This window comes from Notolepis coatsorum (genome assembly GCF_963971535.1).
Source record: "Notolepis coatsorum genome assembly, chromosome: 20".
Lineage (NCBI taxonomy): Eukaryota > Metazoa > Chordata > Actinopteri > Aulopiformes > Paralepididae > Notolepis > Notolepis coatsorum.
In genome coordinates this window covers 37,784,415-37,928,593 of record NC_140184.1, presented here as the reverse complement: position 1 = coordinate 37,928,593, position 144,179 = coordinate 37,784,415, and the positions used below count along the sequence as shown (strand labels likewise).

The 144,179-nt window shown below is 43.1% G+C and overlaps 2 protein-coding genes across 2 annotated transcripts; both read left to right on the top strand.

Moving 5' to 3' along the window:
* The first annotated feature begins 51,433 nt into the window (after positions 1-51,433).
* Positions 51,434-53,310, top strand: fibinb (fin bud initiation factor b). Its single transcript, XM_084337532.1, has one exon. It carries the CDS (start codon positions 51,785-51,787, stop codon positions 52,409-52,411), a length of 627 nt encoding a protein of 208 aa, XP_084193658.1. The 5' UTR covers positions 51,434-51,784; the 3' UTR covers positions 52,412-53,310.
* Positions 53,311-54,912: 1,602 nt separating this feature from the next.
* Positions 54,913-143,794, top strand: bbox1 (butyrobetaine (gamma), 2-oxoglutarate dioxygenase (gamma-butyrobetaine hydroxylase) 1). Its single transcript, XM_084337844.1, has 8 exons — positions 54,913-55,005; positions 56,512-56,967; positions 65,404-65,518; positions 137,544-137,742; positions 138,904-139,009; positions 139,170-139,366; positions 139,829-139,995; positions 140,149-143,794. The coding sequence occupies exons 2-8, from the start codon at positions 56,557-56,559 to the stop codon at positions 140,307-140,309; spliced, it is 1,356 nt and encodes a 451-aa protein (XP_084193970.1). The 5' UTR covers positions 54,913-55,005; positions 56,512-56,556; the 3' UTR covers positions 140,310-143,794.
* Positions 143,795-144,179: the final 385 nt, after the last annotated feature.

Here is a 144,179-nt window from a genome sequence, read left to right as displayed (position 1 = left end):
TATATATACATTTAATAACGTTAATTTTTAATCGTTGGGCATGGGGGGAGGTATCAAGTCTTTTCAAGTCAAGTAAAGTTGCGTAGCAACAACAGACAAAAAGTTGACTCAGAGTAACTCATGTACAAATACCGATATGCCCTACTTTGTTTACTTGTTTATTGCACAATGTCGCTCTATTGGTTGGATTCTTATTATATATTATTACTATTGTATTATGCACATCGTTGCGGGCAATTTCATTTTATAAATAATAAAAAAATATATATATTAGACACGCTGGGATTCAAACCCCAGGCGTCAGCTTGAAAGGAATGGGCATAAACCACTAGACCACGGTACTAGACAAAATATATCCATTATATATCCCCTACACAAAATATACACATTGACTGCTAATTCGACAGGTCTTAACAGTTTAATTATTTTATTCAGCAACATTGCGTACACAAACTTATTGTTACCAAGAAGCATTACACTAACGCTTTCTTTTGATGAAATGAATGGACAAGAGAGCCGTACGTCGGCCATCTAATGAAGTTAGATTTGACACGTTTTAATATATACACTTTGACTGCTGAATTGACACGTTTAACTTATTCATTCTTTAATTCAGCAACATTCATTCATGCAGTCTGTAGACATACTGTAGGACGTTGTAGCATCCTATGAATGAAGTCACCAGCTGTAATGGAACTGAATGGAACTCGAGCTTAGTCCAGCGCGGAGCTCCTCCAATGAATGAACAAAAAGCTGGCGCGTCGGGCAGTTGTCACCAGCTGTATGAGAGCGCCCCCGCTGGTCATTGTTAACATTAACGATGCCAAACGGCGTCAAAACGGCCGGCAAACAGCTGCTCCATGACAAATTCTGGCTGGATCTGTAGTTCAGTGTTCTGTGGCACTCCATGTTCATTGTTCAAGGCTCTGATGGCCTGGGGGAAGAAGCTGAGCCTAAGCCTCTCTGTCCTAGTAGCTGGGGTTCGCAGGTGTCTGCCTGACCTCAGCAGCTGGAACAGGCTGTTATTGGGGTGGTGGGGGTCTTTCATTATTCTGCAGGCTCTGGATTTGCACCTCTTGTTGTATAGAACCTGCAAGGGAGGTAGTGGCACGGTGGTGTAGTGGTTAACACTGTCGCCTCACAGCAAGAAGGTCCAGGGTTCGAATCCCGCTTGGGGACCAGGTTTCCATGATGCCAGTTACCCAGGTGTGGTATCTCCCAGGCCTTTCTGTGTGGAGTTTGCATGTTCTCCCCGTGCTCGCAAGGGTTTCCCCCCCCGATAAGATAAACCCAATGGAAAAACATGCACAACAACAAGATCGCTAACGCTGTGGCGTCCTTGACGAAGACGGACAGGAGCACTTGGATTGGTCCCCTGGCGCGGCTCACGTGGCGCCTGTCTGCTCCCGGCTGCCCTTGGGGGGGAAGGACGACGGGATGGGTTAATCGCAGATACGCATTGTATGCATGGTTCGCATGTGTGCCAAATGATGACCTCGGAGCAGGTCCTAAAATTATTATTAATTAATTAATTAAATTAATTATTATTAGTGCAATAACTGTGGTATGCTCGGCTGAGCGCACCACTCTCTGTAGGGCCTTCTTGTCCTGTGCCGTGCTGTTTCCATACCAGGCAGTGATGTTTCCGGTCAAGATGCTCTCTACAGCTCCTGAGTAGAAGGACTGGAGTATCTTCCCCGATACTCTGAACTTCCTTAACTGTCTCAGGTGGTAGAGGCGCTGCTTCGCCTTCTTTACTACTGTGTCTATGTGTGTTGACCATGTCAGATCCTCTGAGATGTGGACCCCCAGGTACTTAAAGCTGCTCACCCTGTCCACAGTAGCCCCGTTAATCATCAGTGGTGTGTGTGTCTCCTGCTGTCCTCTCCTATAATCCACGATCAGCTCCTTGGTTTTACCAATGTTCAGGAGCAGGCTGTTGTCCTGGCACCAGCGTTCCAGTACCTCAACCTCCTCCCGGTAGGCCTTCTTGTCGTTGTCCGAGATCTGCCCCACCACCACCGTGTCGTCTGCGAACTTCACTATGGAGTTGGAGCTGAACTTGGCCACACAGTCGTGTGTGTATAGTGAGTACAGCAGGGGGTTCAGAACACAGCCCTGGGGGGACCCGATGCTCAGGGTGATGGTGTTGGAGGTCTGACCCCCCACCCTGACCGCCTGGGGTCTTTCACTCAGAAAGTCCAGTACCCAGGCGCTCAGAGCGGAGCTCAGACCCAGCTCGATCAGCTTGTCCACCAGTCTGGTGGGGACTATGGTGTTGAACGCTGAGCTGTAGTCAATGAACAACAGTCTCACATAGCCCCCCTTCTGACGGTCCAGGTGAGAGAGGGTGCTGTGCAGTACTTGGGAGACCGCATGGCCTGTATGCAAATTGCATAGGGTCCATATCGCTGGGGAGGGAGGCACAAATGTGATCCTTGACCAGCCTCTCGAAACATTTCATGGCCACAGAGGTGAGTGCCACCGGTCTGTAGTCATTGAGACCTGCTGGGGAGGGTTTCTTTGGTACCGGGATAATGGTAGACATCTTGAAGCAGGCAGGGACCACTGACTCCTTCAGGGATCGATTAAATATGGTGGTGAACACAGGGGCTAGCTGGTTAGCACAGGACTTGAGTATGCATCCTGTTATTCCATCTGGGCCAGCCGCCTTCCTGGTGTTCACCTGCATAAATGCTCTTCTCACGCTGTGTACCGTCAATGAGAGAGCGTCCCCACCCCCCCGCGGATGCCCCCCCCCCCTCCACAACAGCCGGCGCACCAGTGACGTCACTAGCCGTTGGGCTAGCAGTGCCACTGTTTGCACCAAACCGCGCGTAGAAGGTGTTGAGCTGGTCTGCAAGGGAGGCGTCGTCGCTCCCCATTGAGGGGCCGCTGACTTTGTAGTCAGTTATAGCCCTCAGTCCCTGCCATAAGCCTCTTGTGTCATTCTGTGCCATTTGTGCCTCCATCTTGTCGGCATACGTCCTCTTAGCAAGTTTAACAGCCTTGCGCAGAGTGTAGACTGTTGTCTTGTACTCTTCCATGTTTCCTGACTCTCTGCCCAGGTTATAAGCAGTGGTGCGAGAGTTCAGGGCTGCTCTGATAGTACTGTCCACCCATGGTTTCTGGTTTGGGAACACCCTTGCGTTCTTTGTGGGGACAATACTATCAGCCAGCGTTGTTATGAATGACACCACAGCGTCTGTGAACTCGCTGACGTCACTGGTGCTCCTCTCGAACATTCCCCAGTCGGCGACGTCTAGTGCGTCCTGAAGCGTGGCCTCTGATTGGTCGTCCCATTTTTTTACCTCACGTGACACGACGGCGTCACGTGATCTCTGTTTGTAAGCGGGGACCAACAAGATGGCGGCATGATCCGACGTGTTCGTTGCTCCCGCTAATGGTGGGGCCGGTACAGCCTTGTATCCTGCTCTGAACGGGGTGTAACAGTGGTCGAGTGTATTTCCTCCCCTTGTGGAGCAGACGATGTGCTGAAAGAAAGACGGCATGACTTTTTTCAGATTCGCCTGATTGAAATCCCCGGCTACAATCATGGCCGCGTCTGGGTGCTTGATCTGGTGTGTGTTCAGGTGGTCGTGTAGTTCCGCTAGCGCCCTGCCGACGCTCGCCTGGGGGGGAATGTACACTGCAGTCATGATCACTGCAGTGAACTCGCGTGGAAGATGGAACGGGCGACATTGGATCGTGAGGTGTTCCATGTCGGGAGAGCATGAACGGGAGAGTATCTTCACCTCCCCGGGGCTAGTCCAGCCGCTGTTGGTCATAATGCAGAGACCCCTCGCCGATGCTCTTCCCGGAGGCTTCTGTACGGTCCGCTCTGAAGATGGTGAAGGAGTTGGAGGGAGAGATGCTGTGATCGGGAGTCACTGGTTTCAGCCAGGTCTCCGTGAAACACAGGATATTGCAGTCCTTCATCTCTCGCTGGAATCGGACCCGCGCTCGTAAATCATCCATCTTACTCTCTAGCGAACGTGCATTCGCAAGGAAGATAGATGGAATAGCCGGACGGTAAGCAGATCTTCTTAGTCTTAATCTGATCCCGCTCCTCTTCCCCCTGTGTTTCTTCTTTGTCTTGCGGCCGTCTCCCGCGTCTTTGTCTCTTCTGATCTTCATTGGCCATTCTTGGCATGATAAAGTGTCTCTAAACTCCTCTTTGAGTCCGGAGTTTAGGTATGACGTCCCCGCCAGTGATGCTTCGATAAAAAAAGTAGTAAAAACAAACATAATAACAAAAAATGTGCACATTCGTTGCTGAGCAAAACCCACGGCGACTGACTCGGGTCGTGCCATGATGACAGAGAGTCTATAGTGAGTCTATAGAGAGAGGTCTATAGTGAGAGTTTATAGAGAGAGGTCTATAGTGAGAGGTCTATAGTGTCTGTGATCAATTCATAGAACTATCCTACCTGGGGTGTAAAAAGTACCCAGAAATTATACTTAAGTGAAAGTATGGGTACCGTCTCAAAATCTGAGAAAGCGGTCAAAATCCAATGTTACCATAATGGCATCACACCCAGAGTCCACAGTTAAAATAATGTCATTGAAACATGCACCCTCTAATATCTAGACAGACAGGCAAACAGAAGGGAAAACCTGGGTGTAGGTTGGTGATATTGGATTAGATTCAAATGTATTGTCATTATACAGCACAAATACAGTACAGTGGGAATAAATGTGTGGCAAACAGAGTGTAGATGTAACAGTAAAGTGCAGTAGTAATATACAATGTACAGGTATAAAGACACTATGGCAGTAAGTCATACTGGCCAGTATAGCATAACTAGTAAGACACACTTCTGAGTAAAAGTAAAAAAGTCCTTGGGTAATAATCAGTGATTATGCTGCTGGTTTTGGGTTGATTGTCAAATTTATCCCACAAAATTGCACCTTTATTATCATGCTTTGTGTGTGCGCCAATAAAATTCTACATAGGGAGATCTGAAGACACACAAGAACTCATACAGGAGAGAACAAGTAGCGGGAGACGAGATTTTGTCAACAAAGAAATTCAGGGAAAAATCGTTACAGAGAGCAAGTGATGGTACAACAGGGGCAGTATCATGAGGGTTTACAAGAGAGTCAAGAGTATTAAATAGAATCCTGGGTTTACTAATATTCTTGGAAATAAGGTTGGAGATATACTCCGTTTTAGCAGCCTTCATGGCTCTCTGATACTCCAATTTACGGTCTTTTAGGATAGCATAACTAGTAAGAGTAGGTAAAGGTTATGTACAGGGATAGATATAGTATCTACAGATATGTAAGGGAGAATTATGTGCGGGTGTGTACATATGTTATTGTGCGTGCTATCATACAGTGGTATGCAGGTGTATAGGTGGGTACAGGGTAGCTGGGGGGGGGAAAGCACACTTGTGAGTAAAAGTCAAGAGGTTCCTACTTTTAAGTGTACTTAAGTGCTGAAAAGTAAAAGTACATTGTTTTTTGGAGGGATGGACCAGGGGTCTCAAACTCATAGTGACACTCTGTATCAGCAAGTACTCAAAGTATTAGTGGTGCACCCTCTAGTATCTAGACTGAGTTTGCCACCATCTAGGGCAGGGGTCGGCAATTAGGTTTGGCCACGGGCCAGATTTTCCCCAAGCCATTGCTTGGCTGGCCAGGATCAAAAACAATGGCTAATTTAATATAGTGAAAAAAGACAAACGTTTTTCTCTGGTCTGCATCCCCTTTACAATTGTGTGTATTGCGCCGTACTGTATTGTACCCATTCTGCAATCTGTTAAATAAAGTTTTCATTCATTCATTCATGAACAGCAGATCAGCTGTTGCAGATCACCGCGGCGCGTGATGAACAGATCAGAAGACAGAATGCATGAAAACACGACTCACCATACCTTGTTTGTTGTTAAGTCCTCCAAAATCCCTGCTAATGTTTGAAACATGTCACATATCCACTCGCCGCCCTCCAATTCCAGATTGCCGTTGAATGCAGCTACTTTATCTGCCAACTTGAACACAGTTGTCATCATTTCCTCGTTGTTGTTGTTGTTGTTGTTGTTGTCGCCACATATTATGCAGAGAGGACGTCGGCTCGGCACGCAAGAATCACCGACCTTACATTTACATTACATTTTTACATTTAGTCATTTAGCTGACGCTTTTATCCAAAGCGACTTACAAGTTCTGTACGACAAGCCATCAGGAAGAGCACAACTCTATCAGCTGAGTAACAATGTTCATCAAAGTGTTGAGTGCTACAGTGTAGGTTAGTTTATTAGGACAAGTGCATGACAGTATGGTTAGTTAGGGTTAGATTTTTTTTTTTTTTTTTTTTTTTTTTTGCGATAAACCCGTATTTTAAGTATGGCTCCTGTTTATTAAAAGAAGCGTTATAATTTCCCGTTGCAAACGAAGCTATCCAAAGATGTTTGTTTTGGTTTTTTAACACATTTTGTTACTCGCTCCATCTCGAACGCGGAAGTGATAGTGCGTTAGGGAAATATACACGCGGCCCGGTGGGACTATTCCATTGGTTCTCCCAGTCCACGTGACCATTTCTAGCATTTCAATTGGCTATAGTGACAGACATGCTTTTGATGACTACCGGTAGATAGATACAGCTTCACAATAAAAGACACCCTGGCGTCCCGAGTGAATATTTCCCGCGCGTAAAATAAATATCATATTCTCAAAATAATCTGACGGGCCAGAAATTATTGCTGGCGGGCCAATGTCGGCCCGCGGGCCGCCTATTGCCGATCCCTGATCTAGGGGGTAAAAAGGTTTAGTTATGAATGAATCATACGTGGAAATCTGAAAGCACACACAATAACTCATACAGGGGAGAGAACATCTAGTTGTTCAGTTTGTGGTAAAGGGTTCAGTCAGAATGGAAGTCTGAAGAAACACAGGAGAACCCATACATGAGAGGCATCATGTAGTTGTTCAGTTCAGAGGAGGGGGCTTGAAAAGAAGCGAGAAAGGGTCCTAAAATACAGTTTGCCGTATATTTAATAGTAACCCCATGTACTTATACTAAGCAGTATATTTAATAGTAACCCCATGTACTTATACTAAGCAGTATATTTAATAGTAATCCCATGTACTTATACTAAGCAGTATATTTAACAGGAACCCCATGTACTTATACTAAGCAGTATGATTACCAGTACCAGTATCACCAGAATTGATATGAGGTAGCTATCACCAGAATTAGCGGCTGTACTATAAGCGTGTTTAAAAGAAGTTGGGAAAATTCCTGAAACTTAAACAAGCATGCACCAAAACAAAAATAAAAGAGCCAGCTGACTTAAAATCAAAAACCTCTTTTAAAAAGGCGAGAGGGAACACTGACAAAGAGAGGCAGTTTGTGGGCCGGTGAAGATAGGCAGTGTTTTAAGGGTTAAATTCTATTTTTCATTTGTTTAAGTGAGGGAGCCTATCTTATCAGACACAGGAATGAAAACAAGAAGCCACATAAATTACAGGACAATTTGCTTGGGTTATATCAACTGAGCTTTACAAAACTGTCATTGGAAGGTGACTACTCTATTTCCTGTATTGGCCCTTTGATAATAGTAAAATAATAAAAGCATGCCGTGATAACTCTTTTACATGTAACTTTGTCCATGAGGCCCCAACTCTTTTTCATTGTAAGAAAGGGGGGGGGGCAGGTGACACAGGAGCAGGGCGATGGAGTTTTTTACAGTAATGAAACGTTTTAATGGTGTGAAAGGTTATAAGCAGTTGTCATGGCAGCGGCACCTAGTAACCAGACGGACGGGCCCTAATTGTTATGAGTCTATTTTTGGGTATAATTAATTGGAAAACCAAATAATGATTTATGATTCTGAAGGGTGATTAGAATCAAGGGGGGAATCAGAGAGTTTTTCAAGGTATATTTGGTTTATAAACTGATATAAAGAGACGTTTTAAGAGGGTAATGCCATGATCATCACGGGTTGAATGGTGGAGGAATAGCATCTAAAGGTGACAGGTCACAGAGGGTCGAAATGTGCTTGGCTTAGAAGAGGGTGATAGAACGGTGGTTCAGAGCGAGCATGAGTCACTAAATAGCAGCACACTGAGCAGGGAATGTTTTGAATTATGTGTGTCTGTCTCTAGTCAAACTAGTCAGAGAGCCATAGGGCTCCGAGGTCATCAGCAGGGTGGTAACATAAACAAGCTGATACCGGCACAGAGCGAGGGAGGAGGTTCGACATAACAATGCTCTTCCAAGAAAGGTATCATGCTGTCAATGAGGGGAAGTGTCTACAGCAGCGCAGGGTGACCCGTTGCTATAGTGATCTGGGTCAAATAGCTATGGTCAAAGATGACAGCGCGTCGCATGACAACAGGGAGAGGGGTGGGGCCTGTCATTGCTATGGCGAGATGAGACACAGTAAATAGGCAGAGTGTTTGTTTTGAAGACCGTGTTAGCAGGGCAGAATGTTTACATTCCTAGCCAGAACATCAACAAGCTGATTCGACATAACAACGCTCTTCCAAGAAAGAGTAGTCATTAGATTGAGCTGACAAGATGGCCGCCCAGAGGCCACGAGGAGGCTAACGGATTAGAGTCGGAGAGTGACGTCAGTTAGAATACTCTAGACGGAGTTTTGCCACCATCTAGGGGGGACAGTGGGATAATGCAGGCAAATATTTAGATATAGGTCTGTACTACCATCTAGTGGCATAGATTGGGAAGGCAGACAGAGAGATGAGGTGCAGTTAATTAAAAAGGAATAGGTACCAGGGGTTGCTTTCTTGCCTTAGGCGTATTCCAACAATAGTATGGCTGACTACTTAAAACCTGTTGAATTTTTGTTTTGGATATATTAGGAGATTGTTTTTGATTCGGGCAACAGTTCCAAATAGGAGTATGACACTCACACGAACAGTCAGGTTGATTAATACACCAGACAATCTCCAATAAGAGTCCTCTGATCTATTGTTTTGGTACAGGTTCAAGGCTGTCAGGTTTTAAGACTGTCATGTTTTATTTTATTTTAATTTTTTTACTGGGATACCATACACGGTCGAGATGGCTTCTGAACTGTTTGGCAACGTTTCAGAGCAACGTTGCTGCACTGTATGATTTGGATGAAAGAAATGTGATAACAAGCAAAAATTTTTATTTTTATTTAAAATTTTTGCACGCTTTAAGGGAGAGGAGAAGTTGTCACTAATGCAATTAGATAAGTCTTGAGGAAAAGCAAATATATTTGTAGAGGGGACATTGCATTGTGAGATTGTTATTTGATTTCAAAGCAAAAGATGTTAACTGCAAAAGATGTTAACTTGTACATTACCCACTGTCGGGCCACATCGAGTCACTGGGAATGTGTTGGTCAAACAGTTATATTACATAATATGGGAAGATATGTTCTTGGACATGCCTACCATTGCATTTCTGGGGTGATATTCCGTTACTCCATTTTGTGATGAACCAGCTTATTGGCATAAATTCTCTAGATTGTTTCTGGTGGTTTTTCTGTAGTTTTTTCGAAATATTGGTAGGTCCCAGATGTATGAGAGGGGTGGGGTGTGGGCTTCAATATTATATATATATATATATATATGGTTTGTTTTTTGGCCAACGAGACTCTAGGGGACATTTGTTTTTGTTGTCATGACTTGGGAAACTGCCCTGCTCATTGGAGCTGAGTTGAAATGTTACCGGACAGTTTTTTATTTTTATTTCTTTCTCTCTCTCTCTCTTTTTCTTTTGTGAGTTCTCGCTGAGCGTGTCTCTCTTCAGTCTCCTGTGCCGGTTCAAGTACCCCGTCTCTGCCCGAGAAGAGGACATACAGCTATGGGGCGCAGAGGACCACTGACAAGTGCTGGCCCAGCTATTCTACTGAACCGGGGTTCTACTCTGCAGTTACAGCTATGACACTGAGACAGTTCTCCTTGACCATCAGCCGGGGACAAAGATCTGTGAGACGGTTTCCAGCAGGCCCGTTCCATTAGGGGCATAACGAGGACCTGAGTGGGGGAACCGACTACAGCTGAGAAAGTAAGCTGTCCCAGTCTGCTGCAGAACTAGGCCTATCGGCTGGTGAACGCATACACCCAGCTGATGGGACGCTAAGAACATCAACTGACAGCTGACCCCAGCCTGATAGTATCGGTGGTCCAGAGATAGAGATCTAAGAGACAGCTTCCATCAGGCTTTCGACCAGACTCATTGGGCATCAGCTGATGACAAAGATCTAAGCCAGCCGGTCTGGGCCATTCACCGGGCCGCTCCTTGCATCAGAGCCATGGACTGCAGAGGGGGGGGTGTTTGGACTGCGGGCAGAGTAAGGAGGAGAGACCATTCCGGGATTCGTCACAAGATGATAAATGAGGCAAGTTTGAACCAAACACATACAAATATTACGGTATCATCTAAAAGATATTAGGTAATAATGTACTGAACTTGGTTCAGAATGAAGATGTTTTTGAATGTGCTGTACATTGCAATGGTAAACTTGGGTTATGTGTGACTTCCCTGAGATTATATTTCATTCTTTGTGAAGAGTATGCACATTTTGTTTTTGTTTCTTGCTGTTATCTGTTCTTCGCTACTGAAAGAGTTTTATGGGAATTGTTTGTTTTGAATAAGTTTGTACGGGAAATGCTCTTTTTGGCGAGATACTCTCATGGTTTTTTTTTGTGATTCTATTTTTCAGCTTGGTGGTTAGAGAAAATATGGTGCAGCTGCTCCGGCCTTGACAAAACCAGACTGGACACTGTACCACCGTCTGGACATTTGCAAAGAGACACTAATGATGGTTGGCTGTTATGGCAACTTCTCTTCTGCACGTGACACAGGGTCAATCCAAAGGACCTTTTGTTTTTAGATAATAAAAATAGTTTTTGCTGAGTTATTATAATTTGTGTTATTTTTGGTTTAAATGTAGCAGGGTGGATTATCCCTGCTTCGTGGGAACGGTTGCTGGCAGTCACAAGGTAACTGGACACAGTAGAGCTCCGTCTGACTGCACCCTCGTCTTTGGGCCTGGAGCGTCGACTGGAGGCTGGTAGTGTGAGTGGATGGGGCCCGGGATTTACCAACCTGGTCTGGTACTCTGGTCTTCCTCCCCTGCAGCAGGGCGGTCAGCAGTACTCCCCAACACGCTCCCACTTCCCCCGGTGGCTCCTTAAACCCTCCCACACCTAGTGACTGAATTGTAAATAAATACCCTGGGTTCCCCCCGCAAGCAGTACCCTCCCTCAATGACCCTAGAAACCTTACAATGAAAAAAGGAAAGGTGGAATAGGAAGGGGTTCATTATGTTAACGTTACCCACACCAAAAGAGTTGTTAAACGGCTCATGGATAGACACGCACACAGAGCTCCCATCTAATTCTTTAATGTTATTGATACTGGTCAGTTACAATGATTTACTACTAGTGACCAAATGGACTGAAGTCCCACTATAGTACCGTTGGTAACTCCATACCTCATAAACACGTATATTATACACCCACCTCTGGGTTAATATCGGGGATAATATACTTCAATGTGTTTGACTCATCGCCCACGTCTGGGTCTTCACCCTGTATAATACCTCCAAAAGGCTTTAATTATACGGCAAGAATAATACCTCTCTAGGCCTTATTTATAATGTACCAGGTCTGTAACTTCCCCACAGGGAAAGGGTTAACCAGATGGGAAAATATTATTAAAGAACAAACCCGTTATCACACTCAAAGAAAATGAACAGAAATCAAAAGGTGGGCCCACAAATACCTTACAAAAGCCCTATGCTAATGCCGGCATGTATTGTTATTGGGGTACCCCTAGAACTGTGGTTAGCAACGTTAGCTTCGCCCGCGGGCCACACCACACTGTGTACTGTGTAATAGCTCCAGAGCATTGATGCTCAATTGTACTCAACCCAAAATGGTGCCCGCGCCGCACCACCACCGTCCGGGTGGCAAGATGGCGTTGAACGCTCTCGTCGCGGGTGCTAGCAGGCGGGGCTGGAGCAGGGGCAGTAGTGAGCTGAGAGCGTGTGCTGGGTGTTGGCGACCTCTGCCGGTCGGGACGATCTACCGTGTTGGCCTGAAGTCAGCCGGTGCAGAACGGTTGTAAACAGCGCGCATACCTAAACTCGCCCTCTCTCACACTGAAGCTACACTCTGGGTCCCAAAACAGCCCACCTGCTACACAATTATACTGTGGTGCAACGTGGCTGGCTATACCACCGGTCTCTTCAGCGCCGCGCGCCCGTAGTCTACTGAAGTCAGACGGAGCCGTTAGCAGCATACTACTATACCGCACACAGTAACTACTATAACCCGATAACGTTAGACGTTAGTCTCGTTAGCTCCAGACTCTCCTACTCACGCACTATCACGGATACTCCTATGATAACCCGTCGCTCGCTCCGGCGGGGCTCTCTGGGGGTTCTTTAACGGGGCTATTCCAAAGCACCTCCCGCTGCAGCTGCGACTGTTCACAGCAACATCCCAAGCAGAAGAGGCTCTCCTTCCCTCTTCCGTCCCCATTTACTTGCTCCGCCGGCTCTCTGGTACGCTCTCTGCCTGCCACCGCCCCCTGCTGGTCGCCAACTAGCCACACAGGGAAAAGGATTGTAGAATAGAATCCAGTAATGCCGTTTATAATCCATATTTCAGCCGGTAGAAGAAGGAGGAGCTTGCGTCATTGTTCGTGAGAATATCAATGGAAACTAATCAACATGTCTTTGTGCGCAAAGGGGAGATAAAAGGCAAGTCAGCACATCTGGATAATAGGCATATTTTCCAGGTTGCTACATTTCCCCCCACTTTGAACTTGCTAAGTCCTCTGCAAGTTAACTCAATGAAACACCAACCAACGCATGCATGAAAACGGTCCTGAGACAAACAGTTTCACACATAGATCGACAATCACACCTTATGCTAACAGTTTCACACACTCCTTCATGAATTGTAAACACTGTTCAACAAACACACTCTTCAGCTCGTAGTCCTGGCGATACCGAGCGGGTAGCCGACCTCTGGTGCTCCTCTGGGGCCCGGTTGGTTTGACTTCCCCCCGTCTGACTCCGCGTCAGATCCTTCAGTGCCTGTTAGCGGGTCATTGACTATGGCCTCTCCCTCTGGGGCCATCGGTTGGCCGCCAGCGGCCCCCTCTTCGCCCCTCGTCTTTGCCGTCCTCTTCCGAGGGGTCCGACTCCACCTCTCCTCCCTCGTCCGGCGCATCTTCAGCGACGACCCGAGGGGCCCGGGTGGGTTACACGCCCTGGGACCCGGTTCCCGAGGCCGATAGCCGGCGGGCTCCCCGTCTGTCCCAGATGAGCTCCACGAGCGCGTAGGAGCCCTCCGGCGGACCTGCGCACGCCCTTTCCGATCGGAAGTTGGGAAGGAACGGGGCTTGAGCTGGTCCCGATGTACCGTCCTCTCCGGACCTCCTTCTTCGGGCCGGACAACGAACACCGGCGTCCCCTCGTGGCTCGGGGTAACCACCGGGTGGGGCGTAGGTTCCCCCCTGGACTTTCGGTCGTGGATCCGCTTCGCTGTGGCTCCTGCGGCCTCCGCAGCAGCCTTCCGTCGCTCCCTCTCCGTAGGCACAGCCTCTGGTTCTGACCGCATCGGGATGCGCGGCCGGGCGCCAGTGCTTCCGTCAGGCCGGCCGCAGTGGTATCGAATCCTACGGCACGCTACTACACCTCCCCCTCAGACCATGGTCTGGCGGTCGCCAGGTCGGACGACCCGCCTGCTGCTGTGTGAGTGGCGTCCTGTACTTGTCGGGGCGGAACCTCACCGCCCGGTGCTTCCGTCGGGCGTGATTCTCCCATCGCGCGGGGGCACTCACGGCCGATATGGCCGGGCTGTTGACAGGTGTAGCAGATCAGTCTCCCATCCTCGCTCCGGCGGGGTAGTCTGCGCGGGGTAGAGGGCCCGTCTCCCCTCCGTCGGCTTCCGGCGAAGCCTCTCTGGGGCGTTTCTCGCTCCTGTTGACACGCCTGGAAGAGCTGCTCCAGGCGCGCGCCCAACCGCTCCTGGCCGGCGAAGAGCTGTCGGATGGACTCCTGGAGTGCGGCTATGTCTAGAGGTGGCTCGTGTCTTTCCACGGTGACGCCGCGTATCATGCCCCTGCCGGCACCCCTTGTGGGGGGCAGGACCATCTCCTCTTCGGACCAGTCTATCGCCGCCATCATCAATTCGAGAAACGTCCGCTTCCCGTCCTTCTTTACGTACTTCCTCATCTCCCGTCGCAGCATCCCATCCCTCAGGCCTAGCACGAACTGCTCCTGCAGCTGGGCGGTAGGATCCGCGACTCGTTGGGGGTCTCGGCTCTGTATGCGATGCATCCGCTCCTGTAGGTCGTAAGCAAACTCTCTCATGGTCTCGCCATCTAGTTGTCGGCGGTCGAGGAACTCTCCCAGGCGGACACTGACCGGGGTCTTGTCTCCGTACGTCTCCTGCAGCACTCGGAACACGGCATCCAGCTCCGGGGCGGTCCCTTCTAGCACGAAGCGCACCGTCCGTTTAGCCTCGCCTTTTAGATGCTGTTGTATGAACTCCGCCTGTTCGTCGCCGGGCACTCTGCTGAACCGGAAATGCGCTTTCATGTCCTGGATCCAGTCCTCCACCAGCGGCTCTCCTCTCTCTTTTCCCCCTCCGAACTCGCTGCACTTTCGGTCCCGTTGGACTTACACGGTAGAGGGGCCGGTGCGGGATTCGCGGCCGTCCCGGTCGAGAGCGGCTTGGGTCTTTTCCAGGGCCAGCGCCTGTCGGTCTAGGAGGCCGGCGTGTGTGTGGGTTCTGTTCGCCAGGGCCTTCACCTGCGTGGTCAATTCCTCCATGGTTTCGGCCTCCTCCTCCTTTACCTCGGCGGCGGCGTCCTGGCCGTCTCGTTGCTCTTTTAGGGCCGCCTGGGTGTAGCGCTTCTCTTGGAGTGCCCGTTCGGTCATCTCCTTCATCGCTTCGGCTTGCTGCGCCAGTAGTGCCGTCTTCGCCCGACACTCCTCCTGCAGCTCCTCCAACTTCGCCGCCATCTCCTCAGACATCGTGGGTCTCTCTACGGGTCCCGGTCAAGGGAGTAAGTTAGGATGTTGATCCTGTTCGTGACGCCAAATGTAGCAGGGTGGATTATCCCTGCTTCGTGGGAACGGTTGCTGGCAGTCACAAGGTAACTGGACACAGTAGAGCTCCGTCTGACTGCACCCTCGTCTTTGGGCCTGGAGCGTCGACTGGAGGCTGGTAGTGTGAGTGGATGGGGCCCGGGATTTACCAACCTGGTCTGGTACTCTGGTCTTCCTCCCCTGCAGCAGGGCGGTCAGCAGTACTCCCCAACACGCTTCCACTTCCCCCGGTGGCTCCTTAAACCCTCCCACACCTAGTGACTGAATTGTAAATAAATACCCTGGGTTCCCCCCGCAAGCAGTACCCTCCCTCAATGACCCTAGAAACCTTACAATGAAAAGGGAAAGGTGGAATAGGAAGGGGTTAATTATATTAACGTTACCCACACCAAAAGAGTTGTTAAACGGCTCATGGATAGACACGCACACAGAGCTCCCATCTAATTCTTTAATGTTATTGATACTGGTCAGTTACAATGATTTACTACTAGTGACCAAATGGACTGAAGTCCCACTATAGTACCGTTGGTAACTCCATACCTCATAAACACGTATATTATACACCCACCTCTGGGTTAATATCGGGGATAATATACTTCAATGTGTTTGACTCATCGCCCATGTCTGGGTCTTCACCCTGTATAATACCTCCAAAAGGCTTTAATTATACGGCAAGAATAATACCTCTCTAGGCCTTATTTATAATGTATCAGGTCTGTAACTTCCCCACAGGGAAAGGGTTAACCAGATGGGAAAATATTATTAAAGAACAAACCCGTTATCACACTCAAAGAAAATGAACAGAAATCAAAAGGTGGGCCCACAAATACCTTACAAAAGCCCTATGCTAATGCCGGCATGTATTGTTATTGGGGTTAGCTTCGCCCGCGGGCCGCACCACACTGTGTACTGTGTAATAGCTCCAGAGCATTGATGCTCAATTGTACTCAACCCAAAATGGCGGCCGCGCCTCACCACCACCGTCCGGGTGGCAAGATGGCGTCGAACGCTCTCGTCGCGGGTGCTAGCAGGCGGGGCTGGAGCAGGGGCAGTAGTGAGCTGAGAGCGTGTGCTGGGTGTTGGCGACCTCTGCCGGTCGGGACGATCTCCCGTGTTGGCCTGAAGTCAGCCGGTGCAGAACGGTTGTAAACAGCCGGTGCAGAGTCGACGGCGCGCATACCTAAACTCGCCCTCACTCACACTGAAGCTACACTCTGGGTCCCAAAACAGCCCACCTGCTACACGATTATACTGTGGCGGAACGTGGCTGGCTATACCACCGGTCTCTTCAGCGCCGCGTGCCCGGTAGTCTACTGAAGTCAGACGGAGCCGTTAGCAGCATACTACTATACCGCACACAGTAACTACTATAACCCGATAACGTTAGACGTTAGTCTCGTTAGCTCCAGACTCTCTTACTCACGCACTATCACGGATACTCCTATAATAACCCGTCGCTCGCTCCGGCGGGGCTCTCTGGGGGTTCTTTAACGGGGCTATTCCAAAGCACCTCCCGCTGCAGCTGCGACTGTTCACAGCAACATCCCAAGCAGAAGAGGCTCTCCTTCCCTCTTCCGTCCCCATTTACTTGCTCCGCCGGCTCTCTGGTACGCTCTCTGCCTGCCACCGCCCCCTGCTGGTCGCCAACTAGCCACACAGGGAAAAGGATTGTAGAATAGAATCCAGTAATGCCGTTTATAATCCATATTTCAGCCGGTAGAAGAAGGAGGAGCTTGCGTCATTGTTCGTGAGAATATCAATGGAAACTAATCAACATGTCTTTGTGCGCAAAGGGGAGATAAAAGGCAAGTCAGCACATCTGGATAATAGGCATATTTTCCAGGTTGCTACATAAGGATGATAATATTTTTTGTTGTCTTTATGAAGTGATAATGATTGTGATTAATTATCAGACGGGGGAGTTGTCGTGGAATATATTATCATGTCCTTATAGATATGTGTTGAGATATCATGTTATACAGCGTGACTTTCAGTGTGACCAGCTTGACTGGTTAATGTGTGTATGTCTCTTTAAGAAGACTCCGACATCTCCCCAGCCATAACTTCTTTGTTGTTGCTTCCAGTGACTGAGAACCATTTTTGTTTACCTTCATCATCATATCTGATATTATGTTATATCTGACAACTGTGTATTTAACATATGTCTGAACAGAACTCTTGGTCAGTCTATGGCCAGACGCTAATGTGTTAACATATTGTCTCTGACTATAAACTGTCCTTTCATTTGTGGCCACGGTGAAATAAACTTTCTTATTATTATTAATAATGACTCAGAATGATTTGTAAACGGCTCATCGTTTAGTCCTTTAATATTTCCCATTACAGGTGTTTCCAAATCAAACATACCATTTGAGAGACATTTGAGAGACGTATTCACTTGTTATAGGCTCTTGCTTTAGCTGTTTGTGTCATGGAGCATGCTCTGGTATTTTTGGTGGGATGAAGTATTTTATAGGGGATAGAGAGATTTATAACTAGGATCTTGCAGTCAGTAGATTTTGCTGCGACGTGGAACAAAATACTGCTGTTGGCTAACTTTCCTCAATCTTCTTCTACATGACCTCATCCTGCACTTCAATGAAACATTTGGACATTAAGTCAAATCCTTCTCTATAAATGTCTTCCTGACAAACCCAACTGTATCCTACTGAGCTCTAAGCAATGATTCACAATCCCACTTTTCCATCACATGGGAACCAGGGAATGAGTGATCGTGTGTAGAACTTCGCCATGTTTCAGTGACAATGGAAAGAGTTGTACAGCACCTCCTCTCACTGCGGGCAAACCAGACTGAGGTTTTTCACTTTGAAAATGGGAGCCCATAACCACAATGGAAAGTGTTGGCAACTTCATGCACCAGGTTCTTTCAGGTTATTCTGAAGAACTCTGGTCTTTGGGTGTTGCACCAGCATGAAGTGATGTAACTCCAGTTTAGAGTGGTCTAGAGCTTTTGAACTGCCTGCATGAAATGGAGTGCTCCACATGAAACGAGACAGCCTAATTAAGGCTGAATCTTATGTTATAGCTCTCCATTCCACTATTTGCAGCCAGGGGCGTGTTTTCTGATCTTTACAAAATAAGTTGCGAAGGGGAAATAAATCTATATAGATATTGTATAATCAGTCCTGACTCAGTTGCTATTTTGTACATGTATACTACTAGCTTATTGAGTGACTCCTGTCAAGCTTACGTGAGTACTGATGCCAGGTCAACACAACAACTTCAAATGTGGATATGCACAAACACAAACCATTGTTTTATAACTTTGAGATAACACAACGCTTTCTGTACTCCCAACAATCTTCTAATCTACCTCACCAACTCACTCAAGTTTCCACTGTAATGTTAGTCTTCCTGCAACAACTCACGCTTCGTGGGATTTCAGAGCGAGACTTCTGTTTGAGCCAGACTGTAGTAAAATAAATTGAAGAGTCTTTGCCCCGTGTGATTACATTGCAGCCTGTTTTGTGGCCGAAGTGATCTCCCTCTATACCCGACCAGTTACAGAAAATGTTTTCCCTATTATTCATTTAGACCCCCATGACGGAAAATATGTTCCATGTTTGAAAATACAGAAGTTGTCCTTTAACTGTAGGTTCAAAAAAGTGTGCAATGCATTCACTGAAAGCTGCAGAATACTGTACATGGGAGAGTTCCATGGGAAGGAAATGGAATAGAGAGGGTTTGTACATTCACATAATAACATAACTGTATGTGCCCATCAGGAACAATGAGTCCATTAATGGTGGTAGTAGTAGGCAGACGGTAGAGGAGATGGGCTCATTCCTGTGGGCCGGTACCTTGGCAGACGGGGAGGATATTCACAGCGTCTCAGCCTCCATTCATCTACCAGCACAATCCAATGATTACCGCACTGGCCCAGCTGTCTTGCCAACTACCACACAAAATGCTTACAGCATATGGAAAGCATGTGTGAGCACTGAGCTAAAATAAGCGGTCATGTGGCAGTGTTTCAAAAGGCCCTCAACAACTCCATTGTGTGCATCAGTGGCAGTTTTAAAAGCTTTGGTATGGCCCTAAACTGAAACATATTCACAGGTGCTGCATCACCACCAGGTTACTGTGATGCCTAAACCCAGGAGTAATCAACTACGTGCTAGAACAGTGGTTCTCAACCAGGCGTCCTTGGGGGTGTTTCAGGGGGTCCCCAGCGAAATCAGCAAAGTCTGAATCTATTCTGATCATAGATTTACTGTTCTCCCTACATACAGTAACAGTATAGATTGTTATGGTTTTCTGAATTCAAACTCTGGTGGGTCCAGATGAGAGTCACAGTGACAAAATCAGATGGGGGTGGCAGCCAAATGTGTTTGGGGGTCCTTGATGCGAAAAAGACAACCACTAAGCTAGAAGGTGTATCAATGTTGACACAATCGGTGAAATGGCTTTACTTTTATATCAAGATTGTGTAAACCATATGAATCGATTTGTATTAATTAAATGTATTGATTTTACGTTGTACTGTATCTCTGTTGTGATCCATCTCAGTATCTTCAGTGTGATGGAGATGATACACACTGGGTGATTTTAGGAGGGGTGAAAAGCATAGATTAATTATTCCACAAGGGGACCACGTAACAAACATACATTTGTGATTTCCAAACCCTTACCTCACAGGGTTAAATAGGTCAGCCCAAAGCTATAATCAGCCTTTTTCCATACCAGAAACCAAGCACACTCAGAAATACAATGAAGATAAGTTTTGTGATACCCTCAGCAGCATGTGTGAGCTTTGTGTGATTGGTTCATAAAATATGTTGTTGTTTCGAAACAGAAGCAGTTTAGTTATTGTGACATATGGCATCCATGTAATTATTAGCTAGTAATGGCAGCAGCGAACAGACACTATCTCTCATACTGAGGTGTAACAGTTTAACTTAAGTAAACTGGACTGTTTCCCCTTCACACAGACTCCCACCATCTGTGACCTTTTCCTGAGGCTCTTGTTTAATTACATGTTTTAGACCTCTGTGCCACGGCAGTAAAAACACAAGCTCCGTTAACCCTTTCGGGTATAAGTATTTTGGACACACATTCTACCAGTCTAGCCTTCAATGACCAGTAGCCATTGTGACATCATTAGAATGTTCAGCTCTAAGAATCAGTTACTATACTGTCAAAATAGAATACCATCACCCGATTCAGTTCTCTCCTCTATCTGTCTTAGTTTGAATACAATTTGCATTCCTGGTATTTCCTATAAGAAATTACATTCATCATATCTAAGCTAGGTCAACTGATTCATAAACAAGGTCATCTGATTCATAAGGAAGGTGATCTGATTCATAAGCATGGTCATCTGATTCATGAGCAAGGTCAACTGATTCATAAACAAGGTCATCTGATTCATAAACATGATCATCTGATTCATAAGCATTATCATCTGATTCATAAACTAGGTAATCTGATTCATAAGCATGGTCATCTTATTCATAAGCATGGTCATCTGATTCATAAACAAGGTAATCTGATTCATAAGCATGGTCATCTGATTCATATATATATTGTGACGAACCAGCGTCTTTTGGCCACTGGGCGGTGTTCTGTCTTCTGTCTTTGTGTTGCAGATGCCCAGTGGGTGCGGTTGGCTCATTGGACATTGGGAACACCTGGGACCGCTGTTCCCAATGTCACAGCATAAAGCCCAGCTGCACCATTTCCAGGAGGAGAGAGGAAGGGGGATTACTCTGGCCTCTGCTCCACGCTCCACTTTCTTTCTTTGATGATCCTTTTCCCCCCACTCACTATAATTAACACTCACACACACGCTGACACTACTGATTTACTGACTGCCACACCCCATTGTAATTTTGATATGTTTTACCCATGTTTGGGTTACTAATACATTATTTGTTACTTTTGCTTTAGCTCCGTCTGCTTATTTGTCATGGTGTTTGAGCCGGTCATGATAATATATACTCAGTAAAGTCAAATGTCTGGTTGGTTCTATAGAGTCAAACATCTAATGGAGAGGACACTTCTATCAGTGGCTTGCTGTTTCCAGTTCTGTTTAGTTATGGCTTGCTCAGCACCTGTCTGCATATATCTCGCTTCAGCGTATATACACTGAATAAAAAATTCCACCATGTACCTTTACATGCCAGCATTCATCTGACCACACCCCCATCCGCTTACCTACATAAGCAGGGGTGGGGCCACATACTCATCTCCTTCTCAAATTTCATCCACAGGAAGTGCCTGCTCACATGCCCACTTGACGTGGAGAAAAATATTTAGTCTGAGGAAAGGAAAACAGAAGAACAAGGAGATACGTTGACATCATATCTTTATTTTCTCTCTCACTATTTTTGAGAAAATACGGCGATATTGTCTTCGTTACTGGAGTGTCTGGATAATTCCGACCTTCAACGGCTTTTTCGTATTAGGAGCTCACGCCGCTGACATGCTTCCCAGCTACAGTTCTCCTTGCTGCGGCTGGATGGGGTTACCCTCCGGCAACACAGCTGGACTGTAGGACGCACCGACTGGTTGTGAGAAGTGGTTGTTTCCAGGTTGGGTACGTACTGTTTTGCTTGCGAGCTCTGGTTGTTATTGATGCTGTGGGGGTTAACTGACAATTTACGAAACGCCGACTCCAGGCTAGGGTCCTCTGCTCGGCTTAAACGGCGGTCGGAGGATCTTGGTCTGACGCCCATGATGGTTAATCTAGTGGGCCGCGACTAGATCCTGGTGATCCCAGGATTCTCGAGCGGATGCTTCTCTGTCCCGTGCAGGCCCCATCTTTCATATACAAATTAAAGTATACCCTAACGAGGAAATGTGGGCATAGGATCTTCTTTATCGGGAGTTCCCTGCTCAAAGGGCCCCGCTGTATGTCTGGATCACCGTTGACAACTGTGTTCTGACATTCTTTTTCTTTTCCCTGTTAGGGGAGGGATTGGGACAGCGGCCTGTCTGAAGTGTGGCTTGTTATGTCATTGTGTACAGTTCAGGTGATAGCTGCTTAGCTTGGGTGCTAGTTTGTGGACTACTATGTTAGCCAGTCAGCTGTTAGCTGCGCAGCTGTTAGCTGCGGCGTTAGCTCGCTGTGTTTACCAGGCTAGTAATCGTTAGCTTGTTGCTATCAGCCGAACGGCTGTTAGCTTAATGCTACACTGTTGAACGTTTTCTGTGACTATAACATGCCTTAAACACTCTGACTACGACGTCATCTTTGACAGAGGATGTTTAGTCGAACCTACCGGGAGGACACCCGCGAGAACGGGGGCACACAAAGAGGAGAGAACCACCCGAAATCGGGCACTCATGCCGGCCGACAAGCCGGACGCCACGGCACGTTGTTAGCACAATAGTAGCCCACTGTGATGCACCGAGTGGGCCACCATTGATCAACATGCAGCGACGTGTAGCTTGCATGATGCGTGTGCAGTGCTTTGCCACACAGGTCTGAGAAGAGGACCTGCACATGATTTGACTCGTTCCCCAAACTCCTCTACATGCCCCGATCTAAAATGGTTCACGACAGTAGACATAATGCTAACGTTAGCCAGCGCCATATATGCAGTAGTACTATGACCCGGACGGGCATAAGGCACACGTTTCCTGAAGTGACGTCACGGCCGTGCTAGCGTCTGATAAGCTTTTAGATTTGCTTGTGCATGTTATTCGTGCATGGACCTTTTTAACCATTTCTGAGTGAAATTTCCGGCGTCAAATGGAAAAAAATAATAATTAAATTAGATACCAATGATGTAAACTACCCATAATTGCAGAGTAGGGTTTAACCTGGAGGTTGGGCTTGAAGCGAGATATATGCAGACAGGTGCTGAGCGCACCATAACTCACAGAACTGGGTTATATACATAACCCTTCGTTTAACATCCAACCACACACAGCTAATAAAAGGTTAATAAAAGGCACCCCCTATGGTTATGGTTTATGGTTTTTGGTAATCGAAAAGAAATAGAGGGGGATATCGAGTTAAAAATATGTGATGTAAAAATAGAACAACAACAACATGTTAACTATATTCAAGGAAAAATATATAAGTCAGTAGCAATATTGTATAAATGTAAGGATATATTAAACTACAAAGCCTTGCACATAATTTACTGCTCACTTACTTCCTTACATATCTTACTGTGTGGAAGTATGGGGGTCAACATTTAAAAAGACAGTAAATCCAATAGTCTTACTGCAAAAGCGGGCCATTCGGAACCTTTTCAAGGCTGGTTACTATGAACACACAAATCCATTGTTTATAAAGTCTCATATTATGAAATTTTATTATTTGGTTTATTATAAAATTATGCAAATAACGTACAGAGCTAAAGCAAAGTTACTCCCAGACGGGGTGCAAAGGTTTTTTTCAATACATGAAAGTGAAATATGATTTGAGAGATATTTGTAAATTTACTGTTCAAAAAGCTAAGAAAGGGATTAAAAGGCGGTGTATTTCTATTATTGGGGTTAACTTGTGGAACAATGCTGATATACAGTTAAGAATGAGTAATTCTCTTTTGGTTTTTAAGAAAATGGTCTGTAAAGCTATTTTTGAAAACTACAAAGGTGAATAATACTGTTTTTTATATTTTCTTTTAGAATACTGTTTTGGAGTCTTAATTTTGTTAAGAATATAGGACAGGCATATATAAGCACTATGCTTCAGTCTGTACCTTTTCAGTCACTGTAAAATCAAATATTGTTAAATGATTGTGTATATTGTATTGTGTGAGATGATGACTGAATAAACTACTACTACTACTACTACTACTACTACTACTACTACTACTACTACTACTACTACTACTACTAATACTACTACTACTACTACTACTACTACTACTACTACTACTACTACTACTACTACTAGTAAACAAACACACTGTAGCACCCACTCCCCACACTTTATATTTATTGATGAAGGATTGCACTACAACTCGTACACCTTACTGTAAATTGTACCTAAATTGTACCTCATCCCATTTCTGCTTTGCACTATATAGTACTGTACATTAGTACACTGCATAGTATTGTATATTATATGGTAACTCAGTTACGTCTATTCTGCATCGAACATTGTACATATGTCTATACTGAACACTGTGACCTCATTTTCTACTTCTAAATTACATGCTATACTATGTTATTTGATACTATCTTGTCTAGCACAGTCTCTGGAGCGTAACAGTAAGAAGCATTTTGTATGAAAGTATTCTGTACTTCTGTATGACAACTATTAAAGAAACTTGAACTTAAAACTACTACTACTACTACTACATACTGCCACCTGGCGGATTTCGATTGTCATTGCAATTCCAATGTTATGCCAGGAGGCTCTGGGGGACTGTGTAGAACGGGGATCAAAGGAAAAAGATCAAACGACCAAAACCCGACTTTTCTCGGGTTTGGCGCTCAACCGCTGGCGAGATAACCCGACTTTTTTCGTGATTGGCGCTGGATGAGTTAATTGGAAGTGAGCGTTTTAATTACAAATGGATCTATAAAAGTGGATTTATTTTCTTGTGAGTTTTCTTGTTCGTCTTTTCTTATCAGACCATATATAATATAGTGTGAGTGTATGTTGCAAGTTTGGGCAAATATGAGCAAACAAGGGAAATGGTTTGACATTTTCTGTGGCCCAGATATGCGCAAGCAATCTGCCTAAATGTCATTGTGGTGTATCTAATACTTCCTGGAATATGTGACATCATAATGACATCACATATTCCAACTCCAAATCCTCAAACCAATTTAATTTGTACAAACCAGTTTGTGGTTTTGGCATATGTATGTGATTATGGACATAATAAATCAGCTTTAATTCTTTGTTCACATGTTCCTTTAAGAAGTGTTTCATTGAAACATTTTGTGCTCTGGTTTGGGGGAAATTATTGGCATTACTTCACCGCTAAGGCTGGTGATGCAGCATACAACAACTGAACTATTTACCTTACCTATATATTCTGAAAATAATAAGGATTATTATTATTATTATTATTATTATTATTATTATTATTATTATTATTATTATTATTATTATTATTATTATTATTATTATTATTATTATTATACATTAGCTAGCTTGTGTTTTGCCACCCAACTGTTTTCATCACTACAATTGTACTTCTTGGCTGGCAGAAACATTGTTTTTCTTATGGATTCATTTATTTACGCCTTCCCAGCTTCCCATCCCACAAGATCCCTGAGGTTGATAATGTTAATCACTAGGACAAGTACAGAATAACGCCACCCTCCATCACATGGTGTCTGCATATATGCAAGTAATTTAGTTTATAGTTATGGCTCTGCTGAAGTTATGTTGTGGGTTTGAGGGCTACGGAAGTTACTGTGAAGTTACTATGATGAATTGAAAATGGGGGACCCTGATGTAAACAAGACGAAAGTCTTTCTCTGGTCTGCATCCCCTTAACAATTGTATGTATTGGGCTGTACTGTACTGTACCCATTCTGCAATCTGTTAATAAAGTTGTCAATCAATCAATCAATCAATCAATGCTCTCAATTATGAGGTCATTCTTTGAGGACAAAAAATCTCTCATAAGAACAAAGGTAATAGGATATTTCCTCTTCCTTTTAGGATTAAAACAAGTCCCCTGGTCCTGCATCCTGCATAATGACTTCAGGGATGCATTGAAAGTGGCACAAGACACTGTCTACCCTTATTCCTTGACAACAAGCAAAACGGTCTCCTTCCTGTAATGTTAATGAGCTTGCGATCCCAAAGCATGAATTATTACATGATATACCTATAGATCGCTATTGTATTTGGCATGTACAGTATAAAGAACTGTTGAAAAGTTTGTTTTGCTAGTGCATCAAGTTAATTAAGTCTAGTGTTTCTGCTATTGTGAAAAGATCTGTTTGATCCATTTGGGGTTGTATGTTGGGGAAGGGGGTGGGAGGTTATGGTGTATATGTATGTATATTATATGTGTGTATCTATGATTTATGATTTTATTATGATCCCCATTAGCTGATGCAGAATATCAGTTACTCTTCCTGGGGTCCACACATAACATATAAACATGACAATAGATAAGACATTTACAGACAAAACAAAAAAGTGGTAATAAAATCAGAAAGTTACAATATCCTTTCTCTATCTACAATATATATTACATAATACAGTATCTATTAATATGCACTAAATTCACAAGCAGTGAGAAATCATAAACATAAATACATATATTACAGTATTTTAATCTGATTCATAGGCACTGGATATACATACAAAATAAACTATTTGACTATTGATATTCCTATCAAAAGTAACTGTGTGTGTGTGTGTGTGTGTGTGTGTGTGTGTGTGTGTGTGTGTGTGTGTGTGTGTGTGTGTGTGTGTGTGTGTGTGTGTGTGTGTGTGTGTGTGTGTGTGCGTGCGTGAAAAGCAGAGCACCTTTTTATATTTTTTACATTTCTCCCAATCTTTACAACAACAGAATCTATTTGTCTCTTCCACGACAAGTTACAACCTAAAATAACAGCAAGAAGCTTTGTTTCCTCTACTTGCTCAACAGCTACATTGTTTCGCATCAGGTTCAACTGAGGTTTGGAGCTCAATGGATGATTTGTACCAAATACAATGCTTTTATTTGTTTATATGTTTAAGACTATAATTTATTGCTGGTAACCCATTCTAGTACTGTTTGTAATTCTTTGTTCAGGGTTTCAGTGATTGTATTAACACTTTGATTGCCAGCAGGGGGTACACTATTTATCGCTTGAGTACCAGGGCCCCGTTCCCCGTACCTGGATAACTGAGTTAGCCGGATAATTTCCAGTCAAGTCTGACTTAAGCCGGACCTTCCCATTCCCCGACGCGCGATTGTCTAAATCACCATGACAACAGATCAAAAAGTTTGAGCCTGGTCGGGAGCAGGGTTAACTTCAGTTAGCCGGATGAACCATGGCCACGCCCCCGCAAAGAAATGACAGCTCGCTTCCTGAAATGATTCTCACAGTCTAGGATCTGCATTATACCATTCTGAATTACGTTTCTGTGCTTCGTTTTCCTAGAGGGGGCTTTTGAAATGTATAATAATAGAACTAAATGCTGATAATAAATCATATTGAGCCTATAGATTTACTTTGTCCTAAATAAAATAATGCACGTCATATACGGCGCTCGGAGTCGCGATACACGCTGCATGTGGTTATTTTAATAACGGCGCATTGCAAATGTGAATCCCGCGGGGATATTTTTAATGAATGAAACCTATCGGCCGTTTGGCTCTGATTAGTTTCATATATTCTCCGCTGTAGATTTGCTTAACGGAGCGCCCGGGATTGTGTTTCATTCAAGCATAAAATTGAAGTGTCTATGCGGGGATTGTGGTTTTTGTGTGATATTGTAACTGGGATTAAAATGTCTGATGAGATGCGCTGTTTGACGGATTTGAGAAATTGAATGAGCCGTTGACGTCACATTAATGCATTTGAGAATAAAGAGATAAAACTTCATTCAAAAGAAAAGATATTCTAAACACGGGTCTCTCATCTATTAATGGATAAACAATGAATTTATCCCGTCTGGCACAGTGGCACAGCGGTAGTGCTCAATCCTGTCAACCGGGTGACCGGTCTTCGAAACCCCGCGTTTCCAATATAATCTTTTGGAATATAATATTAATGATTATACGCAAAAGTAGCCTAGTTTTAAGTTAAAATATTATAAATCTACATGCATTGAGGATGTCATTCTTTATATAGCTCTCAACGTGCACCAAATTGAATTATTCCTACATTGCAAAAAGAAGGAAAAGACTAGGATTCGAACCCGGGCCGTCTGCGTGAAAGTCAAAAGCAGAAACCGTTACACCACAGTGCAGATAAGTAAAAGATCCACCATACATCAATCAATGGGTAAGAGAGCCGTATCCTTATTCTGTATAACAGTTTAACTAATTATTTTCGCTAGCAAGATCTCATTTGATTATTCAATCCATGAACCTACTGCCAGCAGGCAAGTTTAAAGAAATATAATCTGATTGATTGAGGTAATGAGGGACTTAAAATTAGCCTATAGATAACGCATTTAACTTGTCGGCGAGGCGATTGAGCCGTACTGCAATCTGTTAATAAAGTTTTAAATCAATTAATCAATCAATGCCGTTAGAAAATCAGGATCTCTGATATCGATACGTGCTGGCTTTTCAACTGAAGCGGCCGCGCGCACTTATCCTGGGTCTCAAGTCTGGTTCGAGTTAACGAGACTGAATCCACCTTCGAGGAACAGGAAAATCCCGGCTTCAAACATCGGGTTAACTGAATCTGGATAATGGGACTCTTGATCGACTTAGTTGAACCAGGTACGGGGAATAGGGCCCAGCGCTTTAGTCAATGAGAGGACGGGTGATATTTGCGAACGCATAAAATATATCTTAAATTATGTGTCTAATACAACCGTCGCTTATCAATGACTTGCTTGCAGTCAACATGTACAAAACGGATTGTTTTTTCATCAGTACATTTCCGTTTTATACCGTTTTGAATACGAGTATAGTTTTGAAGATTTCTAGTGATTCCAGAAAAATCCGCGATAGTAGCTCTTTAGTGGAATACACAAAACACGTTGTCATTTTTCGGCCGATTTATGAATAGTTTTCAAATAAACGCTAGATTATTGATAGTATATGTGTACTTATGCACGCTAGAGAAGCAGGCTGAAAAATCGATTATCCATGACCTGGTCAGCGCTAACGTCATATACACACATACACACATAGGGGACACATTGTGAACGCTGTGAAAAAGAACTCTGATTAACCCAATACTGGTATAGATTCCTTACCTCAGATCAGATGTTCTGCAAAAAGATTATTCGAATTCCTGATCGCCATTCCAAATATCGGTCGCGTTTATTGATCCAACGTTAGACCTCGAAACAGATCATCCACGCTGCTTTCGGTTGCCTGAATGAATGCAATAGTCTCAGGTTACATGGTTCAGAAGTAAAATGTGGAATCCGGAGTTTTTTTTTCTCATGCATTTCCATTGACTCCAATCCAATGGCTGCAATACCATCCGGGAGACGAAAGGGGGCGGTATTTGCCCTTTTCGAGGTCAGAGCCAGTCCCAATGATAACGTGAGGCTGGATGGATGAAAAATGAATGGATATTGCTAATAAAAGAAATAACGATTAAATAACAAGATTTCTCGTCATTGGCATTCAACGCATGGCGGCCAACAACGAGATTTCTCGTTGCTGGCACGCAATGTGTTAATTGTAGGTACGTATATTATATATATTGTTGTATCATCAGAATACATAGACATAATAATAATAATAATAATAATAATAATAATAATAATAATAATAATAATAATAATAATAATAATAATAATAATAATAATAATAATAATAATAATAATAATAATAATTCATTTATTTTGTATAGCGCTTTTCAAACACCCAAAGTCGCTGACAGTAGGCAAAAAAGAAACAAAGAAACATAGAACCACAGGGAAACGGAGGCCAATAAGAATACACAGGAACATAAAACCACGAGTAACGGATAACAAATACGGGAGTGAGTAGGGGAGACAGTCGGGAGGAGAGTAAGGGAAAACCAAGGGGGGTGGGGGGGGCCAGGAGAGGAGAGAAGTAGAGAACGTGGGGCAGGGGGAAATGGTGGCGAGTTGGAAGAGGGTGGTTATGGGTAAGGAAGGTTGAATGCTTGGGAGAACAGGTAGGTTTTGAGTCTGGATTTGAAGGTAGAGAGTGAGGGAGAGTCTCTGATGGTCTGAGGGAGTGAGTTCCAGAGTCGGGGTGCAGCTCGTCAACTTTTGAGTTTGGATGACGGGACAGTGAGGGAAAGAGTGGAAGAGGACCGGAGGGAACGGGTGGGGCGGTAGGGGAGAAGGAGGTCAGTCAGGTAGGGGGGGCCAGGCTATGAAGGGCTTTGAAGGTGAGGAGTAGTGTTTTGAAGTTAATCCGTTCCTTGATCGGGAGCCAGTGTGTTTTTAAGAACAAATGGAAAATCATTAGTAAAGATAAAGAAAAGTAAAGGGCTAAGTGAGCTTCCTTGTGGAATTCCACTTAACATGTCTAGCATCTGAAAAGCTGCCATTAAAGGGGACATGTCTTGCTATTCCTTTCACTATTTGGGCAACTTTACACAATTCCTGTGAGTCTATGGAACACATCTGTAAAGTTTTTTTTCCAGAAAATTCATTGTTTTGTATTTCTAATCGAGTACTCTAATTCTCACATTAAAAAGGCATTCAAAGAGTCAAAGGAGCTACCATGGCCCCCAACTGCACAGGAGCTGGATGCTGTGAAAATGGATGAACTGCTCCCAGAGCATCTTGTGCAATTTCTGAGCTCAGTGGTGACTGGGACACTTGATGAAGAAAAGTGTAAGAAGACGCAGAGGCTGGTCTATTCGATTACACAAGATGTGTGTCGAGCAGCAACTAACAGCAAGTGGAAACTCCCAAAGCACATCCTCCTGTGTGCCACACTTCGGCACCTCTATCGAAGCAAACAGGTGAGTGATCAGCTAACGTATTGCTTATGAGGTCCTATATTGTCATTGCTCAACTATGCTTCATACAGGTATTTGATATTGATAAAAAAAAACATTTGTTTATCTTTACAGCTCACAACCATCCTTTCACGACTAGGACACTCAGAGACATATGACTTCAGTATGGAACTTGAGACAGCCATGGCCAAGGCTTTTGATGAGATGTCCACCAACCTGACCCCTGAAATCATCACTGGCGAGGGAACCACTGTTTTTCACAGCGAGTGGGACAACCTGAACAGAATCACCACCAACGTTCATGGTTCAAATGTGGTAAACAGCGCCGGGGGAATCATGATTCAAGAAGTGAAGGAGAGCCATGTGAGCACCAAGAAAAGGACCCTTCCTCTCTATGACAGGTCATCCAAGATGAGAAGCCTTAAGATCACGCCTCCCGAGACGCTGCCAGAGCTGGCATTCAAAAGAGTTGGCCCCAAATTCCCCAAGAATGCCAACTTTACCCCTCCTGCTGAGAACCAAGTGTCATATGATGCCTCAATGTTGCAGTACAACACCCACCTCCTCAGCAGATGGTTGAGCAGCCAGGGCAAGCAGCAAGTGCCTGGATTTGGTGGTTTTATTTCAAGCACAGGGAAAGTGCCTCCTAGTAAATCTACCATCGACTTTTACACCCCCATCAACCAGCCCATTACAGACAACGCAGTAGTGTATGAGCTACTCAAGAGATCCGAGGCAGCAACTGAGGAGGTTGGACAGCCATACACCATCAACACGTTTGACCTGGGAGTCATCATGAAAGCCTGTCCTATAGTATGGAAGTACGAGGAGGAATTCAGTAAGCATGTGCATGGGCTGGGAGAAGACAGGAGAAGAGGAGGTGTTGGAACCGGTCTGGGCAATTGGACCCATCCTCCCTCCTTCTCTTGTTGAGGTACTGGCTCAGAGAGCAGAGTCAGAAGAGCATGCAGCTCTTGACAAGGTGACCGATTACACAAACAATAACTTGTCTGTGGGTGAAGTGGATGGAGAGTACGAGCATGAGGATGAAGAGCTAGAGATGGAAGAAATTGAATTAGAAGATCTCTTCAGTGACGATGAGGATGATGAGCAGTTTAGGTCAGCAAGTTGGTAGTGACATGAAAAAGTAAATGTATTCATTGTTCAAGGGGCGGCTACGTGGCGTAGTGGGCAAGGCGCTCGCCACGAATGCGGAGACGCCAGCGCTCCACATTGCTTTCAGTTTAGCTGGTCGTTCATACTAATACACATTGGCCGTATTAGGGGGTGGGAAACTGATGGGTGGGGATCGGGCGTTGTGGACAGCGACTCCTACAGGTCGGTTGGTGCGCCTGCGCAGTAGAATCAGGAAGTGTCAGGGGCAGCGTGAGCCTCCCACGCGTTACTCCTTGCCACTGAGAGATCGAGCTGCGCAGGTGAAAAGATGCGACTGCTGTTACCTCAAGTATTGGAGGGGACGTGTGTGTATGACTTAGTCCACATTGCAGCCGGCTTGTGGGAGGCAAGAAACAGCGTTCGTGACAGGGGAGAAAATTGGGATGGGAGAAAATATAGAAAAATGGGAGAAAAAGTGGATCAAAAAGAAATGTATTCATTGTTCAAGTTGTAATTATATCACACTTACATAATCTTTCATGTTTGATTTTGGTGCAATAAATAGTTAAAAATAAACCCAACAAGATTTTATTTAATCATTTCATTTCATTTAAAGGATTAGAGAAAAACTGATTGTGAACATATATTCACCCTATGTGTTGAAAAGGTAGTTGGTCATACACACATTTTTGGCAATTTCTTGCTGTTTTTGTCCAGAAATACAGTCAAACTGTTGTCAAATGTCAACAATAACCATCCCATTGAATTCCTAGGATCAAAATTGTGTGGGAAAATGTATACATTTCGCTCTGTAAGTTCATCATCATCATCAAACCTTTATTTGAATAGGCAGGTTAATTAAGAACAAGTTCTTATTTTCAATAACGGCCTATTTGGGGGTAAAAAGTTGTCTACTTCAAAAGTTATGCCTCTTCTACATTCTATTTAAATTTTTAGATTTTTGGGTTAGGTACTATAAAGGGTTAAAACTAGCCTTTGGGACATTATTTCAGCTTGGTACCCAATATAATCTTAAAATAAACACTTGGAGGATTGAAAAAAAACTGATTGTCAACAAATATTCACTCTATGCGTTTGAAAAATAAAAAAGTAGTTGGTCAGACACACTTATTTTGCATTTTTTTGCTGTTTTTGTCCAGAAATACAGTCAAAATGTTGTCAAATGTCAAAGATAACCATTCCATTGAATTCTTAGTGTCAGAATTGTATGGAAAAATGTATTCATTTGTCTCTGTATGTTGTTTACTTCAAAGGTTATGCCTCTTGCTACATCAAATTTTAATGTTTGGGTTTTGGGTTAGGTGCAATAAAGGGTTAAAAATGGAGCCTTTTCGGACATTATTTCAGCTTGGCACCTGGCAGATTCTGAAAGTAGACACTTTAAGGATTAAGAAAAATCAGGTGGCATAAAAAGTTCCGGGGGGTGCGCGTGGACCCCTATTTCCATCTAGACTAATACCCCTGTGAATATTATTGCACAGATCGGAATACGGGCACGCGCGTGGGAGCATGCGCAAAGATATTTTGACAGTGATATGCGAGTGCTCCCGACTGTGAGGGAGAGATAGAGAGAGAGAGGGAGATAGAGAGAGAGAGAGAGAGAGAGAGAGAGAGAGAGAGAGAGAGAGAGAGAGAGAGAGAGAGAGAGAGAGAGAGAGAGAGAGAGAGAGAGAGAGAGAGAGAGGGAGAGAGGAGAGGGAGAGGGAGAGGGAGAGGGAGAGGGAGAGATAGAGAGGGAGAGAGAAAGAGAGGGACACAAGCATTTACACACACAACCTCCACAACCTCGCGCGTGCAGGGCAGGAGCTTCTCACACACACAGGGAGCACACACACGGAGCATTTCTCGCATGCAGTCGGGTGGTTGTGTGTGTAAATGCTTGTGTCCCTCTCTTTCTCTCTCCCTCTCTATCTCTCTCTCTCCCTCTCTCTCTCTCCCTCTCTCTCTCTCTCTCTCTCTCTCTCTCTCTCCCTCTCCCTCTCCCTCCTTCTCTGCTGTCTCTGTCGGCACCCGCGCACATCAACCCGTTTGAGGAAGTAATTCCACTCGCTCTGTTGTTGAGCGAATTGTTGATTGTGGGCGGTGACTACAACCAGTGCCTTACTCACGTCAGCAAAACAGTCAAATCAGAATGGCTTAGTTGAGTGAGGGAGGATCTCGTGAACTCGAGACTAGACTGATGAGTCAAAATGAGAATTAGAGACACAGACCCCATTGATATAAAACCCCATTGCTAGGAAACAATGCTAAACACTGGAAAAGGCCATTTATAAGACACAGGACTTTTAAAGAAAACTCTCTGTTATGGTTTGTAAACAACCCCAACAGCACGACACAGACAGGTAGTTCAGAGTTAGCCAAAAACTATGGCCGTATTTATTTACAAACAGAAAAGAGCAAAAAACAACATAAAAGCATTCAGGGGGAATGTCCTTGAGCAGAGTAGGCTCTGCGGCTCTGCAGCTCGGCCCAGAGCAGAGTTGGCTCTGAGGCGCTGCGGCTCTGCGGCTCTGCAGCTTATTCAATATCCACTCGGGGCGGAACAGAGAAAAAAGAGAATGTCATTAATCCAACGTAGGGAATATGAGGCAGTCCAGTAACTAAGCAGAGTCCAGTAACTAAAACAAGCGACACCTCTTCAGTGTTTACGGAACACACAAAAAACAGAATGAAGGTCTTGAGTCCAGGAAAAAATTAGGAAATCAGAGCATCAAAAATATACTTCCAAAAACTCACCAAGGGCAATAGACGGTGGGCCGAAGGTTGCTAGAGGCTTCCGTTAGTGAAATGATTGATCTGGTTTTAGAGAGTATATGTTATTGTAATATGAACTACATAATATACTATAATAACACATTTCCGTTTGTTGGCAACGGTTTTTGGGTCATATCTTTATGAAAATTAATGTGTTGATAAGCTAAAAACTACCTACGTTTGTGAAAAGGGGCGTTGCTGCGGAACCAATCAAAACGCGTTACAATGTCAAGTGACTTGATTTCTCCCAATGACATTCCTCCAGCTCCGGAACTAGGAAGTAAATATTGCATCTCGTCTGTTGACAACAGTGGATTTAGCTCTGCATCGGTAAGCTCTCAATTCATATACATTACTATTGAAATGCATTTTTACTTAACTTTACAGCATTATTCAAACGTGATAGGAAGTTATGAGTCATCAGCAGTTTATATGCAGTCCGTTTTGACTCCCGATTACACATTGGAAAATGTTGTAGCCAGCTCACATAGACTAACGTTACGTTAGCATTTTAACTTTCTCAGATAGCAATCTAACATTACGTTAGTGGAAATCAAACAACTCTAACCCAATACTAATAATAGTAACTTGTTTCACATTCTTGCTGTGTGTTACACTATGGTATAGCGGTCTGTGTTGTTGCCCGTGACGTTAGAAGTTTGAGGTGACGTTGTCACAACCGTTACATCTGTACAAAATATACTGTCTCATAAATATACTCTTCCAATATATAAATATACATATAAATATATTGTTTTAGATGCTGTTGTCACTATGAATTACAAATGGGGGGCCCTGATGTAAACAAGACAAACGTCTTTCTCTGGTCTGCATCCCCTTAACAATAGTTTGATATTGGATGGTCCCTGTGCTGTTGTTTTTCTTGTACAGAAATACTGTGTAATCTCTGTAACATCTGAAATGGTACTTTGCCTCTGCAGCAACCAGATCCACCCCACGTATATGGAGGAGCAGGTGCTCATCTTTGGGGGCCTCTGCTGCATCACACAGCCTATAAGAGACTAAGATCATAGTGGTAGATCGACCTAACCACCTCCAATGTACAGTTCCCCCACCCCACCTACCATACCTCCTCCAATGTACAGTTTGTACATCAAATGTATATACTCTCTTTTCTGGACTCTTTGTATCATAAACAGTACTGTATTTGCAAATCTGGTATGTCATAATTAAATGTATAGATGTAGCAGTAGGCCTACTGTCTATCTGTATGTCATGTGTGTCATACATGTTATGATGAATTGAAAATGGGGGACCCTGATGTAAACAAGATGAAAGTCTTTCTCTGGTCTGCATCCCCTTAACAATTGTGTGTATTGAGCTGTGATGAGTAGAATTTTTAACTGAGGTGGCCTCACCTCAGAGCTCACCTGAGTATAAATAAAGGTTTCAATCAATCAATATATGGGTTGCAGGAAGCTGAGCTGACACACAAACAAGGACAGACAGCAGAAAAACAGGGGTAGGGAATACACAGGAGCTGCTGGATCGTGACACAGGTTGGAAATACAGGTTTATATATTATTATTTTCTATAGGTCTCTATACACAGAATGAATTGATCACTCTGTATGTGTGTGTGTGTGTGTGTGTGTGTGTGTGTGTGTGTGTGTGTGTGTGTGTGTGTGTGTGTGTGTGTGTGTGTGTGTGTGTGTGTGTGTGTGTGTGTGTGTGTGTGTGTGTGTGATTGATGGAAGAATCTGAATCATCACAACATCTGTGTACTCAGTATACATCCTGTATAATATAAGATAAGATATGATAATTAATATTACAGAGGGAGGTGAGGCTGCAGCAAAAGACCTGTCGCCCCAGGGACTGGAGCTTGGTCTCTCGGTAAAACCTGTGTTGTTCACGTGTCCATACTGAGGTCATATCTTGTAAAGTCAGAGTAAATAAAATAGAAAGACGTCATTCTGTGTTTCATGGCACTTTTATTTGGAGTGGAAGCGTGACTGGCATCCAAGTATGAGTTGTCTAATGTCACTGCCATCTATATCATGGCACTTGAAAGGAAGTTCCGATAATTTAAATCTTTATTCCATTGGAAAGAAAGCTGCATGCCCAGAGTACCAGTTTTATCAGGTTCCGCAGAAATAATGATGAAACAACAACAGTCTTGTAAATCCGGCTGAGTTAAGTCCTGCCGTTCTGTTCTGGAATAGGTTCATGTGAGGTTAGTTTGTGAATGAATGCCAACTTCTCTGAGATCAATCCAGCTCAATGTGTGCAATGCATGGACATGGAGTGGAGGTACACGTCACTTCTTTACTGTGCTGTTATTCAGTACAGCCTTTATATAACATGGTGAGTCTCTATGGGATTCACTAAAAACAGCATTTCTATTTGACATATGGATATATTACTAATAAAAAACACTCATCACTCAACAAATACCTACCACTATGACTACTACAAACAGTGGTCAGGATGTGATGTAAATTGTGTGTATAATCGCCTGCTCTCACACAATTACGATGCAAATGCAGTGAGGATCCAGACGGAGAGGAATGTGAAGGGTTACTACAGGGCATCCATCTTGTCTTGAGCTCCGGAACGTGAAGGGTTACAGGGCATCTATCTTGTCTTGAGCTCCGGAACGTCATAAAGGTTCAAAGAGACCCCTGAGGCCTCAGTGCAGAACTGGTAAACACATCATAAGAGTTAGACAGAGACTCACCCTGTCAAATAGCTTGTGAAGACAGTGAGGTCACCAAGAGACTCTAACTGCGGTCTTTATGAGAGCCTTCCTGTGGGGTTCAATATGCCTGTATGTACTGTGAGAGGACCACAACAGAGTTCAAAGAAAAACAGACCAACACACCCTAAAGCCAAATGACTTGAAGGGAACTACACGCATTATTATGGGGGTGTAGTTCTGTAGAAAATAATTCTTACATGAAATTGCTCACAACAAGAGTCTGTGGATTATCTTGAGTAACCGGGTCATGATTCCTGGAAAGAGACATTGCTTTTGAGTTTTTCAAACTGAGTGCCATTCGGCTCCATTGTATTGGAGTGACTGCCGATCTCTATGGCAGATATCTCCAAAGCTAGGCGAATCACACCCAAACCATCTGGATTAGCACTAACGGTAAGGGGGAAAATGTGTTTGCTTATTTTTATTTTGGATTAACTGCCCCTTTAATTTCCCAATTCCAGTTTCCCGTCTGATTTTTGACACCAGACAGAAAGTCCCTGCAGAAAGTATGAGGATGTCATTCCTTTCCATGTTATAGTGCTTAGGGGGCATTGCGTTTTCAATGGAGTTTAAGCACCACAGGACTGTTAATAAAAGTGGAGGTAAAGAGGCTTCACACACGAAACTCATTACATCCCAATTTACACATTTTATGGTGGTCTTAAAAAGAAAGAAAAAACAGGTTGAATTCCTCCTTGTAATATTTGCTGAAAATTTAGAGCACCAGTGATGCATACTTTTCATTGTGATACAATCACTGTAATACGTGGTTTTCTTTTAGATTAATAAAAACATTAGGTAGACTATGGTGATCAAGGTGACCTCTTTACTCACAAAAAGGGTTTAGCTAAAGTGTTATCTATCCAAATTATTTGATAATAATGTGATTTTTTTTTTATTTATAAATATATACCTTTTCCATAATGAACAGTATAGGCTACACCTGAAGATATACAACATAACCTGTTTAACCTCACTATTACAATTGAATGGTCCACTCTAAAACTCAAATGTAAAGCCTGGACATACGACAAACTTCCCAGTAAACCATTTTTTACTGGAATATGTCTTCACACTGTAGTTAATAACATCCCTCTCTATTTTGTTACATGCTCTTTATTCCTGGGACATAAAAGGAAAGTGGACATCATTAATTCAGAACTAGACCTGTTCAGGTTCCGTTTATGCAGGTCATCACCTCAAATCATCACTTCAGAGGATCTGTTTGGAATATTATCAGGTGGGACACTTAGACTGCTGCACGGGATGGGATTATGTTTTTCTTTTTTTTAATGGGCCTCTCAAAAGAGAAGAGGCTTGAGGGTGGTGGAATGCTGTTTCCATGGTACTGTTGTGCACACATTGAGGAGAATTGACCGTATTCACATGGCAGCCATTTTGCTCTTATGTCGTGCTCAGGTTGGGATTTCTTTCCACCCTGTTCCCACCATAAGAATAATAAACTAATTAACTAACTAATGAATATGGTCAATTGTGACTTGTGCAAGGTATAGATAGCAAGTTAGATAGATAGGTTAGTCCCTGTTGTTGGCCTACTACTTTCAATGTTTAGACAAAACCATTGGAACGATCATAGTACTGTCTATCTGTATGTCATGTTGTATGTCATATATGTTATGATGAATTGAAAATGGGGGACCCTGATGTAAACAAGATGAAAGTCTTTCTCTGGTCTGCATCCCCTTAACAATTGTATGTATTGAGCTGTACTGTACTGTACCCATTCTGAAATCTGGTAATAAGTTTTCAATCAATCAATCAATCAGGCTGGTCGGCTGACTTGCTAGAAAATAATAATTGTCCTCATCATTCACTTGAATGGGGTCATTTGTTGGTTTGTAACAGCAATTAATGTTCTCCTTCTAAACCAGAAAAATGCATAAAGTGTTACAATATTACAACAAATGCATTTTAGCTGTGATTTTAACTGCAGCTTGTATAAGTCTGTATCTCTGTCGGTTGGTCTCAAAAGAAAAAAGGTTTTTGCCACAACTTAGTACATGACAGAGATATGCAATTTCCCATAATGATAGATATTGATGTAGCAACACATCACAATACATATCAAACCAATGGTGGCGCTATAATCAAAGGTCAAATGTTAAACTTTGTGTAGCATCCTGAATATTCTACTATTATTCAGAAGTGCTAATGTAACCTTTTACTTCCCCTGTGTGCACAAAGACATGGTAACCAGTGGTTCTCTTTGATATCCCGCCCGGACAAATAACGCAAGGTTCTCTTTCATCCCTCCAGCCGGAATATGGATTATTAACGTGCAACTAGATCATCCTTTTCCTTCCTTGAGCGTCCCATAGTGGGACCGGATTGCGGTCGCCAGCAGGGGGCGGTGGTGGCAGGCGGAGCAGAGAGGAAAGGAGATGAGGAAGACGCTGTTTAACCTGGGGAGCGGAAGAGAGAGGAAGCCTCTTCGACGTGGAACGTGGACGTGAGCAGACGTGCGCTCTCGAAGAGCCCCGTTGAGAGCAAACGGGAGAGATAGAGAGACTCTGCTACAATCCGGGTTATTATAGAACTACAGGCGATAGTGGACTAATGAAACAGAGAAAGGAATAAACTTCAGTAATACCACAGGTTATACTAGAAGTGTATGCGGTATTTTAGCTTGTGGCTAAGGGGCTATAGACACTTTGAGTGCATCACCAGGCGAGGGTCGCCGAAGACAGGTGGTAGACATAGCCCACCGTGCGTTAGCTATATAGGCGATAGCAGGAGGGTCCACCAAGACCCACAGTTTAGCTGTGTTTAGGTTAGCACCACAGTTTAGCCCGCGCGTCGGCTCGTCCCTTCAGCCCCGCAGTGGACATCTCTTCGACCCAGCAGAGGACACCTCTTCTCCCCAGCAGAGGTTGCCACAACACAGCACGCTCCTCCAGCCCACGCCACTGCCCCAGCTGCCTACCCCGGCCCACTGGCTGTTATCGCGGGATCGCCCGACGGCCATCTTACCACCCGGACGCCCGCCCTCTCTGATAAGTACAGCGGCGCTTTGAGTGCTGAAACGGTATCATATACAATTCACTGTGTGGTGCAGGCCCTAGGGGCGAAGATAAACGTCGCTTTGAATGAACGCTGGCAGCAGTGCATAGGGGTACCCCAACCATTTTAAGCCGGCTTTAGCTAGGACTTTTGTTTGGTAATGTGGGCCCACTTTTCATTTCTTTTGAGTGTGATGATAATGTGTGGTTCCTTATAAAATTCCTGTTGAACTCCTTTACTATTTATTTACCTTGTGGTTACCTACTACAGCAGCAGGAGCAGCAGATAACCGTTAAGGGGAAGAGGTGTTTACTGTGTCGGTAATAAAGAGTGAGAGGGGCGCCCTTGTGACGCGTACCATAGTGCCACGCGCACCTACGCGGCCGACCCGGGTTCGATCACAGCACCCAACGTTATTTGTCGCATGTCCTCCCCGCCTCTCCTCCCGTTCGCCCTCTCCTCTGTCGGTCCTGCGTGACCAGGAAAATGCTAAAAAGATTATTTAAAAAAATAAAGAGTGAGAGCACTAGGTGCCCCGAGTGAATATAGTGTACATAATTAGTGTATTAAGGTATAACCCTGTATCTTGATTAACCAGGTAATATATAAAGGAGACGTAGATGGGAATACGGTGTGTGTGTCTGTTACTGAGTCCATGTCTTAACCCTTTTTGTCCGGGTAATACTATTATTATTTAACCCTTTTCCACCCCTACTTCCATATTTCATTGTTAAAGTCTCTACAGGTCATTAAGGAAGGGTACTGCTTTGGGGAGCGAAAACCATTATCCATCCTACTGTCACCGGGTGTGGGAGGGCTAAAGGAAATACTGGGGGAAGTGAGGGTGTGTGGGGAGCTACTGCTGACTGCCCTGGAGGGCCAGAAGGACCAGAGTGCCACCTCCTAGGTCAGTGAATCCTAGGCCCCATCCGCTCCTGCTGCTTGACCTCCAGTTTGACGTTCCTGGCCAAAGGCGGGGGTCCAGTTAGACTAAGCTCTACTGCACTCCGCTTCCCGGTGGCCATGTACAACCACTCCCATAAAACAGGGATAATCCACCCTGCTACATTTGCAAAGCCATAAAACATACACCATAATATAAGTCCAATTCACACAATATTGTGTGTATACAGCTATCCTTGGTTTACAACTTTGCCAATAGGACCATCTATGTCCGGCATTTCTTTTATTTATAACTTTTTCTCCTCATACTCCTAGGAGAAACCTGCTGTGCGGCCTCTAGGGGTGAATGTCTTTCATGTTGTAAAATATTTTGCAATTCTCGAAGTCAACTTCCTGTCTGTTGTTGCTACGCAACTGCGGCGCGGGGGGGGGAATTCACTCCCAGTGTTAGGGCAGCGGTGGCAGAGCCCAATAGCAGAACACAGGAAGAGATAGAATGGAGCATTTTAGGTGGGTTTTAATTCCTTTGGGTACCAAGCAGACAAGGCAGTAGTCCAAGAATGTGCAACTTTGGACGAGTAGTGACTCTTGCTTGAGGTTCTCAGGAACGTCTGGGCAGGTGGTACGTCAGGAGACAGCATCGGCCGAGAGTGGTGGTCCTGGGCACAGGGAGAACAGAGGTTAGGACATGGCAGGCAATACAGACAGAGCAGGCAAGGCTGGGTACGTCCTCGTACCTAGGTTAGATAGGATAACACTGAGACGATCAGGAGCAGGATCCGCAGGGTTGAATGATATCCGGGCCGGTGATGAGCTGACGACTCTCACCTGGGCTGATAGTTGCCAGATCACAGCGTGGGGAAGATGGCGTCGGAAGCTGCCCATATAAGGACGTGGAAGCAGGTAGAGAGATGGAGGCTCTCGCCGTGATTGTGACACCCGGTACATTGTTTACGCTTCAGTGCAGAAAACAGATCGGAAAGCGGCTAATTAAACATAATCAAGGGTAATTTTCTTCAGTGCATCAAAATGCCAAAGGGCTGCTGTGTGACGTTTTGTACCAATAACTAAATCAAAACTCAAGTTTTATATAAATACCAGTTGAGGCATCACAGAGGGAAAAGTGGCTGGCGGCTATCAAGAGGGCACATGTATGCCAACATATCAATTAAACAATGTAAATTAAGATTTGGCCCTTTAATCACACATGTGATCCAAACTTGGCGTGACACTCAGAAAGTGGGTACAAAAAGCCATCAATGGCACACGCATTCCCCTCTATTTAATAACAATCTTCTCCTTATTGGACAACAACCTATTAGGTACCCTAGATGGGAAAAGAAAGGCATCCACACATTGGGGGATATCTTCGATAGCTCTGGTCTCCGATCTTTCCAGGATATATCCAACGGATATGATCTCCCCGGAACCTCCTTTTTCTTTTATTTACAAATAAGAGCAGCTCTGAAGGCTCATGGCGTGCCATGGGATGCTCCACTAGTGCATCACCGCTTTCACAAGTTATTTTATGACAAGGAGACATCGAGAGGCTTTGTCTCTGACTTTTATCGCCATTTACTTATGACCTCGTATAAAGAGCTCCCCCTGGATACGATTTGGAGAAAGGATGTTCCGGAGTTGGATGTAGATTTTGATTGGGATGCAGTCTGGGAAAATGTTCGGTTATCTTCACACAACCCAGATCACCAACAGATTCATCAAAATTTTATTCACAGGACTTATTTAACCCCTAGACGATTGAATTCAATGGGTCTCATACCTGACTCTCTATGTACTTTGTGTCCAAATGGCGCCACAGGTACATTTATGCATATGTACTGGGAATGCCCTCCTGTTGTGATTTTTTGGGAAAATGTTACATATCAGCTCTCAGACATTTTCTCTCTAACCATACCTGTATCTCCTTCTGTATTATTATTGAATGATCTCTCTAAATTACCGACCTCTATACAGGTGAAAAAACTCATTTTGGCCGGCCTCACAGCCGCAAAAAAATTTATTGGTTTCATCCAGATAGACTCTGTCCAAAGGTATGGTTCCTCACCTACCTTGACGTGATCTATTTGGAGATATCCACGGCACGTGTTATAGGGGTTAGGGAATCTGATATCGTAATTTGGTTGGCTACAGTGGCAAAGTTGAGGGAACGCATATAAGTTTGGAAATGTTTGTTTTGATTCTTGTTTTTTTTTTGCTGAGTGATGTATTGTGAGGGTGACTCATGTTGAGGTCCTGGGGTGAGCGGGGGGAGGGGGGGGGAGAACGAGCGAGTGTCCATGTTAGGATGATCACTGTACAGTTGTATCAGTTGTTGTCTTGTCATGTGGTGTTGAGTTACTGTCTTGGGAAGTCTTTTTATGTATTGTTGTTGTTGTATTGTGATATGTTTTGTTTCATGTTGGAAAAAAGAAAAGAAAAAGAAAAGAAAAATATTTGATCAAAAAAAAAGAGGGCACATGTAGACACAGACGGGAGAGTCGACACTGGTCCCCCAAGTCAAATCATATGTATGTCTGCTCTACCCATTTCATAACAGGTGAGAATAATGAACAAATATTTATATCGTAAATTAATTATTGGCTGTGAGCGAGGCTGTAAACAGCAGATACATGTTAGCTGCTAGCACTTCACCATATAGTCCATTCTCAGTGTATGTGCACTGGAGGCTTCAAGCCTATGCCCTTTTCATGTTTATAAGTTACTACTATTTAAAAACGGAGCTCACTTTTGCTCGTACACACCTGTTTGTTGTCCCCTAAACTAAGATGGCGTGGTCTCGTGACGTCAGAGTGTCTTTGAGAATATGCCAAACCAAAACATCCGATCCAATTTTGGAAAGAAATATTGTAAAAAGGAAGTGTGTTACCAGAGACAGGGTCAGGGAGGAACTCACTAGCTTCTTCTGTCACCATTTCTGAGAAAATAAGCAGAGCTGGTGTCGCGGGTGGGGGTATGTGTGTGTCTGTGTGTGTGTGTGTATTCATGGAGCGGTGGGATCTACCCATGGGAATTCCCTCTCTTGCGTTACAGGCTGTGCCGTTGGAGGAAGCTGACGCATAGGGGCGGTGCCCTGGAACCCCGCGAACTCGCTCAAAAGGGAGGCGAGTATTGTCAGCTGGGGGGGAGACACAGAAGGACGAGACCCGGAGCAGAGGAGGAAAGAGAAACCCGAGGACGTCGACTGGTGATATTGCTGGTACACACAGCGCTATTGCTGCTTGCAGAACGAAAACGGGAGTCGAGAGGACGCTAGCAGAGGACGCAGGGCTGCGAGGACACACGGCTCTTTTTGTGTTTTTACCTTTCCTCCAGTGGAACCAGTTCATAGCGGCGACTGCGGTGTTTCCTCCAGAGTGGAAACGAGTGGAGCTTCAGACCGGAGGGACATTATCGCCACACCGGGCGCCGTGAGTAAAGAACGCAAGACAGTAGAATACGTGCCTAAACAAACAAACTATTTTCCTGAGTGGTAAATGAAGACATAGACGAACGGTGACTGCATTTGAATTAGGAATATTATTAGTGGCGTGAAGCTGAAGATTATCGGAACGGCATACAGTAAAGCCAGTAATACTGTCGAAGACTGGAACCTAGTATTGTGGATTCTCCATCCTCTGTGAACTACCTTTTCTCTCTTTTCTAAATCATATGGAGGATATCTAATCCATTGTGCATTGTGACGAACCCGTGAACGGGGGGAACCTTGCTCTTACTGACTGTGCCTTTCATTACAGGCGGAAGGACATTATTGCACGCCTGGTGCTTGGAGGGCCTAAAACACCCCAGTACAGACCGAACAGTTTTTAGCCCGAAGCCGAGAGGGGCTACGGGAGCGGAAGGAGGTGGCGTCCTTCCGGCCCTCAGCTTCGGGCCCCGGTTATCATTAACCTTTTTTCGTATTGTTTGTAACTCAGCGCTTCCACTGCCCCAGACCTAGGTTAGGATATGGGAGGAGTATTCTAGGCCTGGTCACAACCCCTAGCGGTGAACAACACCCACTATCCTATCCAAACCCCCTTAATTTACCGTGTGAACACTTAGTGTGTATTTATCTACCTATATTCTCCCTAAATCATTTGCCGTGGCTCCCCGAGGGATAGTGTGATATCGATGCTTATTTCAGGATGTTTGCAGTGAACCGTGTGGTATAGTGTGATTCTAAGTTGACGTTTGATAAGTCATAGACCCGTGTGCAGGGTAGACTCTTTTTCCTTCACGTGTGTAGTGTCTCAGGGGCGGGGATAGGTGACGTGGGTGGGAGTAACAGTCTGGGGGTGGGTTTACGGGGCATGGAGCACTTCCTCCTTTTAAACTACCCTAGGCTTAAGAGGCGTGGGTATTTTAATCTAGTCTAATAGTGTTTAGGTAGGTTTATGAATTTGTATCTTATCTTATGTACTAAAGTATTGCCTGTTTTTCTTAAATACCATTATGTAATAAAGTATTGCTTGTTTTTGCTAAACATTCTCTCCTTGTCTGTCTGTGGTCCTGGGGAATCTGTTGTGGTAGTTCGGCTGAGCTCTTTGGAAAGTACACCTGTGCGCTTGCACTTCCTAGCTGTAGACTGGGGTGCTTTTCATTGGGGTCAGGTGACATTATTTTGGCGTAGTCGGTAGGATTCCCCATAGTCCACAGCAAACATGGCGGATGAGAATCCTGTAGAGATTAGTTTGGTGACAGCAAATACAAGTAATACCCTGGTACTTGGGGTCGCATTGGGTTCTTAAGTCTAGCGGAGGAAAAAGTGACTGCTAAATACAGTCAGTGGCTAGTCCAGGTTGAGTTATTTTTTTTGTGTTGTTGTGACCACGAGCGTTACCACCCCACCAGGGAAGAGACTTTCTGTTTAGCTCCCGTGAGAGCCCCGCACCTATGAGGAGAGACTCCAGACGACGGTCCTGGAGAAAGAGCTCTCCACCACCCTGGAAGACAGCAAGATACCCCCCGGGTCGTGAGTAAATGTTGGGCAGTGTCCTGTAATGTTTGATTTGAAGACGGAAAACATATGATGTGTAAAGACTGGAGGAATACGTTGTCACACCTGAGTGTTGGAGAACCTGGATACTGTTTTTTTCCCCTTCTGTCTGAAGACTGTGGAAGGAGGCCTGGATGACCAGAGCCTGGCTAGACCCCGCACATAGAGAGGCCATGCTCCTCCCAACGGCGACTAAGGCTTTCCCCCGGGAAGTGATAAAGGCATTGCCCCTGGAACATGGGGAAAAGCGGTCTTCGGAGATTCTTCAAGGACGGGGAGACGGACGTTGAGACGAGGATGGGAAGCCGGACGCTGAGATGAACGAAGAGAAAAAGGGAAGACTGACTCTACGAGCAGGACGGGTCTGAGCCTCATGTGGAGGCAGCTCAGAAGAGGCCTGGGGAAGGAGCTCTGAAGGTGCCGAAAAGTCCCCCTGCTTCTCTGAAGAACTGAAAGGGGGTGAAGCTGAGAAGGAATCTAAACCAGAGACTGGCGAGGAGGAAGACGCCCAGGACGACGACGATGATGATGACGAAGATGCAGAGGAAATGCAGGATCGGAAACTGAGCATACTGCAATCTCCCCGGAAGTGTGACGATCCAGACGCAGCAACCTGGGCAAACTGCCCATCCGCTTGGTCCAGCTGTGATGGCCGGGACGGCCATCGATATAGGGGGGGGGGAAATGTCGCGGGTGGGGGTATGTGTGTGTCTGTGTGTATTCATGGAGCTGTGGGATCTACCCATGGGAATTCCCTCTCTTGCGTTACAGGCTGTGCCGTTGGAGGAAGCTGATTGGCTGGCTGGCGCATAGGGGCGGTGCCCTGGAACCCCGCGAACTCGCTCAAAAGGGAGGCGAGTATTGTCAGCTGGGGGGGAGACACAGAAGGACGAGACCCGGAGCAGAGGAGGAAAGAGAAACCTGAGGACGTCGACTGGTGATATTGCTGGTACACACGGCGCTATTGCTGCTTGCAGAACGAAAACGGGAGTCGAGAGGACGCTAGCAGAGGACGCAGGGCTGCGAGGACACACGGCTCTTTTTGTGTTTTTACCTTTCCTCCAGTGGAACCAGTTCATAGCGGCGACTGCGGTGTTTCCTCCAAAGTGGAAACGAGTGGAGCTTCAGACCGGAGGGACATTATCGCCACACCGGGCGCCGTGAGTAAAGAACGCAAGACAGTAGAATACGTGCCTAAACAAACGAACTATTTTCCCGAGTGGTAAATGAAGACATAGACGAACGGTGACTGCATTTGAATTAGGAATATTATTAGTGGCGTGAAGCTGAAGATTATCGGAACGGCATACAGTAAAGCCAGTAATACTGTCGAAGACTGGAACCTAGTATTGTGGATTCTCCATCCTCTGTGAACTACCTTTTCTCTCTTTTCTAAATCATATGGAGGATATCTAATCCATTGTGCATTGTGACGAACCCGTGAACGGGGGGAACCTTGCTCTTACTGACTGTGCCTTTCATTACAGGCGGAAGGACATTATTGCACGCCTGGTGCTTGGAGGGCCTAAAACACCCCAGTACAGACCGAACAGTTTTTAGCCCGAAGCCGAGAGGGGCTACGGGAGCGGAAGGAGGTGGCGTCCTTCCGGCCCTCAGCTTCGGGCCCCGGTTATCATTAACCTTTTTTCGTATTGTTTGTAACTCAGCGCTTCCACTGCCCCAGACCTAGGTTAGGATATGGGAGGAGTATTCTAGGCCTGGTCACAACCCCTAGCGGTGAACAACACCCACTATCCTATCCAAACCCCCTTAATTTACCGTGTGAACACTTAGTGTGTATTTATCTACCTATATTCTCCCTAAATCATTTGCCGTGGCTCCCCGAGGGATAGTGTGATATCGATGCTTATTTCAGGATGTTTGCAGTGAACCGTGTGGTATAGTGTGATTCTAAGTTGACGTTTGATAAGTCATAGACCCGTGTGCAGGGTAGACTATTTTTCCTTCACGTGTGTAGTGTCTCAGGGGCGGGGATAGGTGACGTGGGTGGGAGTAACAGTCTGGGGGTGGGTTTTACGGGGCATGGAGCACTTCCTCCTTTTAAACTACCCTAGGCTTAAGAGGTGTGGGTATTTTAATCTAGTCTAATAGTGTTTAGGTAGGTTTATGAATTTGTATCTTATCTTATGTACTAAAGTATTGCCTGTTTTTCTTAAATACCATTATGTAATAAAGTATTGCTTGTTTTTGCTAAACATTCTCTCCTTGTCTGTCTGTGGTCCTGGGCCCCGTTCCCCGTACCTGGTTCAACTAAGTCGATCAAGATGTCATTATCCAGCTTCAGTTAACCCGATGTTTGAAGCCGGGATTTTCCTGTTCCTCGAAGGTGGATTCAGTCTCGTTAACTCAAGCCAGACTTGAGACCCAGGATAAATGCGCGTGCCCGCCTCAGCCGAGAAGGCAGCAAGTGTCGAGAGCAGAGATCCTGATTCTCTAGCGGCATTGATTGATTAATTGATTTAAAACTTTAGTAACATATTGCAGTATGGCTCAATCGCCTCGCCGACAAGTTAAATGCGTTATCTATAGGCTAATTTTAAGTCCCTCATTACCTCAATCAATCAGATTATATTTCTTTAAACTTGCCTGCTGGATTGAATAATCAAATGAGATCTTGCTAGCGAAAATAATTAGTAAAACTGTTATACAGAATAACGATACGGCTCCCTTACCCATTGATTGATGTATGGTCGATCTTTTACTTATCTTCTCTGTGGTGTAACGGGTTCTTCGTTTCACTTTCACGCAGACGACCGGGGTTCGAAACCCAGTCGTCTCCTTCTTTTTGCAATATAGGAATAATTCAATTTGGTGCACGTTGAGAGCTATATAAAGAATGACATCCTCAATGCATGTAGATTTATAATATTTTAACTTAAAACCAGGCTACCTTTGCGTATAATAATTAATATTATATTCAAAAAAATTATATTGGAAACACAGGGTTTCGAACACCGGTCGCTGGGTTGCCAGGATTGAGCACTACCGCTGAGCCACTGTGCCAGATGGGATAAATTCATTGTTTATACATTAATGAACGAGAGACCCGTGTTTAGAATATTCTTTATCTTGTTGTTGTTGCACCGAGCGAGCGCCACGGTATATAACGTGCATTATTTAGGACAAAGTGAATTTAGTATCAGCATTTTGGGTCTATTTTACATTTCAAAAGACCCCTCTGGAAGAATGGAGCACAAAAACGTAATTCAGAATGGTATAACGCAGATCCTAGACTGTGGGAATAATTTCAGGAAACGCGCTGTCACTCCTTTGCGGGGGCGTGGCGATGGTTGATCCGGCTAACTTGAACTTAAACCCTGCTTTCGACCAGGCTCAAACTTTTGGATCTGTTGTCATGGTGATTTGGAAAATCCAGGTACGGGGAGCCGGAAAGTCCGGCTTAAGTCAGACTTAACCGAAAGTTATCCGGCTAACTCAGTTATCCAGGTACGGGGAACGGGGCCCTGGGGAATCTGTTGTGGTAGTTCGGCTGAGCTCTTTGGAAAGTACACCTGTGCGCTTGCACTTCCTAGCTGTAGACTGGGGTGCTTTTCATTGGGGTCAGGTGACACTGGGACTATACGAAATTCATAGAGTGAGACTTAAAATAGCTTATAGGCTACCGGTGCTATTCAACAAATGTCACACCAATCGGCCAGATGGTGGCGCTCTAATCAAAAGTCTAACCGATTGGTCAGTTTATCACAAATGATGCTTGAAACTTCTTCACTAAAAACCACAAATGTGCCTCAGCATATACATAATTTGAGAGCTAGCTCAAGCAGTGGCGGCCATTGAAATAACAGCTGGTATTTGCATGGTAATATATTAGCTGCAAGGTTCACTTGACCATAGTATCAAGTGTCAAATGTTCGGCTTCCTTGTGGTAGCCAATTGCCTACTCTTCCACCACTGGACAGCCTCAAGTTCAAGTTCAAGTTCTTTAATAGTTGTCATACAGAAGTACAGAATACTTTCATACAAAATGCTTCTTACTGTTACGCTCCAGAGACTGTGCTAGACAAGATAGTATCAAATAACATAATAACATAATATAGCATGAATTTAGAAGAAGAAGAAAATGAGGTCACAGTGTTCGGTATAGACATATGTACAATGTTCTGAGTTACCATATAATATACAATACACAATACTATGCAGTGTACTAATGTACAGTACTATCTAGTGCAAAGCAGAAATGGGATGAGGTACAATTTTAGGTACAATTTACAGTAAGGTGTACGAGTTGTAGTGCAATCCTTCATCCATAAATATAAAGTGTGGGGAGTGGGTGCTACAGTGTGTTTGTTTAAAGTGGGTGTGTGCTATAAAGTGTGTGGAGTGGGTGCTACAGTGTGTTTGTTTAAAGTGGGTGTGTGCGTGTGGATGTGTGTGCTATGTGCGTTTGGTGGTTGTTGTTGTGTAGTGTTCATTCATTGTTCGTTTAGCAGCCTGATGGCCTGGGGATAGAAGCTACTGACCATTTCCATGTCCAGTCCACTTCAAATACATTTTAATATAGGCCCATATATCAGTACACTCTCCTATAGCACTTTGTACTACCCAAGTTGATTGATTGATTGATTGATTGATTGAAAACTTTATTAACAGATTGCAGAATGGGTACAATACAGTACAGCTCAATACACACAATTGTTAAGGGGATGCAGACCAGAGAAAGACTTTCGTCTTGTTTACATCAGGGTCCCCCATTTTCAATTCATCAGGACATATATGACATACATGACATACAGATAGTCAGTACTGCTACATCTATACATTTATGACATACCAGATTTGCAAATACAGTACTGTTTGTGATACAGAAGGAGTCAAGAAAAGGGAGTATATACATTTGACGTAGAAACTGTACATTGGAGGAGGTTGGGTGGGGGGGGTTGGGTACATTGGGATATTGACAACCATACTGGGTAATTTACATTGGAGGTGGTTGGGGGGGGGAGACACACTGTATAAACAAGCAAAACTGTACATTGAGGGGGGGGGGAACACTGTACAAACAAACAAAATTGTACATTGGACTATTGACATGTTAAAATGCTATTACAATAAACGAATCATATACAAGACGACAACCCAGCCGTTATCTGACAAAAACATTTAGGACAGTGTGCAAATTGCATTTGTTTGGTTTTCAAGGGCTCTCAGCTTCCGTTGGCCACTTGGCCTATAATAACGTGGTCTTGCTTCAGACAGTGCAGTCTGAGTGCTGCCTTTTATGTGACGACGCGAGTTTGTAATTTGAGAGTAGGAGAGGGGAAGGCCTATTATTAGCCAAAACCGAGCGCGGCACTTGAGAGATCCAGATGTTGACATTTAGGCACCAAGTTAAGTCGTGCGCACAACTGCGTCGTCGATGAAATTAGTTTGTCAGCTGATAGCGATTGAAATGCACAACTAAGAAAAGAGGACCTTTTACTTGAATGTGTGAATGATCTGGAGCGGATACTACACGAGAAAACTTGAATGAAGAGGACCTACATAAAATCTTTCAAAGAACTGCCATGCAGTTGATGTCCAACCCGGTTAGGTTTTGAAATGGTCGTCTCTCCACATTGGATTGGGATTAAATAATCTAATAGTTGTCTATAAAGTTAAGAAAAACGTTGTATTTGGACAAGTGGGCATCATGGCTTTTCTTAATTTGATACTTGCTGCTGGGATGTTGTCAGTGCCGCTCCGTAGTGGTGCGTATTTCGCTGGACCTCTGCATCCTGAGATGTCGAATGGCACTTTTCATCATTACTTTGTGCCAGACGGCGACTATGAGGAAAACGACGACCCTGAGAAATGCCAAATGCTTTTCAAAATGACTGACGACCGAAAGTGTGGTATTGACGAGGATCAAGACTCAGTCATACGGGATGATTTCACGATAATAAAGAGACACATCGAGGACTCGGCCAGGGTGCTTGAGGGAATAGGGAAAAGCATCTCGTATGATTTGGATGGAGAGGACAGCTATGGGAAATATCTGAGGAGGGAAACTGCTCAGATAAGTGAGGCTTTTACAAATTCCGAGAAATCTCTATTGGAACTGGAGGTCAAATTCAAACAGAGTCAGGAAAGTGAATTGAAGGAGGAGCACCGCATAAACGACGACTTTCTGAGCATGATTGTCCACACAAGAGATGTGTTGAAGCAGACGTTGGACATCTCACTGGGCTTGAAGGACAAGCATGAACTGCTCTCTCTCATCATCCGCAGCCACGGGACTCGGTTGAGCCGTCTGAAAAACGAATACATGAAGGCCTAGGCTAGAAGTAGACCAGCATTGTATAGTGGGCTATAAGAAAATATTATGCGTAATAGTCCATTATTATTATATAATTATAATGGTTTTACATTTGGCCTCAGGGGCAGAACAACAATGAAGCAGAGCTGAAAACCTTTATTTATTTATTACACAAGTAGGTTTTCATATCAGGGATCAAAACTGTAGACTTGGCCTATAGCCTAATCATGTCAATTTGCTGTGTGTTATGTATCGACATAACCTTGTTAAGCTATGTAGCCAAGGGGGTAAGTTCCAAATCATCATGTCTTACTCAAATACATGAATTCTATGGTCTGGCCTCAGTGGTGGTGAAGAGATTGACATGATGACGTAACCTATAGACCCTGATGACAGGCTAAATTTAACACCCTTTGGCTTACTTCTTTGACATGTCTCTCAAGATGAATGTTTCCAGAAAATGATTCAAATAATGTTTACATACGAATTTCTTCAGTTATGTTGTTGCTTTTGTTTTGCTAGCATACTTTGCACAATTCTTTACTGTATCATACTAAAGATTGTGACATGGTTTAAATATTAGGCCTACTGTGTCCTTTTGCATATAGGGAAATGTAATCAATCATGGGAAATGTACAGAGTGTATTATGGAAATAAATACTGTGAGTGTCAATATCTTTATTACAGAACACCTTGATTTGTATTCACTGTGTATAAAAGGTGTTAAAAAAAATAGGGCAACATATCTATTCTTGTTTTCTTTACAAATATATATGAGATATGAACAGAAGTAATACATAAGACTGCAGGCAGCACTCATAGCATAGGACTTCAAAGTCGAACACCAATTTGTAAGGTATAACGATATTCCTAAAAGGTGTCTTGTCTTTTTCAATAAAGACTTTGTGTTTGAAATTCAATGTTGTACAAAGGCATGTTCTTTATGGTATGTTTTGCACCTGCTGTATAGCAGTATAACAACACCCATCACCATGTATTTCAAAGTGACACCCAGCTGTGTTTGTTTTAAGGCTTTGAACTCCACTGTGAGTCAACATGTTTACACACAAACACATAGCATCCTCTATTCTAGACATTGGTATTTATGAGGAAGAGAGAGAAGTAAAGTTGGAGTTGTTTTGAAAGGTATGATTCTACCCAAAACTGTAAGCAAAGCAACCATTTGTGTGAGATCATACTTTATTATTGTTTAGGACAGTAAAGAAGGTGGATTGGATTTAAAGGACCACCAGTCTTGTTGACATGTTTGACAATTTTCTTTGCATGAATTTCTACTGTTACCGAAAAATGTGGTAGTTATTTTCTGCCAATTCACCACTGCCATGTATCGTTATCATACAAACCCTTCAAAGTCACCACGTTTGACTAAAATGCCATGCGAGGTGCATTTATTTTCCTGAAATGTTTTAGTTTTTCCCATGAAAAGGTATACTCTACACATTTTCAGATATAGGCTACTTGATGCCAATGGCAGTGGCGAATCAGCAGAAAGTAACTATCACATTTTCCAGCAATGGTAAGATATTATGAAAAAGTAATGGCACAGTGATTTTTGTATCAAGGCATGAATGAACATGTCAAAAAGACTGGTATGGTCCTTTAAGATGTGCAAAGCTATCTACAGAGAGAGGGGGGGGGGGGGGGGGTACAATTAACAGTATCTCAAAGTTGACATCTAACTTGAGGATAAAAATGCATTACGTGTACAACATTGTGTTACACTTTGACCCTATAATATGACACATGTGTGACTTGTTGGCCATCCCTTATGAAAAAGTATCATGGTATTTCTGAAAGAGTATCATGGTATTCCTTCATTGTGTGGTTCGTATTTGATATATTTTCAAACCATTTCAGTCAGTAACACAAATATTGTTTTCATCTCTAGTTGAGGTTAGGGTTAGTCACCTTAAGTATAGACAGGAGTTTGAACCCATTGACTTTGCATTGGTTTGTGGCTAACTAGCTAGAGCTAGTATGGGGAACTGCATGGTTTGTACTGATAAAGGACTCTACCAATCAACAGCATCATTGGTAAGCAATAAATAGGGTGTGGGGTCCAAAAATCAGAACTATCCTAAGGGTTAGGTTTATAATTACTGTGAAAATGGGTAATGGGGCATTGGGGCCTGGGTTTGTTGAAATTGGCAATGCTGGAAATGTTTGCTATATTTGCTGACAGACAGCTTTTGTACCAGATTGGACTGCATGCACTGATGAGAAACGTTGGATCATTCCTGGCAAAGTCCTAGCTGAATCATATTGATGCTATGACACATTATCTAGTAATGTAGACCTAGTGATAAAAAACCACGTGTTATTGCTAATATCAGTACTGTTATCTACTGTCTCTCAGATTCGTTCAGATAGTAACACGACTCCAGTATTCCACATTGCATCGATGCCATATCGCCCAAATAAGAACTGGACCAAAGTTCATGCACTTGCTGTGGTTATGTCATGAACAGCTTTCACTCGCCAACCTTTCACCCACTTTCTCTGGCAGACTGGCAGGCAGTGGCATCGACATCCCTTTTGACAGACGGACACAACAATAGTTTGTATTTTTTTCCACGTTCATCAAACCATTAGAGGTATGTAACGTTACAATGTAGGCTACACGTGATTTCATTCGTTTTGCTTTGAAAGCTGCACATTATGCTATATAAAAAAGGCTTGCACGTCACACGTAGTAACGTTAGCACCTGGCATTGCACTGGAGAAAGGCGTGTTAGTTGGACCGGGTTAGAAGAACGTTAGCTTAACTTTAGCATAACACTAAAGTCTGTAGGGAGCGAATACTGGAGATTGAAGCTGTTACCAGAGCTAAAAACACAGTTTATTTCATTCGCAAACCTCAGCGTTAAGTCTTTGGTTGTATACTACTGTATACACAGCACAGCTCGCGCCATCGTTTGTATGTAACATGAAACAAACTGACTTGTGTGCGGATGTTTGGCAGCAGCTTACGATATAACTGTTATAGCCACGTTATTATACATATTACATTGCTATAGCTAGCAACCGGCTAGCTAATGAAACCAAACCAAACGTAGTCATTCGTCAACGTCAGGTGCCTAGTCGCTGGGTGCTGCTGAGTGGTACGCCCTCAATGCGAACATTGGGCCACTTCAGCATAATGCTGAATTGGAATACTATTATGAAACCACATCACTATTGTAAAACTGTTTATAAATACACACACACACACACACACACACACACACACACACACACACACACACACACACACACTATTTAGACTATTTCACTATCATCTTTTATGGCAGTAGCTATGCAAAGCCTAAGATTAGCCTAACAGTAATATAGTAAACCAGGCCTCTGTGACCAAATGACTAGGTTATTTACCAGGGCTCTCTACAGTAACAATTTGAATAGGAGCGAGGGAAAGAAATTCGTGACTAATAATAATTTAACAGAGATGTAGCAGTACTGTCTATCTGTATGTCATTATGTTATGATGAATTGAAAATGGGGGACCCTGATGTAAACAAGACGAAAGTCTTTCTCTGGTCTGCATCCCCTTAACAATTGTGTGTATTGAGCTGTACTGTATTGTACCCATTCTGCAATCTGTTAATACAATTTTCAATCAATCAAGAACAGATTGGACACATGCTCCTTTTTTTACATTTCTAGGCAGAACAAATTTATAGCCTGATATGGGAGAAACCGGTGAGTGAATGAACAATAGGCCTAGACTGCTACACCACCATCCCCAATATGATCTTCAAACAGAGTGATGGTTACTATATTCATGCAATTATGAGTGTAATAACTGCCAGTTGCCAGTAAAGAAGAGGATGGGTCACATCCAAAAGTCCTCATGGATGTTATTCAACGCTGGGAGATGACTCTACTTCTTACAGTGTGATTTGTCTCCCAGTTGTAACAGGGAAGCCATTTTCAAATGTTTCTTTGGTAACACTGCCCCGACGTGACCCGTCCCCTTCTAATTCTAGACTAGGACGTGTTGGAACACTGGAACATTGCCCTGTACAATGTTTAATGTTTAATTGGAGAAAGAACAAAAGGGGTGTGGTCACCATTAACACTCATAACCGTATCACTTCCTACAGGGTAGGCTGCACTCTCTCAGATCACTTGGCGGTACCGATTCAAGGATGCAGGTCATGAGTACACTAGTGCGATACGCTCTGCCGGCCGTGCTGCAGAGAAGCAGCTCTATTATCGCCCGCCGGACTCTGACACTTTGGGGCAGACAAGGTAGGGCAGCGGTTCCGGTGGCCTTTTGCCCGACTCCATTGCAGTTCCGTGGGCAGCAGACACAGGCGGCAGCCCCCCTGCCCATGGCTCCCCAGGGAGTGAGGCACACCCGGGCCCTGGATGAGGAAAGGATGATGGAGGTGGAGTGGGAGGACGGGGGCCAGAGCCTCTACCCGTTCACCTGGCTGAGAGACAACTGTCAGTGTCCGCTGTGCACCTTGCAGTCAGCGCAGGCCCGCAGCCTGCCGCTCTCCCAGCTCGACATCCACACTGGAGTGGACAGTGTCCAGGTCACAGATAACAACAAGGTAGGCTGTTTCCTGTGTCTTAACTGTTATTTATCCAGGCAGAGTTCAGAGAGATTTGTCTCTGGCTCAGAGATATGTCATATGTCATGTTAGATACACAAAATGAACATCACCCTATCTCCTCTGTCTGGTCCATGTTTAGGGGGGTCTTTTCAGCGTTGGCTTCTTTTTCTTGTTGGTTTCATTGAAAACAATGTGCTTTTCCATGTCCTTGACATTGCTGTGAGCTGAGCATGTTTTTAGCACTCAGAGCACAAAAGCGCTATAAAAAAAACATAACTTTTTGCAAAAGAGCGCTGTGCTTCTAATGGGTTTTTAATGGTCGCATAGCAACAACAGCAGTCATGAACTAGAGCAGGGGTAGGCAACCCTAGGCACGCGTGCTTGCATAGGCACGCGGGGGCATTTGCATAGGCACAGGGGGCAGCAGTAAAAAAAAATTATATATATATATATATATATATATATATATATATATATATATATATATATATATATATATATATATATATTTTTAAATATTATAGTGAAATATTTTGCACTGTTGTCGCATTTATCTTGTTGAAATGCTCCCACAGGTTCTTTTTACTACCACATATTTAATTGAGACCCTTTATTTGTTTATTATTTCAATTTAGCTGGAAATACATTGCTACATCATTCAGTAACATTTGCAGATCCTTATAACAAAAACATTATTACGGTCACCGTTGTGACCAGTGGGATTAATCAACAAATTGTATTATTTATTTTTCTATTTCATTGAACATTGCACATGTTAAAAGCCATTTTTTTTACTCAAAATGTGAGTATTACCAAGTCAACTTGTGTTCTTAAAACAATGACAATAAACATAGTTTTATTAGGTTGAAATAATGTGGTTGTGTACTTATTTTTCTGTTAACTTATTATGGATTGAAAACTGAAAACCTTAATGCACAGTAACTGAACTCAATATTTTGAAGTTCTGGTAACTTATTATTATTATTTTTTTTACAGTGTAGTCTTGCGATCAATCAAAACTTATTTACACGATATACCTCACATTCACCCTCCATTCACATCCTGGTGTTCTCCTGGTGTTCTCCATTAGGCCTGTAGGTGGAGCTATGACAGCACACATACAGTACACACACCGATGGTGTGTGATGTGTCCAAAAATGAATGGGCAAATGTGAGTGAAATGGTCGCACTGTATGCAGCTGTTTGTCTGCATTGCATCCCCCACCCCCCAACTCAGATTTAGGGTTGATACAACCATCATAATAATATTGTTAATAATAACAATAACAATAATGATGTAATAATGTAAAAATTATCATTAAAAATACCTCATTATGAGAAAAGAAATTACGATGCATGGAATATTGTTGAGGCACACTAGTTACAACTATATTTCAAACAGGCACTCCATGTCAAAAAGGTTGCTGACCCCTGAACTAGAGTATCTACAGAGCTCAAGTATCTGTAAATAAATAAATAAAAATAAGTAGAGTTGTTGTACTTATCAAATCAAATCAAATGTATTTGTAAGGCCCGACAACACACGTTAATGGGCGGGATGTTAGGGATTGTGTTGGCAGAGGACCCAAACGCAAACAGAGACGAGGGAGAGGTAGATGTAGATTGTCAAATATGAGCACTGCTCCTTTAATTCAAGACACTTGGAGCCAGGGGTGAAGTGTAACAAAAATAGCTTTACTTCAAAAAGCAGCAGTAGAAACAAACAAAGGATTCTCCATGGGACAAAAACAAAACTCAGCAAGGCTGGCAAGAAAATTATTGCAAAACCTAACTACAATATAAACACTAACCAAAAAACCGAACTGTAAATGCAAAAACAAGGAAGGTAACAAAACAAACACTAACACTAGGAACACTTACTATGAGGTAGGGGTGGACGGTATGGTCTAAAATTTATATCACGGTATAATTTGAAGCATAGACGGTAACGGTATATATCACGGTATCAGTGTTTCTGTTAGAATAATTTTTTTTGCCTGATAGGCAGGCTATATAAAGAATGACATCCTCAAGGCATGTAGATTTATAATATTTTAACTTAAAACTAGGCTACTTTTGCGTATAAAGTCATTATATTCCAAATAAAATAAGTCCCGAGTCGAGACTCCTGCTCCCATTGCAAACAGCGGGGCTGGATTTTGCTAGAAGCATAGGTAGCTGCAGAGCCGCAGAGCCAGGGGCTCTTTCAGGTCATTCATTTCAGCCATTGGCAATTCAGCCGTTGGGTGGGGGGGCGCTGTTTGACGGGTCTGTGACCAGACCTGAAAGAGCCCCTGGCTCTGCGGCTCTGCAGCTGCATGCTATTCGCAAATCCACTGCTGCAGCCGTCCTCCCGGCTCCCGCTGCTGCCGTCGTTATCATAACACTACACACATATCGTAATGTTTACAGCAAACTGTAGTTGATCACCAGGTATGTTTTATTAACGTAGAATAATTCATATAAGAAAAACGATAGGGAAATATCTTACCTTTCTCCACTGGTTAAAAATGCCAGGAACTGAAATTGAAACTTGCTGTGCGCCGCGGTGATATGTGTTTATTATGAAATGACAATTGCGTGTTGACACGCCCACTGCGCGAAGCCTCCTAAATAACTTTTTCCAGTTTGCACATATCTATTATCTATGACTAATTCTATCTATTTTTAGGGGCAAATGCGATTGAAATAGTCGCGCTGTGGTTACATGACGTCATTGCTATTTTAGAGCTGCCCTACCGGTTACACGGTATAGTCAAAATCCATACCGTAGAGCAAATTAATACCGTTTATACCGTATACCGTTTATACCGTCCACCCCTACTATGAGGTAACAACTGGATCACGGGAGACAGGGTGAGACAGAGACCAAAGCAACAGCAAACAGGAATCTCAAACAATGAACCGACGCTGGAGGGTAGGGAACACACCAGAAATAGTGGGAACAATTAACACAAGAGACAGCAAGGCAATTAGCAAAACGAGAAACACATGGGGACAGAAAACAGACTGAACACACAAGGCTAAAACACATTGGACAACACTAAAGCCAAGAATAAACATCTAACAAAAGCACGGGAACACACAGGGTAACAGACACAGCGGAAGGGTTAACACTAAGGGGAGAAAACACATGAATACAGATAACCTGATGAAGTGCAAATGAAGGAGGAGTAGTGACAACAAAGATCCAGCAGGGGCTGGTACAGAATGAGAAAAGTCTGTGCAAAGGTGGGGGCTGTTGAGGAGTAGTGGAAAGTCTGTGCAAGGGTGGGGGCTGTTGAGGAGGATGGAAAGGGGAGAAAGGTCCAGGGACAGGTGGACCCTCACAGTACCCCCCCCCCCCCCTCCAGGGACGGCTTCCAGACGGCAAAAAGGACCCTCCGGGAACGGGCAAGACAGGGGGCCGGGAGCCAGGGAAGGTAAACACTGGGAGAGTCAGGGGGAAAGAGTCAGGACGGACAAGGCCGGGACGAGTGACACTGGGGCGGCGACAGAAACCCAGGAGGGGCATAGGAGAAATGGGGCAGAGGAAAAGGGCCGGAGAAGGGAGAACGGGGCACGGGATCAGGAGGACCGGAGACGGGGACAGAGGCCAGGAGAGGGGGGCTAGAGAAGGGAGAACGGGGCACGGGATCAGGAGGACTGGAGATGGGGACAGAGGCCAGGAGAGGGGGGCTAGAGATGGGAACAGAGACACGGTGAGGGGGGCTCGAAACGGGGACAGAGGGCCGATGAGGGGGTCGAGGGGAACTGGAAGCAGGGACAGAGGGTCGATGAGGGGGTCGAGGGCAAAGGGGCGAGGGTGACAGGCCCGGAGCAGGACCCCGGACGGGGGACCCTCCAGGCGCCGGACTCGGGACCGGACGCAGAACCCCGGACGGGGTTCTCTGCAGACGAAGACCACGGCGTAGACCAGGGCGTAGACCACGGCGTAGGACTGGACCAGACGAGGAGTCGGGACCAGACGAGGAGCCGGGACCAGACGAGGAGTCGGGACCAGACGAGGAACCGGGACCAGATGAAGAAACCGGGACCAGACGAGGAGCCGGGACCAGATGAGGAGCCGGGACCAGACGACGAGCCGGGACCAGATGAGAAGCCGGAGGCAGGCGACTCCCCGGGGACAGGAGCAGGAGCACGACCCGGACTAGACGTCAGGGTCTCCCCGGGAACCGGAGGAGAAACGGGCAGCTAGAGCTGCTCTAGCAGGGGCTAAACTGGCAGTAGAGACTGGGTTAGCTACCTGGCTAGTACTAGCTGCAGGGCCTGTACAAGCTGCGGAGGGTGCACTAGCCGGCGGGGCTAAGGTGCTAACAGTAGGAACTCTAGCGTGCGGAACTGAGGGACTAGGCATAGGAACCCTAGCAGACGGGACTGAAACGCTAGCAGCAAGAGCTCTAGCGGACAGGACTAAGAGGCTAGCAGCAGGGGCTCTAGCAGACGAGACTGAGGTGCTAGCAGCAGGGGCTCTAGCAGACAGGACTAAGAGGCTAGCAGCAGTGGCTCTAGCGGACGAGACTAAGATGCTAGCAGCAGAGGCTCTAGCAGACGAGACTAAAGTGTTAGTCGGAGTAACATGGATATAACCCATCCTGATAACTGAAGGGGCAGTCCTAGTAGGATAGTTAATACTGGCTGGAGGGCCAGACTAAGGAACCGAGACCAGAGAAACAGGGGCCATAGGGAACGAGCTAGCTGACGGGGCAGTCCTAGCTGTTGAGGCCTGGTTAGCTGTAGGGGCTATGATAGCCTTTCTAGACTTTCTAGCTCTCCGTGACTTGTTAGCAGTAGGAGCTATGCTAGCAGACGGGGCTATGGTGCTGGCAGTAGCTATGCTAACAACCGGGGCCACGCTGGCAGTAGTGGCTTCACCAGCAGAGGAGGCCGCGCTAGCTGTGGAAGCTACGCTAGCAGTAGGGACTGAAGTAGTACATTTACATTTACATTTACATTTAGTCATTTAGCTGACGCTTTTATCCAAAGCGACTTACAAGTTCTGTGCGACAAGACAGCAAGAAGGGTATAACTCTATCAGCTGAGTAACAATGTTCATCAAAGTGTTGCGTGTTACAGTGTAGGTTAGTTTATTAGGACAAGTGCATGACATTAAGGTTAGTCGGGGTTAGATTTTTTTTTTTTTTTTTTTCTTTTTTTTTTATCATTTCAGATAATGGTTGAAGAAGTGAGTCTTTAGTCGACGGCGAAAGATTGGACGGGATTCGGCTGTCCTAACTGGGATGGGTAGTTCATTCCACCATTGTGGGGCAAGGACTGAGAATAGGCGGCTAGTAGTAGCTATGCTAACAGTAGAAGCCATGCTGGTGGTGGAGGCTTTACCAGCAGTAGAGGCCTGGCTGGAGACTGAAACTGGGAATAGGCACCAGGGATCTACACTGCGACCAAATTGCTCGCATATGCCCCTAAAAATATGTGTGTGCGAACCATAAAACTCAATTACGCGCACGGTGTGCGAGTACAGATTACAGCCTCTCGTATTTTTTTTCTCCGCCGCAAGAAATGTTAAAAAACTACAAGTCCCACATTGCACTCAAGCCAACGGTCCAATCACAGTAGAGTGACGTGACTGGTTTCAAGAGAAAGAAAGCAAATGACCAATCGGAAGCTATCATTTGGCTTGTTTACTTCCTGAAACGCCACCATTGCGATATGCGAGAGTTTCCCGAGACATGTAACTTCTAGTCTTACCAATAGCAATATATTTTAGAACACCTAGATTTAGCGATAACAATAGTAATATAACGTTAATGCAACAAAACGAATGCCTTGCTTTGTTAATCATAATGTTGATGCAGTAGCATATGCCGTTGTGTTGACTGTAACGGACATGATAACAACATAACACTGTGTACATATTCAAATTGCGATAATCGCTTCTAACATTTTCAAATCGATGCAGTTGAATTTCCCCCTTAGGATCGATACATTTTTACACCCCTACACCAAAGTCACTGGCCCACTGTGTATCTGTGTGTACAGCTAACTTGGCTAGCGTTATGAACAGCAGAGGTGGGCAATAGGGTCCAGCTGCAGCGCCGGACGGCCGGAGTGCAAGCGGTGTGACGTAATTGGCAGACTCGACTGTCAATCAATGGTCTACCTGACACGCAAACTCATAAACAATGTTTCTGTACTGGAGGTGTACAGTATTTCAATAGGCAACCCTGAAAGGATTATTTCTCTAGAAGAGCAACACAGCCAAAACATAGGCATTGTATGCATAAAAGGGGCAAAAGCTAAAGTTAAGTGACTGTTACTTTTGTAGCAGTAGTTTGATTTGATAGTTTATTTGATAGGGACAGCACATGTTAATGAATATCAAGTACAAAATACAAAATGTAAACATGCAGGGTTGTAGCAAGAGCTAATTTACACACATGCACGCACAGTACAAATATAAATTTATTTTTGAAAAAATAAAACTCTTTTACTTGAAATATTTTCACTGTGCTCCTAAATATTTTTGGGTGCTCCTAAATTTCTTTGTGTGCTCCTAACTTTTTTCATTTAGGAGCACCTGTGCCCCTAGTGAAAAAGGTTAGCGTAGAGCCCTGTGCACTCCAACCAGGTCCTTAGGTAATTGTCCAGCTGTGGGGCCGGCTCAGGGTTCCAATCCATTACAGAATGGATTAGCTGTTGGGCGGTCCCCCTTTCCATCAAGGAGAAGGATCGAACATCACTCATGGCTAGGGTAGCCAGGGTGCTCAAGGCCTCCCTCGTTCTGGCAGGAAGAGTTAGCGGGGTAGCTGTCGAAGCTAAGAGGGCTAAGCTAACCACAGGGCCCTTGCCGGCCGACGGGGCGGTCCCAGCATTAGAGGCCCTGGTTGCTATAGGGCCAGAGCTGGGTGCCTGGGCAGTGAGAGCTGCGGGACCTATGCTAACTGCTACAGGGGCAGTGTTAGCTATCGGGCTTGTGCTAGCTGCCTGAGCAGTGAGAGCTGCAGGGCCTATGCTAACTGCTACAGGGGCAGTGTTAGCTATCAGGCTTGTGCTAGCTGACGAAGCTACGCTAGCAGTAGGGACTGGACTAGTAGTAGCAATGCTAGCAGTTGAGACCATGCTGGTGGTAGAGGCCTTACCAGCAGTAGAGGCTTGACTGGGGGCTGGAGGCTGGAATAGGCACTTTATCAAGTTTCTGCCATACTCCTCCAGCTGTGGGGTCATCTCAGGGTGCCACTCCCTGAGAGAGTAGAGCAGACGTAAATGATCCTTCCTCTCCTCCAAGGAGGAGGAAGAAAAATCCCCCAGTCCGAACGCCTCCAAGGCGCTCAAAGCCTCCCTCGTTCTGTTCGCTGGGTCCAAACATGGTCGGTTCATTCTGTTGGGGATTGTGTTGGCAGAGGACCCAAACGCAAACAGAGACGAAGGAGAGGTAGATGTAGATTGTCAAATATGAGCACTTCTCCTTTAATTCGAGACACTTGGAGCCAGGGGTGAAGTGTAACAAAAATAGCTTTACTTCAAAAAGCAGCAGTAGAAACAAACAAAGGATTCTCCATGGGACAAAAACAAAACTCAGCAAGGGTGGCAAGAAAATGATTGCAAAACCTAACTACACTATAAACACTAACCAAAAAACCGAACTGTAAATGCAAAAACAAGGAAGGTAACAAAACAAACACTAACACTAGGAACACTTACTATGAGGTAAAAACTGGATCACAGGAGACAGGGTGAGACAGAGAGCAAAGCAACATCAAACAGCAAACAGGAATCTCAAACAATGAACCGACGCTGGAGGGTAGGGAACACACACCAGAAATAGTGGGAACAATTAACACGAGAGACAGCAAGGCAATTAGCAAAACGAGAAACACATGGGGACAGAAAACAGACTGAACACACAAGGCTAAAACACATTGGACAACACTAAAGCCAAGAATAAACATCTAACAAAAGCACGGGAGCACACAGGGTAACAGACACAGCGGAAGGGTTAACACTAAGGGGAGAAAACACATGAATACAGATAACCTGATGAAGTGCAAATGAAGGAGGAGTAGTGACAACAAAGATCCAGCAGGGGCTGGTACAGAATGAGGGGCTGGGAAAAGTCTGTGCAAAGGTGGGGGCTGTTGAGGACTAGTGGAAAGTCTGTGCAAGGGTGGGGGCTGTTGAGGAGGATGGAAAGGGGAGAAAGGTCCAGGGACAGGTGGACCCTCACACGGGAATCATCAGGGACCTCATGATTTGATTTGATTCTGATTTGTATTGTGATTATTATGGTTACAATTTGATTATCGAACATTCTTGTTGCATCACTATTTCTATTCCAATCCAATTTGATACATTGTGATTTTGTTTGTGAGTCAATAGGTATTGTATTGCATTTTGCGCATCAATATAGAATCGGCTAAAAAGCTACACAAATGGATTATTTCTTCCACCCCTTAGTCATCTGTCCTTCCATAGGTCTCCATAGTCTGGCCAGACCAACACATCAGTGAGTTTGACCCGGAATGGCTGAGGAAACGCTGCTTCTCTCCTGCTGCCAGAAAAGCCACACAAGAAGAGATTTTCTTCAATGGTAAGACATCTTTTAGTTGCTGTTTTATATTTTTATATTTTACGTCTGTCTGTGGAAGAGTCATCTTTCTAAAGAATTGTCAGTGTTTGTTATCTATTTTGGTATTTGGGACCAACTCTTCTATATGAGAATGGTGGACTGTACTTACAGGAAACCAAAGTCTGACAGCAGTCGTAACACATTTGGCGCCAGACCTGAGATATCCCGGGTTAACTCGCCATGCGTTGGGTGCCAGACCCGAGATATCTCGGGTTTTGGTTATTTCTTTTATTCGATATTTTTATTCATTTCAGGCACACGGACCTCAGGGTTACCATAGGGAATCATTCTGAGATCGCCATAGTGCAATACCGGCCGCATCCTGCTAGGTGGCAGTATCGCCCACCCTTTGAAACCCTCCTTCACACCGGGTGTTACACTTAAATCCCACCGGGCACCATATTCTGGGTCAGGCGAGTCTAGCGGTTCACCCGATCACATTGAAACGTGTCCAATGACCCTCCATGCATGTGTGTGCCGGATTATGTCGAGGACATGATGGACACCAATACTGGAAATCGCGATCAGACAATTGGATTATTCCCCCGATCAAAGGTAAGGACTATCTGACGTCGATTCCAGCTTGATCGTACAATGTTTTCGATCCAGCTGATCAGCGTGTGTGGTGTTCAAGACGAATGCCGTTACTGGCCATCTAAGCATAAAAAACCGACCCCCCCCCCCCCCCCCCCCCCCCCCCCTTCATGCATTCATGATGAAACATAATACCTATTATTTACATTTGATTTGGAAATAGTAGCGTGTCCAGGCAAGAAACGCCAACGCTTATAGTAGAATTCACGTAGCGCCCTATAACTCAGCTTTTCAGGAATTATCCCAGATCACTCCTAAACTATACAATATTCACCACGGGATAACGCGCAAACGTATACATGAAAACATTTATTCTTTTTTGCATCTTGGACAGAAGATAGTTACTGTCAAATTACCATAGTATTGTATCCATAGCTATAATATATAATATAGATATAGCTCTGCAAACATCGTCACACAGTTAAAATAGGCTCTAGATAGCTGGCGCTCTAGCTACGAGGATAAGGCTAATCCCCGGCACCCAATGTGTTAAAGGTGGCTACTGTGTGACTGCACTGGATGGTGAAATGTGGAAGCCTCTTGTTATCCCTCTGTGTCAGGGATCATTATTATTTATAATCATTGGTATAGAAGCTTTTCTTCGTGAAGCAATGAATATTTAAAGTCTAAATCCCGCCTCCAGTTGACTATTCTCAAGCCCGCCCTCTTTTCATGATAATTTTCTTGATTGGAGGATCAAAAAAGAGGGCGGGCTGGATATCCCACATATACTCATACCTCATACATGCATATCTCTCATAAACACACACCTCTCATACACTGATATCTCTCATACCTCTCATACACTCATATCTCTCATACCTCTCATACAGTCATATCTCTCATACACCCATATCTCTCAATAATGGAAATCCATTATTATATTTATAATCTTTGGTATAGAAGCTTTTCTTCGTGAAACAATTAACATTTAAAGTCTAAATCCTGCCTCCAATTGACCTCCCATACACTCATATATCTCATACACCCATATCTCTCATACACTCATATCTCTCATACACTCATACCTCTCATACACTCATACCTCTCATACACTCATATATCTCATACACCCATATCTCTCATAGACCCATATCTCTCATACACTCATACCTCTCATACACTCATACCTTTCATACACTCATACACTCATATATCTCATACACCCATATCTCTCATACACCCATATCTCTCATACACTCATATCTCTCACACACTCATACCTCTCATACACTCATACTTCTCATACACTCATACCTCTCATACACTCATATATCTCATACAACAATATCTCTCATACACCCATATCTATCATACACTCATATCTCTCATACACTCATACCTCTCATACCTCTCATACACTCGTATATCTCATACACTTATACCTCTCAAACACCCATATCTCTCATACACTCGTATCTATCATACACCCATATCCAGTGGTGCAGTTGTAATATGGGCCAAGGCCAAACGCCACGCGCGTGCACGCGCATACATGTCTCTCTCCTCTTTCATGAGGCGGAGCTGGGGACGAGACGGGCGGTCTTTTGTCACATAACACACGCCCAACACTCCACACACACACACACACACACACACACACACACACACACACACACACACACACACACACACACACACACACACACACACACACACACACACACACACACACACAGTCTAGTCAAGTCAAGAGTCAAGAGTTTTATTTGTCACGGCATACGAGTATACAATGAAATGCGGGTGGTCTTGCCCGCAACGATGTGCAATACAGTGGTACAACATATAATAGAATCCAATACAAAAAACATTGTGCAATAACAGGTAACAGGCAACATGGTGTGACATCTCGGCATTTGTACATAGTTATTTACAGAGTATATAGGACATGCTAGGTAGCTTTGGTAGTGCAATACACTGTTACTGTTGCTAATACTAGTTTAAAGTGGCCTTTCCTTTTGGCAATAAGTGTGGGTATGTGCGGCATGAGTGTGTGCCCGCTCATGTTAAAGTGTCAAAGTGGCTGCTAGTGTGTGAGCGTGCACAGCGTGCGTGTCGTGTGTGTGCTCATGTGTGCTTATGTGTGGATAGTTCAGTGTTCTGTGGTGCTCAATGTTCATTGTTCAAGACTCTGATGGCCTGGGGTAGGCCTGCCGCGATAAGCAATAAATCGATTAATTGCCGCGATAATTAAAATGAATGCAATGATTTTGACGGGCGCGATTAATTGCTACTGTATTTGCGCGTTTGTTTGAGGCGGAACCAGTGCCCCTTCTCAGTCACTGTCCGTGTTGGGAGGCGGGCCGCTGGCTTTACTACAGAGCACAGCACAGGATGAATTAATGAATGAAAACTTTATTTAACAGATTGCAGAATGGGTACAATACAGTACGGCTGCTCCGTGGGGCTAACGTTACCCCTCATTGTGTCTATTCTACTAGCATTAACGTTACTCATACAAACAATCAATAGCGAGTTATATTGATCACGCTATGTACGATAGCCATGCTAAAACGCTAGCACAACATTAGCACCTAACCTAACAACAAGCCTTAACAAGTCAGCGATCTTTTTGCGAGACTAAACTCTCCGCTCGGTGGCAAATTGTGTTGATGTCGGTTTTGTTTAATCAATAAATGAGGCAGAATACACAGTGACTGTATCCTTTGTTTATTGCACTTGTGCCTGCTGCAAACATAATGATTATGAAATCCTATGCGGCGTTCTGTTTTGGTTCAGACTCCCTCAGACTATCCAACGAGCGACGCGTCTCTATTCTGACCAATCAGTGGTCTGCAGTGTTTCACGTGACTTTTCTGGTACCACTTCTACCAATAAGATGCATGCATCTCACTCGCTTGGAACCACGACAGAGCAGGGACTAAAAAAGTACCTGATAATTACAACAATACTTCCGGTCCGGTCGGTGGGCTTCAAAATAAAAGTCTAAAACACCGGAAAAGACGGAGCGGTGGGCTTCAAAATAAAAGTTTTGGGAAATAAATTTCTCAAAAAAAAAATTATCTAACCGGTCGCAATAATATCGCTTATCGCGATATTTTCGGTGGCAATTAATCGCCCAGCAAAATGTGTTATCGTGGCAGGCCTAGCCTGGGGGAAGAAGCTGAGCCTAAGCCTCTCTGTCCTAGTAGCTGGGGTTCGCAGGCGTCTGCCTGACCTCAGCAGCTGAAACAGGCTGTTATTGGGGTGGTGGGGGTCTTTCATTATTCTGCAGGCTCTGGATTTGCACCTCTTGTTGTATAGAACCTGCAGGGGAGGTAGTGCAATACCCGTGGTACGCTTGGCTGAGCGCACCACTCTCTGTAGGGCCTTCTTGTCCTGTGCCGTGCTGTTTCCATACCAGGCAGTGATGTTTCCGGTCAAGATGCTCTCTACAGCTCCTGAGTAGAAGGACTGGAGTATCTTCCCCGATACTCTGAACTTCCTTAACTGCCTCAGGTGGTAGAGGCGCTGTTTCGCCTTCTTTACTACTGTGTCTAGGGATGTCCCGATCACGTTTTTTTGCTCCCGATCCGATCCCGATCATGTGATTTTGAGTATCTACCGATACCGATATTTCCCGATCCGATCAAATTTTTTTTTTTTTTTTTTTTTATTCAACAAACATGACCATGTTCACGTCTTAAACTCATACTGAGGCCTTAGTTTTGGTTTTAAATTGCATATCATCATTCATTTATTTATTGTCACACAGAGCAGAAGAATTTTGCCAAAACAAACCAATAGTATCCAGCTGCAGAACAGCAGACCAGCCACACTCTCAGACCCAAACGCATTTCCTTTGATTTAATTATACATCAAATTATTTATGAAGTTAACTTTTCACCTGGATAACGTCAACATTCAGGGTGAATGTAATGTGAGAAATTGGGATACATTTTTTTTATTTGGGTCTGAGATTGTGGCTGGTCTGCCGTTCTGCAGCTGGATACTATTGGTTTGTTTTGGCAAAATTCTTCTGCTCTGTGACAATAAATAAATGAATGATGATATGCAATTTAAAACCAAAACTAAGGCCTCAGTATGAGTTTAAGACGTGAACATGGTCATGTTTGTTGAATAATAAAAAAAAAAAAGTTAAAAAAAAAAAAAAAAATATATAGGTTTTTTTTTTTTTTTTTTTTTTTTTTGCCGATCCCGATCTTCGGAAAATCACGTGATCGGCCCCGATCCCGATCACGTGATCGGATCGGGACATCCCTAACTGTGTCTATGTGTGTTGACCATGTCAGATCCTCTGAGATGTGGACCCCCAGGTACTTAAAGCTGCTCACCCTGTCCACGGTAGCCCCGTTAATCATCAGTGGTGTGTGTGTCTCCTGCTGTCCTCTCCTATAATCCACGATCAGCTCCTTGGTTTTACCAATGTTCAGGAGCAGGCTGTTGTCCTGGCACCAGCGTTCCAGTACCTCAACCTCCTCCCGGTAGGCCTTCTCGTCGTTGTCCGAGATCAGCCCCACCACCACCATGTCGTCTTCGAACTTCACTATGGAGTTGGAGCTGAACTTGGCCACTAGGTGATAAGTGCCGGCCGGCGCGACGACACAAAAATGACTCGTCGCGCCGGCCGGCACTTATCACCTAGACTTTGCATAATAATAGGATGCGCGCACTTCTGCCTCAGTGACGAAGCCTAAACGTCGTTTGACCGCGTATGCCCACCACTGCACCCCTGCCCATATCTCTCATATATCTCATACACTCGTATCTCTCATACACAGGGAAGAGAACAGATGGTGGAGATAAACGGTACTCTATCCCCCCCCCCCTCACAGTGAGCTGTGGTGTTCCACAAGGAAGCATACTAGGACCACTACTGTTCCTAATTTATGCAAATGACATGTCATCAGCTTGTGACTGCAACTTGTTCTTGTTTACGGACGACTGGCTGGTCTCTGACAAGAACAAGTTACAGGTTGAAAAAACCCTCAGCTCAGAACTCGGCAGAATCTGCACCTGGCTCGCTGATAACAAACTATCATTACACCTGGGTAAAACAGAGTCCATTCTCTTCGGAACAAATAACAAACTCAGCAAGACCGACGGCTTCTCAGTTACAGTGGGTGACAATATTGTCAAAGGGAAAGATTAAATTACATACCTGGGTTCCATCCTAGAGGCAAATCTTTCCTGTGACAAAATGGCATCCAATGTAATCAAAAAAGTCAACCAACGAACTAGATTCTTGTACCGGATCTCCTCTCTGGTCAAAAAGAATACCCTGAAGACTCTGGCAGGAGCACTCATTCAAGGGTACTACGACTATGCTTGCACCTCATGGTACCAAAGCAGCTCAAAGGCTAAAAACAAGATTACAAACATCGCAAAACAAACTGGTTAGACTACTACTTGACCTTACTCCTAAAACCCACCTCACCCCTGCCCACTTTGACTACCTAGGATGGCTTAGTAGAGTAGATGACAGAGTACAGCAACTTGCAATGGGCCTGGTCTACAAGATACACTACACCACTCAGGTGTACCCATCAGGCGTGCGTTCCTGATATCAACTGGGGTTGCACGCACCTAATGGCGCCACGTGCACTCCCGGCGCGTGCGCGCGCTCCCGCGCATGCGCATAAATGTCCCCTCGCTTGAGCACAGACTACAGACAGTGCCTAATAGCCTCTACGAATGGAATGTAACACATATCATTCACAACAAGTTAGGTGTGAATGTATCTGAGAACGTATTTAACACACCTGACGACCGGCGCTATTGATATGCAAAGTAGCCCAGGTGGGTACTTATAGCGAGTTGGCGAGTGCAGCGCATTCCTGTGTGCGTGCACGCGCTTTGGCTCAAATCTTACCCTGCACGGAGTGCAACCCCGTCCCAAGAGCAACGCATGCCTGGTACCCATGTACATGTCGAAATACTTCCCAAAGGTCAGTGAATACCACGCTCACAGAGGGAGTTCCACAAATCATGTGCAACCCAGATTCGGCACAAACAAGGGACTAAACACGTTTCGCAATTATGCCACAACAATGTGGAACGCCCTACCCACAGCCGTAAAAAAAATGTGAATCCCTACCCACATTCAAAACCGCTCTTAAAGAGCACCTACGGGAGACTGCAATTCGAAACTGGCCACCGTAAATGTCCAACCCCACCCCCTCCTAATAGGCAGTCTCCTCCCCACAGTATGTATATATTTTCTCCCACCTACCCACCCCCTCCTAATGTACAGTCTCCTCCCCATCATATGTATATATTTTCTGTTAGGATCTCTGGGTAACAGTACTGTATATTTGCATATCGTATATGTCACAGTAGGGCTGGGCGATATAACGATAACGATAAATATCGCGATATATTTTAATAATCGATATCGAATATCGAAATAAAAAAAAATCGAAAAACATTTTTTTATGTTTTTTCTTTTTTTTTGTTACCTGCAACAGGGCAGTTTTTAAACCAGAGACAGTGGACAGACTTGTCTTTCTTGCCTGCAACTTAAAGTAATGGCTTTGCTTGTCCAAATGACAATACTGACCAAATTGAGATTTATTTTTTTCTTGTCCATTTATTTTGTTTGCTTTCTAATTTAAAATACAGTTTGAAACCATCTGTACACAGTAGGCTATGTGTGCTAGCAGAACTAGACTCCAGTCACGAGTCACGGTGCACATGTGCAGTGGTTTGTCCACCAAAAAAGCGCCAAAAGTTCGAAAATAAACGAGCAGAGCCAGAAATGTTCAACTCCCCTGGAGCCACAGCCAGCAGAGAAGCCGGTTTACTTTAGCTTTTAAACCAGCTGCAGCCTGAGAACTGGAGTGTGAGGGGATGTAACACTAAAGATGGCGGCAATGACAAAGAATTGCTGCAAAATAAACATACATCTGTTGTTTAAAAAGAAAAAGAAAAATGTAATACTTATCGCGATATGATTTTTTTCCATATCGCCCAGCCCTATGTCACAGGACTATATACTACAGGGCTCTACAGTGCGACCATATTGCTCGCATATGCCCCTAAAAATATGTGTGTGCGAACCTGAAAAATCAATTACTTGCACGGCGTGCGACTGCAGATTACAGCCTCATTCGTTCTTTTTTTTCTCCGCTGCGAGAATCGTTACAAAACTACAAGTCCCACAGTTCACCAGTGATGCCACAGATTACTTGTAAAAGTAATCTGATTACTGATGACTGATTACTCCTTTAAAAAGTAATCTAAGTTACTTTACTGATTACTTGATTATCAGAGTAACTTAGTTACTTTGAAAGTAACTAGGTTACGAAGTCGTCGTCGTTCCCCCAACAGTTTTTTTTAAACGCTTTATTGAAAGTGCATAAATTGTTTTTAACTTGTTTCTCTGCACATAACGTAAATTGTTAAACTAGTGTTTCAGCTTCTGTACCATCAAGTATGGTAAAGCAACAGTCTATGATGCTCACAGCATTAGAGCAGCCAGCCAGTGGTTTTACAAAACCAGTGTATCACATCTAACAAATGCAGGCTGAACTATTCAATTATATCAACTGTAACTATTAAATTGTTTTTATAAATGTCTCTCTATAAACATACAATCAGTCTCTCTTTAACATGTAAATTAACTGTAAATCTGGCAAATAAGAGCTTTTGCTCTGCCACCATCAAATATACATTAATCAAAAGGGAAAGAAACTATCTCTCTCTTTTGCTGTTTGGCTGGTGGACCTCCGAGTCCTCCTGTACCTAGTCGAAGCGTCGGCTAGTGTTGTGATTCCAGATGCTTTCAATGCAATTGGATGTGCTGTTTTTAGCGGTAGACAGTATTTTGTTTCCTCCGCATATGAATGTTTTTTTCACCCGGCTTAGCTGACACAAACGTGAAGTAGTGACTGAGGCTACGTTTAGACGAGCGTTTTGGGATGGAAGTCTGAACAGAAACCGCAAAAGTCGTCTTGCGGTTTCACTTTTAATTTTGCGTTTAGACAAGCGTTTTGGGGTGGAATTCTCCGTGCAGACGAGGCTGTAACGACGGAGCCCTGCTGTCACACGATTGGCGCATATGTCACATGACGTGCTGTGAAGACCCGCCCTACTCTGCCTCTGATTCGCAGACTGTGGATGGGGAATGTGATTGGACTAAAGCAGAGTCACTCACAGACAGAGGGTCCAGTCACGCCGCGGGACACATTCTTGTGTAACCCTTTCACTGCCACACGACGTCACCCCCAAATAAGAAAAACAGCTCAAAATGTATTTTTGACTGTCGAAAAACTAAATAAAATACTGCATTCCGCCTGCATTATGAATTTATGATGAGATAGTAACGAAATAGTAACGCACAGCCACTTGGACAAGTAACTGCAATCAGATTACTGGCTTTTAAAGATTAACGCGTTAGATTACTATTTTCGGGGAAAAGTAATCAGATTACAATAACGCGTTACTTAGTAACACGTTACTGGCATCACTGCAGTTCACAGCCGCATAAACGTTCCAATCACAGTAGAGTTTCCTGTGGTCACGCGACTGGAAACTGATCAGCGTCACTGTCTGAGTCAGACAATACAGCCATGTCGAAGCCCATTCATTTTTATTTTGCGCGAAAGATACCGGAGAATGAGAAGTCAGGCGAGGCAGCTCATGTTACAGAGGTGATAGTTAACGTTAACGTTAACCAAGATACTGACACTAGCCAGCATGCTAGCGAAGTTGGCCAAGCTAGCGAGGCTACACCCACTGTAGCACCCAATGTAGCCACTGTAGCTAGCGAAGCTACACCCACTGGAGCCGGAGGGAAGACATACAAATTTAACGTGAATTGGCTAAACATTTTCCCATGGCTAGAGTTCGAAAACAATGTCATGTTTTGTAAATATTGCAAAGTAGGATCGATGCATTGCGATGCATTGTTACACCCCTACAACAGGCCCACTGTGTATGTGTGTACAGCTAACTTGGCTAGCGTTATCTACAGCAGAGGTGGGCAATAGGGTCCAGCTGCAGCGCCGGACGACCAGAGTGCAAGCGGTGTGGAAATAGGGTCTAGCTGCAGCGCCGGACGGCCAGAGTGCAAGCGGTGTGACGTCGTAATTGGCAGAATCGACTGTCAATCAATGGTCTACCTGACACGCAAACTCATAAACAATGTTTCTGTACTGGAGGTGTACAGTATTTCAATAGGCAACCCTGAAAGGATTATTTTTCTAGAAGAGCAACACTAGCTCCCCCCTCTACTGATGGCCCTGGTTGTAAAGCCAGTGTCTCCTTTTTGTTCAATGTCACTGCCTTTCTTATTAGGCCTAGTTGTTGGCTACAACTTTGCCACAGTAGGCATTAATCACTTAATTAATAGTTCAAATGTCTGTGTCCCATTCCCGTTTGCACACGCAGATGATACACACACACGTACACAGTGGGCCAGTGACTTTGGTGGTATGTGCTATTGCACAGATGTGTGTCCCGTTCCCATTTGCACATGCACGCACAGTACAAATATACATTTATTTTTGAAAGGAAAAAAAACTCTGTTACTTGAAATATTTTCACTGTGCTCCTAAATATTTTTGGGTGCTCCTAAATTTCTTTGTGTGCTCCTAAATCTTTTCATTTAGGAGCACCTGTGCCCCTAGTGAAAAAGGTTAGCGTAGAGCCCTGTACTAGGGGTGGGACGATACATCGATCTAATTATCAATGATCCAATAGGATCAATGCAACGTAAAAAGATCGGTTCATATCGATACTCTTATTTAGAAAGTCACGTGGCGAGTCTATCCGCCCAACAACAGCAGCAGTAACAGTGAAATGCTTGCGCGTGTGTGTGTATACGTTACAGCATAGAGAAAACAGCAGAGTTCTATTAGTGAGGAAGGGTGGGGGCTTCTCTCCCTCTCTCTATGTTCAATGTCCCTTTTACGTGTGTGTGTGAGCGTGTTTGCGTCCCATCTCTGGTCTTTGGAAAGACCAGATGAGGTCAGAGGAGTTTGATAGTACTGAGGATGGACAGATAATGTTGATATTTAAACAAAAAATATAATACATAATAAATGTATACATGTATACAAAAAAAATTGTTGTAGGGACGGTTTGGGAGAGGGAGGTAGGGAGTAGGGATGGGTACCTTTCACATTTGAACCGATACCGGTACCGGTACCTGTGAATCGATACCGGTACCCAACGGTACCTTTTTTCGGTACTTTAGTCTCAAGAAATTTAATTTACCTACCTCAGTCGTAAAAAAAAAATCCAAACTTCAAATAACTACAATTTCGACAGTTTTCGGCTTGTCATTGCTCCGACTGCTTCGTTGTTGAATCAAGTCAAATCCTAGGTAAGCATATATTGTGTGTGTGAACGTTGACATGAAAAGAAAAAAGTAAAAAAAAAAAAAAAACTTTATAAATTTTTTTCTTTTCTTTTTTTTTGGTTTCTCACTTGATTCGATACTCGGTAGTACCGACGTGTTTTGGTTCGGTACCTCAAAAGTACCGAATTCGGTACCCATCCCTAGTAGGGAGGGGTTTTAGGTTGTGTGTTGTGAGTTCCCAAAAATGTAACTTGAAGTTTAAAGCTCAATATACCAAACGTGGCACTTTACAGCGAACAGGAGGTCTATTATTTTGTATTAAAAACAATAGATTGTTTTTCATTTAAATGTCTGGAAGAGCTCAAAAATTAAAATGACTAATTATATTTTCGTTGCCTTTTTTGAGTTGATCTAAATGTTACTGATTGTAAATGGACATATGATATCGTCTCATATCGCTCGCAGGCACCGAATCGAATCGTATTGTATCGTGGCAGACTTTGTGATATCGGCAAATATCGTATCGTTGTCCAAAGAATCGATATCGTATCGTGATGAAACTGGTGATTCCCACCCCTACTATATACCTGTATGTCATGTATGTCCCTATGTCATAAATGTCACTATGAATTGAAAATGGGGGACCCTGATGTAAACGAGACAAACGGCTTTCTCTGGTCTGCATCCCCTTAACAATTGTGTGTATTGAGCCGTACTGTATTGTAACCAGTGATGTCAGTAACGCGTTACTTAGTATAATCTGATTACTTTTCCCCGAAAATAGTAATCTAACGCGTTAATCTTTAAAAGCCAGTAATCTGATTGCAGTTACTTGTCCAAGTGGCTGTGCATTACTATTTCGTTACTATCTCATCATAAATTCATAATGCAGGCGGAATGCAGTATTTTATTTCGTTTTCGACAGTCAAAAATACATTTTGAGCTGTTTTTCTTATTTGGGAGTGACGTGGTGTGGCAGTGAAAGGGTTAAATACAAGAATGTGTCCCGCGGCGTGACTGGTCCCTCTGTCTGTGAGTGACTCTGCTTTTGTCCAATCACATTCCCCATCCACAGTCTGCGAATCAGAGGCAGAGTAGGGCGGGTCTTCACAGCACGTCATGTGACATATGCGGCAATCGTGTGACAGCAGGGCTCCGTCGTCGGAGAATTCCACCCCAAAACGCTTGGCAAAATTAAAAGTGAAACCGCAAGATGACTTTTGCGGTTTCTGTTCAGAATTCCACCCCAAAACGCTCGTCTAAACGTAGCCTCAGTCACTACTTCACGGCGGAGGAAACAAAATACTGTCTACCGCTAAAAACAGCACATCCAATTGCATTGAAAGCATCTGGAATCACAACACTAGCCGACGCTTCGACTAGGTACAGGAGGGTTGATGGTGGCAGAGCAAAAGCTCTTATTTGCCAGATTTACAGTTAATTTACATGTTAAAGAGAGACTGATTGTATGTTTATAGAGAGACATTTATAAAAACAATTTAATAGTTACAGTTGATATAATTGAATAGTTCAGCCTGCATTTGTTAGATGTGATACACTGGTTTTGTAAAACCACTGGCTGGCTGCTCTAATGCTGTGAGCATCATAGACTGTTGCTTTACCATACTTGATGGTACAGAAGCTGAAGCACTAGTTTAACAATTTACGTTATGTGCAGAGAAACAAGTTAAAAACAATTTATGCACTTTCAATAAAGCGTTTAAAAAAAACTGTTGGGGGAACGACGACGACTTCGTAACCTAGTTACTTTCAAAGTAACTAAGTTACTCTGATAATCAAGTAATCAGTAAAGTAACTTAGATTACTTTTTAAAGGAGTAATCAGTAATCAGTAATCAGATTACTTTTACAAGTAATCTGTGGCATCACTGATTGTAACCATTCTGCAATCTGTTAAATAAAGTTTTCATTCATTCATTCACTCGTATCTCTCATACACTCATACGGTATCTCTCATACACTCATATATCTCATACACTCATACCTCTCTGTTGTCTGCCTCTTTGAATAATCTGTTTAGACCATATCACCTACACAAGCTGCGTGTAGCCCATCAGCTATATACATTTGACTTAAACTAAGGTCAAATTAATTACTTAACATCTGTGACCAAAATTAGACAAAATGTTTTGTTTTTTACCAAGTCCGTGAGCGAGAGAAATTGAGATCAAGTCAAGGTATTCCAAAGAAAATAGTTTATTTCTGTGATCACAGAAGTTCTCAGTTCAAAATCAGAGAGTACACATGAGTACACATGACAAGTCTGCAACGAAGTGAGACACAAGTTTATACAATAAGGAACACAAGGTTGTATAAAGGAACAGTCTAGGTTAGGTTGTTCTCATGGGAAAACGGCGTGGGATAAATACTGATAAGTCTGTTTTAACTGTTATGACTTATGAGAAAGTAGGGTGTTAAGACAAAACATGTTGTATGCTAGTGTTTTACTCATAGCAAGCAGGTACATGGAGTAAAGCATTTTGATAAGAACTTAAGAAGTATTAAGAGGGTGAACATGTGATTTTTCTATAATAATGTCTAATAACTAAAACTTGACTTAAAATAAGCTAAAATAAAATAACTAACTAATAACTAACTAAAATATGACTAAAACCAGTTAACATTTTCATAAAAAGACTAACACTAAAACTACATTTGACATTCCTGCCAACACTGCGTCTGTTTTTAGGGTTCACAAACCAAAAAGGTTGAGAACCACAGGTTTAGGATATACAGTATCACCCATCCATGCAACATTACTTAGTGTTAAAAAAAAAGCATTGAAAAGGATTTTGGAAAGGCTGACCATATTGTGTGAAATGGTTTCTGTTTGCATCATCTGTTAGGATTTTAGTCCGTTCTGAGTTTAACTACAACTGAGTAATTCCTATAATGTTTAACTTTGATCTTGTTTTCTGGAACAAAAAAAAACCCACAACAGGAATTCACTCCCCCACTTCCAATTATTAGGTTCATTTCATTCATAATCAAGTCAAGTCAAGAGTTTTATTTGTCACGGCATACAGTGAAATGCGTTTCATCATGTAATTTCCTCTTTTCAAGGTTGCCAGGCCTCTCTTTCTAAATCTTTTACAGTGCATTTACAAACATCATTTTATACTCTTTACTGTCTACCAGACAGGGAAGGAAAAGTCCAGCGGTGGTACGAGGTAGCAGCACTTCAGTGGGAAGGGGAGGGGAATGGAGTGTGTCGACACGTGGTCCTGTAGGACCCACAGGGCTGCGTGGCTCCTACTCTTGTCTCTGCTCCAGAGTGATTAAAGACTGTGTGTGTGTTGGTTGCAAGGTTCCCTTTCCCCTGCAGTTCAAATGTAAAGAGCCCCCACCCCCAAGCACCCCTAGACATTACATACGCACCCCCGTACACACACACACACACACACACACACACACACACACACACACACACACACACACACACACACACACACACACACACACACACACACACACACACACACACACACACACACACACACACACACACACACACACACACACACACAGACTTTATTGTGCAGCGATTTTGTTTTCCGACCACTACCAGCTCAGCACCACGATTTCACCCAGAAGACGGAGCTGAGCTCATGCTCATGCTCAGTCTATCCCTGTTTCACATCCCCACACACACAAACCCACACACACACATACACACACACGCACGCACGCACACGCACGCACGCACACACACACACACACACACACACACACACACACACACACACACACACACACACACACACACACACACACACACACACACACACACACACACACCCCACACACACACTCTGTCTCTGGGTTTAATTATATCCTCCCGAGTGCCAACCTGAAATTCCTCCTGCCAGAAAAGCACTGGAAAGGCCTGCACATCCAGATGGAAGATAATGTTAACTTGAGAAGGCTTTGTTACTCACTAGTTTACCCCCCATAACCCCCCCCCCCCCACACACACACACACACACACACACACACATCCCATCCCCTCCCCCACCCAACCTGCACACCCAGACACACAGTCCACGTTTTAGAGTTTCTGTTTCCCCTTTCTTTTAGGCACTTGTATATCTTACAGGCCCGGGTTTGCCTGTAAAAGTGTTCTGCAACACTTACAAGTGTTGCAAACATTGGACACTGTGGGGTCAGTGTGATAATAGGAGCTGTGGGGATTTCATTCAGACTGTGACACACATTCTTTCAATTACCTCTGAACTGTTAAAAAAAAACGTAACAAGTCATTTTGTCCTGTATTAAAGGCCCAATCCAGAAATATTTTCACCATATAAATTAGGGTTATATACACCATATCCCACATATATACAGAAATTGGTCTGTTCTGACCTGTTTTACTCTAATGTTTACAAACATTACAAACATAAACAAACCTATTACAGCCCCAAAAAACAGCAAATGCAGTTTAAAGCTAGTAGTTATTCAAGCTATTCTAGTGTTAGTCCAAGAGCTCTACCACCGTCCTAGAGAATGAAATCACATTTCCATTACATTATTTTGTTGGTGGGGAACTGCATTTTTTTTTGATCCACTTTTTCTCCCATTTTCTATATTTTCTCCCATCCCAATTTCGTATCATCCAATTCAACCCTCCCCTGTCACGAACGCTGTTTCTTGCCTCCCACAAGCCGGCTGCAATGTGGACTAAGTCATACATAGCACAAGTCCCCTCCGGTACTTGAGGTAACAGCAGTCGCATCTTTTCACCTGCGCAGCTCGATCTCTCAGTGGCGAGGAGTAACGCGTGGGAGGCTCACGCTGCCCCCGACACTTCCTGATTCTACTGCGCAGGCGCACCAACCGACCTGTAGGAGTCGCTGTCCACAACGCCCGATCCCCACCCATCAGTTTCCCACCCCCTTATACGGCCAATGTGTATTAGTATGAACGACCAGCTAAACTGAAAGCAATGTGGAGCGCTGGGCTCGAACAGGCGAGCCCAGCGTCTCTGCATTCGTGGCGAGCGCCTTGCCCACTACGCCACGTAGCCGCCCGGTGGGGAACTGCATTTGATTACGTTTTGATCACTGATTCAGTCTTAAATTTTTTTTAATCTTATTTTTGTTGAAATAATTGAAAACGAAAATTGGGTCAGAGTCATTGAAACAAATGACATGATCTCATCCCACCAACATTTTAAAGAAAACAAACGATTTTAAGACTCAATATAATATAAATATTTTGTTAAGATGGAAATTTGGAGCCAGTCATCTCCATCTCTAGTGTTAGTGTCAGTGCACTTCTTAATGCAGAGTCTGTGCATAATACAGGCATCTCACGCACACTATAGGTTTTTTTATTCAACTCTGTGTAGCTGCTACATAACTAAGTTAGCTTGTGAATGAACATGTATACAGTATTGCAGAGTTAACCACTCTGCAGGCCCCACAATACCATATATACTATCATTAATAAAGATCATCATATCTGCTTTATCTGAGATAAAGTTTTCAGTCTGTTCACTTCACTTCAATAATTTTCTATTTATTCTTTTTTGTATGGATACTTCAACGCAAAATATTGTGATATATCGCTGTAGCAATCTTTTCCCCACCCCTATTAACCACCCATACAGTATCTATTATATGTTGGGTTATTTCCTACTTGTGGCAGCGTTGAGCTCAAGACTAATTTAGGGATTGGATAGATCTTTTCCCATTGATTCCCATTTCGGTGTGGCCTATAGTAGGGATGGGAGTGAGTAATCGTAGCTATGAGAAAAATCTATCTAATTATTAAAACAATTTATGAAAAAAAATATATTAAACTTTTTTAATTTTCTTTAATTCTTTTTACATATTTGTTTCACATGTATGTGTAAGATTATAACTGCTTGTTGGTTTCCTTAAACATATACGTTAATGAACAAAATAAAAAAATATATATATTTCAAAAATATATATATCTTTTTTGAGTTTTTTTTTCCCTTTTCGAGTATAGCATGCGATCAATCGATCTGGATTTTTCTTAAAAATGCCCATCCCTAGCCTATAGTCTCAGGTTATGCACTTTACTCTAAATGAAAATAAAATGTTTTACATACTGTAGGTTCCTCTTAACACTTCCAGTGCCACTGGTTAACATGGTAAAACGTGGTTAAATGCCAGAACCCACTTCAATGATAGCGTTGTGAATGCATAATCTCTGTCTTAAATTATGACTATGTGTCTAATCTGCCTGTCGCTTCTCAATGACTTGTTTGCAGTCAACATTGTCGAAACGGATTGTTTTTTAATCGCTTAATTTCCGTTTTATAGCATTTTGAAAAGCCCTCGTTTTCAAGGAAAATATAAAGATTCCGTGATAAAAGGCATTTACTGGAATATTCTGGAATACACAAAAACATTGTCATTTTTCGGCCTATTTATGAATAGTTTTCAAATAAACACTAGATTATCGATAGTATATGTGTACTTATTAGGGGTGCAACGCCACACAAAAACCCCGGTACGGTACGTACCTCGGTTTTGAAGTCAAGTTTCGGTACGGTTTTCGGTACAGTGGGGGAAAGCTTGGCTTTCCATGTTCCACTCAGGGGTGATGTAGTGTGCAGTAACTAATTGTACTTGTAGGGCTATCAACGAATATTCTATATTGAAATTAATAATCGACTTGTAAAAAATAAATAATAATAATAATAAGTAATTATTAATTAATTATTAATTATATTAGATTGTGAAAAAAACAGCCCCCGGTGGGCGGTCGTTAGTGGTTAACATACCATTGTATTCGTTCAGTACACTACACAGCCGTTCGGTACGGTACACACTGAAACTTGTTCGGTTCGGTACGGATATGTGTACCTTTACACCCCTAGTACTTATGCACGCTATAGAAGCGGGCTGAAATATCGATTATCTCATTTCCTGATCACTTGCACAGCCACACACACACACACACGCATAGGGCAAACGCTGATATATAGGTGAAAATAGCTCTGATTATCCCAAGACTGGTAAAATAGATTCCTTACCTCAGATCAGATGTTATCCAAAAAGATGATTCCAATTCCTGATCGCCATTCCAAATATCGATCGCGTTTATTGATTCAGCATTGGGTACTGTAAATACATAATCCACGCATTTTCCGGGCTGGCAATCACAATGGATTCTTCAGTTGGCTCGACGGAAAAGTAAAATGAGGAAACTGGCGGGCACTCAACGGTCGGCATGAACTAACGACAAAACACGTGGCTGGCATCCAAAGTGTTAAGTGCTTTTATTTCAAATCACATGTGAAATACCTTAATACCTTGGTTCTGTTAAAGTTGGCTATGCTGTTTGGGGGCCATTATGGGCCATGTAATACATTCATAGTGTGTAGTTCCATAGTATCTATATAGGCATGTTAGACTTTCCTTTGGCAATGGAATTGAGTACGTCGTAGTAGGGCTGGGCGATATGGAAAAAAATCATATCGCGATAACGATATGATAATTTTATTTTATTTCTCGATATCGATAATTATCGAATTGTTATAAGTATATAAAAAAATAAAAAAAAAAGGCTGCAGCTGGTTTAAAAGCTAAAGTAAACCGGCTTCTCTGCTGGCTGTGGCTCCAGAGGAGTTGAACAGTTCTGGCTCTGCTAGTTTATTTTCGATCTTTTGGCGCTTTTTTGGTGGACAAACCACCGCACATGTGCACTGTGACTCGTGACTGGAGTCTAGTTCTGCTAGCACACATAGCCTACTGTGTACAGACGGTTTCAAAATGTATTTTAAATTAGAAAGCAAACAAAATAAATGGACAAGAGAAAAAGAAATCTGAATTTGGTCAGTATTGTCATTTGGACAAGCAAAGCCATTACTTTAAGTTGCAGGCAAGAAAGACAAGTCTGTCCACTGTCTCTGGTTTTAAAACTGCCCTGTTGCAGGTAAAAAAAAAAAAAAACGATTTTTCGATTTTTTTTAAATTTCGATATTCTATATCGATTATTAAAATATATCGCGATATTTATCGTTATCGTTATATCGCCCAGCCCTACGTCGTAGGGTATAACTGCAGTGCCGCAACCCCATACATAGGAGGGACCTGTACTGTGCGTTGGGGGCCTGAACTGTGCATTGGGGGCCAGTACTGTGCGGTGCACTACTGCACATACGAGAAACAAAGTAACATATAATATACGACACTAGAAACATAAAGTAACATACGGAACATAAAGTAACATACGGAAAATAGGACCTAATGTCCAAAATATTTTTGTCTTAAACTGAATATCAATTGGATTAGGAGTAACCAAATAAAGCATTCAATGCAACCAATTGTCTATAGACTAGAATATTTATCTTAAACTGAATATCAATTGGATTACCAGCCCTGACTGTTACTCTAAGCTTAACCTCTTCTGGATGAGGGCCTAAATTTAACCCTTAGACTAGATTAGAATTACTTTACTTTGTTTCTCACATGCGCAGTAGTGCACCGCACAGTACAGGCCCCCAACGCACAGTACAGGCCCCTCCTATGTATGGGGCTGCGGCACTGCAGTTTTATGCTATTGATGGAATTGGGTTTCTGCATTGAACAATCATTCTTATCATTAGAGCACAAGTATCTTGAGGCAGGAGACCAAGGATACGTTTTTCTGTCTGTGTGCAACCTCGTACTCAGCCCCCTCCTGCCATATGGAATCCTGATTTAGAGCTAGGGTCAGCAGAAGATCTGTGTTGTTCCACACACTAACTCACGGTTGCCTGGAGTTCGTTTATTGAGACCAAACAATTCCCCAAAGCCCTTAGGTGTATGTCTGTATGGGTGAGTTGATGAAGTCTGAAGAGAGACTATTTAGTGGGTGAATGTAGCAGTTGACTTGACGTGTCTATCTCCCTCTCTGTGATCTCTTATCGGCAGTACATTTAACTGGTCTTTCATCTGATTACTTGTGGATTCTTTCTTAACTCTTTGACTGCCATGCTGTTTTTCCATCTTTACTCCCTGGAGCCAGCTTTTTTTAATAAAGTTTCATAGAAATCTTAGTCAAACATTTAGTATTATGGATATTAAACATGCTGGCAGAGTACATGCATCCATGTTGTTGTGAACATTTTAATTAAATAAAGAAATTCCCTATCCATAGTCGCCGTGGGAAAGAATAAAATAGAAAAATAAAATAAAATAAATTCTCTACCTACCCATGGCCAAACTGACAACCAACCTGAAACCAACTATTAATTTTGTTAGGCCCTGGTGCTCAACGCTGGGATTTGAAACACGAGGAATCTCGTGTTTGGCGCTGAATGAGTTAATATGATTTGGTATGTTGTCTTCACAAACATTAATTTCACCATAGCCCCCACATACAGTTGTCATCATTTCCTGTCACAGTTGTCAGTTTACTTCTGACCTTCCTTTTTACACATTTGCCTTATAGCATTGGTAACAAACGTCCTCTTCGGTACACCCCACTTTGTCCATGCGACACTTGGTCCAAATATCTTGTCATTCTAACGGATCACTCAACGATTTGTCACTCAATCGATCATGTAATGACTAGTTACGCTGATGGCCAGTATGACTACGACCATACTGTCTTTATACCTGTATCACTGACTGTACATGGTTGTACATACATCTGATTAGCACTACATCCAGTAGTACTAATTTATATATTTTATACTCAGTTTAATCACCTGTACATTGTATATTGCTATTGCACTCTACTGTTACATTTGCACTCTGGTTGGATGCCACACTTCTTTACGTTGTACTGTACTTGTGCTGTATAATGAATACATTTGAATCAAATTTAATCTAAAAAAGATTTCAACAATGGTTCAGTGATGTAATATTGAAGCACCAGCCCGCAGTGGCTATTCTTACCCACAGCTGTAGGTTGTGTTCTTATCAGACATTCAGCTCATCTTTAACTCTGTAATCTTCAGCTGATGTCTTACGGCCTTCGGTGTCCTCCTACGTGAGTGACCTCTGAGTCGACCTTAGTGATTACCCTTCCTCTGTGATTGTCATCTCTTGTCGTTGGCCTGCAGACTTTGAATCTCTCACCTCTGGCGAAGGGGAGCGATGACACACAGTTGACTCATGGCTACACCACAGCTTCTTCTCAGAACGGATTCTCCTGTCTCCCACTAGTAAATCTGTCATCCGAGTGCCTTTTTCCCCACCAGCTGGTTTACCAGTTAAACCATGTCACCATCTTAGGTCTCCCATTTCACATTCTTGTTATGCCTATTTGTTAGGGTTGTAACAACTTTACAATTCGATACAAATTTCGATTTTGAGGTCACGATTCGTTTAGATTTTCAATTCTTTATGCATTAAAATGTAGTCATACTACAGAGCTGTAATTTTAGATTATATACTGTAGATACTATGCAGCTTGGTTTGGCTCAGAAAAATACACATTTTATTTTAAAGTCAAGGTTGAATTTTTTATTCTATATTGAGATTGTTAAACCCCTATTATTTATGTTCCTTGCCAGATTATCATTATTATTATTATTATTTAGTTGTGACCAGTGGCTGGTATATCGATCTGTCAATTAATCCGTCCCTAAAAGTTCAATATAATTAGTTCACTGTGAGATCCTACATTATAGAGAGACATGACATTTTGCACAGTGATGGATGCATCTCAACAAACATTACCTCAATAAGCCCAATGATGGTGCTATAATTAAACATATAAATGTGAAACTTTTAATAGCCTTAACTTCGTGTAAATCTGATCGGCATGGAACTTAGTACACAACAGCTACGCTGGTCTTCTGTTCTTCTTCTAGGAACCACATGTATACTGTATTGGCATTGCCAATTTAACTACAAGTTTAGTAGGAAGCCAAAGTAGACCTAGATGCAAAAATACATATAAATGTCCCTGATTAAAGAATCTATTAAATAATGAACTTCAAAAAGGTTATGGCTTAGCCAAAATAATTGCCATACCATCATGCCTGTTACATGCTGTATGCAGGAAACATGTCTGCACATGCATTTGACCAATATGGGACACCACAAAACACATTTTTGGCATCTCCTTTACATTTTAGATCCAATTATGACCACATTTTGGCCAGAAGCATTATGGACCCAGCAGCCAGCACATAAGATTTAGTTTAGCCTTTGGGTAGATTTTGGGTAGCTTGTAATTTTGTAATGAAATTGAGTGAAGCAATGTCCACACATGTATTAAAATGTGGACCACATTCACAATGAGAATTGGTTGCATAACGATAATGACAATGCTAGAGTTGTTAAAACACATACCAAGACAGGAAGGGAGGGAAGGAATGGGTGGTTGACTGTAGCCAAATAGACCTTGTTACTGTATGTAAACACTTATGACACATGTTGCAACAGACACACAACAAAATACAATAGTCTAACCAGGTATTCCATGACATTAAACACCAACTATTGAGAATACAACTTAAATAAATGGACTTTGTGAAAAGGTAAATACAGTATGTGTGGTTAATTAACATATAAACGTCAGTGCATTTTAGAGGTTATTTTTTAGTAGCCAGAATTGGGGAAGATCTAAGATCTTCTGGAAGTTTATTTCAACTAAGTGTAGCCTACACTTGGTTGAAATAAACTAATGGTGCTGTCTCACCATGTCTTCTTTGAATCCTATAGGAACAGTTAGCAGCCCGGTCCCTGTTGAACAGTTAGCAGCCCGGTCCCTGTTGAACAGTTAGCAGCCCGGTCCCTGTTGAACAATTAGCAGCCCGGTCCCTGTTGGACTAAGAAGTCTAGAGGGTTAATTTGGGGTCAGAGATGTATAGTATTTTGATGTAAATTGTGACTGGTAGCCAATGCAGAAACCTGAGAACTGGTGTAATGTGTTCAGCTTTCTTAGTATTTGTTAAAACTCTAGCAGCAGCATTCTGAATGAGCTGTACAGTAGCTGTCTAAGTGTTTTTTTAACTATAGCAGCAGCATTCTGAATGAGCTGTACAGTATAGCTGTCTAAGTGTTTTAACTCTAGCAGCAGCATTCTGAATGATCTGTAGCTGCCTAAGTGCGTTTAACTCTAGCAGCAGCATTCTGAATGACCTGTAGCTGCCTAAGTACTTTTAACTCTAGCAGCAGCATTCTGAATGACCTGTAGCTGCCTAAGTGTTTTAACTCTAGCAGCAGCATTCTGAATGATCTGTAGCTGCCTAAGTGCTTTTAACTCTAGCAGCAGCATTCTGAATGACCTGTAGCTGCCTAAGTACTTTTAACTCTAGCAGCAGCATTCTGAATGACCTGTAGCTGCCTAAGTGCTTTTAACTCTGGCAGCAGCATTCTGAATGATCTGTAGCTGCCTAAGTGCTTTTAACTCTAGCAGCAGCATTCTGAATGATCTGTAGCTGCCTAAGTGTTTTAACTCTAGCAGCAGCATTCTGAATGATCTGTAGCTGCCTAAGTGTTTTAACTCTAGCAGCAGCATTCTGAATGATCTGTAGCTGTCTAAGGTCGCTTTCACACAGGGGCTGTTTCGATAGTCCGGTTTTTCGGGTTTGTGTGAATGCGCGTCGAACTCTGGTCCGCCTGAAAACGTAGGTCTCGGTTCGCTTCATCGGACCAAACGCGGACCAAACGTAGGAAGTCACCTGATAAACCATCTTGGGTATATTATTACCGCGGCGCGGCATTCACTGCAAAACAAGCACACTGCATCTATCTAGCAACGTGAGAAGGATCCGTCCCTTCATGACAAAAGAAGAATAGTTCAGACCCTGAAACAGGGGAACTTGTGTGAGAAGAACAAGATGACTGTATCCGTGATTCTTTGCTTATTCAAGTTTAACAGGCGGTGTATCAATAGCCTTGTGAGACTCTCCGCTTTGGTTAGATTCAGATTTTCACAGAAATACACTCAATATCTGCATTATTACCACACATATAGATGTTGTTCAACCAGCTAATGTGTCTGTATCTTTCCCAATACAAATAAACCATATTACTATACTTTTTCAGGAGTACAGTCACACTGATCATCATTCTAAAATGAATTCTAACATGCGAATTAAGTATATAATAACTGGTTATACATGCAATAGAACACTGGAACTGGAAATCTTTAAAAAATCTTCAAACGGGGACTGACTTCGCAATAGACTAGGGCCCTCATTTATCAATGGTGCGTACGCACAAATATGTGCATAACCTGTGCGTCCGATCATTTCTAAGCAAAGTGTGGGACTTATCAATTTGAACTTTTGCTTGACATTGTGCGTATATCTACGCACAGCTCAGACCATGCGTACCTGGTGCCCAGCGGTAGTAAGGCAAAACGACGGCATATAGCCTATACATATTATTTAATGTTTTCATAAGCGTAAAGATACAACATCTAGATTAACGATCAAGTTAGTTTACTGTATGCAGGCTTTGCAGGGCTGTGCCATGTGTTATATATGCGCAAGTTACTGTTGCATAATGTAGGCTATGCTATTATATATAATTTATATAGGCTACCTAATACCGACAACAAAATAGATTGTATGCCTCTACAAATCATATTATACCCGGTAGCCAATCGAACAAAACGAATAAAGGCATTCATATTCCAGCATGGTTATAATGACATTGACACCAACGCCAAACAGTGGTCAACGGTCTTTATTAGTATTTTGCGCTGTCCAGGCAGAATTGCAGCAATGGTCTTAGGGAGTCGTTGATATCTGACATCACCGTGTACAAGTCCGCCAGCCTGTCGCGTATTTCTCCCATAACACGCGTTGTGTCTTCTTGGCTCGACAGTGCGTTAAATTAGTTGGTTAGAACAGGGGTTCTCAACCTTTCTGCTGCCAAGGCACCCCTGTGTTCAATAAAATATTCCAGGGCACCCCTACATACGATAAAGACTTTCCCGGTCCTGTCTTTTTTGCTACAATGATGATACAATGACTCTTTATTTGCCGTGCTGTCGTTGAGATGTTTTGTTGTTTGTTTGTCTTTGTTGCTTGTTGGTGAATCTGCAAATATGAATTGCCCCACGCGGGATCAATACAGTTGTCTGAATCTGAATCTGATGACAAACGTTTTTTTTTTAAATACAGAAAAGGATCACTAAAGTGCTATCTGTTGCAGCTGCACTGTTCTCCATAAAAATAGCATATTTGGATAAGTTTGACAATTTCTCAAAAACAGAAAATCATGTATTTTTTTTAAATACAGAAAAGGATCACCAAGTTACCATTTCTCAAAAAATATAAATAAATACAGAAAATAAGCACTTGTTCACTCAGTGGACATTTCTAGCTCAATGCGAGGTCCGCTGCTGCTGGCTAATAATACGGTCAATACGTGGGGAGATCTTTGACAAGGCAACACGCATGTCATCATCAAGGCTCAACTTGGCCCTATATTTTGTTTTCAGAGCTGTCATGGATGAAAAGCCAGCTTCACACAGATATGTGGGGCTGAATGGTATCAACACCTTAACTGCAGCATCATGAGATACTTGGTACTCAGCACCACACTCTGAAACTAGCTCTCCAGGTGGTATCAGATGAGATTTCAATGAGTTCTTCCAAGAGTTTGGATGGAGATGTGTCAGGAAGCTTTGTCTCAATGTTGTCTGTAAAGTTTTTTTTTATCCAGAGTAACTTGGTGATCCTTTTCTGTGTTTTATTAAATAATGATTTTCAGATTTTTAGAAATGGTCAAACTTATCCAAATATGGTATTTTCATGGAAAACAGTGCAGCTGCAACAGATAGCACTTTAGGGATAATTTTCTGTAATCCAAAAAGAATTAGGATTCACTATAAAGTGCATGTTCACTATAAAGTGCCACGTTTTGATATATTGAGCTTTAAACTTTAAGTACATTTTTTGGAACACGCAACCTAAAACACCTTCCTCTCCCAAACCGTTCCTGCAATTGTTTTATGTTGCATGATGATCATGGATACATTTATTATGTATTGTATTTTTTATGTTTAAATATCAACATAATCTGTCTGTCCACCCTCAGTACATTTACTATCAATATAATATAGTAGTCTGACTGACTTCATCATCTTTTCAAACGCACACACATAGAGGGAGAATGCCCCCCCCCCCCCCCCCCCCCCCCCCCTTCCCAGTCATCCTTCCAAGTCCCCACCCTGCTGTTCTCTGTCGCTCTGAACAGGGCTTTAGCTTGTTGTTAGCTTATGGTAACGGGTAGGGATGCTCGATATTGGCTTTTTTACCGATATTCCGATATTGTCCAACTCCAATTTCTGATACCGATACCGATACCGATATCAACCGATACCGATATATGCAGGGTTTCCCCCCCCAAAAAACGGAATAATTTCAGGTAACTAATAATTTCACTGGATGCATTCAAAAGGCTTTCTAAATGTAAGCATTATCTGTGCAAAATATGATCATTAAAAAAGTAAAAATGAACATTTTAAACCAACATGCATACTTTTGACAATAAATAAAATAAGAATTAGTTCTTACTTGCTTGCCTGGGTAAATAAAGGTTAAATAAATGTTAAAAAAAAAAAAAAAAAAAAATTGTTATTGTTTTTCTTTTTTTTTTTTTACCGATACCGATATTTTCCGATATCACATTTTACTGCCGATATCGGCCGATAATATCGGTCGGCCGATAATATCGGACATCCCTAGTAACGGGACATTAATTCCGGTCTTAAACACAACGTGGTCATAAAGGAATGGCAAGGATTGCAAAGCATGTTATATGCATTTGACCCGTTGCGGAATAAAACAGCAGGGATTTGTTTTGGGTCGCAAAAACACTACCCTTGCTGTGTTTCAATGTCCGCGTTCCAGATCCAGACGCTACTGCTGCTGCTGAGCTGAGAGACGCTACTGCTCACTGCTCAGCTGCATCCTATTGGCTGTGTGCTGGAGCGGATATGAGTCACGACACCACGGATTTTCAAAATAAGAGTATCATAATGACCTTAATGTTGCTAGCTTTTGGAGCCTAGTTATTATAGCTGGAGCTGCGCGTGGGCATAAATGAGACCCGCTATAGGATTTTCAAAATAAGACTGTTGTCATTCTATATTTTTAAAGAACATTGCCAGGCATCTCGCGGAACCCCTGACAGCTCTCCGCGGAACCCCTGTGTGCCGCGGAACCCCTGTTGAGAACCGCTGGGTTAGAAGACCTCCGTGAACAATCTCGCTCGTGAAGTTTCTCAGAGTTCGCTCGGGTTAGTCCATTATTTCACATCCCATGGGGGTGTTTCATTACCATATATGGATAATCATGCACGAGCATAGACGGTAGAACAAATGGTATTTATCAACACGGAGTGTGCATAGGACCCATGTATGCACGGTTGATAAATCCAGATCTTTCTGTGCGTAGAGACATTCTAAATTCTGTGCTTAAGAACGAAAATAGAACACTTTCTAAGCATTGTTGATAAATGAGGGCCTAGGCATTTACAGCTGTTCCAATGCACCTTCCTCCGTGCACTTTCGCCCGCTCTGAAGTCGGACTCGGTGTGCCCGGCCACGCACGCGTTCTCGCACGGAACCCGTGAGTGCCTGAGTGTGCGGCTGGTGTGTTTGCGCTGTTAGGCTACATTTAAAAAATATCCATTGGTAATTCTGAATGCCAAAATCCAATCCAATCCAACTTTATTTGTATAGCTATAGCACATTTAAAAACAACATGGTTGACCAAAGTGCTTCACAGTAAAAACCATAATATAGTAAAAAACACATAAACACAATACAAACTACAAAGTACACAGAAGTAATAATTTAATTACAGCAGCAGACTACATTTTATTTTAAAGCTAGGGAGAACAAATGTGTTTTAAGATGGGACTTAAACACTGGGAGCGTTAGGGGCCAGCCTAATGTGGAGGGGCAACTCGTTCCACAGTTTGGGGGCTGCAACCGCAAATGCACGGTCCCCCCTGTTTTTTTGCCTGGATTTAGGGACAACAAGGAGGGACTGGTCAGCAGACCTCAGAGACCGTAATGGGGTTTAGGGGTGCAGGATCTCGGTGAGGTACAGTAGGGTGGGGCCAGACCATTCATTGCTTTATAAGCAAACAGCAGGATCTTAAAATTTACCCTAAACTGCACAGGCAGCCAATGAAAGGAGGCGAGGACAGGAGTGATGTGCTCCCATTTGCGTGTCCCTGTCAACAGCCGAGCAACAGTGTTTTGGACCAGCTGAAGACGCGACAGCGAGGCCTGGCCAACGCCAACATAGAGCGCATTACAGTAGTCCAGCCGTGTTGTCACAAAGGCATGCATAACTCTCTCAAAGTATTTAAAGGAGAGAAGAGGCTTGACCTTGGAGAGTTGCTTCAGCTGGAAGAAGCTGGACCTAACCACAGAGTTCATTTGTTTGTCCATTTTAAAACCATTGTCTATTTTCACCCCCAGGTTGGTGACTATGGGTTTGACACATGAGTCAAGGGCACCCATGTCTGGAGGTGCGGTACCAGGCCCGCTTGGTCCAAACATAATGACAAAAGAAATAATAATAATAATTTGAGTAAACAGTTATGTAAAGACGTGTTGCTTATACCTTTTTTTTTTGCCTGATTATTCAGACTGGTAGCTACTGTATGCATCTGTTGATTTTGTGCATAGCTGTGCAATGCCTCTTCCAATACAGTACATGTTCACATAGATACAAAAGACGAGCAGCTCAGATATGCTACTTGTTTTATTATCAATACTGATGTTTTACGTTCTGCCCGACTTGTCAGATTTAACATAGTATCAGCTATCAAGTTCAGCTCCAACTCCATAGTGAAGTTTGCAGACGACACAGTGGTGGTGGGGCTGATCTCGGACAACGACGAGAAGGCCTACCGGGAGGAGGTTGATGTACTGGAACGCTGGTGCCAGGACAACAGCCTGCTCCTGAACATTGGTAAAACCAAGGAGCTGATCGTGGATTATAGGAGAGGACAGCAGGAGACACACACACCACTGAGGATAAACGGGGCTACCGTGGACAGGGTGAGCAGCTTTAAGTACCTGGGGGTCCACATCTCAGAGGATCTGACATGGACAACACACATAGACTCAGTCATAAAAAAGGCGAAGCAGCGCCTCTACCACCTGAGACAGTTAAGGAAGTTCAGAGTATCTGGGAAGATACTCCAGTCCTTCTACTCCGGAGCTGTAGAGAGCATCTTGACTGGAAACATCACTGCCTGGTATGGAAACAGCACGGCACAGGACAAGAAGGCCCTACAGAGAGTGGTGCGCTCAGCCGAGCGTACCACGGGTATTGCACTACCTCCCCTGCAGGTTCTATACAACAAGAGGTGCAAATCCAGAGCCTGCAGAATAATGAAAGACCCTCACCACCCCAACAACAGCCTGTTCCAGCTGCTGAGGTCTGCGAACCCCAGCTACTAGGACAGAGAGACTTCGGCTCAGCTTCTTCCCCCAGGCCATCAGAGCCTTGAACACTGAACTCTCCACACACAAGCACACATGAGCACACACACGACACGCACGCTGTACACGCTCGCACACTAGCAGCCACTTTAACATGAGCAAGCACACACTCATGCTGCACACGCCCACACTTATGGCCACTAAGGAAATGTCACTTTAAAAGTAGTATAGTAACAGTAACAGTGTATTGCACTACCAAAGGACCTAGCATGTCCTCCATGATCTGTAAATAACTTATGTACAAATACTGATATGCCCTACTATGTTACCTGTTTATTGCACAATGTTGTTTTATTGGATTCTATTATATGTTGTTACTACTGTATTGCACATCGTTGCGGGCAAGACCACCCGCATTTCATTGTATACTTGTATGCCGTGACAAATAAAACTCTTGACTTGACTTGACTTGACTATCTTTCATCTCATTTAAATTTCCCATTTGTGAGCGACTGGCTCAGCCATCAGGAAGGAGTGCAATAGGGTGAAGAAACTTTCTTGAGTTTTCTTTATTATTATTATTATTATTATTATTATTATTATTATTATTATTATTATTATTATTATTATTATTATTATTATTATTATTATTAGTATTACTTCCAGCTTGGCGATGGATTTGATTGGTACTATTATGATAATCAGCCTGAGTTATTATAAGTCCATTGGCCGAAGTCTTCCTAATGGGTCTCTATTGGTTCTAGCTCAGCTAAGTAGCAGCTGATCTGTCCCGATCTATGATCAGATGTGTTTCCCTTCCCATCTGGTCTGAATTGAGCCTACTCTTCCTCCCTGGACCTACGTGCTCCAGTGGTGTTACGTGATCACTTGGTGCTTCACAGAGCGGCTCCTGGAAACATAGCTGTGGTGAGGCTTCAATGGAAAAACAACCTCTAACTTCCAACCATCTGCAAACTGATTACCATCAACACAACTGACCTTCCACACACGCACGCACGCACGCACGCACGCACGCACGCACGCACGCACGCACGCACGCACGCACGCACGCACGCACGCACGCACGCACACACACACACACACACACACACACACACACACACACACACACACACACACACACACACACACACACACACACACACACACACACACACACACACACACACACACACACACACACACACACACACACACACACACACACACACACACACACACACACACACACACACACACACAGGAATGGGAATCGAGAATCGGAATAGATTGAGAACCGGTTCCTAATTGTCCGATTCCTGGAATCGCATGCCTCCGTGACTATCGATTCCTCTTATCGATGCCATGTTTTTCCGACAGTTGCGCATTTAAAAACAATAACGTTAGCACCACGCATGCAGCCATAGCAGACTATTTGATTCCTTGACTAGGAAAACCTAAAGGGCTAGATATTGCGACCGTTTTGTGTGTGCAGTGAAAACTGAAAGTGCTTTGCATCCTAGTCATTCATTTACATGGTAAAGTAACGTTAGCCGCTAGTTAGCTAAATAGCGATGCTCATTGCAGAGAGAGACAGAGGGAGAACACTGAGCTGGCCTTTATTTATACAGGTAGGTTATTGCTAACAAATTCTCTTTTGCAATAACAACATGTTGAATGCAACTACAGTTCAATAGATTAAATTAGTTCTCAAATACATTATTTTATTTAAGTGTATAGTTAATAAAATTTTTTACAGTTTTTGTATTTTTCTGACATGGGGGCTCAACAATAAATGATAAATGACAATCAGAAATGTCAAGTTGCATGTTGTTATTCTAACCAGCTTAGTTCTGTTGCATTTCCAATTTATTTATTTATCGATAAGGGAATCGATAATGGAATCGTATTGATAAAATCTTATCAATTCCCACACACCTACACACACCTACACACACCTACACACACACACACACACACACACACACACTCATACATCTTTGTCCTGCGTTATCAACTCTTGAATGGACTTACTCTACAGGGTAGAGGTGGCTATGCAAAGCTATTCTCGAAGTCAACGTCCTGCCTGTTGTTGCTACGCAACTGCAGCGTGGGGGGAAACTGCACTACATTGTGTACAGTTCATTTAGTGGAGAAACGGATCGTTAAAGTGGCAAATTAAAGACAATCAAGCGGAATTTTCTTCAGTCCTTCACAATGCCAAAGAGCTGCTGTGTTACGCGTTGTACTAATGACAAAAACAGAAATCCAAATCGCAAGTTTTATACCATCACGGAGGAAAAAGTGGCTGGTGGCTAACGTTCGGCTAACGCTCTGGTGTTGTGGTCGTGGGAGCTACATGCTAAGCTAACGTTAATCACATCATATCGAACCGATAGGAGCTTATCTTATCTAATCTTACGTGGATGTTTGATCGGGTAGTGGTGTAACGGGTGTAAAACTCACTCCCCAGAGGCATCCAAACTCAGCGCTTAGAAGGGAATTCCTTTCTTGGCGCAGCGGTTTGTGATGTCGCCCGCAGTGCGGACGCCTGGGGTTCGACTCCCACTCAAGGCATGGTCGAATTCGTGGCAGGGGCGAGTTGCCTCTGTTACACTGGCACCACGTAAGATTAGATAAGATAAGCTCCTATCGGTTTGATATGATGTGATTAACGTTAGCTTAGCATGTAGCTACCACGACCACAACACCAGAGGGGGTTAGCCGAACGTTAGCCACCAGCCACTTTTTCCTCTGTGATGGTATAAAACCTGCGATTTGGATTTCTGTGTTTGTTATTAGTACAAAACGTAACACAGCAGCTTCAATTTGGGTATTCGAGAGATGGCCATGTCTGCAGGTGTTTTGTATGGACATTATGTCAAGTCAATCAGGGGGAGCTTCTTAGAATCACCAGAAAGGCTTTCGAAATAGTGAAATGCCATGTTGGCCTCAATATTTTCAAAACAAATCGTATGAAAATGTTATGAAATGAACAAGAATGTGATAAAACATGTAATAAAACGCATGCATTTGATGGTAGAAATCCGTATGGTCCCCCTATACCAAAATGGCGGCGGTCTCGTGACATCAGAGTGTCTTCGAGAATTAGTTATTTTTTTAGTTCAGTCTATCAAAGTTTTTTTATCAAGTCGTAGAGTAATTGTACTCTTGAGGTAGTCAATAGTTAAGCAGCAGGTACTGGTGGTCAAAAATAATTGTACTAGTTACTTGCTGCTGGATCGAAGTGTCAACTGCCAGAGAATGTTATTGCCTGGCCAGTGTGGCTCTTTTCAACGACTTTCCCCTTGGTTTTGATTGATTGATTGATTGATTGATTGAAAATTGTATTAACAGATTGCAGAATGGGTACAATACAGTACAGCTCAATACACACAATTGTTAAGGGGATGCAGACCAGAGAAAGACTTTCGTCTTGTTTACATCAGGGTCCCCCATTTTCAATTAATCTTAACATGACATACAGGTAGACAGTACTGTTACATCTAGACATTTATGACAAAATAACAAACCCTGCGCTTATAAAAAGAATGCCACCTAGCCAGTCTCGACTAGGACCATGCATGGATCAAGCCTGTTCTAAATAAATCTGATAGGTTTTTTTTTCAACGGATTTGTTCAACCAGAATAATGAGAATATTTCAACCAAAATAATGAGAATATTTCAACCAGAATTGTTCATCCCCTGTCACAACGTGCCTGTATGTAAACCATGTGTGTGCGCTATACTCTGCCTCAGGGTTCGAAATTAACGGGGGCTTGGGGCAAAATGCCCTCGAAAATTGACCAAATGCCCTCGAAAATCAGTTAAGGGGGGCAAAAAAAGCCCCCGACAGTTTACTAATTATATATATAATTATTATATGCTCTACAGTGCGAGCATTTCCCTCGTATTTGCCCCTAATAATATGTGTGTGTGCAAACCGGAAAAATCATTTACTTGCAGTGTGCGAGACAGACAAGTGATTGTGAAGATTACAAAACAGCTCCGCTGTTAATAGTTCAGATTGAAACTGGACTGAAATTCAGTTTTTGGGTGGAATGTTTGTTCCAAGGAGGAGGGAGGCGGGGCCCGCTGCGTGTTACAGGCACTTGAGAGGGAGGATGCGAACACAGACGGAGCGCTCTGCTCTCATCAAGCATTACACTGCTATCTTAACGTTAGCAAGCTAAGCATCTGCATAGCGCGACCTGTGTAACGTTAAGTAACTTGTGTTCCGCGGGGAAAGACCGTTCCATTTGTAACACAACTCCAAATAACATCCAAATCCGATGCGCATTTCCTTCATTCCACAGCGCTGAGCGCGCAACGTATTTCATTGATCGATCTGGCCAGAGCCTATACTCACAAACGTTGCGTGTGTGGGGTTTTTCATCAATTTGAAACAAGCCTCTTGACTGTTGGAATTAGGGATGTTAAAAATAAAATATCTAATAATATTATTCAATATTAGACATTCATTGATCCAGAGGCAACCGGTTATTCGTCTGCTATTTGTAGATATATCAAGACAACAACACAACTTGACCTCGGGGACAATAATATTTAATCTATTTAGATAGAGTATGTATGTATTATTTACAGATAATTGAAGGTACCTCAAAACATGAAACCAAGCCATGATGTCACACATCGTGTGCGTGTGTGTGTGTTACTTGAACAATTGTCACTGTGCTCCTAAATTTCTGTGTGCTCCTAAATTTGTATTTAGATTTTATTTATTAACATTTTATTTAGGAGCACATGTGCTCCTTGGGGAAAAGGTTAGCGTAGAGCCCTATATATGGAGACATTAACATTATGTTATCAAACATAGGGACGAAGACTGTAAAAAAAAGTGTCAACAATGTTTTATAATCTTTATGTTAATTTTCATTATAAAAATGCTGTGCCCCCGAAATACAAAAAAAAGCCCCCGAAAATCAATTAAGGGGGGCAAAAAAAGCCCTTGAAAAAAAAAATTAATTTCTAACCCTGCTCTGCCTGCTACGTCATGTCCTCCCGGTCGATGCCTCCCCGCCGTGCGTCCAGTCAATGCGCTGAGGGCTCGGTCCCGCCTTGCAACTCTGCACGCCATTGTGCCTTTTTCCTCTCAAACTCTTCCCTATAGGCACAATCCTTATGCCAATGACCGTCCTGGCCGCATATAAAACAAACACCAGCAGGTTTGCGCTGCCTCTTTCTCGGGATGCTCTGCCCAAGCTGTGAGACAGTTCTCACCAGGGCTAACTGTGATTGTCCGACCGTTGTTATCAGCGACAATTGTGACCGCTCCGTCAGCTCCTGAGCATGCAGCTTCAGCATCTCTAATTGCCTGGCCAATTCATCTGCTGTTATTGATCCAGCCCCGTGTGTGGCCGTTGACACAGGCCAGACCGTTGCGGGTGGTGGTCGCTCCGGAGTTGATGGTCGTCGGCGAGGCCGTTGACGTGGCGGGACAGCCGGTGACGCACACGGAAAGGCACAGAGCCCGGAGTGAATCCCCGGGCACACCGCCGTGGGAGAAGAGAAAGAGAACAAAGTGTTAGCTTCTTCCCTCACACCCCCCTTCCACATACAGGCTGCAAGCTGCCCCATTTTTTAACACGCTCCTTTTTCCTTAACTCTTTCCGTGCCACTCACGAGATTTCTCATGTTTTTTTATAGGTGGTTGAAAGCCACTCACGAGATTTCTCTGATTTTTTTTTTTTTTTTAGCGATCTGAAAAATGATTGCATCACCCGAGTATAGCCGAGCGGCGCCGGCGATCACTGTGGAAAAAAGCGCCCCCTGTCGTCTCCCAGATGACATAAGTGATTTTGGAATGGACTCAATGAAAATGAATGGGGGAAAAAATCCGGTACTCCACATTTTCCAGTCCACTGATCCAGCCGGGGTTACCACAGTTCATTCTGGAACCTCAGATCCCCGCTGATCATGGAGTTCTACAGTATCGCGTTGGATCCATACACATATCGATTTTTTCGAATGGTGATCAGGAATTGGAATATACCAGTTGGATACCATCTGATGTCAGGTAAGGACTCTATGTTATCAGTGTTAGGATAATCAGAGTAAGTTTGATGAAGATATAGGCTGTTTTGTGAAATGTCTTCTTTCGGTTTCACTGTAAAAGTCCGAGAGGAAATCAACGAGGCGATTATCCGTGCGCGGCCATAATGTGCTTGCGTGCACGTATAATATTGATCATCTAGCGTTTATTTGAAAACGATTCATAAAAAGGCCGACGAATATCAACGTTGTGGAATATTCCACTAAAAGACGATTTTCATAGAATGCTCCAGAATTAAGGCGGTTAGGTGGCCGAGCGGAGATTGCGTTCGTCACCAACCCCGGAGCTGTGAGCTGGATTCGCCTGTTCGAATCCAGCTCACAGCTCCGGGGTTGTCACCAGCTTGGCTGGCCGTCTGCACTAATACAATTGGCTGTATTAGAGGGTGGGAGAAGCTGGCGGGGTGGGTCCGGGTCGTTGTAAACAGCGACTCCTACAGTTCGGTCGGGGCGCCTGCTAAGCGCGGATAGGACTTGAGGGGGATAGTGTGGTCCTCCCACACGCTACGCCCTCTCGATGAGAATCCGCGCTGCCAGGTGAAAAGAAGCGGTGATTGGCTGGACGTGTGTCGGAGGAAGCACGTGGTAGCCTCCACTCTCCCAGATGATCTGACTGTGGGGGGTAAGTGCGCAGCGACCAGGAAGGGACTGGGAATTAGCATACGACTAACATTGGGATGGGAGAAAATCGGAGGAAAATGGAGGGGGAAAAAGATAAATAAAAAAAGAATGCTCCAGAATTAGCTGTTTTTTATATCAAAACGGGGGCTTTTCTAACTGCTCTGAAACGGAAACGACGCAATAAAAAAACAATCTGCCTTGACAGCAATGACTGGAAAATAGTCTTTGATAATGCGATGGGCAGATTAGACACATAGCCATAATTTAAAACATAGATTAGGCGATATTAACGTTAACATTGGCGCCGATGGTGGCATTCAGCCGGTAAAAAGGAAAACCAGGCGTGGCGCTCAAAGTGTTAACAGACAAAAACAAAACTAAACAAAAAAAAAATATGTGGCCCCCAAAAAAATTTGTTTCCTCCGCGTATTAACAACGCCCTATCCTATTTCTTTTCAGAAAAACTGCAGTTTGACCAGATAGGTGGTAGAAACTAATCACACAACACAGCACCTGTCTCCCCTCTTGGTATTCCCCACGCACGGACTCACTTCCCGCCTCCTTGTGAAAGAAAAACAACCCAAAAAAAACAGAATCAGTGCCTAAAAGATAACCCACGCCTTGTGTCTAAATGTGAATGAAATCTACCCCTGCATTCCTGTGTGTTAGTTGGTTGGATCCACTACACTTCCGGTTGCTGCTGAACGGACGTGTTTTTGCGGACCTCCCAAACTTTCAAACTTTCGACTGTTTTCTTTCTACGTTTTTGTTTTCTTTCTTTCTACCATTTTTTAACCAGTGATCTTAACTGATCACAGTGACTTTTGCTCTTATCGTTTATGCTGTTGGATTTATTGGTTTTATGTGACTTTTTACTGGACGTGACCTAAGCTATCGGAGCTTGTTGTTGCCATAGCTACAGCTACACGCTACAGTACTCACAGTGCTAAACTCCCCCGAGGAAATGGCTCCAACATCAGATGTCGCAGAAATGCGAACGGAACTGAAGTCCATCGAGATACTAGTAATGGATCTTCTCAAGCGTCAAATGGAGCTCATGTCCAGGCTGGCTAGCATGGAACAAGCGGACGCAGGCTGTACCAGTAGTCCCAACTGGGCGACAGTGGTGAGGGGCCGAAGGAAGCTCTCCCTTCCTCTATATGATCCCGTTGATTCACCTCAACTATCAAACCGATTCAATCCTCTTTGTAATGATCCCAGCCTCCTAGGCTCTCCCTCGTTTCCGTCTCCTGCTAGTACTGTAGCTTTGCTCAAAGACTATCCGATGCTAGCTACTAGCCTAGCTACTAGCCAGGCTCCAAGCGAAGCTGCCAGGACGGCGGCCCTCTCCAGCTCACGACTCAACCATGGAAATATAGCTGCAACCCGGAGCAGAAAGCGCTCTGCCCTGTTTGCTCTCGCATCGCCAAATTCCCCAGACTCACGCGATGGGTCCGACTCCCCAAAGTTTAAACGTCCTCGCCTGCGGTGCTCTGCAGCCCATGCCAGTACGATCATTCAAACGGCGAGTGTTATAGATAGAAATGCCGCTGTGAACGAGCCCCTCCACACGGCGCTGCTGCCCGACCAACCGTCTAACCCCGCCAGCAATGCAGACGCTACTCCTGCGACTTTTCACCATAGAAACCTGGCCATCTACGACGGGGAATGCATCCATGAACAGCCAGAGATCCTACTCATCGGAGATTCCATCACCAGGTTTTTGCAAATACCACACGGCATTACATATTGTTTTTCCGGTTTAAAAGTTACTGACTTACTAGAGTGTACTCCCGAAATCATCGACAGATATCCGTCCGCCCACACCATTATCATTCATATCGGAGCAAATTACGTAATGGCTAGACAATCCGCTAAACTCCAATCTGACTTTAAATCACTAATACTCACTATTGAAAGCCTGGGTAAAATATGCATTGTGTCTGGCCCCATTCCATCCATAGGTCGTGGATCTGAGCGATTTAGCCGTCTGTTCTGGTTGCACCAGTGGCTACAGACCTACTGTACTACTATAGGACTTTGCTATATAAATAACTTTGATCTGCTCTGGTCCAGGAAAGACCATTACAGACCCGATGGCATCCATCCAAACATATCGGGGGTAAATGTGCTAATACATAACGTCATACAATGTGTAGCATCACTGGCCTGACAACCAACCATATCTAGCTCTGTAGACTATATACAGAAGCAGCCTAAGCTACAAAGAAACACGTTGAGTGTCATCCCGATTCTGATCACCAGAAGACTAATCAATTACTCATTATCACGTCCCATATGTAAATCGAACCTTATCAATATCAGTGTTCAACCACAGACTATCTCACGCCCCACTACAGAACCCGTACAGCTAAAACTGTAGCACTGTTCAACGTTAGAGCGCTGAAACAAAAATCATTTCTGATACGGAGGGGAGGCGGAATAGCAGCAATCATCTCCACTCAATTTGTGTGCAGTGATATTGACCTGGGAACATTTTTATCATTTGAATACCTTGCTATTGTATTGAAAACAGAAATGCCAGTAGTATGTGTGACATTGTATCGACCACCAAGGTACTCGCCACTCTTCATACAGGAATTTTCAGAACTCATATCGATCTGCATTACCAGGTATGATAGAATCATTCTTAATGGAGATCTAAACATTCATATCAACAAAAAGGATGACCCCAGGGGTTGCGAGTTTCTGAACCTACTGGACAGTTTTGGACTGATGCAACATGTTCACGAGGCCACCCACCAACATGGCAACACTCTGGACCTACTAATAACAACAGGGCTAAACATTGAGAATGTATCAGTAAAACAAATTCCAATTTCTGACCATTATTGTGTGTTCTATGGTACAAGCCTAATATTACATAAGACCAGAAGCGAATTCCTAGTTCACAGAAGGCTTCTGGACGCTAGAGCTGAAGCAAAATTCTCTAGTATGATGAAATCATATGACCAATGCAGTGAATCCTCCTTAAATCAGAAAGTGCAAAACTTCCACAGCACCTTGTCAACAGTGTTAGATACTGTTGCCCCTCTGAAGGTTAAAAAGGTAAAAACTGATAGAATCTCTCCATGGTTAAATAAAACCAATGTTAAAGATAACAAGAGAAAATGTACGATAGCCGAGCGAAAATAGAGGAAATTCAAACTCACAGCTCACTTTAATTTATACAAAGACGCCATGGGCGCATACAATAAGGCAATACAACTTGCGAGAAAGGAATATTTTTCCAAAATGATCTCAGAAAATATGGGTAACTCCAGGGTACTTTTTTCCACCATCGACCGGCTGATTAACATGCCACCCCCCCATATACCGCAGCAATCAGCCACAAAATGTGAAGAGTTCCCAGTTTTCTTTAATGAAAAAATATCATTGATTAGAGCAAGCATTGCCTCTGATATAGATCTGGCTGTGAGTGGAAACCCACCTGAGATAACTATGGGGGAATTCACATGTATTACATTACCTGACCTCTGTAAGATTGTCTCCGAGTGTAATTCCGCCACCTCCTGCCTCGATCCTATACCAACAGCATTTCTCAAGCGGGTGTTCGATAGTGTCTCAAATCATGTCCTTGAAATCATAAATATGTCGCTTCAAACAGGCACTTTTCCAGATGCATTTAAAACGGCTGTAGTAAAACCACTACTAAAGAAAACAAACTTAGATGTAAACGAACTAAAAAGCTATAGGCCAATATCGAACCTTCCATTTATCAGCAAGATATTAGAAAAGATAGTCTCAGTACAAATAAACTCCTTTCTCAAAGATAATAACATCATGGAGGAATTACAATCAGGTTTCAGAACAAATCACAGCACTGAAACTGCCCTTACTAAAATAGTTAGCGACCTCAGGCTAAACTCCGATGCTGGCAAAGTCTCAATTCTTGTCCTATTGGACCTTAGTGCAGCGTTCGATACGATTGACCATAATATCTTGATCAGTCGTCTTGAAAGACTGGTTGGCTTTTCCGATCATGTACTAAATTGGCTCATAACATACATTAAGGGGAGAAGGTTCTATGTTAAGCTTGGAGACAATGTATCCGAGGAACATGACAGCAGCTTTGGAGTTGCACAAGGAAGCTGCCTTGGTCCATTACTCTTCTCACTATATATGCCCCTCGGGGACATCATTCGAGACCACAATGTATGCTTCCATAGTTATGCTGATGATACACAACTATATATCTCCGCAGAACCAAATAACACTACAGCCATACAGTCCATTACAAATTGTCTGTTAGCAATAAACAAGTGGATGAACAATAACTTCCTAAAATTAAACTAAAGCAAGACCGAAATCCTATTGATCGGCCCAAAAGCGAAAAGGGAAGTGCTGTGTGAAAACCTGGGGAGTCTGTCATCCTATGTAAAGACTGAGGTTACAAGCCTAGGTGTCATCTTGGACTCAGACCTGACCTTTAAGTCTCATATAAATAAGGCCATGAAAACGTCATTCTTCCACCTAAGAAACATAGCGAAAGTAAGACCTTTCGTAAATAAAAAGGATGCAGAGACACTGATTCATGCTTTTGTATCAAGTCGGCTTGACTATTGTAATGCACTGTTCACTGGTCTTCCCAAAGCAACCATTGGGAAGCTTCAGCTTATCCAAAACTCTGCAGCTCGATTACTAACTCATACAAGGAGAAGAGAACATATCACTCCAGTCCTAGCCACTCTGCACTGGCTTCCAATAACTCATAGAATTGATTTTAAGGTCCTTTTCCTGACATATAAAGCTCTTAATGAGCAAGGCCCAAAATACATAGCAAATTCCCTAGTTAGTTATCTGCCCTCAAGAACGCTACGGTCATCCACTACAGGTTTACTAGACACGCCCAGAAACCAAAAGAGGATAGGAAGTATGGCATTTGCCAACTATGCCCCAAAACTATGGAACACACTACCAACACACATCAGAAACGCCAGCTCCATACACATTTTTAAAGGAAAATTAAAAACGTACCTATACAGTCTAGCTTACAAATAGTTATGGATTGGAAAAACCTGATGGATCCATGAGGCTAGGATAAGCCTTGTGGACCCAACTTTTTAGATGAAGGAACGGGTACATACGCACACAATACACGACCACTGATGGATCCGTAAGGCTTGGATAAGTCTTATGGACCCAACTCTTTAGATGAGGGAACGGGTACATACGCACACAATACGCGGCCACTGATGGATCCATGGGGCTTGGATAAGTCCTATGGACCCAACTCTGACCACTAATAAAAACGTAACTACACTAGCGTTATAAGAGCTAACATTGCTACCTACCGTACAAGTGCATTGGTTTAGTGCATTTCCTACTTCCGTTTGCTACTGAGCGGACATGTTTGTGCGGACCTGTTCTCCCAAACTGGTAAGCAAATGACTGTTTTCATGTTTTCATTTTTACGTTATTTTCATTTTTACGTTATTATTATTATTATTATTATTATTATTATTATTATTATTATTATTATTATTATTATTATTATTATTATTATTATTATTATTATTATTGTTATTATTTTATTTTTTTTAAACATTGATCTTAACTGATCACTGTGACTATTGCTTTTATCGTTATATATATGCCTATGTTTGTGTACAGCACTTTGAGCTACATGACATGTATGAAAGGTGCTTTATAAATACTTACTTACTTACTTACTTACTTACTAAATAGTGGGACTTATTGCATGAACTCCTGTAATTCCCAACATGCTCACAGTACACTTTGCACACGCCTACAATATCGGATACAAATGTAATTCTCGCTAATTACCAAAACGTACCCCTTAAATCCAAGTGATCAGAGGAAAACAAGAGGGTTACACACCACACAAAAAGAAAAACTATGTCCTAATGTTAGACACCCTCTAGACCCAGAACCCCAAAAATAACTTCAAACTCCCACTCGCATCCCCATAGGTTTACCTGTCAGAGTTGACAAGACAGTCGTAGACAGGCGTCCCCCTTCTCCTTGTTTTTTCTCTGAGGATTTGAGGCAAGAGATATTATTTCTCCCCTGGACTGCTCGTCGGCAATCACCACCCTGTGTCATACACTATCTGGTCAATCTAGACGCCCTAATCTAATCGTAACCTAACTGTAACTGAGGGGTACAATTCCCTGACTGTATTAATAAGTATGGTATCATTAAACCACTACTGTCTTATGTACATTACTACTGGCCATACAGTACACAGGTATATCAGATGAACACTTCCACAATGACACGGTTCCACACAAAACTGGGTTATAATAATATTTATTAGCAGCAATGATAGTATATAACAATACTTTACGTAGGGTCGCGCTTATTAGGCGAAGAATGTGCGTGAGTAAATCAATAACGTAAGTCCATTATAATATTACGCAGGAGATAATGAATACCACCTGTATCAAATAGGAATTATATCTATGGTACACTAGTAGGGCAGCGGGAGATACTAGTAGGGTCCCTCCGGTTGTAGGCCAGCAGGGGGAGGAAATGTTCGAATGCAAACTCTGGATCAACGGGGAATCAATAAGCTCCAGCTACGGGAGTCGGTACATTACTCCCTTGATCGGCAGACGAAAGCAGCAGCTGTAATCCAAGTATGCGTGCAGCATAGGTGAAAGCCGGCCAGCCTCTCTTAGAGACGGGCTCGAGTGATGTTCCTCACGGGTAAATCCCACACAGTAGTGGGTGTAGACGATTCTCCTCCGCTCCAACAGCCACAGGACCAAAGCAATATAATAATAATCCAGCCGGAAAGGGCTCTGCATTCACCGGTGTAGATTCTCCGGTGCGCGGTACTTCACATTAACTAGGTCGAACTTGACGTTATTCCACTAAGCTCTGACACTTTACTATCCTATTCGCACGCGGTTATAAGTGCTCTATTTAGATGCACGGTTGCTCACTTCACTTGGTCGTTGACTCGTGATGAAGGCTTTAACGTTTGAGGGTAACACGTTTCTAGGTTAACTTGACTTTAGGCTAAGTGCTGCTGTATCCACCTGCGACGTATTTATACGTACGGTGAATAATCTAGTACCAGCCTTATTCCTGTCTCGTATTCTTGCGCCGAACCGGGCATGTCAAGGCAAGCCTTGGCGGTGACTTTGAACTAGACCTTGGGGGTATGGCAGTGGCGCCTAGGGGGGTCGCTATCCAATAGGAGAACGAAATATTATGGTCTGTACTAGGTAAAAGGGATATTCCGTGTATATGTACAAAGAATACACAAGGGATATCAGACGATATACAAATACTATGCAATATATATCAAGTAGTAAATATATATATTCGGTTTAATCTGATCCTTCGTAACACTAACTACTTTATAGATGCAAAACAAAACCGCTTTAAACAGAATGCCAACAGCTCACCGAATGTTCCCCACGCGTTCCCAAGGTTCAAGCCGGAGGTGACAGCCAAACGGACGGTGCAGCTGGTTCTCTCCCCCCCCCCCCAGTGCGCGGAGGAGTTTGAGACTGGGCAGCGCTTCCCTGGAAACCCAAGATTCACCCTGTCTGCAGAGCCCGTCCCGTGGCCACCTCGACCCCCATCGCTTTAAAATCTAATAAACGAGTTAAAAAAAATATCCCATAATTTCACTCGTCGCCATCTGTAATGGGAAATATTAAAGGACTAAACGATGAGCCGTTTACAAATCATTATCAATAATAAGAAGAAAGTTTATTAACAATAAGAAGAAAGGTTATTTCACCGTGGCCACATCTGAAAGGACAGTCTATAGTCAGAGACAATATGTTAACCCACTAGCGTCTGGCCATAGACTGACCCAGAGTGCTGTTTCAGACATATGTTAAATATACAGTTGTCAGTCATAACATAATATCAGATATGATGATGAAGGTAAACAAAAATGGTTCGCAGTCACTGGGAGCAACAACAACTTTGTTATGACTGGTGGGATGTCAGAGTGTTGTTAAAGAGACATACACACATTAACCAGTCAAGCTGGTCATACTGAGAGTCAAGCTGTATAACATGATATCTCAACACAGATCTATAAGAACATGATAATATATTTCCACGACACAACCTTGCCACGGACATGTCCGTGGTTGGTCCTCAACCGTTGGATTCGAAACACGGATTTATCCGTGGTTGGCCCCGAAACGGTTAACAATTGTATGTATTGAGCTGTACTGTACTGTACCCATTCTGCAATCTGTTAATAAAGTTTTCAATCAATCAATCAATCAATCAATCAATCAATTGATCAAAATCCGAAGTAGCCTATTTCCAACCGGGGCTTGAGATTGCTCAGAGTGCAAATCACTGTCTTCACGACAGATGGTCGCTGTTGTTGTTGTTGTTGTTGTTGTTGTTGTTGTTGTCAATTTGTTACAACTGGCACGTTCTTCAGCTCAATGAAAGTGACGTGTGTCACTGTCTCCTATCCGTCATGCAGCGCATTCAGGCCCATCTATCTATCTATCTATCTATCTATCTATCTATCTATCTATCTATCTATCTATCTATCTATCTATCTATCTATCTATCTATCTATCTATCTATCTATCTATCTATCTATCTATCTATCTATCTATCAGCTTGGGATGTTCTCCATCTTTGGAGGATCACTTCTATTTTATTGCATAAAGAAATAGATGAAACATAGAAAACATGCAATACAGGAGAAAGGAAGGGAGACCGGGAAGGGTTAAATTGACCCAGTCACCTGGAGTGATCCTCTACCGTACTTATGGCAGCCTGCCTCTGAAATCTGACGTCAGCTTCCCAAGCCTGATTGAGATTGATTTTTATGCTGTATTGTTTCCTTTTGAGTTGCACAGGGTTACAGAGAATTCTGAACAGCCGCCCCCAGATTAGCATGGCTGAGATGTAGGCTCCTTGACATGCCCGACTGACCTGGTTGATTCATTGTGGAGGATTCTGTTAAAGAGGTGTGTGTTAAATGACCGCCACCATCAATAGATCATTGTATTAGAGGGTTCTGGATTGTCCACATGGTTAATGGACACTTAGTGTTGCATTGCCAGACCTATCTGTGTTTTAGCACCATGCCAGTGCAAGAGAAACATCTGGCGGAGCCCATTATCATCACACACAAGGTAATAAACGTTCTGGGCTGTTTTCATTTGTCAAACCAATCACAATCAACTAGGGCGGCGATAAAAGGCACCTTGCAAAATAGCGCTGGTGGAGAAATGTTTTCCATCATTAGTACAGTGGCTTGACTTTCTGTTATTGTTGGTCCTATGGACAGGGATTTAGAAAACGGTAGAAAGAAATAAACAGGGAGCTGTGGTGGAGAGGTTAATCATGCACGTGGTAAAATCTTCATGGTTGATACACATTTATTGTTAAAACATGGCTAAGCAAATACAATTTAGGTTAGTAGAATACTTTCTCTGGCCAGGAAAAAGGCTCAAGCACCCCTGACATTCTGTGAGTTTGCTTCTTAAGCCATTGCTGGGAAAAGGGGGAGGGGTGACCAGGTAAGGAGAGAGGACAATGGGGATACAGGGGGGAGGTGTTAACAAAAGCTTTTGGGGAACTTCCAGAGCGGCAATGTGAGGCTGATACATACATGCAGTCCGACACTCCGCTGGGTTCTGAGTCTTTATTGCTGTACCATTCCAACACTGTATACATTCATCTGTTGGGAAATACTTTGTCATTAACTAACTATTAACTAAGAGTTGTTTATTTGTTTATTTATTTGTTTATTGTTATTTGCACTTACAAACATACATTCTGGAATAAAATAAGTAAAAAGAAGAACAGTTAAAATGTGCAGGAAAGGTCAAAAAACCCAAGGGCTTATAAGCGACCTCCCCTCTTAAACCTATATAGGATAACTACAAACCCCCCCCCCCCCCCACACATTATGCACAAACACATGCGCATATCCCTCTCTCATACACACAGATACATACAATACAGCATTATACAACTATTATAATGTTGGTGTTACAAAGGGTCAGATTAAACCGAATATATATATTTATTGCTTGAGATCCCTTGTATAATATTTGTATATCGTTTGATATCCCTTGTATATTCTTTGTATATATACACGGAATATCCCTTTACCTGGGTACAAACCAGACCATAATATTCGCTCTCCTATTGGACAGCGACCCCTAGGCGCCAACGACCATACCCCCAACGGCAAGTTCAAAGGCAACGCCAAGGCATGTCTCAACATGTCCAAGTCTGCGCAGTAATACGAGACAGAACTGAGGTTGGCACTAGATAATTCACCTTACGTATAAATACGGCGCAGGTGGAAACAGCAGCAATTCGTTCATTACTAGTAAACCCTTCACCACGAGTCAACGACCAAGTGAAGTGAGCAACCTTGCCTCTGAATAGAGCCTTGAGAACCGCGTGCGAATAGATTGCTAAAGTGTCAGAGTTTAACGCAGTACCGTTGAGTTCGACTTATTCTAATGTGAAGTAATAGTCTATCATTTATAGTGTATCGTGCGGCTACCGTTCTTCAGTGACCAGCATTACCACCGGTTCGTCGTGTATATAGCTAGTGCACTTATCCAGGCTGGGCGGCCTAAACTCGTGCCCCCACCCGAGGAGTCCTAGACGAGAACCGTTGGATATGTACACCGGAGAACCTACACCGGCGACTGCAGAACCTTTTCTGGTTGGATTATATTGCTTTGGTACCGTGACTGCTGGAGCAGAGAACCGTCTACCCCACTATCGTGTGGGATCTACCCCCCGTGAGGAGCATCACTCGAGCCCGCCTCTAGGAAGAGGCTGGCTAGCTTTCATCCATGCTGTCGAGCATACTGGATTATAGCTGTTGCTTTGTCTGCTAATCAAGGGAGTACATGCACCTATTCCTCGTTGACCCAGACTTTGCACCCGAACATTCCTCTACCCTGCCGGCCTTACACCCGGAGGGAACCCCCCAGTGTCTCCAGCGGGTACTAGTGTGCCTTATGTAATTGCTATGCCACAGGTGGCGTCAGTTTAGACCCATCTTACTATTCTCATTGACTTACGCTCTTGACTTACTTTACGTGTGTTCTTCGCCTTACAAGCGCGAGTATAATTCTCAATCTGTAACCTAACGTTGCTTGCTCTGATAATAATAAATACCCTCCAAATAGAACTTTATGTGTCATTGCCGTATTCTTGTGTGGGTGTTCACCATATATATTCATGTACTGTATGGCCAGTAATTAAAGTACATAACTAAGTAGTGGTTTAATATACCATACTCTAAATACAGTCAGGGAATTGTACCCCTCAGTTACAGTTGGGATTAAAAAAATAAATAAAAACTTTACACAATACACATGGATACTATAGACTACAGGATCTGTAGTTCTTTTTTAAGCTTACTTTTAAATATATTTAAAGTGGAACATGTTTCTATTAGATTTTGTATATCATTCCACATCACTGCACCTTGATAAACAAATGAGAATTTGGCAACAGAGGTCCTACAGAAAGGAATGCGTAAGTCTTTATTTCTTCTTGTGAGATGTGCATGATAATGAGAATTAAACTCAAAATAAGTTTGAAAAAAAATAGGCAAAGATAAAGGAAGACCAATTACTTTGTACATAAGAACCCCTGTTTGATACTTGTTGACCTCATAAATTGTGAGTAGTTGCAGTTGTTTAAATAATGGTTTGGTTGGGGCTAAATAAGAAGAGTTGGTTGCAATTCTTACAAAGGATTTCTGAGCTCTATGGATTGTTTGTAAGTAAGATGGGTAAGTGCTGGCCCAAATTACATTGCAGTAAAAGATGTGAGGATAAATTAAACTGTAATACAAAGTTAGTAATGTGCTCTTTTTTAATTGTTTTTTAACCCTTTTTATAATGCCCAACGATTTTGAAACCTTCTTGCAAACAATTTCACAATGACTCTTAAAGCAGAGTTTCTCATCGATATTGACACCTAAGAATTTCACTGATGAAACTTGTGCAAGTTCAGTTGCAGTGAGCAAAATGGCAAAGTCTTACTCAAAGATGGCTCAGTGGAGTTTGGAGGCTCCAAGTGCTGATGGTGAAGGGGCCAGAGTTGAGTTTTGGTCGGGGCTCACCTCTCGAGTGAGAAGAACACTGTTCACTCTGTCTCATTAAAACTGAGAATGTCAGGGTTGGCTGCTCTGTGGTGCAGGTCTGTTCCACCAGTGGAGAAAGGTACATTTGTTGTAATTGGCAATGGGTGGAGTGTTTTTCTCACTGAGTAGCACAGGGATACATTGGTCCTTTGAAAACATATGCGCGCGCGAGCGCACACACACACACACACACACACACACACACACACACACACACACACACACACACACACACACACACAGTTATTATTACAAGCAGTTGTTAATTATTGATGAGGGAAATGGTTTTGAACTCCTAATTACTGTTGTTTGTTTTGTTTTGTTTTTCAAAGTTTGAGCTCTGGGTCTGTATCAAGTGCCTCAGAGTAGGAAATCGGTCCGAACTGACCCATAATTTCCTAAATTTAGGCATAAGAGTAAAAGCATTTAATCAACCATCTTAACTTTTGAAAGTAATCCAATCTCCACTACTGATGAAGGTCTTATGACGGAAAGCTAGGCTTTTGTGAAATTAAAGAAACTTGCATGGACCTAAGTGTGCAGAATCTTCTAATACTGCCCTTCTGTCTTCTGACACCTCAGCATAATAATTTGTTGTGACTGTGGGAATGAATGAATGAATGAATGAAAACTTTATTTAACAGATTGCAGAATGGGTACAATACAGTACGGCTCAATACATACAATTGTTAAGGGGATGCAGACCTGAGAAAGACGTTTGTCTTGTTTCCATCAGGGTCCCCCATTTTCAATTCATATAGACATATATGACATACATGACATACAGATAGTCAGTACTGCTACATCTATACATTTATGACATACCAGATTTGCAAATACAGTACTGTTTGTGATACAGAAGGAGTCAAGAAAAGGGAGTATATACATTTGACGTAGAAACTGTACATTGGAGGTTGGGTGGGGGGGGTTGGGTACATTGGGATATTGACAACCATACTGGGTAATTTACATTGGAGGTGGTTGGGGGGGGGGGGGGGGGGGGCGGGGGGCATACTGTATAAACAAGTAACACTGTACATTGAGGGGGGGGGGGAGGAGACACTGTACAAACAAACACAATTGTACATTGAACTATTGACTAAACCATACTAGGTAAATGACTGTACATTGGAGGGGGTTGGAATGATTGGGTTAGGATATTTACAGGGGCCAGTGTTGAATTGCAGTCTCCCGTAGGTGTCCCTTGAGAGAGGTTTTGAAAGTGGGTAGTGATCCACATTCCTTTACAGCTTTGGGTAGGGCGTTCCACATTGATGTGGCATAATTGCGAAACGTGTTTAGTCCCTTATTTGAGCCGAATCTGGGTTTGACATGATTTGTGGAGCTCCCTCTGGTGTTGTGATCGTGGTATTCACTGACCTTTGGGAAGTATTTTGACATGTACATGGGTACCTTGGTCGTGTAGTGTATCTTGTAGACCAGGCCCATTGCAAGTTGTTGTACTCTGTCGTCTACTCTAAGCCATCCTAGGTTGTCGAAGTGGGCAGGGGTGAGGTGGGTTCTAGGAGTAAGGTCAAGCAGTAGTCTGACCAGTTTGTTTTGAGATGTTTGTAATTTTGTTTTTAGCGCCTTTGAGGTGCTTTGGTACCATGAGGTGCAAGCATAGTCGTAGTACCCCTGAATGAGTGCTCCTGCCAGAGTCTTCAGGGTGTTCTTGTTTACCAGAGAGGAGATCCGGTACAAGAATCGAGTTCGTTGGTTGACTTTTTTTATTACATTGGATGCCATTTTGTCACAGGAGAGATTAGCCTCTAGGATGGACCCCAGGTAGGTAATTTCATCTTTCCTTGTGACAATATTGTCACCCACTGTAACTGAGAAGCCGTCGGTCTTGCTGAGTTTGTTATTTGAACCGAAGAGAATGGACTCTGTTTTGCCAATCTTCTTAAAGAATCTACTGATGTTTAATCACACATTCAAATAAACGATTAAAGGACTATTCTAAAATAAATGCCAGACCTAACATGATCAGCAAAAAGATAGTTTGCAGTAAGAACCATTGACAGTAGTAACATTATGTCTAATGACTGTAAGAAGATATATTTGAAATGCTTAGGCTAAATGGCGAAGCATCAGTAATACAGTACAGCTGCTGTCATTTCCACAAACTCACACTGCAGACATATCGGGGGCGACAGTGGCTCAGTCATCTGGTAATCTTATACTTAACCCCTAACTGCTCCTGATGAGCAGGTTGGCACCTTGCATGGTTGCCTCCGCTGTTGGTGTGTGAATGTGTGAGTGAATGGGTAAAATACTAAAATGTGAGGAACAAATTGTAAAGCGCTTTGGATGAAAGCGCTATATAAATGCAACATTAACCATTTACCATATCATGGATATTTTACATGTTTCCTTCAGTAGTATCATTGTTTTTCCACGTAATTGGTGCATGGATGTTCAGCTGCAGATTATTCCAACTCATTAAACTTTAAGGTTATAGCTGGGCAGACTGCACTACTTAGCTAACACTAGTTTGAAAGTGGATATGATCTTTGCTAAATCTACTGACGACAGTGTACTTCTGAATTTCGCTGTGTAAGTTAAACAGTGGACTCCAAATATTCGAAACAGTGCCTCTCAGATGTTGAGTAATAGTAATAAGCATGTTGCTAACAACATAACTACAGTTGCTAGCTACACCATTACCATGAGATTTGGGACTGTGAGAGAGAGCCAGCTGTGACAAGCCAGGTATGTGTTCAGGAGCAGCAGCATTTGAGACACTTTTGAGAATGTGCAAATCAAAATATACATCTGTTTTCACACTTTACCAAAATAGTTTAACTGACTAGTATTATCTGTGTCGATTAGCAGGTGCAGCGTTGTTTAAATGTGTAGGAAATAAATAATGAAAGAAAACTAAAAACAAATGTTCTCTAGACATTCATTCAGTCATACAAGAGTCAACCGTACTGGACATCCTAATATAGTCACATCACATCATCCTAATATAGTGACATCACATCATCCTAATATAGTCACATCACATCATCCTAATATAGTCACATCACATAATCCTAATATAGTCACATCATTCTAATATAGTCACATCACATAATCCTAATATAGTCACATCACATCATTCTAATATAGTCACATCACATCATTCTAATATAGTCACACCACATCATCCTAATATACTAGTCACATCACATCATCCTAATATAGTGACATCACATCATTCTAATATAGTCACATCACATCATTCTAATATAGTCGCATCACATCAAGTCAATTTGTTTATTGACCTAAACTGAGTTCATTCTGTTGGATCACTAATGCCATTTTAATGGCAGTTGTCAGATTCTGGCCTGAATCTTAACAACCAGTCAGATTGTTTTGGCCTGTCAGGTGGTGTTCCCGGCTTCACATTGGAAAACTAACACCACAACCGCGTTCCTCGTCCAAAAGTATGCTGCATGTGGAGGACCGCCTGCCCATCAGAAGCTGGGAAATACTTTTTTTTATTATTCTTTGAAAAATCCAGCGGAAAACTGCCGGTGCCTCAGGGAGTCTGTGGAAAACCTTTGTTGCCACGGTGTGAGGCTGGAAACGTGATGCAGAGCTTCGCTCTCTTTCTGCTGGACATGGAAGATCACTCTTACTCACTTCTCTCAAATTGCTTAGCCCACCTTTCAATATGAAATCCACCATTCCACACTGTGCAGGCATCTGGTCTAAAAGAGGTGTTACTAACAGGCGTTTCACTGTCATTTAGGCTATTTATCACATAACGAATGAAAAAGTAATAAGCATTTGTTTAATTCATGTTAACTACTAAATGCTGTAATTATATTACAACTTGTATGATTCAGAAAAAGACTCAGTTATTTACAAGAGAAGCACAACATCTTTGATGTTTGGCGCACAGATGCAATCACACATTGCTTTGATATAATACTCATTCTCACCCAAAATGTCCCTGTGTACACCCTCTAAGCCCGTCACTGTACATTCCGCAAATGACCCATTGAAGGGAACTGATCTAGGCTTTGTGATAGAACTAACTAACATGAACAAAGCTCTTTGGAGAACACAGTGGCTCAAACATCAGCTCCAAAGGAGAAGCCACAGCCTCCCAGCTTCAACAGAGCTCGGTGAGGGAGAGAGTCAGACTGCCATCAGCTGCCTGCCAGCCACAGGCTTCAGGTTTCCTCATCTGGAAAAGCCACTGCAGCAGTCCAGGACCAAGGGGAGAGAGGAAAGGGATTTTGTGCATTGACTACCCTGTCAGACCATCAAATATATGCAGACAAGCACATGCTAGTCTTGCTATTGGAAAAACAAATATTTACATAAACAGAGCAGATATTAAAGACTCTTCCTCAGACATGCTCTCAGGGGCATTTCTCACTCACTACTCGGGGCCGAATCAGCGTCGGGTCGCGCCCAAAAGGGGTGTGTCTGTCTGAGTGGGAAAGCTCACCCCCGTCCCCGCCCCCTGCTGATTCCTGGGGGCAGTGAACCTGGGACGCTTGAAATAGGTGGTTTCGAGTGCACGCCGGTGGGAGCGGGGGGCGTGGTGTACAAGCTTGTACCAAAACACGGGAGGCTTCTGTATCAACGTGCTGACACACACAGCGTCGTTACTGTCATGCTTCATGCTTGCTTGAATTTTGGGCAGATAAAAACACACAGCAACAACTGGACAATGTTCAAATGCATTTATTTCTATTAGACCAGTGGTGCCCAACCAGTCGGCCGTGGTAGATCAAAGCGTTTGCCACAATGCTATACTATTATACTGGCATATTCCATTCATGTTAGCATGTAAGCTAACAAAATCAGCGCCTATGAGACTAAACTCCGCTTTTGGTGTTCAATTGTGTTGATGTTAGTTTTGTTTCATCAACAAATGAGAGGCAGAACACACAGTGAATGTATCCGTTTTGTTTATTGCACGTTCTTTGCTGAAAAATAAGTGCTACAGTGGCTATACTAGACTAGTACTAGGCTCAGCTAACTAGCGTTAGCCGTTAGCTTAGCGTTAGCCCTGGGAAACGCTCAAAAGCGAACTCTACAACACCATCCATTCGTGAGAAAAGGGGGTGGGTTATATTGACAAGGCTTGACAACAGAGGTTCAAATATAACTTCATATTTATTGGTTATTTGTTTTATTTTATATCAGCATCCAGTCTCCACCGTGTCTTCCTGTTTACATTTTCGAGCGTGACCTCATCGCATACGGCAAGTTTACAAGCTCAAAACGCAAACCGTAAACAAAACCCAGAGCGCACCAAGACTGAGGCCCCGTTTAGACGGAAACGCTAGCAGGTGAATCCGCAAAAATATTTTTGCGGATGTGCCTTTCGTTTATACGGAAACGGCGTTTTTACGGGGTGAAACCGCAAAAAAGTGAGACTACCTTCCAGGGTGGAATTCCTAGAAACGCAAAAGCTTTGCGATCTCGTCTAAACTATCAAAACGTATAAATCTGTTAAAACGATGACGAAAGGTTTGTCACGGCTCTGGTCGCGCGTACTGCTTACGTCACAGGTAGCAGGTATGCGCCAGTAGCCGAGACGTAAACAAAGCAAGTATGTCTGACTTATATCAACGGAGATCACCTGAAGGCTACATTGGCAGTACTTTTAACCCTTTCACTGCCACACGACAGAAGGTTACCCCTTTACTATCACACAACCGGCTGTCGTGTGGCAGTGAAAGGGTTAAATACACAAGAATCTGTCCCGCGGCGTGAGTGGACCCACTGTCTGTGAGTGACTCTGCTTTGGTGCAATCACATTCCCCATCCACAGTCTGCGAATCAGAGGCAGAGTAGGGCGGGTCTTCACAGCACGTCATGTGACATATGCGCCAATCGTGTGACAGCGGGTCTCCGTCGTTACAGCGTCGTCTGCACGGAGAATTCCACTCCAAAACGCTCGTCTAAGCGTAAAATTAAAAGTGAAACCGCAAGATGACTTTTGCGGTTTCTGTTCACAAAACGCTCGTCTAAACGGGGCCTGAGTGTGTACACAAACTAGAGGGGGGAGAGGGGGGGGGGGGGAGTTCGCATCAGATCTTGGAATGGACTAGAACGGAATGGAACGGAACCGAATGGGCCCCTCAGACTCTCCCTCTCTCTCTCTCTCTCTCTCTCTCTCTCTCTCTCTCTCTCTCTCTCTCTCTCTCTCTCTCTGTTTCACTCACACACACACACACACACGCGCGCGCGTGCGCACGCACACACACAATCCAACATTGTATCTCAGTTAACCCCAGCTGTAAACTATACAAGACAGCGAGACTAATCCCTGACTGGCTCTGTGGCAGCACAAGCCATTCCAAGAAATCAGCATGGTGAATTTGTATTTGGTGAGAAATAGGGTGTTGAGCATTACATGGCAATAAGAGCAGAACATTGTGAGCTCTTTACCGTCTGAACCCTGCTGCTCAGGCTCATTTCCCAGGGGGCTTTACCCCCATCGGCTACTGAAGAGGTTGTCTGGGCTCAGCCCCGTCAGCTACAATCTCTCATGCTGGGACTCTCTCTTCATGTTCGTATGACTGGCTGCTAACGAAGCTAATCGTGAGGAATTAATTAACACTTGAGTTTCCATTTTATTAGCTGAATACACATTCATTTATGTGAAACAAACATTTTCTCACAACCAGCATTAACACTCACTTCTGGCTTTCAGCTTTATTTTGGTCCACGTAAAGACCTGTGTGGGTTAAATCAGAGGTGTCAAACTCAATTACCAAGGGGGCTAAAATGGGAAATACAGATGACTTACTCGGGCACATAATAATACTTGAAAAAGGTGCATTTTCCTGAGGTCACTTGGTCATTTTGTTTATCTATTCAGTTTGGGCATACCAGTTCAATATGTTGTTGTAAATGCAATTTGTTCATTCTCTGGTGTCTCAACGAATACAAGGAAGACTATTTGTTTAAAAGGTGGGTAAAGAGGTGTCATTTATGGATATTGGCTTATTCTAGATCTTTTTTTTAACATATTCTAATATAGGTTTCAATGAATTATTCACCCATAAAGGTTTGTTGTTTAGCAAAAGATCATTAGCAATTCTAGGTTAAACTGGTTCTGGACTTGGAGAACACATATTTGCACCAAATACACAAAACATCACCTACTGTACAATCATTTCCATGGTTTTGGGTAGATAATGATGTAGGTATGATGAATTAGCAATAATTCACTTGATACAGTGAATTTGGATACAACCGAATAATACCATTGCTTGAGTCGAGAGAAAATGGGTGACTGATGAGCTTCTAAAAGCAAAGTAAATGAAAACATAACGTACAACTGAAGGCTAAATATTGGGTCCTCCTTCAATATGTCCTACGTAAGCAGGGTTGGCTATTCACAAAAAATACGATGCAAGTGCAGATAATGGTCTGTGCGTTTGCTTGAAAAGTCAAGACATTAACATTTTGTATTGCTGCTCAGTGAGATGGAGGTGCATTTGATTTGCATCACAGGCCAGTTGATGCAGACCAGTAGAGGAGAGGCAGCGGGCCAAAATGAATTGATAAGTGAAGTCAGTCTACGGGGCCGGAGGAAAATACCAGGCATAATTTGTCAGTATTTGGCCCACGGGTCTTGACACCCCTGGTTTAAATGGATGATTTGGCACTTTGAGCTGTGACCAGCATGAGCCAAATGAAAGACATGAAACACTTTCTTGTTTTCACTGAACTTTCAGTGAAGGCTTTGCCAATCCTGCTGTTCCAAGTCACTGACTAGCCTTTAGTGGGAAACATTTTATTACCTAAGGACCCACCACATTGATCCGTTTTGTCTGTCCGTTTATGTCTGTCTTTTATCTTTCAATGAGGAGCATCCGTTTGTTGGACAGGGTCCGTCTCCGCCAGATTTAGAGAGGATTCTGGAACTGACGGATACCTCACCATCTGTTAGCAGAGCTGTTTCTGCGACACATGATTACGTTAGGTTATCATTTAAAACACATGATTACGTTAGGTTATCATTTAAAACACATGATTACGTTAGGTTGTCATTTAAAACACATGATTACGTTAGGTTGTCATTTAAAACACATGATTACGTTAGGTTATCATTTAAACACATGATTACGTTAGGTTATCATTTAAAACACATGATTACGTTAGGTTGTCATTTAAAACACATGGTTACGTTAGGTTATCATTTAAACACATGATTACGTTAGGTTATCATTTAAAACACATGATTACGTTAGGTTGGGGCGGCTACGTGGCATAGTGGGCAAGGCGCTAAGAAAAGCTGGAGACGCTGGGCTCGTCAGTTCGAGCCCAGCGCTCCACATTTGCTTTCAGTTTAGCTGGTCGTCCGTACTACTAATACACATTGGCCGTATTAGGGGGTGGGAAACTGATGGGTGGGGATCGGGCGTTGTGGACAGCGACTCCTACAGGTCGGTTGGTGCGCCTGCGCAGTAGAATCAGGAAGTGTCGGGGGCAGCGTGAGCAGGGACCGAAACTAAAGCCCGCCGCCCGCCAGGGGCGGTCTGTTTTTACCTTTGGCGCATGACACTTAGAGGGCTGCCCACCGTGTGGCGTGTGGACGTGTAGTTCATAACGATACTCTTGTGCGAGTACAGATTATAGCCGCTCGTCTTCGCAAGTCCCACATCGCACTCAAGTCAACGGTCCAATCACAGTAGAGTGACGTGCTGGTTTCATGAGAAAAAAAAGCAAATGACCAATCGGAAGCTATCATTTGGCTTGTTTACTTCCGTCTGCTCTAGTCTATATCGGACCTCCATGAGCTAACGTACTGTTTAAACAATGACCCAGTCAACTATTCACTTTTAGTTTAATACATGACGAGGCATTGTCTAACGGTATCTAGCTGGCTAGCTACTGATAGCTGCTGATATCAACAAATGCTCCAGCAATAGTCTACTCGAGTGCATAATACCTCCGTTCCCTCGTTAGCTCGCGTTAGCTAGCTCACGTTAGATCGAAATAAACTAAATTGTCTTAACGTTATCTACCGGGCTAGCAGTAGCTACAGATAGCTCCTGATATCAATGTCTTATAACATTGATTGAATGCGTATTCTAGCTGAGGGCATGTTGAATGTGATTTGACAAAAGAACCGTAACGTAACGTTATAAATAGGGTCCAGCTGCATCGCCGGAGAATCCTTGCATGCTGAATGTAGGGTCTAGCTGAATATAGGGTCTAGCTGCAGGGCCGGAGAATCCTTGCTGGAGCTGGAGGCTACTCAAGTATACACACAGACAGTGGAGCTGTTTGCAGATAGCAAGCATTTTGACTTATTGCGTGGTGGCGATGTCTCGCAGATAATACAACTACAAGTATGATTATATAATATATATTTTATTTAAAAAAAAATGTATATAAAATATATATATATTTTTGTAATCAAAAAAAATTTGGCAGGTAAGAAATATGCTTGGCGGGTAGACTCTTCCCATCTACCCGCCACTGGCCGGTGAGTCAAAAAGTTAATTTCGCTCCCTGAGCGTGAGCCTCCCACGCGTTACTCCTCGCCACTGAGAGATCGAGCTGCGCAGGTGAAAAGATGCGACTGCTGTTACCTCAAGTACCGGAGGGGACTTGTGCTATGTATGACTTAGTCCACATTGCAGCCGGCTTGTGGGAGGCAAGAAACAGTGTTCGTGACAGGGGAGGGTTGAATTGGATGATACGAAATTGGGATGGGAGAAAATATAGAAAATGGGAGAAAAAGTGGATAAAAAAAAAATTATTACGTTAGGTTATCATTTTAAACACATGATTAGGTTAGGTTATCATTTAAAACACACAAATACGTTAGGTTATCATTTAAAACACATGATTACGTTAGGTTATCATTTTAAACACATGATTACGTTAGGTTATCATTTAAAAGCAAACCAACTGAGAGCAATACCATCTGTTTTCTAGCCTGTTTTGTGATAGATTGAAGTAGTTGCTCCCTAATGCATGTACAGATTAGGCTACATGATTGGAAGGCCATACATTGTGCAGAGTTCTGTGAGCCTTTACATTACTTGGCCACCATGATGTGAGCAAGTAGTGAAACATAACAAGTTCACCCACTTGAGGAAAAGCCTAGGTTCCATTTATAGCAGAACCACTGCCAAAACTCCCCAGCTAATGGACTATGCCACGTGTAAGCCTTTCAGGTAGACAATTTCACTGTGAGATTAGCATTTTGAGAATTGAACATAAATGATGATGTCACAATGGCTACTCGCTATTGAAACCATAGAATTTAATACAGTACCCTACATTTGCTATTACATCATCAGATTTAACATGACGATTTATACTTCGAAATGTTCAGCTTTTCACCATGTCACTTACTTAAGTGACATAAGTGATACAGCCTGTACTTTTTTAGTTATTTGTCTTTTCCTTGTAATTATTTTCCATTACACATGAATGGCACTTGGCTAGAGTGCAATCATGGCAATAAAAAATTCTGTAGCAAATTGTGATCTGACAAAAACCTCCTTTCACTGCTGCTGAGTGTCAGCTAGCATGCTAGCAAATATAGCCAATTATCTTACCATTAACTACTGTTGTAAACATTAAAACGCTCAGCTCTGAATTGACCAACAGTTTGTGCCAGAGTACTTTGAGTGCCAATATACGAACGCACCCGAGTTCAGAGAGATTAAACATTAGAGAGATTGTTGTTGATGCAGTGGGACAAAAATGCAGCGATCTTACCTGTGTAAAAACTATTCTCACACCAGGAATCTCCATAACAACCAGTATTGTTTCATCAGCAATAAAATGCTTGTTTAATCTAAAACAGTGAGAGAAACATAACAAACATTACCACCTGCCAACCCCCCTCTCTGAACTGGATGACATCACCTCCTGGAGAGCAGACGTCTATAGCAAACTGCAGACACTACTTCCTCAACTAGCCTACTTCTTCAGCTTTCCTTGAGTTGGGCCTACTACAGTTGAAAATAGTTGTGTAGAATTTAGCAGAATTATAAGATAGAATTCTTAAAAAAAAAAAAAATTTAAACAGAAAGGGTTAAAGCTAGTGTCGTGGCTCCTCTACCATTTGGAACATAAACCCCCCTGAGTGATGTCCTTAAGCACCCCAGTGCCTGCATGTGCATGTAAGGTCTCATTTCACGGGAGTCATTGTAACATTTAAGCTTGACCTTTGCCCCAGTTCATCATTCTTAGCCTGTGTTTTCTTTGGTTGCCTTTAAGCACTCTGCCAGACTTTACTGCACCGTCTTCTTCCCCTTTAAGTGTTTCCCAACCCTGTTGACAAGTTTTAACAAGGAGGGGGTCCTTGACCCTGTGAACTGTCGTAAGACATGTTGTCTGTGATGACACTTCAGAGGGAGGGAGGGCTGTCTCCCACTAAATACACATTTACTCAAGTCATAGGAAATATGTAGTAATAGTCATAAAATGTTGTCAACTAATCCACATGCATGTGTCCCTCTACAAATTAATGGAGTCTGCAGAGGGACCTATTTAGTTCTTATTAAATGAGAAATGTAGAGGTACAAGGCTCTAAACTGTACTGCACATTCATTTAGTTAGATAGTTATTGAGGGTTAATGAGTTTGAATATCTCCCCCCCGTGAATTCATCAGAGGACACTGAATCCTTGTAATAATTACAGCTTCATGAAATGATGTAGATAAAAAAATAGCAATCCCTATTGCAATTCTTATCTCTATTAATATGTAATTAACATAGGGCTGGGCGATATGGAAAAAAATCATATCGCGATAACGATATGATAATGTTATCATATTTCTCGATATCGATAATTATCGAATTGTTATAAGTATAAAAAAAATTATAATAATTTAACAACAGATGTATGTTTATTTTGCAGCAATTCTTTATCATTGCCGCCATCTTTAGTGTTACATCCCCTCACACTCCAGTTCTCAGGCTGCAGCTGGTTTAAAAGCGAAAGTAAACCGGCTTCTCTGCTGGCTGTGGCTCCAGGGGAGTTGAACAGTTCTGGCTCTGCTAGTTTATTTTCGATCTTTTGGCGCTTTTTTGGTGGACAAACCACCGCACATGTGCACCGTGACTCGTGACTGGAGTCTAGTTCTGCTAGCACACATAGCCTACTGTGTACAGACGGTTTCAAACTGTATTTTAAATTAGAAAGCAAACAAAATAAATGGACAAGAGAAAAATAAATCTCAATTTGGTCAGTATTGTCATTTGGACAAGCAAAGCCATTACTTTAAGTTGCAGGCAAGAAAGACAAGTCTGTCCACTGTCTCTGGTTTTAAAACTGCCCTGTTGCAGGTCAAAAAAAAAAAAAAAAAAAAAAAAATTCGATATTCGATATCGATTATTAAAATATATCGCGATATTTATCGTTATCGTTATATCGCCCAGCCCTAAATTAACACAAGACAAGGATGTCCTCTGATGACATCATGGGAGGAGACATTCACGCTCATTAACTCTCAATAACTGTCAAACTAAATGAATGTGTGCAAAACAGTTTAGAGCCTTGGGATATGTGTGAGATTATGTGCAAAATACATCTCCATTATTTAAAGTGCCCCTTTAGTTAGTGATACCAGAGAAGTAGTCATTGTTTCTCAGTAATTATAAGCCATGAGCATAAAAAAACCCACAAGATTACAACAACTGACCCTAACAATCGATTAGTCACCTTTTGAGGGGGCGGTCTGCCAGAGAGGATGTCATGGGTGTCATGTTGCAGTTGACTGGGCTGTGTCGTCGCCTCAGGGCATCTACTGTATGCACTCAAATTCCACAGCACACACCGATACTTTGCCACGCTACACCAGTTTTATTCGATTACAGTCATACATCTGGGGAGCTTTCAACATGAACGCTCTAGGTATTATTTCTTTTAGTTGTAGATACTTTGAGGATGATAGATCATACAGGAAAGGTTTCCTTGTATACTTTCCCTGCCTGTTCTTTCCAATGCAAGGAGCCTTGTGATCTGCCGCAGCTGTCTGATGCCCCTAAACACAACATCAGTGGGTGTGTAGTCATGAGAAGTAATGAGGAGGATCCACAGTATCTGCCGTGTTGAGAGCCTGTGGAACCCCCCACTATACACACAAACCACCCCCACCCTGCCTGCTCAAAATGTGTTCAGCAGCTGTTTCTGCAGGAGCCACAGGAGAAAAAACCCATGGAAAATACTAGTTGAGCCAGCTGGGTGGAGAACGGTGGGAGGGTTTGGTTTTTCCACTGCTGTCTGTGTCTGACTGTTGTCTCAGCATAACCCTCCTCATATTGGACTGTTCCTACCATTGGGTGTCATGTTCTGGGACCCCATTGTAGTTCATATTCCTCACTGAATGAAAATGAATCAATTAATACATAAACAAATAGATAAATAAATATTACAGGTATATCAAGCATTACATTTTTGGTGTATTTATCTGTGTGAGTGAATAGTTGCTGTAATTATCCATAGTGGTGCTGCTTGCTTTTGTGCTAGCATAAATCATGGATTAAACCAGACTAAGGGTCTAACAGCTCCTCCATACATCCCTAGAGGCTGTGCTGCTCCTCACACCCTTCAGACCTACGTGGTTTGAACTGAGTCACCAACATTACTATAATTAGAACTCACTCACTAGTAGGGCTGTCAACGAATATTCTATATTCAAATTAATAATCGAATTGTTAAAAAAAACATACATTCGATTGTAAAAATTGATATTCGAATTGTGTGAATTGCGTTTTATAAAAAAAAACAAATTAAAAAAAAAAACAGCCCCAGCGTTCTCCCTCTCGACTTCTCACGTGTGTCTGAACTGTGTGTCTGAACTAGGGATGGGAATTGATAGGATTTTATCGATACGATTCCATTATCGATTCTGCTTATCGATTTGATTCTTTATCGATTCCCTTATCGATACCTGATCAATTTATAATTTAAATAAATAAATTGGAAATGCAACAGAACTACATTTAGTCATTTAGCTGACGCTTTTATCCAAAGCGACTAACAAGTTCTGTACGACAAGCCATCAGGAAGGGCACAACTCTATCAGCTGAGCAACAATGTTCATCAAAGTGTTGAGTGCTACAGTGTAGGTTAGTTTATTAGGACAAGTGCATGACAGTACGGTTAGTTAGGGTTAGATATCTTTTTTTTTATTCAGATAATGGTTGAAGAAGTGCGTCTTTAGTCGACGGCGAAAGATTGGACGTGATTCGGCTGTCCTAACTGGGGTGGGTAGTTCATTCCACCATTGTGGGGCAAGGACTGAGAATAGGCGACTTCTCTTTGATGACCCTCCCGGAGCTCGGATAGGAGTAGGTCTGAGGCGGCCAGAAGATGCAGAGCGTAGGGGTCTAAGCTGGTTAGAATAACAACATGCAACTTGACATTTCTGATTGTCATTTATTGTTGAGCCCCCATGTCAGAAAAATACAAAAACTGTAAAAAATAAAACATTAACTATAGCCTACACTTAAATAAAATAATGTATTTGAGATTCTCTTAAAATGTATTTATTTTTTAATTCTTAAACTAATTTAATCTATTGAATAACAGGTCGTTATTCCTCTGACTTCTGTCTCTCACTCACACTCTCTCACACTCTCTCTCACACACACACACACACACACACACACACACACACACACACACACACACACACACACACACACACACACACACACACAGAGAGAGAGAGAGCTCCCTCCCCGGGCCCCTGTCCTATAAGGTATTGGCTTGTGTTGCTACACGGACACATTTGTATGTTGCACCACTGTACTTCCTGGCTTACAGACTTGTAAACAAACACTCCGCCTCTCATTATATGTGAACTAAAGAGTACAAGGTTTACACAACAGCCCCCACCTGCTGTTTTGTTGTATTTGTACCTGTACTATCCGCTGTCAGCTGTTTATCTATCTTTGTGAGCTTGATTAAATAGCGTTAGCTCACGTTAGCTAGCGTTAGCTCCACAGCTAATTTTAGCTCACCCTGATCTAAATCAATGACTAGGTTCTAAAGCATTCAAGTAGTTTTCACTGCACATAGAAGTAGCCAAACAGCGGGAGCATTTCGGGAGCATATTACCAAAACCCAGGCAATTTCGAGCCCTTAAGGAATCAAATAGAGTCTGCCATGGCTACATGCTAACGCTAACATTATTGCGCAACTAGGAAAAACCTGGCAGCGATAAGGGAATCGAAAGTCACGGGAGCCACACGGTTCCAGGCATCGGCCAATTAGGAACCGGTTTTCGATTCCCATCCCTAGTCTGAACGCGCTGCATGACGGACAGGAGAGATGTGACAGCTATACATATGGGATATCACTGCGCCCTATACGTGCACCTTACAAAAGCACTGGATAAAAGTATACGTTCACACTAATAAAACAAATTGTCTATTGGCTGAGCAGCCTGGCATTCGTGTGACATCATGTCTGGAATCAACCAGGAAATAGCTAATGGCTAATAGTTGTTAATAATAATAATAATAATTTAGGACCTGCTCCGAGGTCATCATTTGGCACACATGCGAACCATGCATACAATGCGTATCTGCGATTAACCCATCCCGTCGTCCTTCCCCCCCAAGGGCAGCCGGGAGCAGACAGGCGCCACGTGAGCCGCGCCAGGGGACCAATCCAAGTGCTCCTGTCCGTCTTCGTCAAGGACGCCACAGCGTTAGCGATCTTGTTGTTGTGCATGTTTTTCCATTGGGTTTATCTTATCGGGGGGGGAAACCCTTGCGAGCACGGGGAGAACATGCAAACTCCACACAGAAAGGCCTGGGAGATACCCCACCTGGGTAACTGGCATCATGGAAACCTGGTCCCCAAGCGGGATTCGAACCCTGGACCTTCTTGCTGTGAGGCGACAGTGTTAACCACTACACCACCGTGCCGCTTCACCGTGCCGCTTGTTGTTGTTGCTGTTGTTTGCAATTCGTGATGATGGAAGATATTTCTGATCCCAACTCGCCTCCGGAGAGAGTGATTTGCACTCCGAGCAATCTGAAAAGCCCCGTTTGGAAATACTTCAGATTTATGCTGAACCAGTTAGCGTTAATTCAGCTATGTTACATGTATCTTTTTGTGTGCTAAGTGCTAACGCTAGCATTTTGAGAGTTATAGCGTCAATAATTTAAGCACCCTAAGGCCATGTCCAGACGAAACCGATTTCGGTCGTATCAGTCAAAGTATTTGATCGTATGCGCCTTTCATCCACACGGAACTGCGTTCTGGCAGCCTGAAGACGCTATTTTCTGAAACCGGCTTCCGGAGTGCGCAATTCTGAAGACGCTCCCCTTGTCTTTTCCTGAACCGATGACGCGATAGCCCACCTCTCCCTTAACCCACGTGTGCAAACTCAGCCAACATCACAACCACCGTCGACAACAGATTGACATCTCACTTACAGTGTTACAGAAGCTATTTTACAGTTACAGGGCTTTTACAGCTAAATGTACTTTTTCTGAAAACCCAAGTAGTAGCCAAGCACATACTGTTCCATAGCATACGCCTTCAGTTGATCATGACAAATCCTCTCTTACCTTGACGATTAAAAAGCCTCCATCATTTAGTAAATAGTATTCCCATGGCTGGTGTTGAATTGTAGCCAGCGAGCTAGCGTTGATGCTATGCTATCAACATTAGCTAAATAGCTAACCAACTACCGGTAAATACAATAGACAGTGGTATCCTGAGGTAACGTTAAATACAGACAACTTTTGCTACAATTACAGTGGTATCCTGAGGTAACGTTAAATACAGACAACATTTGCTAGTCGAAAGGACTGGACACGGACAAGTTAAACATCAATCAATTCATTTAATACAACACAGGTAGTTTGAGCTGCCTCCGACCGCACCACGGGGCTATTATATTATATACGGCTTTGAGCTCTCTCTCTCTCTCTCTCTCTCTCTCTCCTGCCGATTAAAATCTGCAGCTCTTCCTCCTCCTTTGCGCCGTGGTGTCGTCTCTCCTATCCGTTGGAAACTAGCGTCAGCTCAACAACAAAAAAAGCACAGAACTGGACGGCACGGGGGGACAAGTTATCGAAAACAATGACAACACGTCCGGTCGGAGGTTTTCAAAATAAAAGAGTGACGTCTAAAACAGGAAAGACATTTATTTTGTAGATTTGTGGCACGCACTTATTTCTTGAGACATTTTCGTTTTTACGGAAACCTTTTTTTAAATGAAAACGAAACTAAAACGAAAAAGATCAACATCGTTTTCGTCTGGACAAGGCCTAACTTTTGCGTTTTTTATAGCACTTTATTGTAAATCATCCCTCAGGGCAAAACTACTTTGTTTAGTCACATTTCTAGGAATTGTGTGCCTTAATTTTATTTAAACAAAACATGAAACAAGTATGGCTACTGTAGGCTTACTGAACAGATATTGAATAATGAATTGACAGAAGCATCATACGGATCCCCAATGGTTTGATTACTATTTCACGTTTCATGTCAAGGAAAATATATTGTTTGATATTCATCACGCCTTTTTCGGAGGCGCGCTGCTGTTTATAAATGTCCGTTCTATATGCCGTGAACTTTCATTAATTTGATCTTGCTCCGAGAGGTGGACCCTTCTGAGAGATTGAGATAATACATTATTCTATTTGTATGCTGGTGTCGGTAGGTTGATATTTATTTAGTTTAAATAAATGACCTATTTACTAGTTATGTCACCCGTTGTATTGGTTTGCCCTCTTGTGGACATAATGCGCAACAATAGATATTCGAATGTAATTTCTGGCCAATTTTGACAGCCCTACTCACTAGTGGGGCCAAAAAGTACAAAAGAAAAAAAGGATAAGCATGTCATTTGTGGGAATCTGCTACTACTTGGCTACAGGAAACCCCCCTTGATATGTGCTTCAAGTCGAGCACTGTAGCCATTATCTTTATGCAGTTATCTAGTGGAAAAGTTGTAGACCAAGAATAGCTGGAAATGTTTACGAAGTGTGGTGTCAGTCGGACTTACAGTGTACAATTAATGTCTTGTACCTTTTGACCTTTGATTATAGTGCCACCATCTGGCTGATTGGTGAGTTCATTGTTGGTATGCATTGGTATACCAATATCTACAATTGTGGAAAAATGTATGTCTGTCATGTCATGGCAAACAAAGTATTTTGAACCGACTGAGTGACTTACTACTAGCTAAGTCTACTATACAAGTGACTACTATACTAATATGTTTAAGTTAAGTATTGTGTGATTTTGTGTGAAGGGCGGACTAGCAAAGTAAGATTTTCATTGTATGGCAAACTGTCTGTTTAACTGTGCACATGACAATAAACAATCTTGAATCTTGAATCTTGAATACTACTGCTGGTCAACAATGATAAATAATTGTTGTGGTATTACAGGATCAGCTAATGCTGGAGGTTAACAGTTCATGGAATCGTGATAATTATTAAGGTGAGCTAGAAAATAGAAATGTACCAAAGTGAAATATACCTTTAAGGGAGTCTTAAAGAGTACAGCAAACATGAATTCATATTATACTATGTGGTGTTGAAATGTTAGTGTTGCATGAAGTGGAAATGGGGGGTGGATGTCTCTGGCAGCTTGTGATACTGGCCTCTAATTCACACCACTCTCCACTGGAGGGATTCTTCCAAACCTCTCCAGTTCTGTATTTGTGCAGGCTGGTTTTATATCCCTATAATGAAGCAAGAGTGGCTGTTTTTCAACCATTGGCAAACCGAAAAGATCCCACACAAGAGACAATGAGGCTGGACTTGGTGTCTCACTGGATCTTTATCGTCAAGGTAGTGTGAAAAGTACAACATGGGTGCATTCCTCTTCTCCAAGTCAAATAGGTGATGTTTCTCTTCAGTGAGGGTTTGCGTTGACCTCAGTGTTTGTCCAGGTCACACCTTGGTGGTGGTGAATGTATGGGCCTGACTTTGTGTTGGCCTCTCTTTGTCTTTCTCTGTCAGCATCGTTTACAAACATGATGCATGACTGACTCAGTGAAGAGGGCAAAGGACAAGCCAGGACAGCACATTGTTGTCCCAACTGGATATTATGCCTACTAAATTCATGAAGGAGGTATGTGGAGGAGTCTGCCTGTTTAAAACAAGCCACAGTACAGCCTGCACTAAAGAAACATGCCCTGGATCCTTAAAGGACAGGTTCCCTTTTTTTAGCTAGTTGAGCTGAAGTTGGTCCCTGGGCGCTGGACTGTGGCTGCCCACTGCTCCTAACTACTGTAGTCCTAACCGGTTGGGATGGTTCAATGCAGAGGAGACATTTCGGATATATGTAGATTGTGTTTCATAAATAAAGATATTCTATTCTATTCTATTTCAACATTGTCTGGCATGGTGTTGACTAGTACATAGTTTAGTTTATTTATTTAGCACATTATTAAAAAAAAAAAAAAAGAAAACAGTGCTAGGAGGGAACAAAGCCCAAAGGGCTTGTACAAAGTTCCACTCCCATCTCATTGTCCATAAACAATATGAACGAAATACATGTAAGCATGGTCTACAAAATAAACTACAAAACAGGATCAGAGACATAAGGCAGACACTATAGCGAAAACATGGAAGATTGACACGAGTCAGTAACAAGAACAATATTTTTTTTCTTTTTTTTGTACAAGAGGGCAAAGGAGAGGAGAATAACATTAACAGTATATAATGAGGAAAAAGAAACAAGCAGCCATACTAACAGTAGAAGCACAGGAGTAACTTAATGTGATGGTGATTTATGATCAAATTTTATTAGATTTTAATTGTTTTTTAAATATAGATAAGGACATACTCTCACCAGCCTACAATCCAGTCCAATGGGGCAAGTGTTTTAACTAACCCTTTAATCTAACCCTTCAAAAAACAATGACACATGTCCAAAACAGAAAGCTCACAGTATAATCAGTTGTGTCTTCATATGTTCTGCTTAGGAGGTGGTTGAATGAATGAATGAATGAAAACTTTATTTAACAGATTGCAGAATGGGTACAATACAGTACGGCTCAATACATACAATTGTTAAGGGGATGCAGACCTGAGAAAGACGTTTGTCTTGTTTCCATCAGGGTCCCCCATTTTCAATTCATATAGACATATATGACATACATGACATACAGATAGTCAGTACTGCTACATCTATACATTTATGACATACCAGATTTGCAAATACAGTACTGTTTGTGATACAGAAGGAGTCAAGAAAAGGGAGTATATTCATTTGACGTAGAAACTGTACATTGGAGGTTGGGTGGGGGGGGTTGGGTACATTGGGATATTGACAACCATACTGGGTAATTTACATTGGAGGTGGTTGGGGGGGGGGGGGGGGGGGGCGGGGGGCATACTGTATAAACAAGTAACACTGTACATTGAGGTGGGGGGGGAGGAGACACTGTACAAACAAACACAATTGTACATTGAACTATTGACAAAACCATACTAGGTAAATGACTGTACATTGGAGGGGGTTGGAATGATTGGGTTAGGATATTTACAGGGGCCAGTGTTGAATTGCAGTCTCCCGTAGGTGTCCCTTGAGAGAGGTTTTGAAAGTGGGTAGTGATCCACATTCCTTTACAGCTTTGGGTAGGGCGTTCCACATTGATGTGGCATAATTGCGAAACGTGTTTAGTCCCTTATTTGAGCCGAATCTGGGTTTGACATGATTTGTGGAGCTCCCTCTGGTGTTGTGATCGTGGTATTCACTGACCTTTGGGAAGTATTTTGACATGTACATGGGTACCTTGGTCGTGTAGTGTATCTTGTAGACCAGGCCCATTGCAAGTTGTTGTACTCTGTCGTCTACTCTAAGCCATCCTAGGTTGTCGAAGTGGGCAGGGGTGAGGTGGGTTCTAGGAGTAAGGTCAAGCAGTAGTCTGACCAGTTTGTTTTGAGATGTTTGTAATTTTGTTTTTAGCGCCTTTGAGGTGCTTTGGTACCATGAGGTGCAAGCATAGTCGTAGTACCCCTGAATGAGTGCTCCTGCCAGAGTCTTCAGGGTGTTCTTGTTTACCAGAGAGGAGATCCGGTACAAGAATCGAGTTCGTTGGTTGACTTTTTTTATTACATTGGATGCCATTTTGTCACAGGAGAGATTAGCCTCTAGGATGGACCCCAGGTAGGTAATTTCATCTTTCCTTGTGACAATATTGTCACCCACTGTAACTGAGAAGCCGTCGGTCTTGCTGAGTTTGTTATTTGAACCGAAGAGAATGGACTCTGTTTTGCCCATGTGTAATGATAGTTTGTTATCAGCGAGCCATATGCAGATTCTGCCTAGTTCCGAGCTGAGGGTTTTTTCAACCTGTAACTTGTTCTTGTCAGAGACCAGCAGGGCTGAGTCGTCCGCAAACAGGAACAAGTTGCAGTCACAAGCTGACGACATGTCATTTGCATAAATTAGGAACAGTAGCGGTCCTAGTATGCTTCCTTGTGGAACACCACAGCTCACTGTGAGGGGGGGGGATAGGGTACCGTTTACCTCCACCATCTGTTCCCTCCCCTCAAGGTAGGATTGCATCCAGCTCACTGATAGACTATCAAAACCAATTGCTTTTAGCTTGTCAATCAGAATGGAGTGATTGACCGTGTCAAAGGCCTTTTGTAGGTCCAGCATGACCATGCCGCAGTATTTGCCTGCGTCCACCTCTTGTTTGATGTGGTCATTCAAATAGAGAAGGCATGTGTCAGTGGAGTGGGATGTTCTGAAGCCAGATTGGAATTCGTAGATTAGATTTTTTTCCGCTAGGTACTTTTCGACCTGTTCGTAGACTATTTTTTCCATGACTTTCGAGATGGAGGTGAGAATAGAAACAGGGCGGTAGTTGCCTGGGTCTAATTTGCTGCCCTTTTTGTGCAGAGGGGTCACCCTCGCAATTTTGAAGTCCTTGGGGACGTGTCCCTGTTTTATGGAGAGGTTTATTATGTGTGTGATGATTGGTGTGATGGCGGCTGCTGAGTCTCTGAGGAATTTGGAGGGGATGTTGTCATGGCCAGTGGCCTTGTTAGGTTGGAGGGCGCTCAGTTTATTGAGTACCTCATCTGTTGTTACCGTTTCCAGCTTGAAGTCGTCCTTTCGGACCCCTAGGTTTTTGTAGAAAGCTACTATGTGTTCTACCCCATAAAGCCCTGAGTGGGAGGGTAGTTTGTTTACCAGTGTTGTGGCTATGTTTGTGAAGAAAATGTTTAAGTAATTGGCTACATCCAGCTTGTCTGTGATGAGCGTGTTGTCAGTTTTTATGTTTATGTTTGAGAATCTGGTTTTAAGTTTTTTACTGCATCCTAGTTGATTATTGAGTAATTTCCAAAGTTCACGTGGTTTGTTTTTGTTTTCCTCAGTTTTGTCATTGATGAAATTCTTTTTTGCAGTTTTGATCATGGAGTTTACGTCGTTTCTTAGTCTGTTTCTTTCTAGTTTGAGTTCAGTCACGTGGGCTTGGAGTTCACTGCTCGTGCTTTTAGTAAGCTTTGACTGACTTTTACGAAACTCAGAGCATTTTTTGTCTCTGGTTTTCATAGCGGCCAGTATTTCGGAGTGCATCCACGGCTCAGCGCGATTTTTTACCCTGGTGGTTCTTAGGGGGGCCATGTCGTTTAGTATTGCTGAGAATTTGGTTTTGAAACCAAGCCATGTTTCGTCAACCAGTGTACCATTGAGTTCATCTGACCAGTCCAGACTCTCCAGTTCAAGGTTGAAGGCCTCGCTAGAGTAGGTTTTGAGGTCTCTAGATGTGACTGTTTTGTGGCAGCCAGCCTTTTGTTTTAGTTTTTTTCGGGTACAGAATATCATATAATGATCACTTAACCCACATGCTATAACCCCTTTATTTGAGATCTTGGACTTGTCGGAGGTCAGAATGAGGTCAATGGTAGTCTGAGTTGATTCACATACACGTGTGGGTTGGGTGATTAGCTGGCTGAGGCCATGCAGATCACAAAACCTACTGAAGGCCTTGAAGACGGGTGCATCTTTTCGTTGCATATCCGCAAACCGGACATGGAATCAAAAGTTCAAGAGTTTCAGTATGTTCACGCATGGTGCAGAACCTGGGGCTGTGTGGATCCAGACCTCTATTTTGATGATCAAGTTAAGAGTTCAGTCTTGTTTTTGTCAGCTAAGGAACAGTTATATGGTGTTTTTTTTTCTTTTGATTACCTAAACAGGGTTGTTCATGCCTTTTTGTTTATGTCTCTTCTCATTTGGATTACTGTAACTCGCTTTACTCTTGCCTCAGCCAGATTTCCCTACACTGGCTGCAGTTGGTACAAAATGTGGCTTCAAGGCTACTAAAGTGTTCACACGTTATGCAGATAGTGGTGGGACTGAGGATTTCCTCAAACCTTTCCGGATCTGTATTTGTGCAGCTGGTTTTCCATTGCTATATAGTCCATTATTAACTGGCTGTAGTTAGTGTAAAATGCAGCTGCAAAACTTATAATTAGATCAAAGAGATCATACAGTATCAGCCTTGTTTCAGCCTCTCTTCAGTGGATACTGGATTGTATTGTTAACATTCAAGGCTCTTTTAATGGCCTGGCCCCTAACTACATAACTGAGCTTGTAACCCCTTATGGCCCAGTGCACAGCCTGAGGTCCTCTGATGGGCCTTTGATGGCAAAAGCCCCGTCACCCATAGTCACAAACCAGGTCCATGGAACTAGCAGCAAAGCCCCCAGACACTGGAATGTGCTGCCTGAGGAACTTAGGTTAGCCACTTTGATAACCTCTTGTACAGTATAACAAAGGCATAATGTGCTCTTCTATTTACTGCTGCTTCTTTTCTATTTCTGTTTTTATCTACTTGTCTTTTATTTTGAATTAACTTTCAAAAAGCTGTTATACAAATAATGTTTATTTTCAGTATATGTGTGCTAGTGCTAGTGTTGTAAAAACAAATAAAAATAAAAAGTCCTCTGCGTATCTTGATGTTTGAAGGGCAATAGGCCCTTTGATGAGACACCAGCCTGCTACATGTGTGCATTCAATCTCCTTCTTCTCTTCCTAGAGCGCATCTACTGGGACTCCAAGCTGCACATTCCCACATCCAATTTCCAGGAGGTTCTCCATGATGATAAGGCAGCTCTCTCCTGGCTGCTGGCACTGCGTCGTGTTGGCATCGCCTACTTGAAGGGATCGCCTGTGGAACAAGGCCAGGTGGCCAGATTGGGTGAGAGGATTGGCTACCTGAGGCAGACGTTCTACGGGTGAGATACCGTGGCATTTGCCCATTGTTACTATTCATTCTCAGCCAAGACAATGTTTTATCATTTCATTTTTGGTAAATTTAAAAGCATACATTTTTCAACTGCTCACATTTCATATACTGTAGTCTCAGGACTATATAACCTGAAGTAAAATACAAACATGCTATCTACATTGCTTGCTACATTTTCCAGAGAATCAAATAGCAACCAGTCTTTCCCTGATAAACAGATAACAGCTCTCAGCTTTTCACCATTTTACACCAGTGTTGAGGAAAACATGTACCGTACAACAACCACATCTCTGTAAATTGTATTCATATTGGCGACAAAACTTCATTGACATGCAGACATGCAGAGTCTGCTGCCAATCGCATCGCAGCAGTATTCGGCAGTTGATTTATAGCCGTGCTGATTGCTCCAGGACAAACATGGGGAAACAGTCTGAGAGGAATAACCTGATGCACTCAATCAGAACAGAGATTTGTAATAAAACCCTGTCCCCCGCCAGCGGGTGAGCGCATGCTGGTGGAAGCTAAAGACTGCACACCAAAGAAAAATACCCGTTATTAGTCAAACCAAGAGTATGCAACTGAAGAAGTGGACTGAGAGCACAAATAGAGCATAAGAAACCAACTTCCTCATTAGCCTGCTCATCTAACTGCCTTCTACTGAATCAACTATGGAAGCTATAAAGCCCCTTTATCTGATCCCGTTTCACTTTACAGCCTAATAAATGCATCTAAAATTAGGCTGATAGTGCTAAGGTGCTTAAAACAGAGTTCTTCAATTACTTGGCCATGCTCCATTTTGTGTCCCCAGTTTATTGGTAAATGGGCTGCATTTATAGAGCGCCTTTTTGAGTCTTCCGACCACTCAAAGTGCTTTACAACTCGTGCCTCACATTTACCCATTCACTCTCACACACACGCCGTCTGCGAAGGCAGCCGTGCAAGGCGCCAACCGGCTCGTCAGGAGCAGTTAGGCGTTAAGTGTCCTGTTGTCATACAAGGACACCTCAACATGGTGTCAGGAGGAGCGGATCGGGAACCTTCAGATTAAAGTGTAATTATATGCAACGCTACTAGGAGGATCACAACATGTCTGCAGAGGGGGAAGACATGGAAACAAAGGAATGACATTCACCTCTCGTTCTGATTCCAGGCTCACATGGCAGGTCCAGGACAAACCCATGGCAAACAATGTAGCCTACACCTCTGGAAAACTCAGCCTCCATACAGACTATCCTGCACTGCACAACCCACCAGGAGTGAGTGTCCCTCACAGCACACTATCCATTAAAATGATTATATAGCATTAAAAGGATATAGGATGATCCATCCATTTTGTAAGGCTCCTGTGTTACACATTGGTGAGAAATGGTCATAGCTGGCTGTCTGGGGTGTAAATCAAGTGTTGTCCTCCTGCAGGTGCAATTCCTGCAGTGCCTAAGCCAGGCTCAGGAGGGAGGGGAGAGCGTGGTGGTGGACGGCTTCCACATGGCGGAGCAGCTGCGGAGAGAGGATCCCGAGGCCTTCCGGACCCTTACCTCCCACAGAGTCAACTGCAGTGACACAGGGACGGACTACTGCGACTTCGCGGTGCTATCCATGAACCGCATTATTGAGTAAGAGACGTTCTGCTTGAATGTGGACAGATAGTTTAAAACATGTAGCTGGTCACACTGATGCTAGAGCAGGGTTCACCTGTACACATCCTCTGCATATACATATACACACACACACCTGTGTGGATACTGTATGGATGGGGGAAACAAACACAAAATATTTTCCAAAATATAATTGATATAACATGCATTTCAAACGTACAATAGGACAAGGCTGTGTTTGGCCATTAGAGTGTGATTTTAGAAAATGGAAGGACATTGCCATCTGCTGCTCAAAATGAAAATTACACCTGACTACAACAACCATCCAAAGGATCAATGACATTGAGAAGAAAGGGAGATGATATAGAGTAATTTAAACGATGACATATGAAAAACATTGCTATTCAAATCTGATGATTTAATGTAGTGTTGGCTTATTGTGTTTTGCCTACCATCAACCTGTGCCTTGTTCCTGGGCAGTGTGGACTGCGAGGGTCGCATCACAAGGATCAACTATAACAACGCTACTAGAGACTCTGTGCTGGACATGCCTGTAGATCAGGTTCAGCCCTTCTACAGAGCACTCAAAGCATATGTGGAGATCATGGAGCGACCAGAGAACCTGGTCACCTACAGGATGGAACCAGGTCAATGTACACCTTTAACTAATTTAATAAATAGTTAGAATGTTAGTCATTATATAATATATATGGCATATTTTTTTGTAGTAATAATATCGTTCATTTGATATATTATTACAAGGAAGCTTATCCATCTGACAAGAGTGTGTTCTGCCCCAGGTGACTTGGTGACGTTTGATAACTGGCGCCTGCTACACGGCCGGAGGAGCTTCAGGAGTGGCCCGGACAGGGTGCGCCACCTGGAGGGAGCCTACCTGGACTGGGATGAAGTCATGTCTCGCCTGCGGATTCTCCGCAAGTCTGTCCATGGAGACAACTAAGCCTGCGGGTGTATAACATCACATCCTCTCAAGGGCAACTAATACGCAACGATGCTTCAGTAAAAGAATGTATGAGAATGGTCAAGAGCCAAAGGGTGAAATGATAAACAAAACACCGTTTTGTACATACATGTAATGCACAGGGAACGCCTGAAAGACTGGTTTGGGTCAAATGGGATATTTGTATCAGTCAAGGAGTACATTTGGACCATAACTGCAACTAATCATAACAGGATTTAATTTCAAGTTAATATCAGTCCCTGAGGCCCCCAAAACTTTTTCCGTTTTTCTCCCCTCCCAATGTTAGTCGTTATGCCAATTCCCAATCCCCTTCCTGGTCATTGCGCACTCTACCCCCTACCGTCGGTCTGGGAGGGCGGAGACTATCACATGCTTCCTCCGACACATGTGTACCCAGCCCACCACTTCTTTTCACCTGGCAGCGCGGACTCTCACTGGGAGAGTGTAACGTGTGGAAGGTCACACTACCTTTCCTAAATCCTTCCCTTGCTGTGCAGGCGCACCGACCGAACTGTAGGAGTCGCTGTTTACAATGACCAGGACCCACCCTCGCCGGGTTTCCCACCCGCTAACACTGCCAATTGTGTTAGTATGGACGGTTGGCCAACCCGGAAGCACCACAGCTGGATTCGATCCCACTGTCTCTGTGGTGGTAGACAGACTCTTAGTCCGCTGCACTACCTGGCCGCGCTTCTTTGAATTTTTGAGACGTGCCTGTCTCACAAAATGAATATGTTCTATGTTCATGTTTATGTTTATGTGTATGTTTTATTAGGATTCCCATTAGCTGTCAAATTAATGGCTGCTGGCCTTCCTGGGGTCTTCACACAAATAATATAACAGAATACATATCAAACTGTCAAACTAGGCAATATGAGGTAAGATCCAGCAATTGCATGTCTTAGTTCTCGCCTAAAATTAAACACATTTTAGATAACCGTTTGGTTGAAAACGAGAATGTTTTCAAGCAAGCCGCCATTTTGTACATGCAAGTTTTTCCACATACACACGAGTGGCATGTTTTTTGACCTAGGAAGCCCAGAAAAATCTGACTGGGTTGTTTTATCTCACAGCTTAGGCCCGCCAGGGATCCAAACATTTGTATTCACATTTAATGTGAATTGAAAAAGTGAGTTCTTCATAATATGTGACCTTTAAGGTCGTTTTCTTTAGTTCATCACAGCTCTAGGAGTGTGGAATGAGTGTGCTTTGTTCATTGCGTGTACGCCTAAGAGATAAACTCTATGTGCTTGTCTTTTCCCGTCCTCTGTGCTTGCTACATTATGAAGCATTATAGTCTTGTAATAGGCTGCTGCATTCCCTTCTCTTTGGCTACATTTTGTGATACTATAATTCAGGCTCCATTTGATCCTGTGCTCATCATCCTAAAGTATGTTATAAAATGGTATCATTTGATCATAGTTTTTAACAATATATTGCTATAATCTATTTCCCTTTATACAAAATGTGGATATTTAATGTGGATAAAATCAACACAGTTGATTTCAACTAATTGAAATTCACACTATAAGTCATTATATAACTATAATATAATTATATATATTATAGCTATATAATAAATGTATAATATAATACATTTATTTTAATATATTTGTCCCCACTCAACTGCAACCCACACATCAGATTAAAACAAAGCGCAATACCAAGCGGGGATCTTTTGCCTTGAGGTTGCTGTTGGACAAAATTCCAGATCCTACCTCTTAAGAATAGTTCTGGTTATTTCCAGCATGTGCAATAGTACAAAAAATACCTAAAAGTAGCCTGAAGTATAAATTTTTTAAGATCTGAGCTGGTCAGTGGTGTTACTGTGTTATTGTTAATGGACTGTATCAAATAGCCTCATCCTATTAATGTTCCTTTGCACTTTTAATTACTAAAAAATAAAAGTCACAACATCTCCAAATGATTGACTGCTTTGTAAAAGACAACTCGCAAATCCATGGGTCAAATGACTAATTATTTTCTTCCCTGCCTGGCTCCCACACAACCAAGAGTCAAATATGTTTACAAACTGGGCAGTACGTTAGGTAAGCAGTGTTCCTGACTCCAAAAATCACAGATAATTGATTAATCAATTATTATTATTGTGTTCCCATTGTGATCATTGAGGGGAAGCAATTCTGAACAGCTTGTTTAGCCTCATTCATCTGGAGAGGAGTCATTTTCCCCCAGCGCCTAAATAATATTTCAGACTGACAAAATCCATACAGACTAGGGCCAGGCAAAAACCCATTTTCCATATGTAACCCGTTAAAGCCACATTTGTAACAACTAAATCAACAGCTGTTTGTTAACTATACATGTATTTAATCCTCTTATTTTCTTAAAGTCTTAATTTTTTTTTTTAAAGATTAAAGATAACCATCGCTACATCTTGCCTATACACTTGCTGCCTTAAAAGGGAATCCCATTCTGGGTCTCTTGTATTTGTAGAAACGTTGCGTTACTACAGAGTAAAATGGGTTCACAGACAGCTCTATATGTATAGACAGGCCAGAGAAATAGCCAGGAACAGCTCCAGTCTATGGCTTTACAAAGCGAAAAAGGGTGGGCATCAGACAACTACAGTCAAAGGTTGACACTCTACCAAACACACACAAGGAGAGCATGGGCTGAGACGATTGTGGTATCAGGACATTTTAATTATCCACCTATAGTTCTCCAAAATTGTCCAAGGGTGGAGCTACGCATCATTATGACGTCTGGCTCTATCAAAATTAACACCTTCCGTGGCTGATGTTTCTGAGGAGAGATGGCTTTGGCACAGCCACAGCAAGAACTACTAAACAGTTATTGCTTTAATATGGCAAATAAGTTTGTTACGTTCTGGTGGAATTCCCCTTTAATACCCTGTCCCTTTAATGATTCTCTTTCCTCTCTAAATACACAGGTGTTTAGGTGTTTTATTTGCTTTTCTTTTTTATAATTCTTATGACAAATGTATGTTGGGAGAGATGCATGAATCATCTGTAATTGTTGTAGGAACTCCAGCTTGTTGCAGCTAGGAGGATTGCAGAGTAAAGCAGCCACTGCTGAATCACTGTCACTCCACTACTGGCTTTGTTTACATAGTGATTTGTTGGATATGATGCTGACCATATCCGACAGATAAACATGGGTTATATGTAACTTATGAGGCAGTAAAATGTTTGGTTAATTTGTCTTTAATGTTTGTAAATATAGGAGAAAAACAGACCTGTATTTAAAAAGATCTGACTACAAGTGAAACTCTTCAGGAAGGTTTCTGAGTATATCCAACATTTGTACAAATAAAGTGTGTCTAGTCTGCTTGCTGCTGGGAAGGGTTGGTGAGATGGTGTTCTTTACCCCATCTCTCTATACAGTATGTGTGTGTTTGTGTATAAATAACATTCTACGGAGGTTTTTGGGTTGTTTGCCTTTTATTGAAATCAAAGATTTATTGAAGAAAATAAATATACAACCTGTTGCTTTATAAATATGCTCTTGTATGCCATTTTCTTTTCACTGAAGGAACATTTTAAATATTAGACACATAATCAACAACGGTGTTTAGTGTGGTGGTTAGCCAGTCCTTTGAAAATACTTCATGGATGCAACTAAAATTAGACTGCCTTAAATTTGACAACACATGTATTTCTTCGGCCGAGGACACATCGTGTTTACAACCCTGATCCTGATACATTTTCAAGGTTAGTTAGATCCACAAATACAGGCAGTTGAATGCAGTGTCAGAAATGTATGATCATCATTTTAACAATGTATTTATCCTGATGCTTATTTGTCACGTTTAAATGCCCCATCACCCATTGTGCACATCTAGCCTTCCACTAAAACAATTTTTTTTAG

Coding starts and splice junctions, on each gene's coding strand:
- bbox1 (XM_084337844.1), top strand. CDS start 56,557: ATGCAGGTCATGAGTACACTAGTGCGATACGCTCTGCCGGCCGTGCTG. Junction 137,743..138,903: donor CTGAGGCAGACGTTCTACGG/GTGAGATACCGT, acceptor TTCTGATTCCAG/GCTCACATGGCAGGTCCAGG. Junction 139,367..139,828: donor TCCATGAACCGCATTATTGA/GTAAGAGACGTT, acceptor GTTCCTGGGCAG/TGTGGACTGCGAGGGTCGCA.
- fibinb (XM_084337532.1), top strand. CDS start 51,785: ATGGCTTTTCTTAATTTGATACTTGCTGCTGGGATGTTGTCAGTGCCG.